Here is a 133,532-nt window from a genome sequence, read left to right on the forward strand (position 1 = left end):
AGCTTTCATCTTCTCATCATCACGAAAAATCATCTGAGGTTACCGGTTTTTTACAATGCCTTTCAATATTTCAAGGTTCTTCTTGGTTTTGTGCCAAGTCTGCTGGCTCAGCAGGTTTTAATCATCCTTTGTCCACCTCTGTAGGCTCAGCTCCATGATAAGAAAAGAAAAAAAAAAATGCAGGGATAGGGTTTTTTTCTTCTTAACCAAGTAGCAGCAGCAGGTGGGGAAAGGCAATATCCCTTCACCAATGCACTGCTCCTCTTCCCTTCTTCACTGGCAGGGCTGAAACACAGGTTGAGGGAGTGTCACTGACAGCTGATGGGTTCACTGAGAAGAGGCATGAGGGCAAGTGACCACCATGCAGCAGCAGAAACCGCAGGGCGTGAGACCATGTTCATCTTCACAGCTGCCTGACATTTTCCTTTGCTGGTAGCAAGGCAGGCAGCAGAGCAGGGGAAAGAGGTTAGAGGAGGTGCAGAAGGAAATCTCTTCGAAGGAAATCTCTTCCCAGTCTCTCTGCTGCAAGTGGCAGTAGTTGGCTGAGGAGCAGGGTGTAGAGCTGGAGCTGGTACTATCAGAGCCCTATCAGGAAAAAGGTGCTGTTTTATTTGCTTGCAGGAGTGATCAAACCATGGGCCAGTCTGTGATTCCTAGTCTCTTAAAATGCTCTGCTAAACTTGAAATACTGGCCTGTACTACTCTAAGGACATGCATCAATACTCAGGAATAGCCAGTGCTACCCTATGGCCGTGACAAGACGTAAAAGCAATTTTATATTTGTATAGTTGGGAGTCTCTGGTATTTGAAATGTTCATTTATATTCTCATACTTGATTGTTATATTTTATATCGTTTATGTTTTAGATCTTCATAATATTCAGCTAAATTATAAAGCAACATCCCTTTGGGACCTGGACTGCTAACCAAGCACCAAGTACCTCCAAAAGTGATCAGGTACACCTGCATGCCATTGACACAACATCCTGTGAAGTCACAACTTGGAAAAGAGGGTTTCTCTGATCTGACAAAAATCCAGTGATACCTACAGGAGAAAAAAAAATGGAGCTTTTTCTGATCAGAAAAGGAAATCAGAATTACCGCTCAGGTCTCAAATGTGAAAGTATCAGTGCAAAGTAAATGCAATGACTCATCAAAGATAGGAAAGCAGCGTAAGCTGAGACACACAAAAGCAAAGAGGACGGAGAGAGCTGGGATTTTTTAGTATTTTAACATCACCTGCTGGAAGTTCCACACTAAAGAATAGTACTGAAGAACATTACCAGATGGGAATTTGGAGGAGGAATGTACACTAATAATTAAGAATGCAAACAAGCCTTTGAAAATAATGAGAATGATTAAATAAAAGCCATTGCTAATGAAATTTTCAAGCTGTAAGCCATTAATATCCTTTTACCAGCTTCAGACAGTATCAAACGAATGTGAATGATAACAAACAGGATTTTCCATTTGCTTTATGATGTATCAAAGCACCTCCAAATGCATGTTTGTTTAATTACTGCACGATTCCTTTACACAGAGAAAATATTAGGGTGACATTGGTATTATCCAATTGTAGGCATTGGAAACTATCTTACAGATACAGAAATGCCCTGTGCAGTCAGATGAGTTCAGCATTCTGCCTCTTATGGCAACACCTACTAAATGTTTCTGCAAAAGGTGCAGAAAAAAGGGTACAATGTGGACTAATTTTCAGTTGTTTCATCTTCCTGTTAAAAGGAAAGCAGAACAAAAACAGTTGGCTAGAAAAAGTAACATTTAACTAGTAAAGACTGGTGTAACCAATACTCTTTCTGGAAATAGGTTATAGAGCACACGAGAAGGAAAAATGGAATTTGAAAGGAAGTGCATGAATCATTACAACCAGGGGGTTAGTGATAACTCATCTGCAGTAGAGCTATTTCATCAACATCCTGAAAATCTGTGGCTAAAATTTTGGTGTCAGACTGACTCTGGGCCATTCAGATGACAAAATATTCCTCCTTCTATCCTATCTTCCCTTTTCTCCTAACAAAGCAAATCCATTTCACCCACTCACATCAGCCACTTCTCTTTACCTCCATGTGACTGATGCTAATGCTCACAGTCTCATAACCTCCTCTGGTGCCACCAGATACTTCCCTTCTTTGCTTTTCTGTCTCTTCTGGAAGCTTCCTGTACCTCTCTTTCTTTCTCCTGTGCCCAGCCTGCCCCGTGTGACCTGCTGTTTGCATTGTGACCAGCTCTTGGTAGCCACAGGCACTCCTGCAGTGCCCCACAGGTTGTCCCAGGGCTGTGGACCTGGCAAGGCCAGTGGTGGAAGTGGCAGTGTGGATTTCTGGGCCCAGCTTGGATTGTGCTGCTGCTGCTGCCTGCTGTCTCATACAGCTTGGTCTTCACAGCTCCGTGCCGACAGCCTTCAATATTCCTCCAGGACCTTCCACCAGCCAGCCATATATGGCTAAATCTGTAGAAACTCAGGACTAAACAGATGTCTTTTTGATAGAGCAAGGAGCCCCAGGCAGATCCCAGGTTACCTGTTGTCTTCCCAGAGGTCTGCCTGCACACAGCTAAATACCCCTGTCCATCTGGCAAGGGCACCCCCCTCAGCAGGGCTCCACGGCAGCTGTGTGCCTCTTGCGAGGGCCCCGGTAGCATCATGGATTTCAGCCTGCAGATTTCTGTTCCAGCAGCAGTGCAAGTGAGGAAGTAACAGCCCGCCAGCTGCTGCCGGTGCAGATCCCCAATTGCTCATAGGCAAGTTCAGACACATTTAAGAAAGCCTGAGATGAACCTTTTCACATGTGCACGCTCTGATGGGCCCAGTTGATGCAAATACCTGTCATCATCAATGTTTTGAGTCATTAATTCATTCCTTCAGTTGGCATCTATCAGGTACAATTAGCTGTCCACACAGACTGGGACAGACATATGACAACACTGTCACATGTAGGCCCTGCCAGGGAGGTGTGGATGCATCCCATCCTTCTTTTAAATGCAACACTGAGCAGTCTCTCCACAAGTCAAACCATGAAGACAAAAAGTTTGCGAGAAATTCTAAATGCAACAAATCTGTTTTCCCCAGACACCCTTAACAAGCAACCCTAAGGACCAACAGTATTTATATGACTATAAAAACATCACATAGGAATAACATCATGTATAGTGACAAGAACCATGAGTGAACTGTAAAACTATGCACAAAGCTGTATCAGGCAACAAGAAAATTGCTTATTTTTAAAAATGGAAAAGGAAAATGGGGCAAAAAATGGTGGTGGTAGAATATTTGAGAATATTCCTCCTCTTACAGTTTTGCTAGGCTTTGCTTCTGGGCTCTCTATTGGTATTGCCATTTCACCTGTGAATTAAGCCAGGTTGTGTAGCAGATCACAAAAAGTCAACTTGAACACAGTTGGAGATGTTAATTTTTCTTGTAAGAAAAGATACTGCTTTTTAGTTTGACCATAATGCTCAGTTGCTGAAGAAAATGAAAATAACTGAGCTGAAAAGAGGAAGAGTGCAAAAGCAAGGCTATACCTCTTTTATCAGCACTGTGCTGTTATCAGATGGCCACATCCACAAAACCCTCACACAGAAAACAGCAGACTATGATTGCAGAATAGTCATTGACTTCAACATCTTCCTACACACTGCAAGATAGAAGCAGCGTGTGATTAATCATCATCACAGAATTACCGAATGGTTTGGGTTGGAAGGGACCTTAAAGATCATCTAGTTCCAATCCCTCTGCCATGGTAGGGGTTGGAACCAACAACAGTCTCAAGAGCTGGGTTCCAAGCAAAGGTTTGGAGAACAAAATGTATGAGTATTGTTCAAAGGAGGGTGGCACGAGCACTGCCATTCTCTCGAGAGGCCCAGCACCCACCCAGCTGATGTTCTTCAGGTTCTTCTAAATGTCTGAAAGTACACAAATCTCGCCAGAGCAGGGCAGTGAAATGCCTGCTTCAGACTTGGGATGTTCCTCAACATGGCTCAAACTATGGGGGTTCTTGCTTCACAAAGAATCAGAGTAAAACTGTCAGCGTGGTTGTTCTCAACTAGCTCAAAGCAGGAGCCTCCATAGGAAATGCCACTTCCCATCTATCCAGATGCTCAGAACGCTTCCCCTCTACCCCACCAGAAAGAGAAGAGGCTGTGTAAGAGGCAGCTCAGTCTCAGGATACAGAGGAGTTAAGGGAAAGAGGGGGAGAAGAAGGTACCCTGGACAGACTTGTGACACAAAGAAGGATTTGGGAGCACTGAAAAGAGAGTGTCTGTCATTTCCTTAAAGTGTTACCTCCCTCCACCAAGGCTGCAGTGGACTGAACAGTATGTGGAGCACGCTTCATGGGCTCTCTGCTTCAGCACAGTACCTCAGTTTGAGTTTAAACACCATTTTACCAAGACCACTGCTCTGTAGCTTTGATAAGAAAAGGCAAATGACAGCCCAGGTGAGCACAAAGGGGACAACTAGGCCAGTTGCTGACCTCCAGTAGTGGGGTATCCACACAAACACACTGACCAACCCAGCACCTGTATTTTGCCTTCTTGTGCATTGCCCCACAATCTACTACTTTTTATACCCGATTTTGATAAACCTTTGCTTTAGCAAAACCTCATCCTACTGATTGGAAGTAGCTCCTGCTTAACAGCCACAAATTTAGCTATATACATTAAAATATCCTTGTACATGAACCACTTTATGAGTCAGAAAGTTAATCTGAGCAGTTACTCATGAATGAGATCACACAACTCTGAGGTCCTGGAAACCATCAGTTTAAACATTCAGAAGAAGACAAGAAAGCACATTTGATATTGGGAAATAACTAGAGAAGAAACAAGAAAAAGGCAGGTTGTGGTACTGTTTAAACCTCTGATTTCCTTCTGCCTTAAATTACATGGGGAGTCCTAGTTTTCTGATCTCAAATAGGATCAGATAGAACCAGCAGAAGTGGAGAAGGATCTCAGAAAGGCAGCAAGGTCATGGAAGCTTCATACACAAAGTAAAAGGGCTTTAAGCAACCTGTTCTACAGGAAAGTATCCCTCCCCATGGTGGGGAACCAGATGATCTTTAAGGTTCCTTCAAACCCATGCCATTCTATGATTCTTCAGCCAATAGAAAAGATCATGGAAAAGGAAATTACAGACATTACTACAAGAGGATGAGCAACACAGATGGCTCATGACTGTTGATTGTGTCCTCCAATAAAAGAATTAGAGGATATTAAAAGAAGCTTGTGGGAACACAGTTCAAAAATATGGATGTGGGATGCAACAGAGAAGGTGCTTTGGCAAAGAGATTCTATTTTTGTACACATTGCCTCTTGTCCTAACTGCTGAGAAGTGCTTGTCTCCCCCTCCTTCACTCCCTTTCTTCAGGTATTTATACACATTGATGAGATTGCCCCTGAGTCTTCTTCAGGATGAACCATCCCAGTTCTCTCTGACATTCCTCATAGGAGATGTTCCGGTCCCTTAATTGTCTTTGTGGACCTGAATTGAACTGAACTCGTTCCAGTTAGAAGATCTATGTCAATTCCTCCATCATCTCCTCCCCAGCAGCTTTCCTACCTGACATTTACATCATGCTTTTCCCACAATGTCCATATTCAAGCACCATCACATCTGTATTCATTGCGAGCTTTGGTTCAGTCTTTTTACCCCCCCAGAGCGCTGTTTGCCACCCTGGGGCTATGCCTGTCCTAGCAAGTACTTCAGCACAGCAGTTCAGGCGGATTTGTAGCTTAATGTTTCACTGAGTTTCATCTCGGCCTAAAACTAGTGCATGGCCAGCAGCATGGAATGAATACCCAACAGCAGTTGCAGCATGTCAGCTAAACTCCTGAGCAAGTCTCTGGCTGTATTCAATCCCAAAAGAATCTATTTTACACCCAGAGGCAGTCCCATGGTGCTAACTAATGAGAGACAGAATGCTATCTATTCAAGATGGGCACTGGTATCTCGTACAACCCTGATTTTGCTGACCTCTATTATTGACTCTGTGTCCTCATAATTTCATCCAACTCACTTGGCAGAATCTTGACTTATCTCCCTGGCACATGTAATGAGTTTGCAATGGCACTGCTCATCTACCTTGTCAGCTAACAACATCATAGTTGATTTTCCTTAGGCAAGATTCCTCCGGCATTACTGCTTCGTGTTGTCCTTCAACTACAGAAACACAAATTCAGGAGAAGTCAAGCTAATAAATCCAGAAAGAAAACATAATTTCTGTTCAATTATATTGTTCTGTATTTTTCCTCCCAAATACTTTTTTGCTTAATAATACACTGGATTTTAGATGCACCAGCCACACTTCCAAAGAAGTTCCCAGCAACCTCTGACACCAAGAATAAGAGCACTGCTTATCACTAGCAGTTGAACCACCACGTTTGAGTTGATAAAATATTGCTGGAAGCAGGCATCTGAACAGGACACAGACATCTCTGTAATGACAAGAAGGTTATTCCTAATACCCCATTTCTTTTCTCTTCTTCTTTCCCTCTGTGTTTCCAATCAAATTGCAAAGCCATTCCTGTAGAGAAAAGGGCTAATCAAAGAAACATGAGGGAAACAGATGTTAATTCCGTAGCAGGCATCTCCCCAGCAGTACATGGAGAGACACTGCCAAGGGAAGTGCTCTGCTTGCCTTCTCAGGGGGATGGCTGGGAGCAGAGAAGTGTGACCCCTCACCCTTCTGCCAGGATAGCAATGCTGGGGCTGGACTGTTTGGCTTGGCAGGACTGATTTTTAGCCAGAACAGCCCAATGGTCTGGCTAACTACCTGCCAGTCCTACTGCTTTCAAGAAAGAGGCAGTAACCAGAGGCAGTAACAGCAGCCTAGTCCAGACACTCACACTAGAACTGGTCCACAGTTCTGGTACAGTTAAAGCCCCTCCTAAAACTATGTATATGTACTTGGGAGTAGTGCACACCGGAGGGAAAAAAAAAAGCATCAATATCACATTTGTATGTCATGTCTGTTGTGGATCTCCATTCATACCTCGCAGTTCAGGGATCTTGCCCTCATCTGTTGATGCTGCTCATTGCTCTGTCACCACAAGCTCACACCTTGGCACGTACCCTGGTTTATCTCCTGGCTATGCTATTTTCTGCCTCTTCCATTCCTGCATAAGGCTCTTACCATTCCTTCTTTCTTTTTTTAATGAATCAATCAGAAACAGCTTTTTTTGCCAGTCTGCAGTTCTCCACAAACCTTTTAAATTCACTCACAGAGAAATAATTCAGGTGCTTCTGTCATATTTAGTGCCAGCCCTCAGTTTTAAAGTCCTAGGATTGTGGAAATTTCTGCTTTTGTTTTTTGCTAAAGGTTGCTTTCTAGATCTCTTGCTTGTAAAGAAACTCCTGACACTGTCACCTGTAAGGAACAGATGGCAATTAATTTATTTTTAAATAATGTAGGCATCGAGCTGTTCTCATGAAACCTACAGCTTCTGAAACAGTGGGAGATAAGAAATGGAATTGGATACTTATTCTTCTTTTCTCAGTCAGTGCTCTTTCCCCCCATGAATTCTGTCCCTTTGTCTTTTCACTCACCCTCTGATGAAATTCTTGCTAACATTCAGTTAATTTTCTTAGCTCTGTCAGCACATTTATATATCTGTATTTTCAATATACTTTTTCAAAAGAATTTTTAAGATCCCATATAGATAGCACATTGGAATGATTCTTTATGCAATTTTAATGCCTTTTTTATTACTTTCAATAGTCCACCAAAGAACGTACAGCCAATATTTAAGTTGACAAAAATGAAATACCGTTTCGAGTCTTCTATGTGGATTTTAGACAGGATATTTTGGTTTTCCTACCATATCCTTTACTCTGACATAATTCCAAAGGCGCTATTTCAAACTTTCCTTTTCACACTGTATCTATAGGTGATTGCATTCTGTCTCCCCAGCATTGTACTGTACTGCCCATGAGAAGTACCCTCTGCTCCCCTTTTTTCTGCTTTGCTTGTTCCTTACCACTTTTAAGACATCATGCACCATTCGCATACCACTTAAAAGTTTTTCAAAATCATAAAAATGACCAGCATTGAAAGAGTTTGTGAGTAGATAACATCAAGCAAGAAAGTCAAGAAAACTCCCAAGATCTCGGAGATCAGCTGGAGCTGGGGTCTGTACTACCATCTTTAGGCTGTACTACCACCCATCGGCCTGAAGTAGAACCAACAAAAGCAGCTGAGTGGACAAAGCCTCTACTCTGCCACTGCAGCACAGCCTGCCACAACTGCTCAGCTCCTACAGGGATGTGAATCCCAGCAGTGGGAAACTCCTCATCCCTGATGGATTTAGCTGCAGTGGCTAGAAAGATACAGACCCCCATTATGGTCCTCTTTGATCACAGCTATATCTGATAGGGATTTTGGCTTTTCAAGGATTTTGTTGGTAGCTGGTCCAAGACTAGATTTCTTTTCTATGAAAGGTGAGGGAGTTTTAAAAAGTAATCACTTAAAAAACATTTTCCTCTTTCTTCTTTTTTTTAAGGGAACATTTTTTACCAATTTCAAATATAAAGTTCTTTTCACAGATGAAGGTACAAGCTATCTTGCTCTTCTTTCTCATTCTGGGAGGTCTGTCACTCAGGATCACTCTTTACAGCTTAAGCTTGCTACTTAACTCTTAGTATTGCACGTAAAACTACTTAACCTTGAAGGTTATTGTCAGCAGAAGCAATGAAATGCCACAGGTTTTGATGTCAGTGTAATCCAGTGCATCTTTAAGTAATTTATTATTTTATTTGGTCAGATAAATCATCAAACCTGTTTCTTTTCATTGCAGTCATCTGCATCCTGTTGTAATTTCTTTGGGCTTTATTGCAGTTGCAGCAGCACTGCTCAAGTGGAACAAAACATGCTGGTCCAAAAAAAAAAAAAATACAAATATCAATCTTTATGTGCCTACTTCAGGCACAGTTTATCTATAACTAAATATCTATATAAGACAGATCATGCTGATTTTTGTCCAGGAGCTAAGAAAAATGTAGACCTCTGACATTCATTCCAACCAGCATATCTTGTGAATAGAGCTTCTCTTACATATTGACATACATTGTACAGCAAACAGGTAATCTTTAGAAAGCTGCAGCATTAGTTTCAATTAGCATTAGGCTAACTAGTTAACACTGGCCTAAAATGTACATAACTATAAGAATATAAAAACTTTTAGCATAACTTTTGCTATGATTGCTTTAAAATGTTTGCCTAATGTCATAGAAGAAAAGTAAGATTTGCATGTAGACTTCTTTATTTATATTAAACATTAGCTCATTTCACGTGCCTGATACCCAACCTTTAGCAGCTCAGCAGAGTAATCACATCTTGCTTTACACCAGCTCTGGATGAAGAGCTCTTCATGCTAAAAACAGGTGACATAGCCCCATCATTACTGGCTTGTATCTTGGAACTCAAGCAAGAGGACAAACATTGTGTAAGGGAAGATGCAAGTACAGCTTTCTGGGTCTGTGAAAAATGATATCGGTGGATTTTGAGATGCAGATTTTATTTACAGCTGGCAAACCTGGTAAATACTGAACATAGCTCATGATGTAGTTATTACTGGGTTTACACTAATGCAAGGTAGTAACAGACAGAATAAAGGAATATTCTGAGTCTTTCTTTACTGAGTGTGAACTCTTGGGATGTTTTTTATGCTATTCCTGCTTCGTGAGACTGACCATGAATAAGGAGACAGCCCAGGTGGTGCAAACTCAACAGCAGAGTGCATTTTGTCATTATTATGAGAATGCCTTAATTTCATAACTGTGAGCTTAATTTCATAACAGATGAACTGTGACCTTGGTATTTTGTACCATGTATTTTTAAAAGCCACAATTTATTTATTGTCTGTATTTTTATAGCATTTCCTTAAAAATTTTTCCATGTATTGTCCATTATTTTCAGTAATAAAAATATTTTGGAGCATTTCCAACATAGAAATATACTAATTATAGGAACTGCCTAATTTTTGTTTGTGGTGTGCCTTGAAGATAGATACAACCCTTTTTTTTGCCATACAACAGTTCAACATAAATGCCACTACAGAATATAGGAAATTTCACTGTTATTAATATGAACAATATTGTGTGAAAAATACTCAGCTGTATAAACTTGCTGAAATCTTCATTCATATTTCAAACATCATCTGTTTAAAAGAAACTGCATTTTGGTTCCACTCAGCAGAGAGCAAAGTTATTTGGGCAGGTGATTCATTTAATTAGAAAGCTGTTCTAAAGATAACTTGTTTTTTTTCATACCAGCGTTAGTACGCTTAGAGTATTTGACTGTAGCCTTATGCTGCTACACTAAGTATGTACTTCTACTAGATCTCACAGAGGAGGGATAGACCTTCAAGCATTATTTATGCATACACTGAAAGGTACTGCACCTTTTAGAAATGTAAGTGTTGCTCCAGAGGAACATCTGAATAATGAATTATTTATGATAGCAAGGAGGATGGGAGGGGAGCCCTTCTTCAAAGTCATGTCTGTTTCTTTCTGCATGTTTACATGTAATTATTTTTCTAGAGTCTTGATGTTAAAATTCAGGTAAGTTTTACATCAGAACTGCTTTTGGACTTCAAAATCTTTGTTCTAATTTTTAAAAAATGTTGCTTCAGATACTGAAGATGTTTAGAACCCAATCCCTGCTGCTCTTTGGAGACAGGATCTATTAATATACAATCTCTGCTCTGCAACTCCATACCTGTTTTGTGCGTGCAACATGAAATCTAGAGAAATATTGCTTCTCTAAAGTATTCCTCCCAGACTCGAATTTTGAGTATTTTTAGTGAGTTACACTGGCAATAGAGCAGCAGTGGTAAAACTTGTTCAGATTAATACAATTTGTGATTAACACCTGCTACGTGGGTCAATACTGTCCAGTGAAATGCAAGACCACAACAGGGGTTAGCCAGCTATTAGTTTATTGATAATATAAATTGCAATCAGCATGGGAAGCCTCAGTACCACAGAGAGTTGTGAAGAAAAAACAGTCTGGTCAGGTACTGGATTGAGGTTCAGTCCAGGGTCATCCCTCCCTCAACTTAGAGACTTGTTCCTTTTGGCAGCAGGTTTTATAGATCTACATATCTCTCTCTATATAAATCTGCTTCATGCCCACCTGGTTACACATCAAACAATACAATCATGCAATAATTAGAAGCTTGGGTCACTGTGAGGATCACCAGTGGGGGGCAGGATGTTTGCTTTATGAACTGGGACTACATCACATGCATTGAGCCATGTCCTTGATTCCTTGATAATCTTCAAAGTCCTTCCAAGTCCTGCAACAAGTACATCCCAATGTGGTGCATTTCTCTGTACAAACTGCGGGGACCAGGCTTAAAACCTTGGAATAGATGATTTTATGCATGGTTTTTCTTTCACCTCAATCAGTACATTACGAAAAAAGACAAAACCCCCTTATCCTTGTGGTATAGCTATTTACACCTGCAGCAGCACAGATATTTACGTGTTAAAAAACTTATATACAATAGTACACTTCCTATTATTTCTGTATTTAAAAAATGTAATGCAAAAATATTCTTAAGTTCCTTCCCCCAAATAATTTGAAAACTTACATGGATGGTGTTTTAGGAAGGCTTTTGAAATAATGTGCACAAAGATTACCTGAAAATTTTTGCCTGAAGGAAGACAATGAGAATCAGAACAGCAATATGCCATCAATAGTGCTGAGAAAATGCAGCTGTTCTGAGGTTGGCATTTCTTTTGTTCACTTGGCTCTCTCTATTCTGGCTGATTCATATCAATCCCAAAGCAAAAATCATCAATAAGGTGCTTCATTAAGACATGGAAAATAGTCTTCAGTCTTGAAGAGGACTGGAGGTTCATAGAGGCTCTGCTGTTGTCGTGAGGAAGACGATTTCTGCAAATTAGATAAGTTTATTTTTCGCCTTTTTCATAAAGCATTTTAAAACAAAGCCTGCAGAGCTAAAATGCAAAACAAGAAAAGTTTTTAAGGCGTATCTCCTTAGCTGAATGAATTCTGAATCATAGCTCAGATGAGTCTGGCATGTTCCTAATGTTATTGAAGAAATGCAGCCTTTGATCTTTGCCATTCCAGCACCTAACCAGGCTCAGTCCTGGAATGTGTATGTATGAGACGCCAGCACTGCAGGAACCAAATTGTACCATCCAGCTGATGGCAGAGTCATTGTAACCTTCATCCTTTCCAAGCCATACACCTTTACCTTCTCTGCTCCAGCCTTTGAATTCTCCTCAGCTGCTTCTTTTGACTCAACTCTAGGCCTGTGTTGTCATTTAGTTACTCACAAAGTCTTCCTATGGAAACACACCTAGCAAATGTTTCTTTCTAGAAGGTTGCTGCTCCTTCTGAGCTTCTTCACTGTTAAAAGTAATCTGGCAGTGGACTGGAAAAGAGCTGTTACACTGTTTTTCAGGAAAGGTGTACATGTTTCTTTTAAATATTAACTGTATGTGGTTTTGCTGTATCAAATGGCTCATTGGAAGAGATGACATCAAGGACCACTAGTGACTACTCTGTCAGCCTTGCTGCATGCAAATAATGCTGCAATGCAACACAGCCCCAGGGTCTGTTTTCAATACATGGCATTAAATAGAGTGCTTGAAATCAAGATTTCATTCATTAAAAATTGTTTTAAACTAATAAAAAGATTTGGATGAACTATTTTGTAGAGCCCTCAGTCTGGAATGAGGAAATTAGTCTTCACCAATAATAAAGTTAAAAGCATACCAAATATCATCAGTACCCTTGGAGTTTAGAATGCTTTTACAGCACCAAAATGAAGATATGAGTAACCATACCTACAAAACAACAAAGTAGAAATTTCCCAATATTCAGTTGAGCTGTATACTTGTACTCCATATGAAATAAGCACACATTCTCCTGCTATATACAAAATTGCTGATATACTAAATTGTCTTTAACTTTACAATAACATTAATTTTTCTAAGTTTGTTTTGCCATTCAAGTTGTGATGAAATTAAAAAATATAAACAAAGGTCTAATCTATGAACAGTGTATATTATCAGTGTTCTCTGTATCACAAGTTTTGCCAAATGTAAAAGCAACCTTCAAAATCAAAGTTGTAATTTTCAAAATAATTTCCTACTCTGTACTATGAGATAACACCCTACAAGCAAGGGAAACTAAGGTTTTCTGCAACTCCTGACACTGATTTAAGAGGTGCTGTATTTGCCTCTGTGCAAGGGGATTATTTCAATCCAGTGAGGAAATTTATAGGCAGGCACAGTACCCACAACTGCCTAAGCACACATTTATGATTAGTTGTTTTTGCAGCTGCTTAACAGACATTTTTACCTTTTGAGAGTCTACATTCTTAGTGATATTAGAAGTCTTATAGTACTGTTCTTTACACTGCCTGGTATTCACAAGGGAAGAACTTTGGGCAAAGTCTGAAAGGGAGATTATAAACACACATCTTGAGAAATAGAAAATACAGCCTCTGTGTACAGAAACATACATTTAAATGAGAAGAGAATGAGGGAACTTGACTAAATTAAAACTAGCAATGAAATGTGAACTACAGCTACAGTGAAAATCATGACATCAGAATAACCTTCTTTTCCAAACCATGTATTTTAGCACGGATGTATTGAGCCAGTTAAATGTCAGGCACGTGGAGAAATCTCTACAGGCATTTTCACTCTGATACACTTGTGTTTACTACTGAAAAGAGGTATTTTACTATGCAGCACCCAGAACCACTGAGGAACAGTAACCTGCCTTTTAGTGAATCAAATAATGCCAGTAAGTTCTGAATGTTACTTTATTGCTATCCATACTCTAAGAAACAACTGGAGATGCCAGGTTCACCTTCCTGACACTTTCAAAGATTTTCTACCTTTTTAATTGTGGAAAAACTGCTTATTTGATTAAGTATTCCCATACAACACTAAAAAAAAGCACTTTCTTAGAACTATCAAACTTTTCAACTGAAGATTATAATTCCATGGTTGATAACTGCTTTTAGCAAAAAAATGGAATACTGTTGAACATTCTTCAAGGCAACTTAAGCAGTTTTTTAGTTTTGTAACTGGCCCATAAAGAGCAGCTTTGTGTTGTTGTTTTAGTTTAGGGTTTTTTTTAAAGAAAAAATGACAGAACCCTAAACTTAAACAGCAAGGAAAATGAAGGAATGAGATGAGAAATTAACTAACTTAAAGACTGCACAGTAAACTGTAGTGAAGAACAGGTTCCTTGAACTGAGCCTTAACAAGACAACACATGTTCTTTTTATATGTATTTTTCTCTACTGCCACACATGCTTGGAATTTGTAGGAACAAAAATACCTCAAAAAACCACAACCTTCTTCCTCTCCCCCTCGATGAAGCTATTTTTTCCAGCTTTCTTACCAGAATACAGAAACCTGAGTTAGTACAGGATGAATATACAAAGATAAAATAATCTGTGAGCTGACAAGACGCAAAAGAGCAAAACTTATAAATGGACTACTGGCAGGTGATGTCAAGAAGCATCAGGTGTTCAGGTGAATTTTTTTTTAACCAGAAGGTTATTTTAAACCCGAGGCATAATGCCAGTTCAGTGTTAGGTAAGGCATCTCTGAAATATACCAAAGAGAGCATTTCAAGTTTTTTGTAAAGACAGAGAAAACTGCATCCTCAGAAAGTTCACCAAGGTGGTAGCATGATTATCAAACAGGCTGGATTGAATATAAATATGACCTTTACTTTAAAAATACTGTGCAGATTAGCTTTCATTTTCTGTTTTGGTAACATTTGTGCAGTGATGTTATCAATGCAGTAGGATTCTTTAGCAGTGTTGTCTGTACAGGCTCTTCCTACTCGTTTTGCATACCAGGAGAGATCAGGGGTGCTTTAGTATAAAGGCTTGTGCATTATGTGCTTGTTTGTGTGCTTCACATTCATTTCTTTGTGTGCTTGGCCTTGTTTTGCAACGTTACACAAATCCTTGTAAGAAATTCTATTTTTAAGTCGGGTTGTTATCTTGTTTTTTTTTAAAGAAGCCTGAGAACTCTGTAAAAATCCTAATAAAGTATATAAAAAAGGTACAGCTACATTCAGATACATGTGTAAAAAACTTACTCTTCTTTTAATCATCTGCTCTAGTAAGCAGAGCAACTAAGCTGGTCACATGGCAGCAAAACTTTACTTACATTAAGGAAGGATGGCATGCTGATTGTGTGCAAGATTTTCCTGAACGTGCTTGGAAAAGCTCCAAGGTCTGTTTCTGCCTTTATGACCCGTTCTTCCAGTCCAGCTACGCTATTCCCAATCATTTTCACAAAAGCCTAGTGGGGAAAAAAACCCCCAAAATAAATACGACATTTTCACTAACAAAATAAAACAGGATTATGTATTGCAAAACAGTGGTGAAAGATCCGTTGCTTAAATGAGGAGTCAAAAGCTTCATGCTCTATTTCCCTTCTGCCTACAAGTCCATTTTAATGCTAGAAATTACTTGAGATACTTAAAAGGCTTAAAACCAGGTTAAATCTAATAAAACAATCTTCCTTTTCCCATTTACCTTTCAAAAAACTAACCTGGATTTTTCAGAATCTTGACTTCTACCTGCCTTTCTACTATCGAAAAACCAAGGGTCTGAATCAAGACTTTGAGGCTTTATTGGGGATCAAGAGACCTCTCATTCTAGTTGATTCTGAAATTTTGAAAGCTAGTGCAAAAAACTCCCTTGCTTCAACCAGTCAATGGACTTTTTTTCTTTTTTAATATGTTAACAAAAGATCTAAAACATGTTTGGGGTTCGCACAGCGCCCAGAAATTCTTAATAAATTTAGTCCTCTTTATTAACCCTGAAGTACAGAACCCAGAGTGGACATGGAGAACACAACTGACCTGAGCTCGCTCCATGTGTGTGCATGCACACACAAATATGCAGACATTGACTCTTCCTCCCGTTTGGAAACAGAATGCATCTAGAAAATATCAAATACATACCTCTAGTTTGTCAATCTTCCTATATATCTGCCTCATTTCTGTAGCTTTTGTGTAAATTTGAGGTATACTTTCATTGACAACTTGAGAGGAATCACTTCGAATCTAAAGACAATTCAAAGAAATGATACATAAGTCAATGAATGAAACAAAACGTGTACTAGATTTTATTCTGGAAGCTAGACCTATGCTCCAATGAACAGACTAAAATTTAGAGTTTAAAAATACCAGACTAAAAGTAGTATAAAAACACTAGATTAAAATCAATACACTACAGCTTTTTTGTATAGTTTCTAAGAAACTTTGAAGAAAATGTATTTTGCAGAGACTAATATTTACCTTCGTAATTATATTAAAAATAGGCTACTACAATCTTTTCTGAACTGAGATTTTCCAAGACATACTAAAGAATTAAATATATTAAACTAAAATTTTCACTTAAGTTTTACTACCTGTACTTTTCCTCAGGTTTGTTAAAAAGTCAGGCCACAAAAATCTTAGTTTACTGATATTAAAAAAACCTCCAGACCTACAATAAAGTTTCCCTTAAGAGTTGTGCAGGAGAACCATATGTGCTATGCTTTAAAAGACAGCCTGTCTACCAGTGTCAGCTTACAGGAACTTTCCATTCAGTTTCCCCATCTAACCCTATGAGAAAAGTGAAAACAAAGCTGCCTCTCGGAAAAGAGGGTCCCCTCCCCTGAAGACAAATCTAGCTTTAGTGGTTTGGCAACTCTGATTAGATACTTTCATTAAAAAAACCCACAAAGGATGTCTTTATGCATTTTAAAGGAGAAGCAGAATATCATACTGCTCTTTTAAACCTCTGTCATTGCGCCATTCAAAATGGGATTCCGTGCATATACATGGACAAGAATACAAATACATAAATATGCAGTTAGGAAAAATTTCTTCACTGAATGGGTTGTCAAGCATGGAAGCAGGCTGCCCAGGGAAGTGGTGGAATCCCCATCCCTGAAGGTATTCAGAAGATGTGGCACTTTGGGACATAGTTTAGGGATGAACATGGTAGTGCTGGGATAATGGTTGGATTTGATGATCTTAGAGGTCTTTTCCAACCTAAGACATTCTATGATTCTATAGCTATATGGACACATTTTGCTCTGATGTGAAAGTTTGGTAGCTTTCATCCATGAGTTACCTAATTACCAAAAATAAGTCATCTAATTATCAAATGTGTTTACATACTGGAATCTGCCTAGACTAAAGGCTTCTTCCTGTCTATGTCTTACTTACAAACACCGATTAAACTGTGTTCTGACTTCGAAAACACAACCACATGCAAGTTATACGTACCATGTCCAGCATTCCCACGAATTCATCCACCCTGGTCAGTAAGTCTTCTAGACTCTTGTCTAAGCTTTCTATCTGCAAAACAGAGGTCACGTGAAGTACTTGAAAACACACGCACACACAAACCCCAGCCAGTCTCACAAACAAGACCACCGAGTATGGACACCGGTCAGACTACAGCCAGCCTCCCAGGAATCCCACGGCTTTTCCCTCTCTCGGCTTCGTTCAGCGCAAGGGACGCGACCCCCGGTACGTCCTGTCCCTGCACAGCGCCAGACCAGGAGCGCCCCAGCTCCAGAGGGCTGCGCTCCCACGACAGCCCTTCCCGGCGCCGGGCCCGCCGCATGGCCCTGTGCCCGGGACCTGTGCCCGGGAGCTGTGCCCGGGAGCCCCCGGAGCGGCCCGGCCCGGCCCCTCGCCCACCTGCTCGCTGAAGAGGCTGCGGTCGGCGAGCAGGTACGCGGAGTAGGCGGCGGCGGTGGCGCTGAGCGACGCCTCCGAGACGTCCTCGTCCTCCGCCTCCCCGAGGCCGGAGGCTCTGCTCTGACTCTGGGACACGTTCCCGCTGTCCGCGCCGGGGCAGGCGTCCGGCAGCTCGGCTCCAGAGGGCTCGCCCGCGCCGAGCGGCCGCCGCCATCCCACCGCCCGCTCCCGCCGGGCCGCACCGCCCCTCACCATGACCGGGCGGGCCGGCGAGCCGCGCTCCCCGGCGGGCGGGGGCCGGATCGGCCCGGCCCCTGCGGCCCGGCCTGGGAGCGGGCGGAGCGCACGCATCGCCGGTCCCCGGGCTTCAGGGAAGCGCTGCCGGCTGGAGGAAGCTCAGGCTCCGCCGCCCCCGCCGCTCGGTGGGACAGGAACGCTGCTCCGTCTGCGGGAGCGTTTGTGGAGCATGTGCCCTCTACCGAGGGCTGGCGTGCCGCTGCTCCCTCAGCCACACACCCTTAAAGCCCCGTTCGGTAATTTAATTCCATAGCCGAACGGGCCCCGGTGTGTGAAACCCGAGCGGCTGAACCGCGTTTCCAGGCAGATTGCTCCGCTTACGGCCTGAGTTGGGAAGGGAGGTCACTGTGAGAGGACACTGTAACACAGCTTCACTTATCGTTATGGGGCACTCAAAACAGAAGCTGGGTTGTGTGTGTGTTTTCCCTAAAACGGCGTTGCACAATATGTTTGCAAGCCTTAAAAGTTATTTCACTAGGTGTTGGATCCAAAGCCAACACATCAACAGTTGGCTGTTCTCAGTTTGTAATTTGTACGTGTGTGTGAAACAACTTACGCTTCCTCCCTGCTGCGATGAACGGGGTGGAAAAGCTTGGACAGAGTGTAGTAGCACGCTTTCTATGGGCACTGACAGCCAGAGGCTCCGGGGAAAGGTGTGCAGTGGCAGGCAGAGGTATGCCCCTGGCTTTTTTCCAAGGAGCCAGAATTACCCCTCAAAGCCCTGAGGTCTGCAGCAGGCCATGCTATGAGGAGGGTAGGAAGATAGTTGGTTCCAGTGGAAATCAGAATAACAGGAGCCTTTAGTAAAAGCAACACTCAGAAAAAACACTATGGAAAGAAACTCGGTATCACTGAGCTTAAAGAAAGTGATCGAAGTCTGTACTGGTACAGAGAAAAGCACGGCAGGAACATGGTTACATAGTTGAAGAGCCACCCAAACCGGATACCTTGTTGTCACAGGAAAGGGAGATACTTCCACAAAAAATGCTTGCAGCACAGGGAAAAAAATATAGAGTAGAAGTAAGACAGTGCACATTTTATTGCAGACAGGTCACATTTTCATCAGTTAACTAAGGTAAAACGAGTAACTTCAGCCAGACAAATCCACTTATTCATAAAAGTAGTCTTATTTAAGGTGTAACAAATTTTTCCTGATAAGATGGTCTGATTGCCTGAAGCATATCCAGCTATTCATTTTTTTTACTGCACCAATAATCAGGTTCTTTTTTAAAAATGAAAACCTTTGGTAAAGTACAAACACAGTTTTAAGACGAACAGGATCAATGTTCTATTCTTACTGTGCTGGGAAAACTAAGTACAGCTCTATAGCTGCTTCGATACCTAGTAAAGTTTTAGTTAGAGTAAGTGAAAGGATTTTAAAATAAACTCTTAAAGCAAATCTAAAAGAAATAAACTAAGTTCAATGTCCCAAAGATATTTAACTATGAGCAGAAGACTGGTTGTTCCACAGGTATTCTAAATTAGCGACAATGAATTAGTCCACACATCCTTTTTCCAGCCATTACAGATTCCAAAACAGAATGCAATTTTTCCAAACCAAGACTCCTGAATTTTCATATTCATAAAATATTTAAGAAATGTCTATTCCACCATATAAAAAAAGCTTTAATGTACTACAAAGTTAAAAACAAAGAGCAAATGACACAAGCTAAAAGTAGAAAAATACATTTTAAAACATTTATATTTTGTTCCTTACACTGATCAAGATATAACAAAATATTTTAGATTAGACCACTTTCATAAAACTCATGGCATTTCCAGAAGCAGACAGGTACTGACTCAACAGTCACTGGTCACTCACTAGCCAGCTGGCCACCCAGCAAAGGTATCTGAGCTTCACAAACATCCAGTATATTTTAACTTTCTAGAAGTCCTGTGTAGAGATTAAGCTTTATTACTAGAGGAGTCCAAAAATAACAGAACCATTCTAAGTTAGGCTTGAGAGTCAGTCAGCACCCCTCCACTCTGCAGGGCAATCTTTTGTCAAGGAAAGAGCTTGTGGATTCAGGGTGCCCCAAAGGTACAGCAAGGACCTGTGTCAGCTCTGAGACTTGCACGCCTAAAAACTCACACGAACCATGATTTTGAAAAAACAGAGATGATGGGGGGAGGGAAAAAAACCACAAACAAAAAAAGGAGGTATTATCTAATAAATATGGTGAGAGAGAACAAGAACGCAGCGCGCTGCCCCCGCCGGCCGGCAGGTGGCGCCCACGGCCCGGCAGCCACGGCCTCGCCCCGCACCGCCCCTCGGGCCGCGGGAAGAACGCGGATTTACATGGATATGGATTTAGGTATCTACAGTTTCCTTTGGAAAATACATCTGCAGCATCTCCCGAACGCTGTAACCACCAGAATAGAAAACGGCTGCTTTCACAGAGCTTGTCTGGATTAGACAACGCTGAGAATACGGTGTAAACAAGTCGGCGGAAGGGCTGTGTGTAACAGCAGAAGACGGGATGGCTATTAAGAAGCACTCTCTCCTTAGCTGGTATTAGAAGAAAACCAGGTTCCACTTCAAATAGACATGTCTGTTACTATTAAAATCTAATTCATATACATGCATGTATAAATACATCTACCCATGCTTTCAACCCCGAGTATGTAACACTGCCATGGGTAGCCTGTAAGACTGCTTAGGTTTACACCAACTAAAACAAACTTCAGGGCTGGGACATAAACCAGGTTTTGCACTCTGGCTTTCTCCTGACAGATTTGGCAGTGCATGACAGTTTTATGCCTAACTCCAGATGCCACGTTTCCTAGAAAGCAACAATTTTCTGCACCCGTGAGGTCTATGAGAATATCAGCTCCGTTTTGTGCACATGTTGCACGAGTCGATTGTCCTAATTGGCACTTAAGACTGTAAGGAGAATTGCAGAAATTGCTACTAAAGTGTAATGACTGTTCCGTCCTCCTCAATACCTCCTCTGGGGATAACCAGACTGTGGCGGGGATCAGTTTTTAAGGAACTGAGTAATTTGTGGATGTTGCCGTTGCTTTCTCGGCCAGAGTTGTTGTTGAGCACCAGGTCCCTTTGAAGTCTGTGGCTAAGGCTGCTGCCATTGATTCGAGAGAGGCTACTGGAAGTAAGGCTGTGCAGTTTAGGAATGTGTTGTGGCTCCAGACCACCCTCAATGACAATGTCAGCCTCTTCATCACTCTCCATTTCATCAGGGTGGAAGTTCTGCAGCACGTGGGATGTAGGCAAGCTATGGTGACTCGCAGTGCTGTCTGTAGACTGGCCAGAGCTACCAGACATCCTGCTGCTCCGAATAATATTGTTCCTCTGGTTTGCTGGCTTGACTGTGATAATGAGATTATGGCTGTTGGCAATCATCATGTCTGTGACTTGGTCAAGAGTCTTTCCTGCTACTTCAATGCCATTAACTTCCAGAACTTCGTCATTCACAGCCAGCAAGCCTGTGCTCTCTGCCAAGCCACCAGGAACCATACGGGAGATGAAGATACCGGGTACTTTCTCCAGTCCATGAGGAGTAACCCTTACACTGGTGCCATCGCGAATGTAAAATCCCAAGGGTTTCTCACACCCGTGTCGGTACAGCCTCACTCTCCTGTGTGTTTCAGGAAGAATGTCCACATCGATTATGGAAGACACTGGTCTAAAATCATGAGGCATGCTAATGTTGATGTGGGGACGCCGGCGGAGGTTGTCATTGCGGAGCGTCACCAGAGCTTTCTTCTTCCTCGACAGCGTATTGGTCCCGAAATTGCTGTAGTCCACTTCATCTGAAAGAGAAAAAGTACTAATGTATCAATCAAACAGAATAATTCAGTCTGCAGGGCATTTTCCTCCTCAAACTGGTTCAGTGAAGGCATATGTAATATGGAAATAATAATATGAAAAAAATAATACTAATATGGGAAAAAATCAAATTAATTATTCAATTTACTCTAATCTTTGTTTCACTTTACGTCCATCAGCACAACACTCAGAATGAATTGATTGTTTACAATGACTCCCCATACTTCTTCCATGTTTTGGAGAACAGAGACCTCTGATTCTTAACTCCTGTTGTCAGCTGTACAGGGCAATAACTTGCCTGATACTGTCTTGGACGCAAGACTGTATTTTCAGGATTGGATTGTAATTTTACACATTCATCTCAAGTGGGCAAGGCGCATATATATACACATTCCTAGCCTAAAAGTCTGAATTGGGGAGTATTTTAATACCCAATACACAGCCTTAACCTTAGGTACAAAACATGAAAGCAAGAGTGCAAGAGAGTAGTTGGATATGTTTTCAGCCTCGGCTTTTCTAGTAAGGGATTTTTGTTAATATGCATCTCTTCATACATCACTCTTCTCTTTGCAATATTTTACTTAATTTCAGCTGAAATTGACAGCAATAAAATGTTCTAAAAGTGCCAGGTAACAAAAGGTACTGCATAAGCAAGCAGCCTGGCAGAAAGAGAAGCAGGGAGAAGAAAACTCCTCTGCTTAGTCTGTATGCTAAGGATCACAGAATGGACATGGATTCACACACACACTCCTGCCTTTGAGAGCAAGATTCACAGGAAAATGCCTTTCTTGGGCCTGCAGCTTAAGGAATTGTTTAAATATTTCAGTCTCTGTAGCAGTGTAAAGTGATCACCTTTAATGCATCCAAGTAAACTAAGTTATTCCACATAAGAAGTTCATGCTGTGCTTTGCATAAAAAATACTTAAGTCATGAAGTTGTTAGTGTACAAATTGCATCACTGCATCTCACAATAAAAATACTATGCGTATTTTAAACGTAAACCATGCACTAGCTGGAAAGTTATTTCACCAGGAGTTTAAGCATAGTAACACTTTTCAGATAAACTAACAGACTTTCAGTTTATTCTCCTGTTGAAGACAAGCAGTAAAATACAAAAGTACAGTTACAGAACTGCCACTAAGAAAACTGCTTCTCTGACAAATCAACCTTTCATAGCAATGTTTGAGAAAGTAAGACCTCTACCTGATGAAGGATGGAGGGGAAAAAAGGCTGTTAGTGAAAAGAAGCTTATAATTGCATTTTTACGTCTTGCAAGGTCTCATTTTCAAGCCCACTTTCTAGATGTATTATTGACAGACTTCAATTAAGGGAAACTAAGTTACACTAATTAAAGGACCCTAAAAAAAATGGGGTAGTAGCAACCTGATCTAAATGAGCCTCCTCGGAGCAGGGTGTTAGATTAGCTGGGATCCAGAGGTGGTCCCTTCCAGCCAAAGTTATACAGTGATCCTACAAAGTCCTTTGGGCTGGAAAAAAATCGTTTGAAGACTTCAGAAAGACTATTTCTGCATTCTCCTATAACTTATTTACACTGGCTATAGTAACCCTGAGGACATCACAAGGCATCTGAAAGGTCATCCTGAGGGAGAAGTTTCTGTGAAATGAAGATATTCCTTGGACAAGTCTGTTGTGTTTAACTTCACATTCACCTCTTCTCTCTTCTCCCAGGATGTTCGGAGCTGTACCAGCTCTGTGTTATTTAGACTGGTGAGGCACAGGATTGGAAGTCCTTAAAATCACCCAAACACAAGAAGCTCCTAACTGGTTTCTGGAAGTGTATTCACACCCAAAACAGTGACTGTGGAAGAAATGGCACCTTCTCAAGTTCTCCTGGTGGACAGTCAGTGCAGTGTCTACTCTTTTGGGTACAGTAGCCAATTACTGCAGCCAAAGCCAGGTATAATTCCTCTTCTTCCATCAACAGGATCACCATCTACATTCAGCTAATTCTGATACTTTCCTTGTAAAGTATGGGTGTACAAGAGATATCTTTCATCACCACAGTCTCCAACACTGTACCCAGCTCACCCCCACAATTCACTGATAAATTTCTGTGACAGTCCTATGAAAACAACTTGGGGCTTCAGATTTAGAATCCAAATTCCTCCTTGCTTGAAATACAGTGCTGTAGAATAGTAGTGCTGTGCTTCAAGGTCCAAGAAAACCTTTAGCACAAATTTTCAGCTTAAGATGCCAATTAAAATTACATGTGAGTTTATGCGTTTAAGACTGTCTCTTGCAGTACTGACAGAAAACCTGAAAACAAAACCTGCATCCCTTAAAGACTCAGAAAATTAGGCAAGTGAGTACAGTTCATTGCACTGTAAAATAAAACACATGCCCCAGTTAGCCATCTATCCCCTGGAAGCACCCAGGTAACTGTTATCTCCCTCTCTCTCTCTATGTTAGTACATTAATACTTATTTACTTTAGGGCAAACTTGCAAAATATTTGCTGACAAAACTGTTTTCTTTCCCTTAATTAGCAACAACCTAGAAGATGCAAGTTTGTGGTGATGAAGTAGCAAATTCACAGTATGATGGCCCTCCTAACACACATAAATCATTTCTGAAGCACGTCCCTTGAGCTGACCCACCAGTAGGACAATGGCACAAAAGAAGCGGTTTTGTTCCTGTGACCTCCTCATCTGTGCTCAGCCCACTAACGAGTCTCCCAGATGATTGCCAGCATTCCTAACCTGTGAACAGCTTCAAAACAACCACCTCCTTTAATAACAAAAAGCCCATCTCACCACAAAAATGCAAACTTTTCCCTCCAAACATGAACCAGGCATGAGCAGGGATTACATTACAAGTAACGCAGGTTACCTTCAGTGTGGGACCACTGACTGTTCTAGGATTTACTATTACAGGGCTGGACCATGTTAAAAAAAAAATGAAGTCCATGCCTTGTTGATGACTGGAGTTTTTGTTTTTAAAACAGTGCCAAGCACTAGTTTCAAACTCTGACTCTAAATGGGATTCTATATGAGGAAGAGGAAATCCTAATTTTAATAGGTAAAAACTGTTAAAAGCTATTACAGGTTGGAGAAATGAGAGCTCATTTGAAGAGCTTTTAAGAAAAAAAAGACTAATTAGCTTTATTTTCTTGAAAAAAATTCAAGTTTGGAATACATGCTCTTTGACAATACAGGGATTATTACATTACTTGAATTCAAGATAACCTGCTCTCCAGTAATTACATTCGCTTGAGACATCACTTTAAAAAAAACCAAACAAACAGACAAAAAAAAAAAACCCAAAAAGCAAACAAACCCCCAAAACACCTAAACAAACCAAAATAAAGCCCCAAAAAATCCTGTAGAACAAAACAGCTACACCCTCAATGTTATTTAGAACCACTAATCTTGCTGAAGGAATAAAGCAAAGTATCTCAGCTGAAGTTTAACATCAGCTGTTGCTGTGGGAGCAGAGTCATCAATCCCTACCACAACGAAAATAAAATTTCCTTCTTCACAAGGGAACTGGGAGAAGTTATCCAACATCATTCACTTTATCAACTACAGGGTGGACACACAATGGTGCACTGCCCCCTTCCACTACTAAACTGCTCAGGTGGCATGTGTCAGACTGAAATGGAAACTCTATCAGTGCATAATTTATGATGACACACTTTTAATGAAGGTCAGCAACTTGTTAGGTTTTGAGTTTCTCACCATATAGGATTTCAAGCAGGAATGTCACTTCAGCTAAAGAAATGGACTGCGCTTGATGCCAGGTCTCAGGCAAGACCAGAATATACCATATGGAACCAGACGGAGCTCATTTTTCATTTGCTGCAATATCAAATTCCCCTTTTGTAGAGCAAAAGGGATCTATAGAACTCTGTATGTATACTAGCATGAGAAGTGTCATCAAATGGCACATCTGAACAATGCTTAAAGCCCTAAATCTTACAGGGTATCATGTTTTCTTACGTCTCAAATGAGGCCAGAGTTAAATGTTGCTTACATACATTGTATTGTGACACAGAGAGAATTAGTCTTTTAGGCCTAGAAAATGTCCATCATTTCTCAGAACAGGCCAGATTATATGGATCATTCTAATCTTCAAGATGCAATGCTTTCAGATAAGATGTACAATGAACTGGATGGATAATCCTGGATAACCACTAAACTTTAAAAGACTTGGACCTGAATTCTACTTGTGCCCATAATTTGCTTCCGACTGAAAATACTCTTCCTGTAAAAAGAGATGAGGAACATAATTTACCAGCTGGAGAACTCCTGAGCATTTAAATTCTCTCTTACTTGAATCTGCAAGCCAAAGCCACACAAAAAATACCTTGAGTTCTTCTGTAGGCACTGAATAGCCCTGTTTCCCCCAAAAGCTTCAGCTTTCAGTACATTTTAAGAAACATTTTCTCTATTAATGAGTTACACAAAATCTGAAGTATTTTGGGTGCATCATTTCTGTTACTATGTGTTTGGTTGGTGGGGTGGTTTTGGGGTTTTTTAATAACATTATCACTACCTACTTACCCCTAAGGACCTTTCTGTTAGAGAAGATACATGCACAGATCTCTTCACGCAGAGAAGGACTCACTTTCTTGACAACGGTGATGGTGGTAGCTAAAAAACGTATCTGTAAAATCTGTAACCTTTGAGGCGCTCTTTTAACAATTCTGTAGTCAGCCTGTGACTTTACAGAACACCTTATATCTTCCTGGTGGGCATCATGAATCCTATCGTTAAGTCACACAAGACATAACAGCAGAGCATATTTAAAGGGCTATTTATAAGGCTAAGAAAACTGCTTAGAGCATTTGGTTGTAGCCAAGAGAGTATTGTATTTCTGTAATTTACATGAAACAAGAAATTATAGACCTTCTGAAAAAACCACCAGGAGCACCACTCCCACTGCTTGGACAGCTGCTTTTCATAGGAACTGCCTGCCAGATAAAATACCAAAGCTTAGCCAGATAAGATTGTATAAACAAGCCAAATTCCACAGAGAAGCAGACTGCCAGGCTCCTATAGGAACAGTTCATTTCAGACTCTACATTTTCAGTGTACATGCACTCATGGCTTATTATTTCCTCTGGGAATTGTGGAACATTAGTTGACAGCTCTGGAAAGTACTTCAAAGACAAAATTACTTCCACTAGGGAGAGCGGCACTTCAGGCAGCTTGGGAAGGAGGCCAATGAGTCATTAATAGTGAAGGGTAACCCCTCCATCCAACAGATCTCTATTACTGAGCATTCAAATTAGCAGCAGTCATAAAGCCATTTCAAGGGAACGTGTCATGTTTAACCCTTCTACCTTTCTGTGTCCCGGCTACAAAACACTGTCCATGTTTGACAGAAATTGCGATCACTTTCTGTTTTCTCAGAAAGATCAACACCAGAAGCATTTGTGAAAGCAATCAGACAGCAAATAAGCTGGCAGTCTCTCATTTATGAAGCTGTAAGGCTGACTGCATGCAAAGGGATTTAAGAGGAAACAGATATGAAATGAACTATGACTTGGGGGGAGGACCAGTGCCAATACTGCTCATCAAGGAGTATTTAATGGCGGGAAAAATAAGGTTATCTGAATGCTAACATTGCATTGTATGTGTTGCAGGAATACTAAAAAAAAAAAAAATCCAGCCACACTGCTGCCAGCAACCTCTGGGTGAACCAACCCAAAAAACCACACTATACGTAAAGTAGTTGTAGCTGCTATTCTGTCAGAAATCAAGTAATGGATCCACACATGCACAGTCCCACACAGAGATACTCATTCCTCTCTCTCTCCTCATAGCACTGTATCAGAAGACTGGACACGATCTATCAACATTTAGAAAACTACCTGAATGTTATAGTTTAACACTCAACAGGACATTAGAAGCACAAACTAGGCCTAGTAAACCGCAGTTTTGCAAAAGGCAACCTTCTTTTTCCATTGATTCAGTCAGGACTAGAGAGATAAATTTGCCTTCCTACTTAGGGAATGTTCATTAGTAGGTTAGGATTAAAATCTAACACAGATGTCTTAACACAAATCTATCTTTACTTCCAAGACGTTTATAAACTTGTAATAGCCTACCTTCTTTCAAGAAGGTAAATGTTATTTTGTTTTTTGGTTTAGCATGTTACAGCAGTCAAAACTAGAATTGCATTAATCTTAGTGTCTTTACAGTGTCAGACATGTATAAAAACATTTTTAAGCTGGTTGCCTTGAGGATGGAGACAATCAATTCCTTGGGACTTTAGTCTGCACTGTTGGTGTGGCCTCCTGCACTTCTCATTGCTTGTCATCAGAGGCCACTGTTCCCTTGCTGAACCTCTTCCTTTCCCAGCAGGAGCCTTTGGTTTTGACTCCCAGACCCGCTCCAATGCAGCAGCACGGCCTGCAAGTCTGCCCCATGAAAGAAGTGACACCTTTGGAAGAGATGGGTGCTACCAAATATAAGTAAGCACCCAGGCATGTACCTCCCAAAGTTATCCTTGCCCTCAGAAATATCAAAACCCAGATCTCCAAACTGTCCCATAAGCCAACTACAGGATTCCAAATTTTACAGTGGAAGTGCAGATAGTGTTTACTAAGATTGTCAGGGTTTTCTTCCTCTAAGTTTCACATGTGACTTCTCTTCCATCATAAAACATGACAGAAACAGCCTTCTCCCCTTATTGCTTTTCACAAACCACATTATGCCGAGATTATGTTATTGCAGCACTAGAAAATTACAGGGTTTGAGCTTTGGCTTCGTTGCTGGGTTTTTTTAAAGTATTAGTTAATCTTTCCCACTTCCTGCAGGAGGTCAGTTGGAAGAATTCATGTTTATGCTGCACTTCTCAGATATCAATCATTATTATGTTCATCCCAGATCACCGGTGCTGTCCTGGAGATTTTGATGGTGAGATGGTTTCCCAGGACAATCAGCACTGAGGACACCCAGCAGCAGTAATGGATCGGTGGCGCATGCAAAGAGCAAAAGCATCACCTGTAAACAGCTCTCCTGCTGGCCTGACAAAAGCCTATCAGCATGTATCCAACAACTCCCAGCAAACATCAGCAACTCTATTCACTCAGCTGATGGTATCAAAAAGGAAGGGCTGTCGATCCTATTCAAAGATGTTTGGGGAAAATAAAAAATTGCCCTCAAAACCACCCTCTCCAACCAATAATTTCATTCAATCTATTCAGCAAGTCAACATTATAAACTTTAAGATGTAAAGTTATTAAAAAGCAACCCTTTAATTATCCTATTTCAACCACTCCGTTTTTGACCTGCAAACACACTCTCCTATTCATTCAGATCAGGCAGTTGAGGGGAGCACCATTTGCTCCCCCAAACAGGCACAAAAGGAATCTGTTTTTCCAACAGAAAATGTGTACGTGTTACACAAAGCAAAACAAGAGATGAAACTGCAATAACTCTTATTGGACAGTGCAGATACAATAAAAATCTTATTAATGACTCAAAATTTTACCAAGAAAATACTGAATGTAACTGTTTCCCAACTGATAGTGGAAAATTGTTACTTCTTGCACAAGTCTAAAGTGTGGAAGGCATGAAATGCTTATGCATTGAGCCAAAGAGCAAATTCAGGAGAATATAATTCTATTTTTCATAGCTGCAATATTTGGAAAACCCACAAGTAATAAAAAAATTTCACCTTAGGATCATATGAATTCAGAATATGAATTTCATACCTCTGACAAGAAACAAAATTTTTGTCTCATACTAGCCTCAGGAGAAGTTTCAAATGAAGCTTGGAAAGGCAGCACAACATTAGGCAGTACAAAATAAAGCTGGTGTATTTGCACAACAAGAGTATTTACACAGCCATAGGTAAAAGGAAATTATTTTTAAGGGCTGCAATACTGAATCTGATCAGAACCATCATCCTATAGATGACAATATTAAAGCACGGCCTTTTCCTCTGTTCAGAGGTAACTCGATCAGCATCAAAGATCATTTCAACAGCCAACAGGGGTGAGCCATGCCAGGAAGGCAGGACCTCTAGAAGCCAGCTAACACAGCTTGTGGTTCACCCGAGGGAACCTGAATCCAGTGTGGTACTTCACACTCCCTTCTGCTACTGTCTGCCACTTACGCTCGCCTTCTCTGCCAGGTGCTCTCCTTCTCTCCAGTCTAGGGTGATCCTCCCTCCACAGCTAGAAGTAAAACTGATAGTGATCAAGAATCTTTTATTACCCCGTGCTCAGGTAACTGCTAATCATGTTTCTGTAGCATGCAAGCAGTTTTTCTTCTTGGAAGGAAAAGATATCCCAGAACTGGCAGCATGTATTCAAAGGTGGCAATAGAGACATTCAGTTGCTGCAAACATTAAATCTGTGAGATACAAGGATACTACTAAAAAAGACTGGTTTCTGTTCTGAAGTAATTCTTTCTCACACATTCTTTTGCTGAGTAACACCTTATTCATCCTAAGCTAGTTCAGACAGGCAGGCTAGGAAGTACCTTTTCACTTATTCTTCTAAATTACCAGTAAAAATAATTTTTTAAAAAATCACTGAACTGTGGAGAAGTTCATATTTAATGAAAATATAAGTCTCAAAGAAATAAATGGCGATCTCTTCCACACTCTTTATCCTGGAGTGTTCTGAAGTTGCTACCAGACCTTCTCAGAGAAAGATGTGCATTTACGCAGTTAAAATTCTTCTGAGGTTGTGTTTCCTCTCTTCAAAAAAAATGGACACAGTAATGTTTTTATAGCTTCACTGTTGTGGTGTGATAATACCACATACATCCTGCAAAGAGGGAGGAGGGAGTAAAAAACATTTGCAGTGCTTCACAAAGCACTTTTCTGGTTCCTGCCTCCAACCCAGAGGATTGTAAATGAAGTCCAGATTCTGCCTCTTATCATGGAATTAAAAAGGCTTCAAAACAAGTGTGGCATAAGAAATTAATTACAACACTTGTCTTTCAAGTCACGACCTCTGGGAGTCTCCCAAACTTTGCTGGCTGGAGTCAGGTTAGTCACAAGATAAACACCGGTCGTGGCCAGCCCTGACAGCTGCACCCTCTCATCAGCCCCACACAGCCGCTGCCCCGGATGCCCCGGGCCCTATGGCGCTGGCAGGCTCCTGCCTCCACCTGTGGCCTCCCGGATGCACCGGGATGCCCTCCTGGCTGGTGGGACTGGGGAGCTGTGGGAATCCCAGACAGCTTATCTCCTGTGTTCTGGTGGGGCAGGAACAGGCGGCACTGCCCCTGCAGAGACACGTTTTCCAGCCCCCTGCTCCCCAGGCTGGAGCAGGCCGGGGCGGGCAGGAGCAAGCCCGCAGGCAGGAGGAGAAGGAGAGGCACCAAGCCGTGGCGCGAGCAGGTCTGAGCCAGTCATCATCCGCAACAAGGAGTCTGGCCAGAGCAACCCTGCGCGTCCCACACAGAGATGATGGCACTGGAAAGGAGCATCAGCAAGTGAAGCAAAATCACGGGCCCCTCAGGTGGTGGGGGATGAGGGAGCAGCAACCTCAAAGTGCTGCTGGTGCAAAGCAGAAAAGTTGCAAACGCCAACGATATAAATACATTTAATGTTCTGTTTTCTAATGCAGAGGAGAAGCAAGGTCAAGAGCCCAGTCCATTACAATTCAAACTGCATCTGTAACATTTCCCCACATTGCAGGCACTCTTCCCCCTTCAGAGGACAAGGCTGCTCACCACACAAATGGAAATCATCTTCCCAGTTATAAACAAAGTAAGAGTCAGGAAGCCCTCTTTCCTGAGGACAGGTTGCAAAGCAGTAAAAGCTGCCTGCAGAGTGCAAAGTCAGAATTTTCCTGGATGATCATGAGGGCAGAAGCAAAGGATACTTCTCTTGAGAGCTCAGCCACCCCTGCAGAGGCCCAGCCCTGTGCCAGGCAGTGCAGAGCTGATCTGCTCTACAGAGAGAGGCTGGGAAGAACTTCCCACTTGGGAAGAAATAAAATGCCAACGCCATCCCCGGTGCACAGCTGCCCCCAGCTGAACACTGCTACTGGTGTACCCAGAGCCCCTACCCACAAGCTAAGGAAGGGATGAAAAAAAGTCAGTCCGAGGAGGACTGCCGCTCTGGGATTTGCCCCGTGCACAGCCTCCCTACAGAGCCAAGGACACACTGGCCATCTCGGTGGAGGGTGAAGCTCCACAATACATCTTGTTTTTTCCTCCAGTACAACAGTAGATATTTAAAGAGTAAAACTTTATCTCACTAAATATCTCAGTGTGATATTTATCATAATCCTTGCGGTCTTCACACTCATACACATATATGGCCCATTACTATGTGGCTCCCATAACCCCTGCTGCAATAGTGCCCCTTACCTGGGCTACAGCAGCACATTACTTCCTTGTTTCCTTTGCTGCCCTAACACCACGAAGCAAGGTTACAGCAATGTCCTCACCTCTCCTCCTCAAAACAGAAATGAAGCCTAACATACAATAACCATGGCTTCCACTGCTTAAAACAAAATCAACTTTTTACTTTTTATGTTAGATTAGCAATAACCTTTCCTGTCCATCATCAGAACGCAAGAGGCCCTTAACTCTCATCCCCAATTCTGTCAGTACAAACTGCATATTTTACTTCGAAGCAGCTTAAAGGATCATGGTGATTCAGGCAGAAGGATCAGCTGTGTAGAGTTACTGGCTAAGTGATTTCCCTAACATTTTTATAATGCTGTATTCCTTTCTCCATCACTGGCTACAGCTCCATACCCAATTATGTACACAAAGTAATTAAAGGCTGCAGTTTGGGCAAGCTTTGCACCTGAGGAGACTCCCCAAGATCTGTGGACACTCACAGCACCTGCATACTTGAGACACTTACCCCACAGATGACCACTATCTGGACTGTGAAGTTTCTCTTTTCATAGAACATTCGGAACTGATCTGCAATACGGAAAAAACAAACAGGGAAAAAATCCCAAATACACCACCTATGTTTACACCACTTAAAACCTGGCTTCCTTCTTCCAACAACTTTTGAGATGCTCCATCATTATGTGAGTGTGGTAAGCTCGTGGCTGGTGCACTTTTTCCTTTTAAAAAGTGCTTCTTCCTATGAGCACATGACACAAACAAGGGAGTGGCAGACAGGAAGTGATTATTCAGAAATTACAGAATTAGATCAGGTTCCACGATATCAGAACAAAACATGACACACGGCAAGTGAAGCTGACATTTACTGGCTCAAAAGTAAGAAAACGTTTTCTTTATTTACTAAATATAGTTCAGGCCTCATGCAAGCATTTTGCCTCCTTAAGGAGCATCAGTGTTGGCAGCTGCAAGCATCGACATGTCTCCCGGGAGCACAAGTTACTCCACGTATTGCACCAGCAAAGTTGTACCAAATACCAAAATACAGACCTACAGCTTCTACCCAAACAAGATTTTTCGAACAGAGGCATAACTCTGCCAGTAGCAGCAGCAAGTGATGGCACGGCTGCTCATGGTTTGACTGGCATGGCTGCTCCAGAGATGCTAAACACAGACACTGCTCAAGTTCAGCCCTCATCTCTGTTGCCAACAATCTCCTGCCACAATGAACGGAGGTTCCCAATGCCACGGGTACACCCAGTATTCCTGCCACTGGGAATTCCCTTAATGATCTCAGTTTTCCTGTTACACAAGAGATAACAACACTGAGTCATCAGCACATTTGCCTATTAATTGTTGGGGGGCAGGGGCAGACATCTACCTGACAGAACATACAGCCTTCACAGCCTCATCCCTGCTGTAAGTGCACAAACTATGTTAGGACTTGAATATTACTGGAGCTGGAAAATTAAGTTGTGGTCAGACTACTGCTGTGCAACTCCTTAGTGTGGAATTGCTCCTCCTTATTTACTACCATTTTAAGTTCCAGAAAAGACACCATAAAGAAAAGCATCCCACACAAGACAGCTAATTACATATAGTCCTTTTCATCTGTGAATCCCGAAGTGCTAAAAATAAAAATTTACTGTTCATGGGAGACTAAGCTCCCATTAAAATGGTTAAACTAAAAACCTGAAGAATACATCAGAGGTTACGCAAAGCCCAGCAGCTTTAAAGGAAAGAGGAGGGATTTGCAGGGTTCAAAGGCAGGAAAGAACAGATGAGGTATGTTAGGACTTATTTTCATTACACTGCATAGTTTGTTTCCAAGAGTGCTTTCAACAGAAGCATCCTCTCAATACAAAAGGCAACTGCTTGTTAAGCTGACAAGCTTCGATACAAGCTGTGTCCCAGCCCAGAGACACTGAACTGCTACCAGTAATCTTGGCTCACCACTTCTTGTGTCTGCTTCTGTGACCTTTCTCCACGTTCAGTCCCTCGGGGGCTCTACTGTGAGCAGCCAGTTCACATCCTCACCTCCCGTACGAAACAAGAATGAATTAAAACCACCTTCTGCTTTCTTTAGACAAAAGCCCAGTCTCCCTTTTCCATGTCTTTCCTCACCTCACTTAAATTGCTAGACAGCATCAGGAATTGGCAAGATCTTGTTATTAAAGATCAGGCAGTATTACTAACTCCATACTAAATTCACACAACAGGAGCCAAATGGTGACCAAGACAAGAATTTTTATTTGATGATGCTTTCCATCTTAAGAAAAACATTCCAAGGACATGAAAAGTGAAGACAAATAGCTATATAAAACAAAAACAACGGCTCAGAGGTTGATGTGATTAAAATGTCTTCTTGAAGATGCTCTTTGGGGGGGATACAAACACTCAGCACAAACTTGTGCTGTATTTTAACATGTCCTCATTAGCATTCTAGCTAATAGAACATCTTATTTACAGTCTACCAGCTTGACAAAGTTTTGCAGCTGCAGTGTAGAGCTCAACATTAAGAGCCAACAACTCAGTCTCAGGTTAAGGAAGTTTTCTTAGTGCTTATATTAAGCATTATGGACACATTTAAAGGTGGCCAAGAACCAAAGTGCAGCATCCTTTTCTTCTACACAAGCAGCAGTGCAGGGCACCTCCTGCAGAAACCAAGAAGATCCCAGAGCTTCCTTCCATGCTGAAGGACAAATAGAGAGCATCAAAAAGACAGGTTAAACAAGTTCCAAAGCTAACAACACCTGTCCATAGCTTAGCAGCTAACACCACATTAATTCAGGGAGCTGCAGTGAGAAAAAAATAAAATAAAACAGAAAAGTAGAATTTTTTTTTTCTGGGCTTCTTTTCCTTACCCAGGCATATTTTTTTTATCTGCTCAGCTCCAGATTTTCCTTCTGCATGGATGCAATTTAACATCCACATCACCACACTAAAACTCTACACAAGACAGCTCATCTTGATGTTGTCTGTATCAGCTCATTTCACACAAGTCAGGCCTTTGACCATGGCAAATCAAATGATATGTTAGTTGAAAGGAATCCACTTGAACTCTTAGTCTCCACTTTTTAATACACAGATACAGTACTGAAAGTTTAAGAAAAAAAAATTGGGAAAAGGAAAAGGGCTGTGGCTATGAATTACTTGCTTGTCTAGGAAAAAAAAAAAATCTGGAAAATCCTGATACTAAGAGTACCTAAAGTATACTGAAAGTGTGGTGAGGCATTCAAGACCAGTTAGGCATCATAGAGATCAAAAAGCCAGTCAATAGAAGAGAGAATCTCATCTGTAACATGTTTTTCCTGGGAAAGCACCACTGCCCTGTTTGGTTTTATGCCTCTCATGTCAGATCAGTCAAAGGCCAATGTAAAGTTAACATGCCAGATTTCACATCATCTGCTCGCCCAAACAGCCGGGAAAATTGTTTTAGCTGAGCTCTGCTCTTTTGCTCGCTTCAGATTGTTGTGTTAATTAAAAAGTCTTGCTCTTGTGTTACACAGCCCACAGGAAGTGAGGAGGAGATTCCTAACTTCATAATCACATTAGCCAATAGCTCCCAGCACTCTCTCCCTGCTGCTCTGCAGAGCACCAGCGCTGTGCTCTCGGGCTGACAGGCTGTGGGAGGATGCTGTGTAGGAGACTCGTCACGTTATGCAGCGTCAGCCCAAGCTCCTTCACAATGGGAGTTTTCTGCCAAAGAGCAACATAAAATCCTCCCTAAAACTACAGGCCCATCAGAGTGAATCTCCCAAACAGAAAACCAGCCTCACAAAAATCTACTCAGTAAGCAAAAGGTAGTTGCTAGGTAGGGAGTTACTGGATATGGATGTGTCCCCTTTGGGCTCATCCCAATGCCTAGCCTAACATGTAAAAAATTATTACTATTATCACCTCCAAGCTTAGACTTTAGAATTTCCACCCTGGAAGCACTACAAGGAGTGAGTCACTCTATATACCTTGGCAGTGACTTGTAGGCCAACAGGGAATATCCAGAAGGAAATAATGTCACCAACTGGTGAGGCAGCACCTATGTTTACCAGCCTACACAAGCTCGTGTCTCAGTACTTTTAGTTAAGTGTGGCCAACAGCAAATCTCCAATTCACAGGTCATAAAACTTTCAGTTCAGAAGTAATTTAAAACTTAATATGCCTCAAAATTAGAGATCTTCAAAAGTTATCCCCACCACTGAAGAAGAATACTAGATATTAGAATTACACCAAGTGCTGAATTCTTTTGAATACCATATTGTCCTTGCCTGATCTCTGCAAGGCCTTTAGCAGAGCAGGAGGTTTGGACACGGGAAATGCAGAAGGCCAGAGTGGCTGCCACCTTGTCCTATCTCTGGGAAGCAGGAGGAAGCCTTCACAAACAGGAGCCAGACATGGTGGCACAGGATACCCACAGGACAGTAACCAGAGCAGCTCAGCACAGCCAGGAACAGGGTGGGGAGCTGTCAACCTGATTGATTTTGACAGCCTGAGGAAGGTTTAGCTTTCAGGAGCTACAGTTGACCATCATCAAGAATTTGCAAGGTGTGACCCAGCTTGTTAGGAAAAAACAAACAAACCAACTCTCCACCCCAACCCATTTGGTACTGGTCAAACTGAGTTTTGAGGGAGATATCAATAAACAAGGCACTGAATAATTAAGAGGACTGCTTATGTGTCAAATGAGATGGTTAATACTGTACAAGGTGGCACCAATTTACTAGCCAAGGCTAAGAATAAACTGAGGAATTAGGGGCTCTCAACACATCAGTTGACTCCATAACCTCTAGCAATTTACACCCGTGCTACCTGATGAGCAGTGCTAAAGGCACTGCACTTAAGGAAGCCTTCTTACTTCATGACAAATACACTCTGCACATGACTTAGCATATTTTGAGCTAAAAGTTTACTTCTAAAAAGGGCTAATGGAGATGCATCGACTGTACCTTTGAAGCAGACAGTGAGGGAACAGCACAGAGCCAAGTTTATAGCATGGTAAAGTTAGGATGAATGTCAGACCAAAGGCTGGCTAGGAAGCTGTGAGAATACCACTAAGCAGCCACTTGAGAGAAAGTGTATTAATGAAGCAAGACCCTTAAGCTGGTTTTTGTCTACTTCTAACAGATCTATTATCCTCAGAGGATTTATTCTTTCCAAAGCACGCCAACTGCCTTCATTACCAGAAATGCTTTATAAAAAGCTGGACACTTGTATGAGCAAGTATCACATGCAACAATTGCATGTTTACAAAATGGTCTGCAAAAAAAAGAGGATGCAAATCCCTTCCACTACATTGATTCAGAAATCAGGAGACATATCTTGTCACCTTTGCCCCACCCTAAGTTTTAAAACTATCTGACAATAGACTACATAAACATCCTTTCAAGCCTTTTTATTTGTGTGTATTATTGCAAGTCTCTAGGATGCTTTCCTTAAGGCCACCAAGTGGAAGAAAGCAACCATGAGTACAAACTCTTCCCTATTCCTCTCTGGAATTTATAGACACCTTAAGAAAGACTTAAAGTAAGGCACAACAGTTTCACCAAGATGCTTAAATCTTGGTTTTGTCTCCTTCACTGTGTATACACTATGCCCTATCAGCTGTCAATGGTTAACAGGCAGAAATGTAGGTGTCATAAGCTTTTAACACTGTAGCCCCAAACCCACAAAATAAAAGCCTTGCAAGAGCCTCATTTTCTTTATTAAAATACTAAGCTTCTGCTGCCCACTTGTGAGGGCACTTCAAACATTCTTATTTACTAAGCCAACAGAAACCGTGTCTTTGCAAACTCAAGGAAGGTAGCCTTACAAGACCCATGTTCATTTCTTCTTATGAGGAAATAGTTTTCTGAAATTCACTTTCAGATTTTCATTTTTTGAGGTTATCAGCACATGGGGCAGCAGCACACTCAAAATGTCCCCAACCGGCATTTGCAGTTATTGCAGGTTGTATTAGTTGCTCATGCAGGTATTAGTGGTCAGCACACACTTATCACCAACCACAATTATTTGCAGACTCTTCAAAAAAAAGCCTGCCTTTCCATAATAGTGTTCTCACTATGCTTGTTTCAAGAAATCACTCATATTACAATGGAGATAAACAGATCTAAGTGACCATCTTGATAAAGCATTTACAATCAGAGTAACTTGTAAAGTTTGAGAACTTGGTTTAGGCAGAATGTTTGCACAGCAAGTTCTCTTTAGATGACTAAGCTGTCACTGAAACTGGCTAAAACTCTGAACCACAGTTCCTCTCACAGGGGGCTTTGCCAGCTCTGCTGCCTACTGCCAGTTTTCATCAGCTCAGCAGCAGCCAACACCACCACCTGACAAAACTGCTTCCAAATTCAACTTCTGTATCAAGCCTTGCAGTCTAGGGGCAAGGTAAGGCAGCCAAGCACGGCTTGATTCAGAACGAGGGAGAAGTTAGTTCTTTTGTTTCTAGTAATTTACACAAGACCAATACTGATAAATTTCTCTCAATTGCTCTAGCAGGGAAAGCCATTTTGAAAAAAAGAAGACAGACTACTGTATCAGACTTCTTTCCTCTTCCAACATTTTTATTTTCCCCCTTCACATGTCTCATGGAGCATGAAAGCTGTCCCTCTGCTGTCTCCCTCTGCCAGCAACACAGCCAAGAGATTCTAGCTCTAAAATTTACAGACCATATTATCACCTGTCAGCATCTCTAAAATAAAAAGATATGCCAGGTCACATCCTTCAAACATTTTTCATCAGAAGTCATGCTGTCAGTGGGGTGCAGAAAGTGGAGGAATTCCTGTTTACCGTTAAGACTTGAAAACTTACTTGGGAAAGGACTTCCAGTTAAAAGCTAATACCTGAAAACCCACACCGATTTGTGTGTCATTAGCATGTTTATCTAGAAGACCAACATGAAGTTTGTGGATGAAGAATCATTGCAGAAGGTGACCAGCAACTAACATGAGAGGAATAGGACATGCAGAAAAACACTGCTCAATGCCTGTTAGGGTAGGAAGTGACACCAGAGGAGAGATGTGGCCCTGTCCTCTCAGAGGACGTCTGTGCAAAAAAGGTGTATGTTGTGTCATGCTATTGCACTCCCAAATGTCACTGTCAGGGCTCAGATGGATTCTGACACTGAGCTGCCAGGCACGCACAGACTTCAGCTTCCAAAAGCTAGGATCTGTAATTTTGTTTTAGCACAGGCTTGACTTTGTGATGTTTTATGTTTTAGATGCTGTATTACTTTTACAGGTCCCTTAAAAGTTAAGCCACAAGCTGTTAGCTGGAGTTGGCTCACTAAAAGGTACCTTAGACTTGAAACTCAAACCTGACCACAAAATGCAGGCAAACAGCCACTAGTTTCCAAGCATGAGAGTCAAATAAAGCTCGGAAAGCTGGGAGTGCCACTGCAAGGGGAACATACCTGCAGCATGCACAGGTGGATGCCACCTGCTCCAGCCAGGGCTGAGCACAGCTCTGTCCTACTCTTACCCAATTAATCACTGCAAAATGGGGAGAGGGGAAGTAGACACACTGTGGGTCTTCTCATGAACACTCCTACCCCAAATAAAAGCCAGATTCCTGCCCAGTGTTAGGAAAGAACACACCTGCTCTGGGCATCACCACATCTCTCCTGAGCAAGGGCAGTGAGGCCCTCAGAACACCAACTGGCTCATTACTGAGCTGTAACACACAGACAGCAGCTCTCGTTTCTGCATATTCACGGATGGCTGATTCGTACCAATAGTGCAGCTCTGCCAAACTCACCCAACAGGTCCAGTCTGAACCTGCCAACGCTGCCAGCTTCCCATGGACATACCTGATCTTTGCTAACTAAACACCACCCTCAGCTCTTTCATCCTGACAAGAGACATGGTTGTCCAGGATGCTCCTGGCTGATAAGCAAACTCCTTTTTGATTACTGCTGATCATACTAACACAGGCAACACTCCAGCAGCTGGCTCCACATAACAGAAAGCTTGAGGAGACAAAAACCCAATCACCACACCAATAAAAAACAGGGCCATTGACAGATGAACCACTTGGAGAAGCAAATAATTTGTCAGCCATTGGCCTGCTTCACTCTGCTCATGCAGCAACTCTGTCTAGTCTCTCCTGACAGACTTTTTTCAGGGCAGGGACTGGATCCACATTTTTGGTACGCTAAGTCTTCAAATTCTAAACAGAATATGGAGAACATTGAAGCTTGTGGAAGAGAAAATGCAAGCAGAGAAAGCACTGGTTTGTAAACAATCCTCAAAATTTTCCTGTAAAAAGAATGCAATGTCTTCCATATATATACATATATATGAAAATTACATTTGTACATACATATGAACAAGCATTTCACAATTTTCAATCACACATTTTCATTTGCTTTGGCCCACTGCTGTCTGGAAGACAGCCACACTGTATTGAACATTCCACAGTTTCCAAGTTTAGACAGAACAGGCCTGAAGACAAACTGGATTCTACCCAAAAAGCAACTTTGCCTCAATTGAACTTTATTGGCAATACTGCTTGTGAAGAGGCAACCTAAGAGAAGGGAAGGCTTATGTCAGTGTTACACTCCAGTCACAGAGAGACTTTCAGTGTGAAAGCTTTTCTCTGTTTACACCATGAAAGGTAAAAAGCAGTATGGAAGACACATTTGAAAGGCAGTAGGAAAGAAGTATTGATACTGTTACGTTCTGAAGAAGGGCTATGAACAGACATGTGAATAAGGAGGCCCACATCCAGCCTGCTGGTAGTTTTGCAGAAAGGACAAATTCAATCCATGAATTCAATTCCAGCATACCTCCACAGTTCAAGGCTATAAGTTTAGGTCTCAGACTAAGAATTTTAAACCCACTGTACTCAAGCTTGGATTTGGGTCGACTTCTTGCCATACTTCCACCTAGCTTTTGTGGCTAATTCAATTGGTCCCTGACTATCTTCTCAGGCTGCCGTAAGCTGTGGCACGGTATGACTGGAGCCTGATCTAAGGATTGCTACAGCAAGCCAAACCCACTATCTTTCTCCCCTTTCCCAGGTCACTGGGTTTTGTGGCCAGGTAAGAGCGTTTCCTCCCTGACAGTCTCCGAGCCATCAGGAGGAAGTCACTGCTAGTTCCTGCAGGTCACCAGCTATGGCTTTTAGTCTCCCTCCATGGGAGACTAGAGGTTTGGAATTCATCAGGTTAATGAAGTAGCAGTAATGCTGCCAGCAGTTTCCCAGACCAGTATTAACAAGATGATTTTTACAGTGACCTTTTCTTGACTGTGGGATATCAAGTGCATTAACTGTTTGTTCTGAGTCCTCCTAGATAAACAATGAGAAGTTTTCAGGCCAAGTCAATTTACCCAGCTCTCTCCTAGAATTTCTACCATAATTTAAAAGTTTTCACTTCATTGTCTTCTTGCTCCCTTCCTAAGAAATTCCCAGGATGACAAAAAAAACCCCATCACATACATTTTCTGGGAGTACCAAATTATTTAATGCAGTTTATGTGCAATTTTGTAGTAGAAAGCTACTAACTTAGGATCAGTAAGCTATATCACACATTGAAAACAATGCTCCTTGGAGGTAAATGTTTCCTATGTTGTCTTAGCTCAAAAGCCTGAGCCCTGCCTGCTCCGAGTTTGATTTGCAGACTTTGCTTTGGAAGGGATACTTTTCAAGTCGAGAGAGGGCTGTTAAATAAAGTGAAATACGCATGATAGCTCTGTATCAGCTATTTCTGGATGCCTTTATAGCAGTAATCAGCAATCTTATGCATGTTATCACCTGACTATACAGACACCACCTCTGAAGCAGCTACTGAGGAAAGCAGGCAGGAAATAAAGTCATGACTTCTGCTTTGGAGATAAGGGAAGCACTTAAAGGACCATTAACAAAAATCACAGTGATAGCAAGCTAGTAACTGGCTGTTCATCTGTCCTGGCTTCAGAATAAATCCTTGAAATTTGTCTACCAGTCCTCGAGCAGCCCCAGGATCAAAAGGACAGGGAAGAACCTCTGCCCTCATCAAGCTCCTTCTGGAACAAAGACACATACGTGCACACATTCGCTGGAGCACAGATGATGATAAGCCCTGCAGAGCACTCCCTGAAGCTAGGCCATGTGGCCAACATCAGAGGGGTGGATAAACTCTGTGTGAATATATCTGCATAGAAAAGGCCTTTAAAGTCAGATTGCTGACTGCAGGATGTGCTGCTCCCACCGTTACCAGCCAACTACTGGCTCCAAAAGAATGACTGCTGTCTGTATGGCTGCTCATTGCCTTGCAGTGCAAAAGAGAAGCTGACCTGTGGATTTATCACTCATGAATGTAACCCCAAGTTGTAATGTAACCCCTAAACACAGGGCTATAACCCAGATTCTGTTCTAAATGTCAGACATCCTCCCAGCCCAAGCTGCAGAGAACTGACAGAAAGTTACTTCAGTATGAGCAGAGGAACCTGGAGAAGGGACAGTGCCACAGCTCATGTTGACAATCTGGTTAAACTCTGAAGGGACGTTGTAGTGGGTTGAACATCTAAAGAAAGGAAAGGGTTGCATCTGATGTTGAGTGAGATCTGGAGTAAGAGCAGATAAAAACCAAGGTTGTTTGTCCTAGGAGGTTCTGACAGGATCTTAAAGCAAAACTTAGGGTCTGGTCAGCATCACTAATGAAGGCCAGCAGAGCTAAGGTGATATGCCAGCAGATGGAAAGCAGTGTTAAGTGCTACTGTGGCGGGAGCAGAAAGCATGTGACCATCTGCTGAGCTCGCTGAAACTGTGGCTACTTAAGTGAAAAAATTAACTTCCAGAAAAACAAAAGCAAGCATAGCTTGTTCTTCAGACAGTCAAGCTTATAGACATCCACTCTAAGAATCTGGATTTTACAGCACAGGCATACAAGGCAGCAACCCAGTGTACACACAGAGAGCCAAAGGCTGTCATGGACACTCAGTTACAGAGATATTTAGAGGAGCACAGTGGAGAAAGAGAAATAATAAAAATGAACAGGAACAGAGGTGAGAGGAAGAAAAGTGGGGTATGAAAGGGGCTAGTGCTGAGCTAATGACTACATTACAAGGAGCACTTACTACAAAAAAGCACTGAGAGCATTTACAAAAGTCAAAGTCTGCATAGTCCTAGAAGGCTGGCCACAGCAAAAGAAGATAAGAAAACTAGAGCATAAGGCATCAGGTCATGAGGTAGAAAGAACACTCTGGCCAGCACTGAGTAATGACGAGACTCAATACTTGGGAGAGGATGGAACTAAAACCAGGGCTAAAGACTGAAAAAACCTCTTTAGGTCTACAATAGATCTACAATAAATCAATAGATCTACACAGATTTCCTCAAACACCTCACTTAAGTCTGAGATATGCTTTTCTTAATACAGATTCCAGGAGGCAGATGAAGAAAAAGTTTACAATTCACCCCACTTAGATACAAAGTGCTAATTTATTTGTATCCTCTTTTCTTTCCACTGAAGACAGTATACAGGCAGAAAACCCTATTCCAAACTCACATCAAAATCATTCATTTTCACCTCTAGAAAAAGACAGCTGTAGCTTTTATTGTCAAAATATACATTAAGAACTCTACTTGGTAAGGCATCCACGTGCTGTGATTAGATTTACTAGGGCTGCATCATCAGCTGTCATGTATCACTATCACTCCACTGAAGTCAGTGGAGCTGCAGCTGGATCTGCTTCATGAACTTCACTGTTCAAGCATCAGCCTGATGTGCTGTCAAGCTGCAGAAAAAAAATATTATCTATCTTTCAGAGATTTATCTATTTTCTACCAAGACAGTGAATCCTGACTTCTGTTTTTGGTCAAGTGTTCAAGGTCTGGGCCTAGTCTTCTGGAGGCCATCAAAGCCAGCGCCTGCCTCAGCCATTCAGAACTTGGCACCAGCATTTGCAACCTAACAGCATTTGGCCTTTTGCAGAAACAAGTGTTGAGGTGTCCTCTGAAGACTTACTCCTGGCAACATGCAGACAGGTGGATTGCATCACCCAAAGTCTGCACAGGTGGTCAATGAACAATACTTTGTAAGCTCTTTAGCCTACAGGGATAGATCTATCACATCATGTCTGGGTGACTTCTCTATGAAGACTAAGCTTAACTTGCAAGTGGGCAGGAGTCACACCATTCCACTTCAGTGCTGCTGAACGACAGGAGCATTGCTTAAAACTAGGAAAAAACATGGCATTTCTAACCCAGCACCACATTATGCAAGATAAATTTTTACCCTACCCTAATGTTATTTCCTGCCTACTTCCCATGCTTCCCCTCTCAGCTGCTGAAGCCATGGACTTGTACAGCTCCACTTCTACAGCAGAGCACAAACACAGAACTAAGGGCAGAGGAGACGGGAGGTTGGGCCAGCTGCTATACTGCACTCAGCAGAGAATTCTTGTTCCCTGAACAAATGAGACCATAGAAAAAAATCTCTAACTCCTGCAACTCTGTTCTCTCAAGTAATGCTAGGTGTTGGGAGGAGGGATAAGGGTGGTAGGAGTGTTGGTAAAAGATGATCTCACACAGCTATCAAGAAAAACAGGAGAGGGAGAGGAAAGAAAGCACACCTGACAGACATGTAAAGAGATGTCTGAACAAGAACAGGGCTAGCCCAAAACCACACCAGTCTCTTGGGAGCTGTGGAAGTAAAAGCAGTTCTGCAACTGAAGGCTTATCAATCACTTGTGTGTGTATGCCCTACTGAACTCCTGAGGAATAAAAGATGGGAATTGAAGGATGACTCTAACAGGCTCTCGAAAGGAAGAGAAGAGCAGACATGGGCAGAGGGCAGAGCATAAGAAGCAGTGCAAACATTATGTGTGGGAAAAGCCAAGACATACAAAATGCCCCTGTGCCGTATGTGCCTAGAACAATTCCTATCTCACCTCCTTTGAATAACCAGTGGCATATTGCTGACCTCCTTCATATTCCCACTTACATCAGATTCTCACAAAACATCATTTCTTTTTCAGGAGTGGTGACTGCTATGCTGCAACCTATGAAACAAACAGCTGCTGAAGGAAGGATGCAGTGAGTTTTCAGTCGACTTACTAGTCATGCAACTCTGCCAAATGAGAATAATTCACAGAGCCATTCTGTGGAATAGGATGATGAGAATTAGATACTGAACTATCACCATTAGTTTACTAAGCATGTTTGTCCACAACTTTAGCAATCCAGAAGAGGTGGTCAACTTTCTTCCTAGTGAAAAAAATAGCAAGCTGGATAACACCAGGTTACAGACTTAATCCCACAAAACATGACACTGCCTTGCGAAAACATATTCCAGCCTAAGCTTGTTCAGGTAATTAAGACAAAAGATCTTCCACCCTGCCTTTGCTATAAGGTATTCCAGTACAGCTGTACCCAGCACTTAGCCTGAAAACATGCCCATTCAAGTTTGGATACTGGATCCAACCCACCTGAAAATTCTTCTGCCTAACTTGAAAAACTGAGCATATACTTCATTAACAGCTGGATGATTGGAGTTAATCAGCCATTTCACTCCTGTCTCACTGTCCCTGTAGCCAAAGGCTGAAAGGATTCACTATGAAAGCCACTCAATTTATAAAGCTTTGTCACATGATAAATATGGTCATGATTTAAGATTATCGCCAAGCCTTTCCTGAGTCAGCACCACCAGACTGACCCATCTCCTGCAGTGAGTGTCTGCACTGTGCAGCCACATTACTCCAGGAGTACACACTCCAACTCATATTTCTGGCAAAATTACTCTGTCCTCAACCAGAGCAGGTTTTAACATGGATTTTAAGTCCAACACAATGCAGTATAGCTGTCAGTATTCAGTGCTGCCAGATCACCAAACTGATTTGATGTTTGTCATAATTCATTCCTGTTTGAATATATAGTTCTCTAACAACACTCCAAAGCAGCACAGCACAAGTCTCTCTCACACAGCTCCTCCTCAGCCCAGAAACAAGAGGCCTAGAAGGGCAGAGTAAGGTATTTGTAAGCTTTCTGGTTTGGAGGAATTGTACAGAGTACGTGTCCAATCCCTCACTACGACACTCAATTTCATAGAGTGGTCTCCTGAAGCCAGTTAAATGCTTTTTTTCCACTTTGTGTCATGGGAAGGCTCTCTGAAATCATGTGCTCCATCGATTAGAGATCATTTGAGCTGCAGCACAGGTATATTTCTATCAGTTCATAAGCATTTATTCTCATGCCAAAACAAGCCTTCAGCTTCTTCACCTCCTTTCCCTTTCCCAGTCTCACCCATCAGTGCTTCATATATTGACATCTGTAGAACTCCTTACACGATTCTCTGGCCAGGAGCAGTCACCTTTGGTTTGGTATAGCCAGGTCTTTGTCATCTCACGAGTTCCCAGCTTCTATCTTTCTAGCTCTGAATGATGAAGGGCAAGGGCCTGGACTGCAAGCAGAAGCATTTCAGAGCTGCTGCTCCATTATTTCACCTATGACGAAGTCAGGAATTTACAAGAACAGAATAGGAACAGGCATGTTAGTTTTGACAAGTTGGAGCTTGAAAATAAGAGCATGAGGGCATGTCAAGTAAAAAAAAATAGCATAATTCTCAGTTTTATGAGAAACTTATTGAGAAAACATTCATGGTTTTTACCTATATTTAAAACTTCACCCTTCACTTTCACCAGAGTTAACAGAAGATAATTAAGTCCTTTGTTTATTGCATTTGTTTATGTTGTTCCTTTTTTTTTTTGGGCAGGAAGGGAGTGTAATCCAGACTTCGGCATCTGTTTCTCTCCCCTTGGCTCCCCTGACATTCCATATCACACTAGACCTGATCATGAAAGACTCCAACAAATTGCTTGAGCATTTTCAAGTATGTCAAATCAGCATTACCACTCCTCACTCAACCTGCCCTCCCACACCCCATGTAAGGCTATTCACTGTATAAGCACCACCTGCCGAAAGAGCAGACATCACACAACTGACATGTTTTCATAAAGTAGTGAGACACCTCCAGCCACCCATTTCCTGCGGATTCCCAGCAAGGACGGTCTGCTGAGACTCTAGGAATGAAAGAAAAAACCAAACAAAAACAAAATAACCAAGTCACAGTTTCACATCAGCAAAATGTAATGCTTCTTCTGCACCAAGTAGTGTGGACAAGACATTTCCTGGTATCTGCCACTCACCTCCTCCAGATTTCAAGAGTTCAAGCCTTTCTAGTCAGCAGAAGCTCCTTCACTTCACGGGAGCAAGGGGATAAGAAGTCAGCTGTGCCATACAGCCATGGTGTTGTGAGACTGCTGTGACAGTCAGCTTGAATCTTGCCAGCACAGACATATTTGTGAAGAAATTAAAGCAGCTTTAGCAACACACTGCACGGCCACCTACGCATCTTGCAAAGTCACAGCTTGGCTCCGTGTGCTGAGGAGACCTATGGAATGCTGGCAAGCAGAACCAGTCGCCAAAACCAGCAAACCAAAGTGGCATCAGCATCGGAGGGAAACCAGTGGTTAACACCTGCTGCTCTAAGTCAGACCTGCAAGCAAGTGAGGTTCCAGAGAACAGTTTTTCAAAGCCATACACTGGGTTTAACCAATCTCTGCAGCAAGGATAGAAAACCATTCATCTGGGATGTTTCAAGCATGAAAACCTGTTCATTTCTTCTCCCCAATAAGACAGCACAGGCACTTTCAGTGAAGCCAGAAATAGGATAAAACCAAAAACTGAATTCTCCCTTCTGCATACATAGCAGGACATGCATTCCTCATTCAGCAGCGGCAGCTGCTGAAGGAAGGCAGAGGGCAGAAGGAGCAGTATTGACAAAATCAGCAAGACAAACATCGGAACAGCTTCAGCATCGCATCCCCTGCCTGCTGGCAAAGCAGATGCCCTTCTGCCAAGGCACAGGGGAAGGTCAGCCATTACAGAAGTAATTCAAACAGAGATGAACACTGGGGATAGATTTCCTAGAAGAGTCTCATTAGCAGACCAACTAGAGCCTGATCTCCTCCCTCTTTACTATAAAAACATCAAAACATATTCTTTATTAAACTCCGCTTGCAAGTGATTTCAGAGAGACTAGGAGAAGGGCACATTTAATAACAAAACATGACTGGAAGGGCTAGACCTGATTTAAAAAGTCAATAAAGCGTGTGTTTTCATTTAAGAAACAAAACTTAACTGTGGTTTTAATAAAAATCCAACCCTTATTTGTTTTGGAGGAGGAGAAGGGAGATCAATGTACTGCTCCTCTTGCCTCCTCAATTTTGAATACATCTCACTGCTCATGGCAACAACAGACAAAATTCAGCTCATCCCTACAAAAGGTTTGCTCCTAAATCAAGTGGGAAACCCAGGCATGTACTGGGTGGATAGAGGAAAACCACTTGGAGATTCTTGCATTGCTTCAAAGATTAATCTAACATTTTAATTTTAGACCACAAGCAGCACAGCAAGATAGGGATTTTGTTTTTAAAGGGCAATTAGAGCCTTCCTCCTCCATTTGTTCTTTCTTTAGAAGAAATATCTCTATTGTCTTGACATTTTGGAAAGGAAAAGCCCCACTGTGATTGTTTCACAGCAGTTATGAAATGCAGCAGCCACACAATATGCAGCCCTAGGTTTGTGGTTTTGGTTCTCATTTAGGTGCCCAGCCAGGGTGGTGCAGGCATGAAATCATTTGCCTGACAGCTCAGCTACTGGTCACTTATCTAAGGAGAAAATCACTGATGACTGCAAACCAAGATAAACACCCCTGATGTGCGCAATGGAAGAACTCTGAAAAACAATATACTCTTTCAAAGAGAGCCCACACATTAATGACCCATTGCTTTTCCACCTCAGCCACTACCTCTACCGTAGTCATATCTTAGTGATCAGCCTATTCAAACTCAGATATAAAAATATTTGGTTTACAGAGCACACACAGACTTAAGAACAAGCTACCCTGGAAGGCACACTGCCAAATTTGTAGTCTAAAAACATCAGGACAAAAAACCATCTACTGAAATGGCATTTGAAGAGCCATCTTAAAAATCTTTTAATCTCTTATCTCCAAAAGACTGGCCAGTACCAAATGAATCGCAGTCATGTTGCCTGCTAGCTAAGGTCAAGAGTTCTGCAACACTGTGCTCTGTGATTTTATCAGGCAGAAGAAACACAGAACTCCTCACATGTGCCAGCAGCCACCTCACAACACTTGCAGTGAGTGAATTTTCTCACTGTAAGCAGTTCCCTGGGGACATCTCAGATTCTTCAAAATCTTGCTGTTTATGAGGTGATTGATTTTCACCCAGCAAGACTGCAACTTTGCTTCAGACTCTGAAGGAGGAAATTTTGGGAAGCTTTAGTCAAGACACAGCAGGACAGAAGCCCACTGCATAAAGGCAGGTCCTTGTTCATGCCATACAGCAGTCATCAAAAACAAAACCAAGAATTCCCAGGATTTTCACCTCAGTTTAGGAGGTGGGGGGAAGTGTTTGGTATTTGATTCCAGATTTCCCAAAGTGATTAACGCATTTTTTTAAAAGTTCCCCAGTAAGATACAAGAGCTATAGTGATCCAGTTGATTTCATGCCATGACACTGGCAGTAAGATACCTTCCTGCCAACAGCTGGCTCTTACTAATCCTCCCATTCAACCTGCTGGAACACGATTTCGCACTCAAGGCCACATCCAAAAGCATATGGCTCAGGAGCAGAAAAAAGATACTGTTAAGCAGGAGGAGTTCTACACCTTTCCTTTTTCTATCCCCATCAATGAACACAAACAATGTTTGATGCCAGATCCCACAGGCCCTGAGATGGAGGCAGCAGCCAGGAAATGCTTCTTTAGAAGTGGGGGCAGAAGCATATGCTATAAATTAGGTACAGCCCAGTGCAGATGGCAGAAGGTTGTAATGTAATGCAAACTTAATTTTAGATTGAATTAATTCTGAGTCCAGAGGTTCACAGTACCTTATTGAAGTCTCTTCTACTTACTAAATAGAAGAGACCACGCAGTCAAGAGTCTGCTGTGAATTCCTCTCATCTTACGATTGCCGATTTACATAGGAAGATCAAGGAGGTGAACAGCAGCTTCCAACATATGTGAATTCCAGCAGAGACTGTTTTAAGAAGTTAACAGAAACAGGGCTGGACAGCAAAAAGCCTAAACCTAAGCAGGTTCAAGGCACTCCAGCCCTTTCCTGCTATAACATGCCATGTTTAAATGGAATCAAGTTTTTATGCCTCGATCCAGGGAGGATTTCCTTTTCTAGGACAGAGTAGCATACCATTTCCTTCCCTCATATAAAAGCAGCAAAACCAGGTATTCTGAACTTAACTTGATCCAGCAATGCTGGCACTGAATCCTGATCAAACAACAAGGGAGAAATTATTTTAAAAAAATTAACATAATAGCTCACTCAGAGACTGCCTTTGCACTAAGACTCAGGAAATGGATGGCAGAAGTTTTATTATAACTAGAGGGGGAACATTTTTCTTTAATAATCTCCACAACTGAAGTTACTCAGGTGTGTCTCCAGCAGACCTAGTCTGAGACACATTGCATAGTCAAAAGATGAAGTCATCGTCAGGGCAAAAACCAGTCTAGCCACCAAAGACAGAGGCTTTTTCTCACAGTCAGCTACTTACAGCAAACATCTGGTGCACCTGAATGGGGCAGAGCACAGCCAACAGTCACAGCAAGCAGCAAGCTCCCCAAGAAGAGGCAAGACACAGAGCACAAGCTACAATTCAGTAATGGAGAGCTCCGTGAAAGACCAAGTTGCTAAGGTGTGGAACTGCTCTCCGTTACTGATGAGGGTCACTACGCTGCGTTACTGATGAGGGTTTAAGAACACTGACATATATCTGCCTTGGAGCTTCAAAACAAGACAACTGGAGAGCCTTTAATGCATTTCTCTCTCCTGTGCCAGGAGCGCATCCCAACCATCCAGTCGCAAGGCAATTAATGGTGGCTAATGGTTAGAACTGCTTCCTGAGCTGGCCAAATTTAAACATACAGCATAATGAGCTTATGCAAGGTGTGTGCCATGTAGGACACAGCATCCTTCATTCAGATTAGGTTTTATTTATTTACTATTTATGTCAGTCAATAACGTTCCCTCCTCTTCCATCTCAGGCAATTTCAAATGTTGTGGGGGAGAAGGAGAGGAGAAGAAGGAAGAGCAAGCAACAGCATAAAATCATAGAATGGCCTGGGTTGGAAGAGACCTTAAAGATCAACCCGTTCCAACCCCCATGCCATGGGCAGGGATGCTTTCCACTACACCAGGCTGCTCAGAGCTCCATCCAACCCGGTCTTAAATATGTCCAGGGATGGGGCATGCCCAGCTTCCCTGGGCAATCTGTTCCAGTGTTTCCCATGAGGAAAGATAGTACTTCACTTCTAGTGGGACCCATCTGTCTTATGCTAGCTACCTTTTGTAACCCTCTTCTGGGGAAAAGTATGGCTTTGCTTCCCCCACTTTATGTTCGATTTTTGTCTTATTCACTCTCCTAACAATTATTTCAATCCAGCCAAAATATGCTAAGACTGCAATGAAATCATACACTTATTGTGAAAGGCACAAAGGCATCTCTAAGTATCTCTACAGGAGCACATGGCAGCCAAGGAAAACTCCTACCACATACCACCTGTCTGATATGCAGGGACTGAGAAAGCTCTTCAAGAGACCATTTAGTTCAGTTCTCTACAACAAGAAAAAAAATCAATTCTTTCTCAAGAAGAGAAAATAGCAAGATGATGAAAAAAGGACTCCTGACAACTTTCAATGACAGCGTGAAAGGCAGCTATAGAAAACAAACAAACAAACAAACAAAAAAACCCCCAAAACAAAGCAATAACAACAACAAAAAACCCCACCCACCCAAAAATCCAAACCCACTGAAAGGCAGCACTAAAGCGTGCCACACATTTCCACTGGAACATGGGAGTCTGCAGCCACGGTGAGTCGACATTCACCATTTCCTGCCTCCCCTCTGGGCAGTCTGTCCTTACCAGCACTCTAGAGATGGCTCTGCAGTTCCAAATAGCTTGGCCCACTTGAAGCAACCTATAGAACAATGATATAGAAGGTCTCAACAGCCAGATTATTAAAGGTCTATGAGGCTTCTATTTCAGACCAGGTCTCCTGCCCCTGATCAAACACCCAGCATATCAGGCAAGTCAGGTGGGCTTTGAGAATGCAGCCTCTGGTTTTTTTAGGTAGAAGGAATCTAGCTTTCATCTCCTGACACTGCTCAGCAATGCCAGCCAGCACACAGGGCAGGAAGTGGGGTAAGTCAAGAAGTTCACTTCAGAAGTGCCTTCCTCATCCAAATGAAAATATAAAAGGCAGGCATACCAAACTTTCCATGCCTTTACCCCACACCAGTATCAGACACTTGTTCTCCCCCCTCAATTCATCTGCTCACTCAGGGAAACGAGAAAGAAAAAAGTTGCCTAAGCCTCTTTGCCTTCTTGCTGCATACTTCTGGGCCCTTAACAGCGAAAAAAGGACACAGCACATTAAATAAAGGCTCCCCCCAATGCCAAATTGCTTCTCAGATGCCAGTGTGTAATTGATGAATGCAATCTTTGCAGCATGTTTTTCGCTCTTGCTCTCTAGTCTGTCATTGACAACGCTGGATGAAACCACTTACTTGAAGAACAGCTTTTACAACTATTTTTGAAGCGCTCCCCCACCACTTGCAGCATTGCTTACAAAATGGCTCAAGGCTGGGAGTGGTGAAGGAGGAAGATGACACCGCACTGACAAGTCCATTGCCTGGGCCAGGCGCTGGGCTGCTGCTGGAGCAGGGAGGGAGCCAGCAGCGGGGAAGAAGCAGCCAGGACAAGGACCCTGGCACAAAGAATCCAGCTGAGAGCACTTACTGGTGGAGTGGGAGGGGTATCAGCAGCCACTCAAGAGCTCCTTGGCTGAGGAACCTCCCCCAGAAAATGGGCATTACCACCAGTTGCACCAGGCTTATGGGCAGTGCTGTGCAGGGCCATGGGCCAAGAAAAGGTTGACACTTTGCTAGGCTGCAGAGTCTGAAAGCACAACTTGGTCCGATATAATAACCTCACTTTTTTTAAAAAGAGACTGTCACTTCTGGGAGACTTTGCAGAGAATGTAAATTACACATAAACACACACATACACACACCCTTACATGCCTTGAAGAGCTTCAAGTAATACTCAAAACAATCCCAAGACTTCCAGTTGCTGTCTCAGCTTAATAGCTTAATACAGGACCATATACTTTTCCCTCTTCCCACATGCACGTCTTCCCCAGGTTTCCAGAGATCCGCCTTTGCCCACATGAAGACAGACAGGGGTTACACTTCTGGCAGCTGGGCGAACAAAGCTGCACAATCCACACAGCAGATCTGCAGCAACTTCTCACAGCACAAAAGAGCACTTGAGATAGAGAAGAGGAAAACACAAGGGGAACAGTGTGCTTTTCTCCAGCTAGGAGAGACCAAGTGGGAGTGTTTTTATTCATTTCAAGGGAAAAACCCAATAAATTCTTATTAGTGTGCATACTATAATTCAAAGTCTTATGAGCTTCTGTGCAACAGCAACCTGAAAAACACTGCCAGGCAAAGAATGGCTGCCTGGCAAAAACCTGAGTATAAGTGGAAAAACTACATCAAGTAAGGTTTCCTCCTTTTCCAAAGGAGTTTTACAACAACACACTGGCATTTCATTTCCTCCCTCCATTGCCGCAGTCACCGATGCTCTCAAGGCCGACAGCGCTTGTCTGCATCGCTCTCCCCAGCTGGTTCAGGAAGCGATGACCAGGGTAACTTGGTGCATGCAAAGGGGGATTCAAATCCAGCTAGGAAACAGTGTGAGTAGCAAAGCCAGACCCCTGTGCTTTCAGGAGAGTTTGACTCTCTGCCCTCAAACAGCAGCCTCCATCAGTCCCACTCCTCACTCAGGCCACCTTTCCTTCTAGTCCCCATTGCTGTGAGTCACCATCAAAGGACTGAGGTTAGCCTCTGGAAACCACCAATTTTCTTCCTTCCTGTAATGTGTGGTGATAGAGACCATACAAACTTTTCAGGAAAATCTGCCCTGAGGGCATGCATTTGATCACTGTCACCCAATGACCCTTTTGGCTGCACAGGTGCTTATTTTAATGCTGGTAAAGAACTGTTCACACCACATACACTACAAAAATTGAGTTGCAGTAGAGAAAATATCTGTTTATAGTATAGTGAATAACTGGTGTGAGCCACACATTGTAAATTCCCCTCCTCCACTTCCTCACCCAGAAAGTGGGCACAGCACAGCAAAAATAAAACAAATATACATAGTTCTGTTAAATTCCCCACAAAGGACCAAGGCCAAAGGCATTACTCTCCCGTCCACAGTGAATGGCTGCTCTCCCAGCCCACTCCGGACACAAGGCACAGGAGTACGAACCTGGCACCACACTAACCCAGCTATGTGGCTTCTGGAGCAAAACCAGTTCATGTTCAGCCAAGAAAGCAGAGCAGCCAAAATGCAGCTGCCTGTACCACTATGCCCTTAGATACTTGCACTGCTTGTGTTTTCAGGGCAATTTTTTTTCCTTGGTAACTATGAAAATTAGACAACTTGCAGAAGTGTCTCAGAAGTTGACCACAGGCTCTAGAATGCAAGAGCTTTGCAAATAAAAACACCCTGCACTGCCAGAGCTAAATAAAGCAGCTGAAGTTTACCTAGCTTAAGAGCATGTTAACTATAACATACTTTCTTGGAAATCACTGTTTCATTCTTTGAAACTATGAGCAACAGTGTGTCTCCCCAGCCTGCACAGAGGATACTACTCGGCTACTTTAATTTTCTACCCTTGAATTTTTCCTTGGAAGTCTCCACCCCCAACACCACATTCCCATCTAGCCGCCCCCAAGCACTTGGACTAAATAAAGCCAAAAAATCAAAGCCACCTGATTATTTATTAAACAAACAGGACACATTTTGTCTTTGGTAGAATGGAGCACTCCTGGTTAGCTGCAGACTTTAAACTTCACTTTGGGGGGGGGGGGGGGGTAGAGGGAAAGGAAGGAAGCAGTGTTTCACTTTAGGAGAGCACACTCAGAACTCGTTATTTGACTTAAAAGCCATCTGCCTACAAAATGAAAACTGTACACACACGTAAGACTTAACAAGCTGTAAACAAGCGTCAATAGCAACAATCATATTTCAGTGATAATTGCCTGCTTAGATCACATTTCTTTAGGATAACCCTCCCCTTCAAATAATTTTCAATTCTCTCAACTCCTGTCAAGCCCATGTCCCACATCTGCCAATTAAAGGAAGAAGCAGAAATTGAAATTAAAGGGGGTGCAGGGAGCAAGCTAGTGTGCTTTGTTTGTGTGCCAAAAACTTTACCAGGATGCAGAGAGGTCCCTGACAAACAGGGGCCAGCAACACATGCAAATGAAAAAAGCCAGTTATGTACATGGAAAGGCATTCCTAATTTTTTCCAGACAAATTCTGAATACTTTGTTTCATGTGAGAAAACAAGCATTTGACTAGAGATCTCCTAATCAGGAAACAGACACATCAGGTATTTCTAGAATGCTAATGAATGTACAGAACAGAGCAGGGATTATCTGCTGCCTGCCTCAGCTGACACTAGGGACTCCCAGTATCTGAACTCCCTCCTGCTTTTATTCAAGCCACATTTTGCAGAAAGATTTTTAGCATGAAAAGAAAAACAATATGTGAAGTCAGTTCCCAAACGGATACAGAGAGCTACATGTGGAGCTACAGGAAGACAGAGCTTAGAAGCCACTTGCATCAGGGATTGTTTTCTTCATCTGGTTAGGGAAAAAAGAGAAAACATATCCAAGACAAGAATGTGCAATAAAATCAGATTAAGGAATGTTAGTCACTCCTGGCTTCCCCTCAAAACAGAAGTCAAAAAGTTTCCTCCATTTATTCACAAGATGTCTAAACAGTGAGTCTTGCTGAAAGAATGGAAAAGAAAAATAAAAACAAAATTAGAAAAGTGAAAGGAAAGAAAAGAAGGTTGCTCTTCTCAACCTACTAATAAGCTCCCTAAGTGTTTTTCCTTCATCCATGTACTAAAAGCCAAAGCAATCCCTGCAGCATCAGCAGGCACTGTGGTCAGTGCTGGGTCCCAGCCAGCCAAGAGTGCAAATACAGTATTAAATGCATTCATACTTTCCCACTGAGACAAAGCCTGAATAGCCTAACAACTGCTCCATCCTCTGTGCTCCCTCTTCCCAGCTAAGCTCCTGATATTGCTCCTAAATACAGATGTCCCTGACTGCTTCCATTTATGTTTACACAAGAAAGAGGACGAGGGTCACAGGGTGGAACAGCTGAGAAGAGCAGGAACATTGCTGCAAACGTGTCCACTCTTCTTCAGATTTGGCTCTGGTACTCAATGGCTTTGCTGTTGCTGTTCAGCATCCATTTACACAAACACCAGTGTGGTTCTTGGAGAAAGGAGGATTGTAATTGAAACCACCAAAAATAACCATTGGCATACAACACTTGTTATTTAGCACAGACCCCCTTCAGCAGTTTTCATGGTCATGATTCAGCAGACACAGTGGCAGCACTCCAAAATAAGGTCTCTTTCTCCTTTTTGTGCAAAAGAACCGGGGAACTGCACAAGCAGCCTAGGAGAGGACCTCATGCCCCAAGCTTAACCAATTTACCACCACACTGCATTCCAGCCACAAGAGAAAACACAGACTAATGCAGTTGCAAGCAGAGAATTGTGCTAAGCCTTCACAAAGCCTTTCCCATGGAGCCCTGCTTCCCCACAAGCAAAGTGGACCTGGGCTATTCCCAGTAGCTGATGAGTCAAATAACTTCATTATGAAACACTTGCTTAAGACCAGAGTTGTTATTTAAGGAGCCAGTATCTCACCTGCCTCTCAAAGATAATGCAGGTACACGAGACAACACACCCACAGCTCCTCTCTTTACCTACAGAAGTGATGCGTTCTGAAGCGGCTTTTGCCTGCTTTAAATGTGTCACGCCAGCACAGGAGTTGTTTACCCAGCTTCTGCTGAGATAATAAAACTGGACATGTAACACCTCCCAGCAGCTGCAGAAGGTAGTCAACATACAAAATAAAAAAACAACTGCTGTTAGGTTTGTCTGGTTGGTTTTTTAAAAAAATAAAAAGCGGGCCTGGCTCAAAAAGTTACAGAATGGATGTATGAAGTGATGTTTTTCTCCAATTTTTGCCACACAAAGAGCACAGGGAGTAACATATGCCCAAGACTTCCTGTAAATGTATTTCAGTACAAAAAAGGTTGTACCACACAGTTTCAAAACAGAAATAAGACTCCCTTCCTCCCTATAAATCGGTACTTAAATTTCAGGCATAAGGTACCATATTTAGCATTTCCAGAGGAATGCACACAGAGATGACCATGAGGAAGATGGCTGTGGTTGTAGATTTCCCTTTAAACCCCATCTTTAGCTTTGAAAACAAACAGACCATGTCTGAAGAGAAGAAGCTCTTTAACAGTGCCCAATTTACATATCTGTTGGGCAAGAGAGTTCCCACAGACATGAGAGTTTTTGTCTTGCATTGGTCACATCAGATCCTCTGAGCTGTCAGACAACCACCTTCATCTATGAGGAGTCAGAATCAATTTGGAGGAACCAAAACCAATTTGGAGGAACAATTCTTCTCCCTGGAGTCTTTATAGGGCTTTAATTGAACCTGGCCCATCATCAGCTTTGAACCTCACCTTCCTCCAAAGTCCTGGGCTGCTGCTTATTCAGATTGTTACTGGTCATTGCCCCCTTGGGAGGGCTGGGAATCAGGGTACAAATAAAGAGCAGCAGAGTGTAGCAGTGGTATCATGCTGGTGTTTGGAGACACAGAGAGAAAATGACAGACAGGAAACAACGTTTTAAAAATTGTGCAACTGTGATTTTGACAGTTTTTTAAATCAAAGTATACACGTGTTCTGAGCAGATTACTCATCATAACAATTTTTAAACTATTAGCTGGCAATTATTTTCTAGCTGATTGGATTCCCAATTGAAAATGCACTAGACAACACACCCAAACTCAGTTTTTTTCCTCATCATTAAAAACAACTAAGTAGCATAGGATCTAAGAGTCTTTAAAACACCTGATGATTGTTGTCCTCAATAAAAGCTTATCAGAGCAGTGCAAAAGCTGTTCACCTAGCTCCTAGTGGGATGATAAAGAGTTAGGTATACAACTTGCACATCACAAGAGGGAAAAAAAAAGCTTACCCACCTCCGGCTGTTGGGAAAGCAGGATTCTGCAAGTTGCAAAAGCTCATCTGATTTATCATGGAAATGATTACATTATTCAGGAGTGGCTGGTGGCAGTGACTGTGCCACCACCCTGGCAGACACACCACCTGTGTGAACTGGCAGCTTAGCAATCATTGGTCTCCCACCCTCTGTTTCCAAAAAGGCACCACTCTGAAGAGTGAAAAGCAAAGCTCCCCACAGAAGCTCTACACTGCAAGCAACTTGGGGGGCTGTGCTTCAGTCACTCTACTCTTCCATGCCTTACAACAGAACTTTATTTTACTGACATTCAAGCTGCCAAAGATTGAGTTGAGATTCAGATAAACACAAGAAGTGTAGACAAATATTACAACCACTCTGTTTCTTCCAAATGCCAATATTCTCAGTGCCATTGACACTGATAAAATGCTTGTACTGTATACTGTACTTTACCATCCAAATTCAGCATCCACCCTCCTTGTGATGTCCTCCCTGGTAGGGTTTCTCCAGAGCCATTCTAGCCAGACTGTGGGATATCAGCTACCTAAGCCTCTCAAATTGCTGTTCAGAACAGCTACTGTTTCTGCACTTGTATTTTCAAGCCAGCTGGTTGAGAATGCTAAGTGTTATAGAGTTAAACTGATTATTTGTTTTTAAATTATTCATGTTTTAACTACATTTAAGGAAAAGTCTTTAGGCAAAAGATCTAGGAAGCAAGGTTTTGCAGATAAAAATCTATGTGAATTTGGAACTGAAGTCTTTCTAAAACCCGTGAGGTTTTGCCCATTTTTTTTCCCTCCAGTTTTCCCACCCCCCTTCTTTCTCATAGATATTTCCTATGCATTCTCTCTTCCCCTGCACTTCCAATTTTACTAAAACTTTGTGTTTGTGGGAGGTAGATTCTGGAGGAAACCTCAGAGATATGAAGATGCAATCTCAGAACCATGAGACCTCCTGCAAGCTGATGAAGCAGCCAAGTGCACAGTCAGAAGTTAGGTGCCATGTGAGCCCGAAGAGGCCCAGACTGCATCTGAACAGGGACAGCACTTTCCCTTTGACCCTGAACTCTGCCCTAGTGCTCTGCACCAAAGTGCACCAACCTCTGGGTCACCTCACAAAGCCCATCCACGTGCACTGTAGCCAAACACCGTGTTCAACAGGACAGGGTTCACTGCATGCAATAACAAGCATTCCTGATTTATTTTAGGCTGCATGAAAGCTAATAACATAAGCAAATCTTATGTTTGCCTTCAAACAGTACAAACACTAAGAGTCAGGGAACAATGTCTCAGCAAGACAGCAGGAATCAAATGTGAGTAATCACAGAAGAGTTTGGGTTGGAAGATAGCTTTAAAGGTCATCTAGTCCAACCCCCCTGCAACAAGCAGGGACGGAGATGCCATTACTGCATGGCACAGAGCTGACACAGCCTTATCATGCAGGAGGGATGCAAAGCCATGCCAGAGCCTTTGTGCACCTTACAGACATGGGACTGTAGCAAGCCACCTTTTCAGACCTTTGGATCTCAGCATAACCCCTGAAATACCTCCAGCAGCATACCCTCCACAGTGATTCCTCCTCAGCAGGGACGCAACCTCTGCTTGTTACTTCCATGTGCAAGCAGCTAGCCAGCAATTTATGCTACTGACACTAATGTGCCTCGTAGGGCCAGGAGGCCTCTAAGGCAGGGAGACCTGATTTGCTGGAATTGCCCAGTTCACACCAGTTGTGAGACCCCACCAAGGAAAGGTACCATTCAGCAAGATGCTGGCAAGGTTACACTAGCAGGTTCCCTCTCACAGCTGCTGCTGATGCACATACATTAAGCATCTTCATCACACTGATCTCTTTCAGCTCTCTTGGGACATCCACATGGAACTGAAGTGGTCTGAAACAGAGGCAATAACATTTCGGCAGACAGATGGAGCTAGTAACTCCGATTTTCCAAGATAAGCACACACCCATAAACCAGATCAACAAGACCCAGGAGCATGCTACCCACACACCATATGACACCCATCACGGTAGAAAGGCACCTGCACCACACTCTGTAGCTCCAGTACTTCCTCATGATGCAATACAGCTCTGGGATCTCAGGATGCAACTGGTAAGAGGAAGGGTGTGGGACATCACCGCCACTTACTAGCTGAACTGGGACCAAATGAGGTACAGTGCCAAAAAAAACCACCAGGGAAATTATTATTCCAGGCATCCAGAGGCAGGACAAGCTAATTGCAGGGATGCTCTCCACATGGTCTGGTGATCAACACTGGTGAAGTCCACTGTAAGACAGGGCTTTATGCACACCTCCAACAACATCCTTCCTCTTGCTCACCATCACTGCGCACTTGCCAGAGTTGATGCAGATGACACGTACCCTTGCTGAGGGGTCATCTGAGCAAAGGAAGACGAGTTTGTTGTGGCAAGCTGTTTCCTGTGATCTGCACCCCATGAGCTGGCTCCTGTGGCCAGCTGCTTCTGGGAATGTTTCAGAGACAGGAGATGGGTTCTGATGTACTGCCAAGCCACTCTGCCCACAGCAGCACGTTAAATCACAACAGATACCCAGTCTGCCGCTTCTCCCAGAGCTCCCCCTCTCCTCTTCTCTCCATCCCTTCTAGATGACATGGCGTGCCTGTGAGATGAGCTTATAAACCTCCCTGCACCCCAGAGTGCCCAGCAGCGCTCTGTACAACAGAGAGCAGTGTACAGCAAAGAACAACCTCTAACACAGACCCTCTATTACACCCACAGGTACCACGCTCCTGCATTACTCAGCATGTCCCCTGCCAGGTGACAGGCAACTGCATGTGGCAGGGGAAGGTGTGCTATGGTATGGTAGCCAAGGAAGGAGAAATTAAATCCCACTTTAAATCCCACTTTAAGCAAAATACAGCACAGGGAACTAGTGTTCTTCTAGGAGGAAGCTGGGACCCTCAGGACAGCCTGCAGACAGCTATTCGATTCCTCTCTTTCAGGGCAAGAAATGTTAACTCTACACATGGGTGACAAAAGCTGCCAGGTAATGCTGTCACATTGCCTTTGAAGTCAGCCAAAAGAACAGAGAAGGGAAAATTCCACAACACTAGCACCTTTGCATCCACAAGCAAAAGGCAAGAGACCTGAACAGAAAACTAAGTTAAATTCAAAAGTTTCCTTTTTTTCCAGACTCACAGCCCATTACAAGCAGAGATACCTCAATGAGGTCAGAAAAGCACCAGCCACACAACTACTGAAATCAACTAAAAAAACCAATCTGATGTGCCTCTGGGCTTGGTCTATTTACACAAGAAGTGTTAGCCAGATCTAGTGAAAATCACGACCAGTATTAGCATTTTCAGTCACCCATGCACATGTTAAGCTCACTAGCAGATCGTTGTCAGCACTGTTTGGCCTCAATTACTGTCTGTCCAGGGCAAACATTTGGGATACTTTTGGGTACAAGCCGATAAATGGAGACATCATGTGGTTACCCCTACAGAAAAGTAACTCCCTCATTAAAGAACCTCATGGATGAAGAAGCAACTTTTGAACCATAGCACTGCATGATCCAAGTTCAGTCTAACACTGGAAACAAGGATCACACGTTCTATAAGCAGTACACATAAATCCTGTACCAGAATTTGATGTATAAAGGCTGACTGCCTATGTCCTATCTTCTCCTCTCTAACATGCAGGGAATTTTAAAATGCAATGAGCACACTGAACCAGTATTCAGTGAGCTTTTAAGTGACTGAAGAATAATGAAGATACAGACACTCTTCCTGCTACTGATATTCTTTGTCGCAGCTAAGAATTGTTTTGAAACAAAATTTTTAACATTTCTTGTTGCATGTTGTACTCCAAATGTGCTATACTTCCCCCCCCCCCAAAGGATAAGGCATGTTGGAGTTATGCTATTTCCAGAAATACGAGCTTAGGAACCTCCCATTCTTAATTTTTATTAGCCACAAAGGCACTACCCTTGGACTTATTTATGGGCTCTGTTATAAAGCATTCATTTATTCACTCAGTGTCAGAAAGAATTTCTCCCAAACTGCAAGAAACTTTATGGTTTTCTGATTAACACAACACATTTTGTTAATGCAACAGGTTTTCCTCCCCTTTACTCATGTCAGCTGCATTTAAAACTACACCTTAGTAAGCACACAAAAGCAAAAATGTAGAGATTACATTATTTTGTAAACAAAATCACTGCATAATACTACTAAAACTACCAAATTGCTTGTCGGAACGAAAACAAAGCCACGATAAACCAGGGTAATAAAGTGAACAAATGGGTTGCCACCAGTGTCCATCCTGAGGTCATAACTAACAGACCTCCTCTTAGGACACCTCCACGGCATCCAGGGATGAGAGAAACAGCTTTAGTCCTTTTCAAATCCTCAGCTGGTAACTCAGCTTTAAAGGAAACAGTTGTGTTCACCTACAGCAGCTGAAGAGGCAGAAAGGCTTGCTCAGAGCTCGCCGCTGCCAGCAGCCAGGCAGCCTTGCAGTGCCCGTGCAGAGATGGAGCTTTTCCCCAACTCCACTGAACCCCAGCTGATTTCCAAAGACACTAAACAGTACGGAATTTCTTATTTACATATCAATTCAAATTAAATAATCATTTTCCTTCAAAACTTTACATTTTTTTTTTAATTCTCAAGTAATGTATTGTTTCTAATGCAAAGGGATAATCAGAGAAGAAAACTAACTGGTCCAAGACTCAAAGAAAAAGGCCAATTCTCCCCATTAAGTGTTAGTTCCATACCTGTTCTGTCACTGCTCTTGGAGTCTTTTTCTAGTGCTGGGAGTAAAACAACACCAGCACTTGTGTGCTTTCACCTAACACACTCTCCTGCCCAGGCAGCAACAGCATTGCAGAGCAATTAAAAAGCTGAGGCAAGGAGTAGAAAGCTGACAGCTGAGAGGAAGAAAAACGAAAGCATGGGAGAAAAAGATGAGAAAAACTGCAAAAAAAATTGGGGGTGGTGGAGGAAATAAGTGGTGCAGAAGTTATTCACATGGAGCTTTTAGAGGTTACTTAATATCAGCATATGGCTGGGGCCTGAAGAGCAAGAACAACAGTGAAGTTTTCTAGGTTAATAGTTTCCTTAATATTCCCACAGGATTCTTTACTACTCTAAACATAGCACAGAGGAAAAAATAAGATCCAAGGAGATCATCATCAGGGGCAGGTTCAAGAAAGGGTTCTTTCAACCTCCTGCAAACTGCTTTCTCTCTTGGAGCTGAAAAATATCCAGAATTCTTATGCAGTATTAATACTGACACATTTAAATTTGAAACATGCAATCCCAACAACACAGGTAGACTGAAGACAAAAGAGAAGGTTTCATTTACTTAAAAAAATAGTTTGAGTGGAGCTGTTTGTTGAACTATAGTTGGAGTTAATTTTTCAATGCCTACTACAAACACCTAGCAGAAATATCCTTCACTACATGCTTGTTTTCAGTGCAAGAGTCTACCAATTAAGTCATCCCAAGACCTTTAATGTACTTAGGAGTTTAGAATACTTCAAAAATTTAGCAGAAAACCTGCTCCTGAAGGCCTGAATCTTGAGTTAATATTTTTATTGTGCCATCTACCTTAATTCACTACAGGAAAGCTACTTCAAACTTGTGAGGTCTTGTCAGGTAAAATCTGGTGTCAAAGAAGGGACTGTCCGTTCTCATTATTATCTGCATATTATACTTGTTTCCATCACTCACAGAAGGGAAATGACAGCTAGGCACAACAGGAAAAAACCTGAGCCATGAGCAGGAAACAGAATCTCTTGTTTTGACTACTAAGGTAAGAAAAGGTAAATAGTGGAAAATTCCCCTCATACAGGGACCATAACAGAGGTGGATCATTTGACAAGTCTTCCTCACCACTGTTTTTATACAGCCAAGCCACCCACCAGAGTAGCTCCACTATCTTAAATAAAGAGCATCAGACCAAGGAAGGAAACAAGAAATAGCATTACTTGAGACTATCTGTGAGTATACATAATTGGGGAGTTCTTGTATTTTGGTTTTTTTTAAGTACCTTCAGAGCAGCAATCCACAACTATAAGACAACAAACAGAAGTTTGGAGGGATGGAAGAGCATTTATTTGCTTGTTCTTATGTGGGTTACAAACTGAAGATAGGCATGGAGTTGAGGAGAGGCTCCTATTAAAGGCTGCACAAGTTCCCACTGTAAACAAGTTTCTTTAGCCTAAATTCAGCACAGTCTGTGGTGCTGGTATGAGCTTGATGCAATTTTTAAGACTGTGAAAGTCTATTTTTATTCTTAATATAGTTGGTTATGTGTGTTTATTATTAAGTTATTAAACCTTGAAACTGAAAACAAATCCCATGTAGCTTTAACATGGAAGTGCAACAAATGTTTGCTGTTTATGCCAGGCTTCTGTTCTGTGCTTACTGTACACTGCAACTGCAAATATTTATGCAGTGCATATTTCTGTGACAGCTCCCACTATCAGCTATCGACCGACCCCACAAAGCCTAGCTGTAGGCTGTGCTACTTCCACCCCTCTTTCACTGAAAATTGTTCCTTAGCAGCTGTTCTGGTTGCAATTAAAAGTAACTGGTGATGAAAATCAAATATCCTCATACTCTAGAAATTGAGTTTTTGAGGAGAAGGGAAGAAGCAGCCCCACAATGTGGGCCAGGTATCACTAACCATGCCAGCAACAAAATCCAAGCCTGTTTTTGTTTATGTCTGACAAGCCAGATTAAAAACTTTATGTTTTTAAAGTTGCTTAATAAACCAGTAGAAACATAATGATTACTCAGTCTCATCATTTGCACATGAAAGGTAGAACAGACAAGTTACAGTAATTTGTTGCCAGACTTCACTGGAACAAACAGCTGCATTTTACTTATCTTCAAATATCAAAGGACTTGAGTGGGACAAAGATTACTTGGCTTGACAAGCTTTCAAAGACCCCTCCAGCTCAAAACCAGAGATGTTTCTGAAGAAAATCATAAAAGGATTTAATATAAGCCTAGCAGCAATTCCTATTATACAAACACAAAATTTACCACCATCGTCTAATCTTGTCAAAGCTAAGACAAGATGCTTTGCCTCCTTTCCAAATCCAGTGGAATTGCACACTTCCAAAGGTTAGAAGCAGGCAAGTTCTTCCTCCCAGGACAGAACTCGCTTCATGGCAGTGTTAAGCTGCTTTAAACCTGCCCATCCCATGCTAGCTCCTCACTCAAGCAACTTGTTTTCTGCTGAAGTGCTGGCTCAGGGAGCTCAGCCACTGGGTCACATTAGTGCCAGGGCAGAGGCCATAGGGTAGCAGCCCTGGGACAGTCTGACCAACAGCAGAGCCACATCCTCCAGTGCACCCATGAGCTACCGAGTGCCAGCAGTTTCTTCTTCACCTTCCCACCCTCCTTATACAGGAGCAGACAAACTGAAGACCTCATCACCATCTCTGCACTTAAAATTTATTTTATTCCCTCAGACTCCTAGCAGACCATTGTGAAAATCAGCTCAGCTCAACCAAAAGGAAGACCAGAAGGAGCTCAGTATTCTCCCTCCATACATGCTGCAACCTGCTTTATTTTTCAGTATATCAAATACCTTTGACAAGAGCAGTAAAATCACATTGTTCTTGTTTGGAAATAAAACATTTTGAGAAAGCAAAGTCAATGCCTGTGCTGCAAAACAAATAGGAGGGTTACTGAAGAACCAAAAAGATGATGTGAAAGAATTGAACTCAAACTTTTGTAACTGTACCCACTCCAGAAGGCTGAGCAGAGAGTTAAAAGTTCTAGGTAGCTGCTGCCTCAAAGCCAGTTTTTGTGTTTAACACATGTGGTTAGACAGCGAACAACCATTCCTGGGGATTATCTGCTCAGAGTACGAAAGACAATAAAACAACCCACCATCAGTTTTTCAGGCAGACCTGGGCATGATTCCCATTAGCACATTTTTACTTTAAAACTGAGTGTGATTGCTCTGATTTTATAATACAAGAAAGCCAAGCACAGATGTTGGTACTTAGAGCTGAACAAAACTTTGCCAGGTAAATAACGAATTGCAGAATTATGAACTGCTTCTGAACATGCACAAATATATTGCATGGCACAGCAGTTCAAATACATCAGTCACTATATGTAGTTGAAGAAAAACAGTATCTTCCAATCTTTACATTAAAACAAGCCAAATCCAAAACCCAACCAGGTAAATGCACATTTTTCCCCTGTTGATTTTGGATCAAGCTTTAAGTGAGAACTGATGGTAGACAGCAGTTCTAACCACTCAAGGAGGAAAGCAATGGCTGGTGTTCAGTACTGGGTTACTGTAACAGTAAGAGACTATTAAAAAACGTAACTACAAAAGAAAATATACCAAATTTCTGAAGATGATACTTGATGGCTTTTTACACACTCAGTTTTCCAGACTGCAGAATGCAAGACAACACAGGTATTAGAAATCACCAGCCTTCTCTAACTTCCATCCACGTCAATTAACAGCTGCAGTTAATTTGTGGTATTTACTAATTTATGATGTAAGGCCCTGCTCCATTTAGCTGTGGAGTGTGGTTTAGGGTTTTGGCTATTAGAATGCTCTTCAGGTTTGTTTGGATTTTTTTTTGCCTTTCATGTTCCTGCAAGAAGTGTAATACTTGACAAAGTTAACCTGACATACAAATTTGTCACCTGATGCTTCAGTGCTTCATCTGTCTCCTACTTGCAGGACACTTCTAATGAAACCATTTAAACCTTTAGAAAGCTTTAAAATTAACTTTACTGCTGGAAGATTGTGAATCTGATCAAGAATTTGCTTTATGATTGACAAAGTGCCCCCCCATTAATTTATTGTTACTTTTATAGAATCAGAACATACCTCCTGCTGTGATGGGGACAAAACAAAAAGGCTTCTCAGGCGAGTTCACTTGACCTCAGTCTGGGATCAAGATGAGACCAGACAGGCTGTGCACCACCTCTCCCACCTCCTTTGCAACTTGAGCTACAGCAGATTTTCTGTTACTGCCCATGCAAACCCTGACGACTGGTAGGAAGTGAAGGTCTGGTCAGAAGCAGCCTGCATTGGTTCTCCCAGAATCAGAATCATTAGCCTGGATTTACAGCGGTGTGCTCAGTTAACCACTCTGTTCATTCTGCTTGCTGTACTTGGTCCTGGACATACCACTTGGAAAAAAAGAAACCTTGGGAAAAAAGCACTGCACAGAGTACAGAGTGATCAGCTTGTTCATTTTGCCACACTTCCTGAGTTTCTGAACTTTCTAGGTTGAACACACCTCAGTAGGTAACCAAAGCAAAAGAGGAGAAATTCTGAAATCTCTTTTACTTGGTAGACCTCCATTTACATCCTTATACCTCCCCTGCAAAGTTCAAGGAGTCGTTTGAGGCAGGTTTACCATGAAGAACTCATTATAATTCTGCTATTTATTCCACTCTATTTAAGATGCTCCAACACAGATCAGCTTGAACACATACTGTGCCTGAGAGGCATTAAAGCAAGATTTGATGATAATTTCATTCCGTTTAATCATACAAGAAATAATGTAATTCATTCACAGTATGTAAACCTAACTCCTTTCAGTTTTTCTGTTTTATATTTCTGCTTGAATTCATAGCTTACACTTAAATATTTTTGCAGTATACAAGAGATTGTCTCAAGTGCTGTAGTTTAGACACAGACCAGTCTTGAAAAACATGATCAGCATCATCAGACAAGTTCTTCCTTGATGCAGTTCTTGGCTAAAATGCAAGAGTTCAGTTATTATGGAGCAAGTCAAACACATCCATAAGAGTTCCTGCATTGTTCTGAGGTACTTGGGACATTCATCCCTTCCACAGCAGCAGACACCTTCCATAGGGAGTTCTGTGTATGTCTGGTAGCAGTTACAGCTGAGTGAACAAATCCTCATGCTCAAAGCATCAATTGATGTAAATCACTACTGTACTAATGAAGCCAAAAGAGCCACATCAGTTTGCAACACAGCACATGACCCACACTTGCAGCCTGGGAGAGCAAGTCAAAGGAAAACTGCTCTTTCTTTTTATAGCCTGGTTCTCTAATCAGGATTTTTGTCTGCACTGTAATTTGGTATTGAAGGAAAAAGAAAAAAAAAAGAGCACCATACACTTTCAGCAGACAAATCACCATGAGCTATAAAAACTTGCTATAGCTGAATTTACTCAAACATAACCTGCAAATGTCCCAGATTCTTCAAGATCCAAAAACTAGGAACAGCAATTGTTGCAAGCACACTGGGAACACCAATTCTAGTCCTCATTAAAATGGCTGGCTCATAAGCACTAACATCCCCTGCATGGGACTACTGTGATCCTGAAAAATCTGGCACTCAGGAGACTTTTGGAAAAAAAAAAAAAGGGAACACAACAACCATCCTACAACCATCCTACACCTGGACACCAACCGGGCATGAAGAGTCCAAGCAACGAGCACAATGTTTGCATCTGGGGACAAGTGAGAGAAAGGCTTTTGAACTGAAAAAGTGCAATACTAAGCTCAGATGAAAAACACCTAGGCAAACAGAAACATCAAACTAGGAAGTTATTGCTCTATTACTGTGCAAAGACTAAGCTACCTATTTTGCCCCTCTGAGAATGTTTTAAGTGTTTTAACATGGTTGTAAAATTAACCTGACAAGAGAAAGGATAACTCAGCTATAAACGGGGAAAACAGACAGGATGACTAATCATGCAGCTGATAAACAGTTTGCTTTGCTAGAAAAAGAGACCTGACCTTCAACTATTCAGTCCTTCTATGCCTGCATACTTCTGCCGTGTTCCCTGAAACCCTCCCTACTCTACAACACTGCGAGAACAACCTCTGGCAGCCAGCTCCCAGGACTACTCCCAGTGCAAAGCAGCGATCCTGTATCTTAGAGAGTCTAGAGAGCCCATGCTCTGCAGTCTCCTTCAAAGTCCCAAGAGACCACTGCTCACATATTTTACTAGCATCCCTGTCACCCTAATTTCCTGCCTCTGAAGTCAGAATTTAGGGTGTGAGCTGAAGCTCTGCAGGCACACCACATTCCCCAGAATGGCACAACAATTTCTTGGTGCTAGTCACCTCGTTCTCTTATACAGGCCTCCAACAGAAGGACTAGCACTGCTCTGTCATCCCAGTCTGAAAACAAAGAGAGCAGCAGAGCAAAGGAAAAAGAGATGAAGATTTCGCTTTCATTCTGGAAGGGAAGAATTTCTAAAGGCTTTGTCTAAGCAAAGGAAATGAGCATGACTGTTAGGGACCATTCACAAGTATGAATCTCAAATGCTAACCTCAGGAGTCCCTTATGAAAGCTAAGCAAAGGGATGGGCCAGAATTTACTGTTCCCTTCAGCTTTACAGAGGGAGAAGGTGTGTTGGGAAAGCTTTCAGGCTTTGCCACACGTGAGGAAGAACAGGTCTTCCTTCACTTGTCAGCATGATCCTTCTCACTGAGCAACAGGTAAAAGAAAAGCTTTTAAAAAAGGAAATAATGCCCTTTTCCATTAAGATTACAAGTTAGAAACCCTCATAACGAGCACACTGATCCTAGAAGAAGAGGGAGAATTTTTTCTATATGTAGACAACAGCTCTCTGATTTGCCTACTTCCGTGATCAGCATTTCAGTGGCAACCCCCTCCCAGCGCAGGGTTAGGAATACTCAGTTTCTGCAGTCTGTCCAAAGCAGAGCAGGGACAACTGTGTTCTGAACAGGACTGATCCAGAGACATGAATAAACTTGAACTGAAGTAGGCATGACAAAGTCACACAAAGGATTTCTCATGACTTGACCCACCATGAACATTCACAAGCCCTAACAGGCACTGCAGGAAGACCTAATTGGATTTGTGATCCACATTTGCACTTTCTGCACAAGAAAGAGGAGCAAGCTTTCTCCCATAGACTTTTCCACTCACCTAATAGACACACCAACTAAACTGCTCTAAATCCTCTTAATTGCCTCCTTGAGCATCTAAAGAGCACATCTAAAAAAAAAATCACATCTAAAAAGTGGCAGACAGTATGCTCTGAACAGACAGGAGCCACACAGCCCTGGATGTATTTGATAACACCAAATCAAACCACACACTACACCAGTTCACACTAATGAGCCGGCTGGAGCCTCCTGCTAAATCCTTATCAGTACACAGCAAGAGTTCAGGCCAAGAAAAGCTACATGACTGCTCTAAGTCTCAAATCAAGTCTTGTTTCTGAATCTGTTGCTGATGAGACTTTAATTCCAAAAGCCCTGTGCTATAAATCACTACATGGCTGGAAAAAAAAAAACCAACAAAACTGGAGGAAGTGAAGTGTTAATACAGTGTTAGCTTCCCCTGGGATTTAAGGAGCTCTGTGAGAAGACACCTTGCTATAAAAGCAAATCCTCTTCTGAAGCAACTGCCAAACATGGTCCTTAGGGAGAACAACACACAGGCCACTTAAACCTGATGTCATCTTGACATTCAGGCAATTCTGCCCAAGGTTTGCTTGATGATTCAAAATGGGAAGAATCAGCACTCCTTAGTGTAAAGACAGAGGGAAAAAAAGTCATCATTTGCCTGTTTGCCAGGTTAACTAAGTCAAACAAGATGTCATTTGTGACAATTTTTTTTTTCCTTTCAGAACTTACACATCTGTTTGCATTCATACACTACCCTGGCATGAATAACTTGGGTATGACACTGACTATCAAGATGGACAGATAAGATTTCTAAATGTGAAGTAGTAGTACCAAGATCCCCTCCCTCCACCAAGTGGAATGGTGCACTTGGCATGCTCAAGTGATGACACAGTACCAGCAGCAGAAGGCACATTACCCTCAGAAAATAAAGGGGCTCATGGTGATTCTCAGCATGGTATCTTTCAAACACCTTACAGGCAGCAACGCAGTCCCTCTACCTGCTATGAAGCCATGACATTCCTGCCAGGTGCAATGAAGTGCCTGTGAGGAAGAGCAAGATGGCTCCTAGAGGCCTCTTACGTAATTTCAGCCTTTAAATGGGTGCCACAAACCCACTCTTCCCCTTGCCATAGCACACTCTGAGGCACTGAAATGAAACTGCATCTTACCTTGTCTTTGGATAAAAACCCTGAGCAGTGGATGAGCACTTGAAACAGCCTTGAAGAAGTTGTCATCATTATTAATAGGGAGAAGGTCTCCATGCACGTCAGCATATCCAATCATCACTTCCAGGTTGGCTATGTGATGAATGTGAAGAATTAGTTTGTAGAAGTCTTCAAACTTTCCTGGCTTGTAGCGATCCAGAGAGAACCTTCTGAACTCTGCCCCAAACTGCAAGAGAAAGCAAACACAGCATCAGCAGATGTGTCACCACAGGCCAATGCTCCAGTTTGGCATTTGAACGTGGTATACATCACCTCTCTTTTCACAGAATTAGAGAGCCACAGAATCAATCAGGTTGGAAAAGACTCCTGAGATCACCGAGTCCAACTTCTACCATTCAAACCTATTCCATGGCGCTTACAAGTCTACTAATGGCCTTTTAGGCCCTCCCATTAGAACATAACCATGGCTACCAAGACACCACAGGTATATTCAAGTGTTCCACCTTAATATTTTTAAAATGTGATTTCTTTTAAGTTTTCATTAAATCCTCTAGAGGTTAACTGAATTTGTAGGATTTAACTTTGAAGGTCCATCATGCATTATCATCATCTCAGGCATCCACAGAGCCATTCTTCTCCACTGTATTCACTCTATTGCTTTCAAAAGAAGTTACTCAGCTATTCAAACAACCTTATAAAAATTCTTTGCACGTTTCCCATCAATACCACTGGGATTCCAACCACAAGACCTTTAAAGAAGCATGGTATGTGAGCGCACAGCTTGTTATTAGAGAATACACTCACTCTACATGACCCCTGAATTTCCTGGCAATCCATGCAGCAGAAGGAAAGTTAGTTTTCATGGCTTTAGTTTTTTTGTCACTCCACTGGTTTTTATTTTTAAAGCTTTATGGACCATTAAGTGGTTGTCAAAAAAAAAAAAAAAAAATGGGAGGAGGAGGGTGCGATTTGGCACAAGAGAATAGAAAATGTTATAAATCCATCCAGCTGTTTTAAGTATGTCAAAGTGATTGGGGAGACAATTTCAAAGGACTGATATTAGAAACAAAATATGCTATTAAGGAGGGAAAAATCTGATCCTCTAGTTCAGGAAATTAAAATAATGAAAACGGGAATCTAGTCAGACTAAGCAGCTTAAACCACCTTTCCGGTACTTTCAATATTTCAGATTGTAGAATATGAGTAAACTACTGTTCATCAACCAAACCTCTAAAACCATCCTAACTCACTCTTGCACACATGGAACCACAGCCACATATCCAAGAACAAGTAAGGCTGTAACTAGGACCTCATGGAAGTTCTTATTTGCAAAGTCAGCCAATACCAGGGCTAGAAACCAAAGACACAAAATTAACAAGCACAAAAAGAAATAAAAAAGGGGAGAATCCTCTCCAGACAAATTCTTCCTCAAAATGGAGAATGACTTGCTTAGAGGTTCTCAGCTGTTAAATCAACCATACATGCAAGCCACTCTTCTGCTGAGACTAACAAAAGTATGAATCATCACCATAATCATCTTCAAGCAAAAAGAAAAAAAGAAGCCAACATAACCCTATTGGCTTTGGGCACAAGCATGTTCTCAAATTACTTCCGCAGTTATGAAAATCCCACTCTTGAGCATCAAAGCCTAGTTGTGATCATCTGAAAGCTTGTTTAGTCAAATTATGCTGCTTGCTTGTAATATTAACTGCTAGTTCCAGTTTGGATTTCAGAGTGCCCATCCAAACGCACAAAAGGCGAACAAACCACAGCTGGTTCCAATGGAGGAAAAAACATTCCTCCTTTGTCCTCCACCCCCTGCTCCTCCCCAGAAAAATCCAACTGGAATCTTACTTCTGTGAACACACTTCAAACCAAGTAAGAAAAAGCTTAAGCCTTTTTATTTAGCAAGTTTTCTTAAAGTTTTCTTTTTCCTAGATTCAAGCTAGAAAAAGGCACCTTCAATTGTCAAGTTTAATATCTATCTACATGATAAACGAAAGGGGCAGGAACAAGGTCTTTGAAGGTTTTGCTTGGAGCTGCATCTACTGCTCTGCACACCTGAACAGGAACCCAGGATTCCTTGGGATTCCTCTAGCCAAAACGCCAGGGCGCTCAGATGCCAATGGCAGTAACCATTTGTTTACTGGACAGCTCGTTTAGGACCATTAGCACGCATGGTACCTTCGAGGAAGCAGCTGCTGTGCAGTCTGACCCCAGGCAGTACAACACCCATCCTACACCGCCCCCTCAGACCCGTGGTCTGCTGGGGGAACCCATCCATCCTGCTCTGCCAAACACACAGCCAAGGCAGGGGTCAGGTCCTGTGCAGGGACATTGCATCCAGCAGGAAAGTGACATGGAAAAGGACAGAGAAAAGAACTAAGGATGGTTACTAGCACTTGGCTGGTATGACCCAAAGCTCAGCTTAAGTTGCCACATGAGAAGACAACTGGCAAAAGGGCCAAGCCTCCCAGCCTAGCCCCTGCAGGCACACTGGAAACTACTGGATCAGTGGAGCCTGACATGTGGGAATGCCATTGCAGGCTTGGGGCACTGAGGTCTGACAGGAATGCTGTACAGTCAAATTGACTTGTTCACATGTTCAGCCTTAGGAAAGCCCAAGAGTCAATTTCATTTGCCTGGGAATAGCACAATGGTAAACAAATGCAAGAGATTTCACTTGTGCTTTCTGCAAGACCCAGCTTTCTGAGGCAAGGGAGCTAGAAGGTGATTCTGTAAGGAGAAGGGAAGAGTCAAGAGATTTAAGCAGATAATGAGAATGACTTTCTTTTTGTTTAAAGGTTAGTATTACTGTAGTAATAGTTTAGCCGATTTATTCACCCTGTGCATATACACAGGCAGCAACCACTGTCAGCAGGTCTTTTCAGAAGAGGGGAAAAAAATGCTTCAGCTCATTCATCATCCCTAATGAGGCTGATAGAGAGTATCACAGTAATAATGGGATTTGCAGTACCACTCAGCTTGGAGACCGGGTGCTCTGCATTGTATTCAGCCAGGATTTCAAGATAACATCCACCATGTATCTTACAGAAACTACACATTCTGGTAGCCAAAACGACTGCCTGCTTCGCTAAGTCACAAAGTTCATCTTATCATATCCCTTCACAGAAAGATACACAAGGACTGGTGTCTGCCAGCAAAGTCTTTGCCAGAACAACACTGTACCACACTGTGTGATAAACTAACAGTTTTAACAAGCAGATTAGTTTTCCATAACGAAGTAAATTACTCAGGCCTATTTCACTTAAAAGAATTTAGTCTGACAGAGCTTATTACGACTGAAAAATCCAACTTAGAAAAAAGTTGTACATTCTGTTTCACAAAAATAACTTCCGTTCCAAGATCCTCAAAGTATCAGCCAACCACTATATTTGTTGTCTGCAGTTTCATGACAAAAAGCACACAACAAAATACATCAGGCAGGAACCCCGAGCAAAAACAGATGCCCAGAAAAGTGTTCTGATAAAAGTTGTGTTAAAGAGGAAGGAAGACACAGCTAGCTGATCAAAACTTACACAGGCTGATCAAGAGCAATCAACTGCTTTCTTTGGCTTTTTTTCTGGCTAAAGGGTACAAGAGGTCAGAGGAGAGGAGAGAGCAGGATTTTGAGGTTTGTTTACTTAGAGAGCTGTTATTTTGTGAAATGAAAGAGTTATTTGCAAGCAAAAGAAAGCAAGTAATTTTTTTTCCTTTAAATTTTAAGTTTCAAGATGTTTACAGGGCCAAAAATGAAGCCCTGTGTTTATGGGGTGCCATCCCTCTAGTTTATTGCTGGCTTTGAAATCAGGCTATTGTAATAAGACGACATCAAAGAACAACATTTAGCAATAAACATGAATTACATTAGCCACCTACTTCTCTTATGGAGTAAAAAACTCAAGAACAGAAAGAAAACTAAACACTTTCATCCTTGCACAGACTGTAATTTCTGCTTGCATGTGAGATTTTCAAAACTGGGAAGGCCTAGTCAGGGATGCATTATCAGTGAGAATGAGCAGAGGGCAAGAAAGAGGAGGAGGGAAGACAGTGTAAATGGTTTTGCACTTGCTGACTTCACCTGGGACTTCAGAGCTCTGCTGTCACATTCATGTCTCTGTTTCTCTGTCCCCTTTTTCTCCTACAGTTACATCTTCCCCAGCTCACACAGAATTCTCTTGCTCTGCTCCCAGGGTCAGAGTGGTTGTCACTAGTGCCAAGATGCCACCAAACAAGCAGATGGTCTCTGCAACAAGTTCTCTCTTCAATGGCTTGCTCCACAGCAGCTCTGCTTCACTAAAATGATCGAGCTGGTGGAATTTCACGTTCTGCTCAGTCCCCTGCTCACATCTCACTATTTCTTTCAACAGAGAGTCACAGGAACAAGACAGCCTATCTTCTATTTGCCCTTCACAGAAATCCCATCAGAGACACAATTTCATTACCTTCTCCCCCAAACATTTTTCCTGATTGACATCATGCCGTACTTCTACCCTTCTCCCTTCTATTCCCTCCTTTTACTCTCCCAGAAAAACACAGCCATGCTTTAGTATCTTAAATGCTTAGAATAGTTTCTCTTACCAGAGAAAACCAGTGGTTCCCCTTCTTGTTCATGCTTCTTTGACACAATGCTTCACATTTCTGCTTTTCGTTGGAAGAACTATCTTCGTAACTCCTTCAACCCTCTCCAGTGGCCTGTCCTTAGAAGAGAAATTCTTCTTTCTCTGTTCCCACCACCCTCAGATCACCTTCTGCTCATGAGATGCACCTCTCATTCAATCTCACATAGATGTCTTCACAGGTGCTCAGCTGTCAGCTCAAGGGCAACTTAAAGCCAAGGTTACCCTTTCCCCTGCCTCAGTTACCTTATTTCACAATTTTTGGGAACTAGACCACTACACTGCCTATTTTGACTCACTGCCACATGGCAGCCTGTGAAAATAAGTTATCCACAAAAACAATTTTATCAGCCTGTTTGTTCGAACCAATCATCCCTTTCTTTGCCACCCTTGCTCCAGTAGTTCCTCTCCTATCAGGTCACCCACACAGCTGTTTTATCCCTGCCATCTCTGCCGGCACTGCCTCCAAGCAGCACATTGCCAGCCTTCCTCACTGCCTCACCTCTTGATATTTAAACCCCCAGTGCCATTCTCCTTCAAGAAACAATCATTCACAGGAAAGCAAAGCCCTTAAAATAAATCTGTGATTTAAGTGCCAAGTCTACCTTTCCAAAAGTAAATCTCTTTCCTTTTTTATTCCAGTCCCCTGCATCTCTGGGAACAAACCAAAGTCTGTCTGCAAATGATAGAGACCAAGGTGGTCCTATACTGTCAAGCAACACACACTATCACACCACAGAGCTTAAGCACAAATACAGCACAGGATGCATACATCCACGGCATGCCACCACCAGCATGAGGGGGAAAAGGAGGATTTGGCACCTTGCCACCCAGAGGGACAAAGGAATCAGGTCTGCTCAACACTGTGATAAGCCCGTGAGCCTAGCTTCCTGCAGAAAGGCAGCCCTGCCCTACTACAGGTCTCTAGCAAGGGCAAACCACTTTCGGAACATTTACTGAGAGCTATCTACATGGATACAGGAAACTTGTAACCAGTAAGGGCTCTGGCTGGTTACAAACTCATTTAAGACTCTTTTAGCTGCCGCCAGAGGTTTCCCCATGAGCTCGGTGCCAGCAACAGCTGCAGAGAAGTAATTTGATGCACATGCACGCACACCCCTGGCCAGACCTGCAGGGGGACTGGGAACAGCTGTGCAGGGCAGAAGCAGGAGGGATGGCACAGGGCTGGGTGGCCCTGGGGCTGGTGCACCACACCCTTCCCCAGACATTTCTGCCTGAATTAACTTCAGACATTTCCAATGGGAACGGGACTACCTCTGTACCGGGAGATCTTGCCTTCACTTAGAGGGAGGCAATGTCTCCCGAGGTACATTTCATCTTTTAACTGCTGGCCTGCCATTGTAAAGATAATTAGGGGCAAGCAGTCAATCCTTGGAAAACCTTTCCTAGTTCCTAAAAGCTCAGATTAAGTGCACACAAAGTCTCTCACAAAGGGAATGATAAGGGACTACAGAGGAAGGCACTATTAATTGCACCTCTGAAGAACTCCTTGGAGGTGGCTTGTCCTGGAGCCTGTTAGACAGAGCCTCCACAGGTATTTTAACCTCACACGGGAGACATTCCTTTCTGACTTGGCTGTAAACAATATTTAATTTTCTGAGGTGCTCTTTAAAGTTGAAAGGTCCATTGTTCCGTGTCCTTTAGGACAGTTTCAGTGTGGCGAGACTAAATTTGAGAAGACTACTCACATAAGACAGACTGGCTGGATGAAGTTTTAAGCAGATCAGAAATTCCCAGGTTACTAGACTAAAAAGTATTACAAACACGAGAGAAGCTGGAGGCAGGATCAAGAATGGGAGAGTATGGGAATACTGGAACACGAGGTAGCAGTCCTTGCCCTTCTGGTCAGTGCCAACCATCCAGTTAGCATAGCTGGCACCCAAGCCCATACCAATATACTTGCTTCAGGAATACTCTTGGAGGAACTACCATCTTTCTGTGACTAGACAGAGACCTGAGACTACACAAAGCCTGAGCACCAGAGCACATCCTCCACTACCCACAGAAATGCTCTGACACACCAGGTAGCTCAAAGCACATGTTCCAGCCTTCCCTGTATCTCCTACAGGCACTACTGCTCCCACAGCGCCAGAGTACGGGTTAGAGAAGAGAGTAACACTGCGCTGGTGCTTATTGCAGCTGACTCCTGAACAGAACTATCACAAGATGACTTGTCTGTGCAACACTTATCAGCTGAAAGGTTTGGCCTCTCATCCGTGAAGGGCAGCAAGCATGCACAGAATGCACTGTTGTGGCTCATCTGAAAGCTGTGGTCACTTTCTCTCATGGCACCTAGTAGACAGACTTAAGGTTACTAGGTATGACCACTTCAGAAAGCTATCCTACCATGAAAAACAAATATTTGTAATGAGAGAGGAACCGGGAGTTTAGTAGGTGCTATTTAGCACATCAGAATAAGCACAATAGCTGCTGTGAGAAGCCCAGCAAAATGGGAGGGAAAGGAACAGAGGCAACCCTTCTTAAGAGATTAATGTTTACAGTCTCTCTCTTGACATGTTTTGCAACAATCCAGACCATCTCAAGTTGCTATTACTGTGGCACACTGTCTTCATTTGAGAGGGGGAAGTACTGCGGTTTTCTGAGTCCGTGCCACATTTGGTTTGCATATAATCGAATATGTTTTCAAGCTCAAAAACAGAAGTTAAATCAGCTGGTTACAGGGCTTTTTACTGCACTTGTTTTGGTTTTACTCCAGGTATGACAAGTATGACCTTAACTTGGAAGAATCTAAAGTACTGCTTAAAGACTTTAAGCAGACTTAAAGTCTGTCTTAACATTCTGTAGCATTTTAAAAGAGTGCTTCTTTTTGATCTATTCTGAAGTCTGCTACACATGGAAAACTTTTCTTGAAACTTCAGAAGGCCTGTACAGCTTCAGGGTTAGAGTGAAATCAAAGTACAAAAGTCTGGAAAACACAATTTGTAGACCTCTCTCAGTTAACACCAGACAGTGCAGAACCAGACCTTTAAAATCTCTTTAGAGGGGCCTATTAAAAGTAAACTTGCTCTACAGCTATTGCTGCAGTTTTAGCACTGCTTGGTGTTACACTTCATACCTTTCAAATACACAGCATGCATACATGCACTGCCACAGCTGAACAGTCATGTGGACAGGCAGTACTGGCAACTTTGGCAGGGGCGAGGGGAAGATGCAAAAGGTTTAAACCAGCGATCTTTATGTAACAGCACAGGCACACTTCTTCTAAGATGGGGAGACAGCACTTGAGCAGGACAAAGCACACACAAGCTGTTTGAATGCTACACCTATCTGGCAGCTGGGCAGGCTTGCTAAAGCACTGACTGCTACACGTGCCTCAGACCAAAACACAGTCTTTCAGCTGCTAGTGACTTTGTAAGAGCAGAGCTGATCCCAGACATGCTTTTTGTCTTTGAACACCGTAACAGTATCACGTCTACCCAGGACACATCAGAAAATTATTGAAAATGTATTAAAAATCCATTTGCAGCACCCATCTAAACACCAACATTTAATGAGAGCTGAAACAGGACAGGAGAAGAGTATGAAAAAATATGGTTATAATTAACTGGTTCTATTTATCTTAATGAGGTTGTTTATAGTAGTAGGATGTTAGTCACATTATTGTTGATTTGTAAATCAGTTTGCAATGCAAGAAAACATGACACTATTAATAAGGCAGAAATGCCACAGTCAGCACGTGAGTCAGGTAGCTGTGCTTTTACACTCCTCAGCCACTATCAAAAATTCCATTGTCCCAGAGGGTTCATCAACAACAAAGGGTTCTTTTGCAAAGGACTTTTATCAGGGAACAATGAGTACATTTAGCCATTTTTGAAATCATGAAAATTAATTCTTACTAGTACATACAGTTTACAAGAATTCATATAGCAGTAACAGAAAAACAGTACTCTGCTGCTTTTCAGCCAGAAACATGGAGCAGTCAGTTTCAAAGGGAAAAAAAACCCCAACACACACTTTCACAAACAATTCAAAGTGCTATCATTTAAAGGCCTGAGGCAATCTTCTACTACTCCAACATATCTAAGAGACTGGAAAAGAAATACATATTTGGGCTGATAGCTACCCTCCTGTTTGAAATGCTGTGTATACAATTCAAGGGAACAAAAAATAAAATCTCTTTTCACTCAGCAAGACGAAAGAAGATTGGCTACATGGAGTTATAATCAAAGAGAAGTTCCACCCCTAATGTAGGAATTCCTATTTTAAAAGCATTTGTTCTTCTGTAGGCTTATACTCACAAGCAAAGAAGCCTGTAACCTCTCTGTAGAGCTAAAGACAGAAAATGAAAAATAGGTTAAGAACTCTGCCTGTGGCCATGAGATCCCAAACAAAACAAACAGAAAAAGCCCCACACATTGCGCTGGAGCTCTTGGTAAAAGGGAAAAAAGGGGACAGAAAGGGTCATCTGGAAACCTTTTTCAGAGATTAGAGGCAGTTTCTTGAGAGGGGACAGATACTTCACTTGTCACCCAACAGAGGAAAGGAGCCAGTGAGTACTAGACACATGAGAATACACAGTTGTTCTAAGCCAGCAAGATAATGTGTTTTCAGATCCTGTCTAAAAGGGCTGAAACATTAATCCTGAGCTACAGAGACAACACCTAGATAAGAACAGAGCTTCTAATTTATTTTGTCGTGAAAGACAGGACAGAAGGGCTAAGGTGTAATCACAATTCACTTAATATTTTCCTATGACATGTGCCAACTTCTAAGCAGGTTTCTCTTTACCCTTCCTCTTTTCTATCTAGCAATAAGCTTTGAAGTGTTTTGATTTTAAGGCCAGCTCTCTGAGGATGAGGCAGAGGAAGCGAGAAAGCAGGGAGCCGGACAGAAGGGGACTTCTTAAAGCAGAAGACTGCAGGAATTTCCACCACTGCCATGTCTGAAAACAGAGGTGTGCACAGATGGCGGAGGGTTTTCCCCTTCAGTATTTCCTGCAGCACAGAGATCCATGAAGCTTTTGCAGCACCTTACAGTCACACAGAGAAAAAGTGACCTGACATACACCAAAAGTACAACACAGTGCCACAAAGCTCACCCTTCTGCAATAACACATAGCCAAAGAACATATCGCTGCCAGTGTCCCCACCATGTAGTCACAGACATTAAAAATCCACGGACACAAGAATCGTGAGCTGAAGCATACTTTGGGCCACGTTCCCAGCAGGGGGGGATGGGTCAAGCTAGGTTCAGCAGAGGTACAGGCTGATTCGGACCCACTGAAATCCGATCATCCACAAACCTCACAGGTCTACTGGACAAGAAAAGAGGAATACCGCCTGCAGTTTTTGGCCGTTTGGCACAAGAAGGATGTTGAAAACTGGAGTGAGTTCAAACACCAAGATGCTCCCTCCTTCTCCTCCCCACCCCCCATCCTGCTTTGTTTTTAACAACCCTCTGGCACACATCAGGAACCTTATAACTTGAGGATACTTGGGGATTTCCAGAAGTGTCTTACCCAGTATGATACTTAGTGCTGACAAACTCTCCCCTTCCAATAATCAAGGCGTAAACTGGCTTTCAAGAACTTTTTTTTGGAGAAAAGGAAAGAAAGTCAGAAAATCCAGGAAAATCAGATTTCACAGGAACTATTTCTGAATTATGACTAATGCAAGATACCAGCTGGATGCCGGTTTATCCTTAAGGAAGGAACCACCTGGTTATCGTAACAGAGGCAGGGATATCAAAACCCCAGCATCTGCAAACTATCTCCCATCCAATTCCCCACAACCATTTTTTCCAGAGCTCCCTCTGATCAAACTCGATCTTCAGAGGAGAAAAGCTATTTCACACCATTGTGTAAAAGCAGCACTCTCTCACACTCAGCTCCTCTGCTAAAAGGGATTCCACCTGCCCACGGACTGCCACTTCCCCAGCCTTTGAAAAGCCACCAAGAATCCCTTGATCCGTGGCCAGCAGCATGCCCCGGCGCAGAGGCTGAGCTGCACCCACCTCCGCTCACCTGGCAGCCTGCGCTTGCAGGCGATAGCTGCAAAATCATGAGTTCTCAGACTCAACTTTCAAGTTCTCAGGCAAGCCCAGACAGGCCTCACACTTACAAAACACAAGCAACTAAGTGTTTAAAAGGTTGACTACGTACGGCTACCAAAAGTAGCATTACTGAATCTTTCTGTTTCCCCAGCTTTAGATAGTCCCCGCAAACAAAAAAACTCAACAATCCCTATTTCTAGATGATCACAGCACAACAGCACAGTGACCCACAGGGAAAGGATGCCAGCATCACAACTGACCCTACAAGACCACCGTGTTTTTTGTAACAGGTATAAGGTCTTTATACAGTACCTCGCCAGGTACCATTGGCCAGAGCTTTGCACTGCACCTCCTTCAGACCATTGAAGAGTAACTCTGTGACAGGGAACCTACGAGCTTTACAGGCAAAATAAAACCATCTTGCAATGTCAGCACCAACAGCCTGCTGCATCAACAGCCTAGCTGTTATTGTGCCCAAGGCATGCTAACAGTAAAACCCACCAGCACCAGGAAATTCAACAGCACAGCTTCCACTGACACAGACTGCAGGTTCACCGATCATCACTGGGTGTAGGCCCTCAAGAGGGTATTTTGAAGTTAGCCTCTATTTGAAGTTTTCTTCCAATGCAGTAGAGTTCTCTATAGTAACTTCTGGGCTATCAGCAGTGACAACCCTGAGCTATAGAAGGCCTTCAAGTAAACCCCTCCCGCCCATACAAGTTTATTTTCCTTCCCTCTAAAAATCCACAATCATTCACAGGCTTACAACCTCCCTATATATCACTCTGTGCCTATAGAACCAGGTAGGATTCACTTACAGAATTCCTGCAGCTGTAAGGGAAGCTATGAGCTCTTTACTATAAGGTTGCTTTCTGTTAATAGAACAAACTCAAGCTATGGCAATATTGAAGTAGAAGAGAGAGGATGAACTTAAAAGTTCTCGTATGTGGTCAAGGCTTTAGTTTAAAGCCAACAGAATGTAAGGGGTATAATTCAGTAGACAGAGACAGGATCTGGAGCTTTTGGGAGCCACAAGGAATGTCGTGGGTGGGTTACATCTTAGAACCAGTACAAGCCGAACCAAAACTTTCCAACTACAGAAGCAAAATGGAACTTTCTAGGCCAGTTGCACCCTTTGAAGCAGCAAGAGAAGGTTAGGAAATAAGGGCCTGAACCCACATTTCAGGTGTCATGTTTAGAAATGATTGGAGGCTCCCTTGCACACAAAGTACTTCTCCTGCTGAAGCCATCTCCGCTCTATGCATTGCTCAAGGCCATTTGATCTGAATGCAAATTTTAACAGCAGCAATGAACAAAAATGAGCAGCACCAAGCACAGAGTCCCAAAGACATCACCCTCAACACCATCTCAGCAGGTGATCAGGGACTCCAGGAAAGGCTAACGTTATCCATACTCTTTTCAACTTATGCACTACCTACACCTTGCCTGTTATAGGTGTATAAAACACGGACTTCCAGGGAGATTTCTCACTTTTGCTTAAGTGCTACTTATTTTTAACCTCAGAGGTGCAGGCAAGATTTTGACGTGCTGGTTCAACCGAGAGCGACCAAAGCTTATAGACGAGAGCTCAGCAAAACCAACGTGAGGCACAGCCACCCGACACCATCCTTCGAGGCGCCCAGCTCCGGCAGCCCTGCCGATCTCGGCTCCTTCCCCAACACCACCGGCGTGCACAAGCTGATGCCGGTGCCGGCATCCCGGCACAGCCGCCGCAGGAGGGGGAAGCTTTCCGCAGGTCTCTCTCTGGCTCGTCCGGCTCGGACCTACAGCGGGACTGGAGGGGGGACCCGGCCCTTCTCCCTCCCGGTCCTCCGCCCCTCTCCTCAGAACGCGTCGGGGCACCCATCCCGCCCACGGGAGCCGGTCGGAGCACCGAGGGGTGAAACGTCCCGGGCTGGGGCGGGAGCGGCACCGCCGCCGCGCCTCCCGCTGCCCCCGGGCCGAGCCCCAGCCCGCCCGCCAGGCGAGGCCAGCGGCGCTTCCCGAGCCGCCCCACGAAGTTACCGCCGGAGTCCCCGCGGCGAAACAAAAGATGGAGCAGGAGCGGCGGGCGCCGCGCCGGGGGAGGGCGGGGAAGGGTCGCGCCACCGCCTCCGGCCGGGCAGGGGCGGCTCGCCGGGAGCTGCGCCCGGAGCGGTGATCCCGCCTCTCCGCCAGCCGCCGCCAGCCCGTCACCGCTCTGCGGGCTGCGCCTGGGACACGGCTCCGGCCGCACCGGGCGGGGAGCGGAGATACGGGGAAAGGAGGGGGGAGGCTCCATTCATTTTCGGGAGCACCACCGGGCAGGGGCGCTCCCGGCCGAGGCCGCGCCGCGGTCTGCTCACCTTACTCTTCACTTCCACCGCGCTGCACTCCAGATACCGCAGAGTCTGAGATTTGTTGAAACTCCGGTTCATCTTCCCGGCCCCGCTGCCTCCCCTTCCCGCGCCGCCGCCGTCTCCCGCCCGCCCGCCGCGGGCCGCGCGCCCCCGGGCCGCCCGCACGCGCCGCCGGCCCCGCTCGCGCCGCGCTCCGCTCCTGCGGCCACTTTGTTCCCGGCGCGCGCGCGCCAACGGCAGCGGCGGCGACCGCAGGATCCGCGCGGGGCTCGCGCTCCGGCTGGGCCGGCGGCGGGCGGGCGCCTTGGGCTGCGGGACACGCCCCGGACACGCCCCCGCGCCGCCCGGACACGCCCCGCGGCGGCCGCGGGGCTCGGGCGCTCCCGGCGGAGCCGCCGCGCTGCGGGAATTGGTGCGGGAATCGGCGTCTCGGGCGGCCGGAGGGTCCCGCTGCCGCAGCCGCGCACGGAGCACAAAGCGCACCGCGGTACCGCCGGACGGCGGCCCCCCGGGTGGCCTCCCGCGCTCGGAGGTGCCCGTTGTGTGCCACAAAGGAGACCCGCACAAACTTTTCCAGACAGCGCTGATTAATCTTTAAAGAGGGTTGAGATCTGAGAAGTGCTGCGAGTCATTAATTTGAGACCACAGATCGCCAGGTTTGGGAGGAGAGTTTCCACCACGCCCTCCTTGAAATAAATCGGTGGACTGCCTCCCTCTGCTAGCAGCTCTTACTAATTAGGTAGGTTATTAATTTGAGAATCTCGAAAGAGCTTAACTTCTTTCCATCTCCTGCCAAGGATATTTTTAATTTTAACAGATCTTTTTCCTTCAGTCAACTTCTTTTAGTCACTGAGAGCCTTTGAAAGTGGTATTTTTTTCCTACACAATCCTGCCCAAAACATCAGTCGTGATGTACAGAAGCTCAGGACACGGCACAGACCTGTGCAACCAGTTTTCTGCTGCTTGACATCTCCTAGGATCGTCTGCCCATCTAAGCAAGGAGCATAAAGTCCTAACAGACATTACAAGCCACCCATCTCTTCTCTAGACTCGCAGGTGTCAATGGCACTGATGGGAATACTCACGAATTTAGGGGCAAAAAACAGGAACCGAGTTGACGTTTCATGTGACTCCAAGTAGGAGGATCAAAGCACATGCCCCAGATACAAACCAGCTTCATCTTATTGGAAAATGAACCTGAAATGAACATTTGCCACATTTTCTGGCTTGCAATGTGTTTGGAAGGCTTGCTGTAAATTAAACTGGAAAAATAAAGTCTAGAGAGTTGAGAAAAGAAATGTTTGTATGAACCTGATCTTTTCCTCTTTTCATCTTAGCATGAGCAATGCAGCAGCTTTGCTTTCCTGCTGTGATAGCCAAGGCCAAGCTGTGGAGATACAGCATCCCTGGGTTGCTCAGAGGCTGAACACCCCTTTTGGGATGTTTCTATGTAAAGATGGATCTTGAAATCCAGCTGGATCTATATGGCTCAGGGGTTCAACATCTGGAGCAACAAGGCCAGCACTGGCATGAAGTGAATCAAGAGCTGAAGGACTGATCTAGTGCTGGTGTTGCTCACATGATCGGGAGCAGCAGAGGGACTTTGGGTGGGATGGTATTCCAGCCTGCCTGTCCTCCAGCTGACCCTTGGAAAGGAACCCTGCTGCTTGCATTACCTCCCCGGTCAGGAAACAGTCCTGGGACTTACACTTTACTCATGTGATGATGTGGCTGAATTTAGAGTCACAAGCACAGAGGAGGAAGAGATGTATTAATTTTTTGTTTCAGTTTCTTTGGGGTTTTTTGGTTGTTGTTTTGGTTTGGGGTTTTTTTGTTGTTGTTTTTTGTTTGGGGTTTTTTTTTGGTGTTTTTTAAGAAACAAAGTTCTCAATAGGCAGAAACCAGCAAGTGATTTTAGTCTTAATTTTAAATTTGGTACTTGTTGTATTTGTGATGCCCATTTGAGAAGTACAGATTAAACTCGCTCGTCTTTTATTTTATGCTTACTTCAGGGAGCGCAAGTGTTTCATTACCATCTCTTTTATATTAATAAAGACTCTTCAAACTAATAATGCCTACCAAGCTGTATGTAACCAGAATGAGAATACAATGAAAATGAATAAAAAATAAATATTTTTGAGTGAGATAAAAGCTGGTAAGCCATACTGAATTCATAAAGAATGAAGATATATGTTTCAAAGCATAAAACAGGGGTTTATTTACCAGCAGAGCTAAAGGGACTTCCACTCTCCCTTCCCCAGCAATTGCAGATCCTGTTCATCTTTCCACTGCCACATGAATAGACAATCCTCTTCTTCTCATCTACCCTGTCTTTGAAGCTAACAGGTATATTGAGGACAAAAATTACTTTATTTGAGGAGTGGAGCTAGTATTTTTTTTTCTATTTCTTCTACAAGAGTTTAGAAATGGTGGATTGCTGCCTCTCCTTTTTTTTTTTCCTTTTTTTAAATTCACCAATAAGAAAAGCTGCTTTTTGGCTGTTCCATTCCTTCCCAATTTTTCAACCTTGCATTAAATAATTATTACAGGAAACAAGGTGAATACACTGATATGAGGAAATACGCTTTTTATACCTCCGAAGAGACTACTGCCAGGAAAGGTTCCTTTCAAATTACGTCAGTAAAATCTGGTTTCTGCTGTTTTTTCCTCAATCTGAGTTAAATATCCATCCTTTTGTAGATCAGTGCAGACATCTTTAACCCACTCTGATCTGAGAAGTGATCCATTTCTGGAGATATTATTATTTAGGCTAAAGTACGGGGTCACAGTATGAAAAACTGGCTGTATTCTTTTGTTAGTAGAAAAACAGAATATTACATAAGTATTTATAAATTATGTATGGTTTATCAATACTATTTAATGACACGTAATAATTTACTAAAAGTGAATGCTTCTCAACAAAGCTTCACTGAAATCCAGTTCAGTCCATTCTTGTAAATTCTCTGCGATACACTTTTCTTTTCCCTATTCCCAAATTAGTTGCAGCTTTAGTCCCTTTCCTCCAGAGCAGAGCTGAGGGACGACTGGGACAGCTTGAGAAAATTCCTCTTTCTCTTGCCTCCCCTTTCCATGCCCGTGCTGCGCTGTAATGAGCAGTGACTTCGGCTCCGAGCACCAGCAGGAGCCAAAGCGCTGGGTGTGCTCCCAGGCCGCCCCAGCCCGGGCTGCACGAGGCTCTGCAGCCCCTGCCAGCTGTTTTCCTCCTCAGACTCGGTCACAAAGATGGTTTTAATTTAACTGCTTTTGCTCAGCCACCTTTCAGGGTTTTTTTTTCTCATCGCTTGCCAAGGGCACAGCATTCCTTTGACAATTTCTATAAATCTTCATCTGTTTTAGTAATCTGTGGTTACTTTACCCCGTTTCTGACCTGCAGAGCTTTTAAATCACCATTTCTTCCCGGGTGCCCGTCTCTCAGGCCTTCCTTGCAGCCTTGTTCCCAGATGCATGTGGAACATGGGGGCACATTTGCTGTCACCCAACCCTTTTCTGCATGCAGCACCTCACCAAATACTCTTCTTTCTTGCCCTAAACTGGACAGGGATGCCACAGCCCAGGGATCCTAACAGGCCATTAAAAAAATACTCAGATTTTCCTGTTTTCACTGTTTTTTATTTATCAGACCGACAAAAAGTGCTGCAACATGTGCCAGACTCACATTCCTGCAACCATGTTTTTCAGCATGCAGGGGGCTTCCCTCTGACTTGCTGCATGCCTCATCAGTATTAACAAGTCATCTACATGCTCTGAGAGGAAAAGATACCCAGACTCACATCCAAGGAGTTATTTTTCTAACTCTACTCCCTGCACTGAATTTGCAAGAGTTACAAAGAGCACATCCTAAGGGCTTGGGGAAACTGCTGCAACGACAGACTGGTTTTGGTTTCTTTAAATGTGAATCAAAATGAAGCATAGCACGAAGAAGGGAAGAGGGGGGATGACAAGTATTGTTTTGCTCATAGTGAGCAATGTTCCTGCCACAGTGAAGATGGTTTCTACTTCATCAAACTCAAACTACAATGCCAGGGAACATCCATTGCCCTAGTGCAGGAGTTACCTAGAGGGGAGTGAGAAGAATAATGCCACCAGCCACAGCAGTAATGGATGCTCCAGGACAAGAGACCGGCTGCTCCAATGGTTTTCCATTGTTCCATCCCTTGTGGTAGTGAAATGTCTTCTTTTTATTTTCTTTTAAGAGCTTTTGCCTTCAGGCCTACGAGAGACGTGTGTGCATTCAAGAGGAGAAAGAGCAGAGAGGGGGGTTGTTCTCAAGGGGTAGGGAACTTGATGCTTCTTTTCTACCAAGGATGATGAGGCATTGAGGAAACATCTTATGTAACTTTACTACAAAACACTTGAAGAGGGGAGACCAGAGCAGTAGTTGAGGGAATGGCACCTGCTGAGCTGCATACAGAGCTCACAAGCAAGCAGGAGGATGAGCATTTGCCATTGCAGCTCCCACTATTTATCCAGAGAGATGTGCTGGGGAGAGTGGATTGAGGTCCCCAAGGTGTCTGCACACCAGTACTCTGGCTTCAGCAGATCAGACCAACATGCTCTTGTGTCAGCTGAAAATTTTCCCATTTGGCTTTACTGGTGAATATTATAAAACCAGTTATGCTTTACTATCAGCGTGAAAATAATTCAGGAACCAAAGCTGCTGGGATACCACAATCCCAGCAGCCAAACTCTGAGCATCACAAGAGAGGGAGTAAGGTGGGTTATGAGATCATTTGTCCTCTTTCCAAATTACACCTCTACTGGGATTAAAAGCAACAGTACTCTACAAGGATGGGAAAGGTGAGTTTCATTGCCAGAGATGAGTTTAGGGTTGGGAGGAAGGAAGAGAGCGGATCATGTTCCTTGTTCTGCATCCAAAGTATGCTTTACCTACATGACTTGCCAGGATTCGACATTTCCCATGAAATACAGAAATATTCAAACTGTGTTTGTTCTGTACATGAGTCTGCTGAATTTAATGATCTTTACCTCCCTTTCAATTGCTTTGGTTCTTGATTTTCTGCTCTTTACCAAGGAGAAAACCAGGAAAAATCAGTAATGTTTCCCAGATGTCATTTATTGCAGCAGAAAAATAGATATCATCCTCTGCCAGTGTCCAGAAGTAGGTTCTTCTACTTCCTGTGGGTTAAAAACATTGTTTACGATGTGCTGCTCTGCAGATAGCAGCTACTCATGATGTTAGAATGATTACTGCAAACACTTATAAAATATAATTGATTTAAAGGCAGTACTGCTGATCACAGGCCTAGGGTGTGCAAGGGTCTGCCTGGTTCTCTTCTGCCTTTGTTGTTGGTCCTACTTCTACAGGAAACCGAAGCATAATTGGGAGTTGGCAAGTGCAGCACACATCTTCTAATTAGTCCAATACTATCAAATAATTTATGCAGATGGCATCATCTTTATCTTCCCAAGCACTTTTTCTGTGTGAAACTATGAATATTGAAACACACTATGACACTGGAGTAATTTTTCTGCAGTAGTTACCAAATTTTCTAATGGAGTTAAGCTGACCAGATCTGGAAAGAAAATTAGTATTGTTAATTTTCAAAGTTAAAGTCTGTAAGAGAAAACTGCTATCATGAAGATATAATCACATCTTCCTTTGAAGTGCTTATCTAACTTGCTCAGTGAACAGAGAATCCTGGCTGTGGAACCTTTCTGCCATTCTTCTCAATCACACACTGCTTTTAATCTCTTTTGGGTAACAATTTAACTTATCTGAATGCTGTCTACCATCTTTGTTTCCTGGCAGCTGAAGTGTAGGGTCTGGTAAGAGAGTATGAATTTTGCCCAGACTGACTCAGTCCCTCACCAAGAGCACAGAGAGATTTTTAGCGTTGCATGGAATGCAATTTACTGCAAGGAGTGACCAGAATCTTCACGAGAATATAATTTATTGAGAACTTCCATTTGGGAAGTGACTGAATGTCACCTTAAATAAGCAACCCCGATATTCCTGAATTGCAGCTTTAGGCAATTTGTAAGGCACTGTGTCCAACTAGAAAGTCAAGCCCTCTCAGAAGTGGTGGTTTGTGGTCTCACCTGCTAATAAAGGAAAATAATAAGAAATTGTCCTAGCCATGTGAGTCATACAACAAACAAAACTTGTCTGTTTGCTTACTGACTTGAATTCCTGAAAAATGTAACATACTGAAGCTGAAAGCTTCTTAGAAAAAAAAAGATAAAGTGTCAGATGACTTTTTAAGTCTGCTCTTTGCAAAATTTCTTTGGCAGATTTGCTGGACCAGTGGCAGTGTTAAGATAAAGATAGATTCAAAGATGTCATTCCTGATTAAAAATAATAATAAAAAAATGTTAGCGGTAAAGGTCACATATTCACATAGCAAACTCCATCTGATGCTTACTGCACATAGCTCTAGCAGGCTGAAATCACCTGATCCTGTCAGAACAACTGAGGCAAACTCCTGTATGGAAGGGCACTGTGAAGCTCTAATTGGCTGGGACTGGACATAATCTCTTTTTCACCTACCTGATTTGCAAAGAGATTTGCCAAGAAGCAGCTTACTCCATTGGAGATGTCCCTCAGCATGCCTTTGTGCCCTGCAAACACTGAAATTTAAGTCATTTGTGCACAATCAATCCTTTCCAGAGCTTTCAGTGAAGGCAAACAGCCTCATGTGAGGCTTGAAGAAGTCCTTCAGAGCAGCTGTTTAGAAATGCATGAAGCATGAGGCACATTATATTCTCTTCCCACAGGCTGAGGGCCAGATGTTCAGTGGGTGTAAAGCAACAGAGCCTCAGCGTGGCTTTTTTTGGGGGCCACGATGATTTATACCAGCCAAGAATCTGGCCCTTTTTGTTTTAGCCAATTGACTTCCCCAACCTCTGCTACTGAAGAGCATGATTTTGTGAGGTGAGAAGGGATGGGAAGTGTTTGGGATTGCTGGCCAAAGGTGCTGAAAAGAGAAATCTCTCAGAAGATTCCTGACACCACTTCTCCAGGCCAGATTGCTGAACTAAGCACAGGTTTTTGGTTGTGATGCATTTACATATTTTCCTTCCCATGCTTCTGCTGCTAGCAATGTATGTGGGTTCTTCATATCTGTTTACTCCCAAAGCAAGTTCACTTTTCCGCCCTCTTAAGATCAGGAAATGAGAATATTTCTAAGTAGAGGTGATGTTCCTGTAGTTTTTTTTCCCTTCATAACTTGCATCTTCCTGAGCATGAATGAGAATTACTCATGGGAGTATGGATTTCATAATCAGACCTTTTGGTCATTTTGACAGTGTCATGGGAGGAAAAACTGTTTCCCAGAACCAAACAATTTTATTGCATTCCAGAATCATGTGCAAAACAGGGATCCCATCTGTTCAACAGCATTCCCACTAAGTACAGTTCTGCCTGTAGCTCACCAGCATAAGCAGCTCAACAAAGGGGCCTCAGTTTTCAATGATAATGTTTTCTTCAAAATACAAGACACCAGTAGAAAGGGCTTCATAATAATTTGCACATTTGCCAAGACGTATTTTCTTAAATACTGTTTTGACTGCTAAGGGCACTGCAGAGTAGTAGAGCACTAGAGCGCTCACTCATAAATCAAGCCTTCTCTGTGATCAGTTTTGCCAATTCTTCCAAATCCACAATAAATGAATAAAAAACCCCGCCAAATCATTAATCTCAGAACTGATGGATTAAAATTGGGTTAAAATAGACTTCTTTATTTTTTCCCTTGACAGCTCGAAGAGTTTTGAATGAAGGGTGCCTGATTGCAGCACTCTAGGTTTAGGCTAGTCTACTAGAGTGACTCTGCAATAAAAAGATTATGAAATAAAAGAAAGAGGATTTAATTTATGAGGTTCCTCTAACTGAGGACTGTTGTCTGGGATTTTTACCATCACCATGAACATCAGCAAGTTTTGCTCAGCAAGTGCAACAAAGAACTTACGGAAACTCCAGGTTAGAGTTTTTTAGTTGCTTGATTCTGCATATCTCCATTTCTAAGTGTCTGCTTCGAGTTACTTTAAAGTCCACTTAACAGTTGCTCCATCTGACTGAAGTTCTCTTGACAGCTCTGCTTGTGTTTTTCCTTAGAGAATCTGATCTGAGAAATAAATGCAATTTCAATGCTTGTCTGTGGAAAGGGATTACTGTTGGTCTGGGGACTCAGCCTTGCTGGTACACATGCTTTGCCTGTGGGCAAAGAGTGATGCCCACCAAGCCCAGTTTGTCCCAGCTTCCCTTGTTTCCAGGCTAGAGGAGCCTGGAAATACTTGTACCCAGCTCATGGAAAGTAGCAAGAGGGCTGAAGGGAGATGTCAATACAGTGGCTGAAGTGTTTTTTCCTTTTCTGTAAAGATTCAGAGGACAGGCAGGATATCTATCAAGCCTTATTCCAACCTTTCCTGCACAAAGTCCACCTGAGCACGTCCAGTGCAGCAGAGCCACCTCTTTCCTGTAGTCCTCCTATACACACAGCTCTGGGATGCATCACCTGAGGGTGCCAGCATCCTGATCTCCCAGGATATTTCCCACAAGACGTAGGTATTACAGCTGTCACCCATGGCACAGATTTTCATGCTGGCTGGGTTTTACCACGATGCAGGCAGCTCAGCGTGAGTGGACTGTAGCATGCAATGGAGATATGTCTGGCTTTCACTCTTTGGATTCATCTGTAGGTGCAGGTGTCATGAGGGCCACATGCTGGGCAGCGGCAGAGAGAAACAACCCATGGAGAATTAAGTCATCCCACACCTGCCTAATGATTCATATGGGTATGAGTGTGAGCTCCCAGGTTTTTGAAAGGCACTTCCAGGGCAATGATGTAGGGAGAATAACAAACATTGAAATTCTTCATGATTTTCATCTTTGTAATAAAACTTTGTTATGATTTTCTAGGGACACTGGACGTAGTCTGTTAATTTTATCAGCAACAGGTCAAAACTTGTTGATGACCTGGCAGGTGGGAGAGGACCTAGTGGCTAAAGTAGAGAGGCCAGCAGAGGGCTTGGGGTTTAGGACTGAGTAGCAGGTATAAGTTGGTCCCTCATCTTCTTCTTTTGTAAATCAGAATGAAGAGAAATAGCTGTAACTCTGCATCACAGGCTTAGCACGAGACTTAATTAACTTGTGTTGATGCCACCCTGCAGGAAAGGTGTTAAGATCATTAGAAACATAACTCTTACATCTGTTCAGGACTACTCCACTGGGGCCACAACCCATGATTAAGATTTCTAGCAGATGTCACAATGCAAATGGCGATGACTTGTAAGTGGGAGCACAGTAACGAGGAGCACGAGCAGCTCTCCTGCCTCTGAGGACAGGTACGCTCACGCCATCGCTGCTGCCCACACATCCTCATGTTGGGTGAGCTCCCTTCAAGGGATCCAGGCCCACACCACGGTGCTGCTCAGCTCTGTGTCCAGGGGGAAAGGGAGACCATGCTGAAAAATGGTGGTTTATGATAATCATGAAGCCTCTGCAAAGCAGATTAGTCTGTTCCGTGCCTTGTACCCTCACTGCAGGCAACTGCAGAGAGAGGCACTTGCTATTGGAAAGCATGCTTTACTGACACTGTTAGGGAGCAGAGTGACATCATTTAAATTTTTTGGAACAATGGCCTTTTTCCCACAACTGCCTTGGCTTTTGTTCCCTTTGCACTGGCGCCGTGCAGCTGGCTGGGATCTGACATTATTCCCCTGAGCGCCAGGAGAAAGCAGTCCCTGGAGAGTGGGTGTTTGGGAGGAGTCAGCAAAATGTTGATGGGCCCCAGTTGATTTTCAGGGGGAAGTGATGATACTTGGTTTTAGCCTGCTCCATGTTTCAAACTTGAAACTTGGTAGAAAAAAAGCCTGTCTGCAGAGCAGGGATCCAGTCTGTTGGTACCTGTGGTGCTTGAGGTAGTGACACATATGGACAGGAGGGAGGTGAAGGTACCTACGCCAGGTAAGGGCTGGAAGCTCGACAGTCTGGATCCAGGCTGGAGGACAGAGATAAAACAGGATCCTGTAAATAACAACTTCCCTCATTACTCTCCTTCCTCTCCAGAGCAAGTCACTCCTTTCCATCAAGGTAAATCTTGGTTCTCCTGCTCTTCCCCTACTGCTTTTTTAAAGTTCCCTGCCTGCTTTTCTTCACTGATCCTCCTCCTTATCTGGGTGCTTGTTTCTTCTGTTGCAGCCTGGAGCTGTTTCCCACCAAGCCTGGGGTCCTTGCTGATCACAGGACTGATGGGGCTTTTACCCCACTAGGATGCCCTGGCCTAGCATGACCTGCAGGATCTGTGAGTGGCTAACCAGGAAAGGTTTTCTGAAAATTTAACCACTCAGATCTCTGAAAGTTGTTCAAACTAGGACTCTTCACGTTTGGGAAAAAATAGGTACATGTCAGTGGCGATGCCATCAATCTCCTACTCAGTGTACTCAGCAAAACGCTGCATAGATGTCATCTGCATGAATACAATCTTTCTCTCAAGTCCTGCTAGTGTTAGTAATTTCCAAATGAAAGATCCCACAATTTGATTCTTTTAAATATGGGTAAGAGGTACCTTCCCTAGCTTCTTCCTTGGCAATGGTGGAGCTGTTTTGCCTGGGAGAAACAATACAAAATAATCCCAAACAACCCCCTCCAAACCACAAAAATCCCAAACTGAAATCAACTCCCAACAAGACTAAACTAGCCTGAGGTAGGCACCCGGGGAAGATTTCAGCTTGCTCACTTTTGGCAGGGCCGTAAGGAAGCAAAGGCAGGATCTCATGCCAGGAAATGCCAGGCAACCTGAACCTGAGGCAGGCTGCTCATCTTGCCCGCTGAGCTGGCCTGGACACTTGGCACCCCACTCCAGGTGCGTTGGCTGTGTGTGGCAGGTAGCCTCTATTATGAGTTCCTGCTGGCAAGCCTGCACCTGAAAAGCAGTACAGCAGCTTTTTTTTTAATGAAAAATAGTTTGAAACATGTGAAGTAGTAAGGACTATGTGAGGCTGTTTGGGTAGTAGCTGCGCAGAGATTTGGTACCTGGTTTCTAAAATCAGCAGTTTCATGGGACATTGATCCAGTATTAGTGGAAAACACAGATTAGGAGGGGAAGGGCAAAGCTTCAGCAATGTCATTATATAAACCCACAGTGAATATCGGTCTGAATTATCTGGGGCCTGGTCCCAGCCCCATCTCTCAAAAGTGGCATAGCAGAATTTGAAAAGTGCATAAAGGGCCAAAAAAGCTGGCCTGAGGTATGATACAGCCTCTCTAATACGGAAGATGAACCTGAAGTTCCACAGTCTGGGAAAAAAGAGGACTGAGAGGAAAAACTGGAGAGGTTATAACATCATTAAGTGAATGAATCACAGAATGCTTTGGGTTGGAAGAGACCTTAAAGATCATCAAATTCCAGCCTCCTGCCATGGGCAGGGACATCCTTCACTAGAACAGGTTGCTCAGAGTGCCATCCAACCTGGTCTTGGAACACTTCCAGGAATGGGACATCCACAGCTTCTCTGGGCAACCTGTTCCAGTGCCTCACCGCCCTCACAGTAAAGAATTTTTTCCTAATATCTAATCTAAACCTACTCTCAGTTTGTGCTGTCACTGCATGCTCTTGTAAATAGTCCCTCTCCATCTTTCTTGTGGGCTCCCTTCAGGTTACTGGAAGGACACAATTAGGTCACCCCTAGGCCTTCTCTTTTCCAGGCTGAACAAAACAAATTCTCTCAGCCTTTCCTCATAGGAGAGGTGCTCTATCTCTCCAGTCATCTTGGTGGCCCTGGACTCACTTCAAGAGGTTGATGTCCTTCCTGTGCTGGGGACAGGAAGGTGAATAAGGAGTAATTATTGGCACTTGCTCATAAGACAAAAATCAGGAAGCTTCAGATGGAAGTTTAAAGCACAGAGAGAAAGTATTTTTCCCCCATGGCACTTCATTAAACAGTGGGATGCTGTAGGATGCTGTGAAGGTTGAAAGATTAAATTAGTTCTAAAGCACTTAGACTTATGGAAGGCATGCTATCAGGGCTAATAAACACAGAGCTGCAGATATGTTCTTTGGCTCTAGAAACCTCTGTCTGCCAGCTGCTAGAAGCCAGAACAACACATCAGGAGGAGCAGTACTGTATGCTGGTCCCAATCCTTCATTTATTTTTTATTTATTTCTTCCTTTTGTATCCAATCCTAACATTTTTCTGAGGCTACAGGCTGAGTGGCATTACACATAAGGTGGTTGTTTTACTTACAGTGCAACAACTGGGGAAATGCACCATCTATCATTTGAGGTAACTGAAAAACATGTCCGAGACACGGTTCTCTGGGCTGGAAGTTCATTAACACCCCATCAGCAGGGCTATGTCAGGCATCAATTTGTACTGTTCATTTGCTACTACAAGCAGCTGCTCGGAGCATTAGTCCCTTCCAGCTAGGTTTGGTGAATTGTGTTTCTTTAGGAAGGTTACAGTCTATACAAAAGCCATAAGCAAGACAAGTACAAAGAGTGCTTGGCTGGCTGCTGGTCTTCTGTCTTCATGAAAAGGATGAGATTGGAATGATGGCAGCATATTTTAAGTTACGTTGTGCAGTTGCCTCAAAACCATTTCCTAGTGGAACAAAAATTCTTGGGAGGAAGGGCCAGCTAAGAATTAATACTGATAAAACCTAAATATTTCTTCCTGGGGATTCTCATGGGAAATGTCTAGGTTTGCTATTTAAAATTATTTTTTGAAAAATGTGCTACCAGTTAGGCGTTCTGGAAATAGACTAAGTAAAGGAATAGGTGACAGACATAAACATAAAAAATTAATGGTGAACCCTGTGTCACTGAGCTTGTCATGTGCAATTTGAGCACTCCTGAGAAGATAAGCAGTACCTTGGAACCTGTGAGTTTTTAACCCAGCCACCAGATTGCAGAAGCAGGTCTCCCAGTTTAAATAATCTTCAAAGTGCATGACTGAAGAGTGATCCGGGGAAAAAGAAAATTTCCAAAGGTATCTTTTCCCTTTAATACACTGCCAAGGGTTTTCTCCACAACAGGAAGAGTTAGTTCATAGGGACAGGGAAGCCAGGATTTGGGCCTCAAACATAGCAGCAAGAAAGTTAAAATGTGAAATTATGCTGCTAATGAGCCTCAGACAGTTGACAAGTCATTATCTCCTGTCAGAGAAGCTGGAAAAGCAGTGTGAGGAAGAAGAGCCTGTGCTGCCTGTAAGACAATTTTGTCTGCTAATGAACCTGTATGAGTGAAAGAACATCAAAAACAGGCCAGGAGTCCTTCTTGTTTGCTTATTTCTTCCTGTAGGAATTTGTCTGAAGCTCCTTAGAACACTGCCTTCTGGATTCAACCAGATCATCCCATCGCTGAATAAGGGACCTCAAACCTGTTGCCAGTGGAATTAGGTGGCTTTAGACAACTTTGCCTTCCAGATATCCCACATTTTGCCTCCTCTACTGTCCAGCATCACTTTGTTGTGAGGTTGCTGATGGCACTGAAGTGACTGCCATGGCTGGGCACAGCCTGACACAGAATGGAGCAGCTCCTTGCTTTTACCTTGGCATTCCCCACCATTGTTCTTCTCCATATGGAAGCCTGGGAAATTTTGATTCACCGCCTGTTTCCCCAGCTGGGGATAACCCACTGGCTTTGTGATACCAGTAAGACTTCCTTCTCCTAGAAAAGAAAGCTGTGGGAAATGTTTTCTTCTGCCTTTTTAGTGTCAGGACATCAGATTGGACTTGTATTTACCTCCTCAGGTTTCAGAATGAGCCTTTGATACCAGACCCCACATCATGATAAGATTTCCCCCCAGCTTTTAAGAACATACTGCCACAAATTTACCATCCCTTCTTCATCTGCATTTATACATCATCTTGTCATTTCCTGATACAGGACTTTGTTTTCTTCAGGCCATAGACCACTTTCTGTCCAAATGCCTTGTGTTCATTTCACCAAACCCTAATAATTTCTGACTATTTTCCCCATTTCCCTGCCTATTTAGGTAATCTGGTATAAACCATTCTCAATTCTCTTTTTAAGAGGAAGGCAAAGCTCTCCTGTGGTTAAAATGTTGACTCATTTTGGCACTTTTATGCTAAGCTACAGTAGGTCCACTGCAGAGTGATTGACTGTCACTCCAGGTTCCTTAACCTTTAGAAGATGACTAGCTTGTATTTCCCAGGGGAGAACAGGAAAGACATTCAGGGCTCCCAGTGAGGATGAGAGAGGTCTTGGTAGACAGTGAAGCCTGACCCAGAATTATTCTGGGTTGTATATATATAACAGGATTCAGATTTTCACTGACCTTTGTCAGAGATGTCACCATTGATATCACCCTTGACAGGACAGAGAAAGCACCATTACAGCCAAGAGACCAAACAATCAATAATCAGTGTGTAGGGGAATAGCAGATTCAGCTTTGCTTCCTGATGGTAACGCTCACATGGAATAGTTGTTTATTTCCAGGGACAAAGAGGGAAGCATTGCTCATTTCTCAGAGCCTATGGAAAAAATGAAGCTGACAAGAAAGGGAAGAAATTACAGAGATGAAATAGTCAGATGAACTTATTTCCCATATACTCAGGCATAGTATATTTTTTTCTTAAAAGAACCCGATATGAAAAATGTTATCATTGTTGGACTAGGGGAAAGGAAACATTTTGCCTTGTCATCTTGGCTTGGTTTCAGGAGATAGAGCTAAAGCTGCCTTGTGCAGCTCACAGAAGATGAATTTATTTTAAAAGTTTTCAGCTGAAGCCCAACCCCTCACCATCTGAAGGCACCGGCGTATCCAGGGGAGCAGAGCATCCACAGAGCTGTGATACTAGCTCTGTACTACTGAAGTCAGTTGAATTTTGGTTCCAGAATTTAGGAAAAAGTTGTATGGATTGCCTGAGAATTACATGAGCTCAGGACATAATAAAAAAGGCTCACATTTTTTAAGGACATCAAATTAGACTCCCAAGTGATGGGCTGATCTTTTGAGAGACACAACAAGGGGGTGAAGTTCAGGCAGTTTGTGGATGGCATCAGGTTTGTGCTGCCTGGCTATGGACATTCAGTTCTGGGATGAAGGAGTACAAGGCTGGAACTTGGGGTGGGACCAAATCAAGCTTTGCTGAGCAGCAAGAAGAGGAGTCACACGCAAACATTAATTTAGTAGTCCAAGCACACAACCACTAACAATGCATGGGACTATTCTCAGGAGGCAGAACTTGCTTGCTCTGTTGTTAAACAATTTTGTTCCAATTGTTGAACAATTGCAAAGTATTGTTAAATTGTTAGCATAGCTCCTGCCAAAGAGCATCTTCCAAAGATCTGCTGACCCAGAAACTGTTCCCAAAAGGCAGCTTGAGTATAGGCACACTTTGGTGGGTAGCAGAGCTTAAACATGTGGTCATGGGGCCCTTGGTGCCAGGGAGTGGAGCAGGGCACAGTGAATTTACTTGTGCGGATACAGCTACAGCTTGTACAGAGAAGGTAACAGCTTGATTTGAGTGCTCCTGAACAACCTATTTGGGAACCAGCAATGATTTTTAAAAGGGTGTTTACCAAGCCAAAACAAAGGCCTGCAACAATGCTCTGGATGATACCAACCTATGAAGGGCTGCAGGCAGTCTTTGCTGCTGCCCTGTCCAAACCTCACAAGAGTAAGAGAGCAGCTATCAGCTGGGGAGCAGCCAGCCATGGAAGCAGTACTCGTTCCATGCCAGGGACTTTGGATACCAAGGTCTGGATTTGTAGAGGAGAAGGGAGTGAAGTCACACATTACAAACACTGTTTTTATTAAAAGGGTTTTTTTCCTATTTAATTTAAACCTCCACACAGACAATCCTTTAGGGTTGTAAACGCTTGCTTTTGGGAGATTAATTTGGTTGTTGTTCTATTTGTCATACTGGTACTCAAGAAACTGAAAGCGGAAACGAGTAGAAAACAGAGGGAAACAGATGAGTTTGTGTTCATCCTCTGAACTAAGTAAATCAAAAGCAAATAAGTAGCAAAGATAATGTAATTGGTGATTATAAGACTACATAGGATCCCTTCAAAACACAGAATGAAACAAGCTACTCTCTTAATCTGCCTGTTGCTTATGCAGTTCTTGTTAAAATGTCGTTGAAATAACAGTGTGCCAAGAAATATAAACTGCAAACACAGCATTTTAATAAGCTCAAAGTGAAATAAAACAAGCCAGAACAGATCTGCTGGCTCTTGTAGTTTTTTGTTTGCAAGATGGGGAGGTTGGAGGTGGGAGGCATGTAGGGAGGGTATTATTCCTTGCACATGTTTGTCTGGTGCTGATTAACAGGGGCGATGTTAAAAACTTTCTATGACATATTACAGGCTATAATCTTTAAATTTAGGGCCCTGTATTGCTCTCAATCTAGTCACAGACTCCCCACTAAGGAGTGTAAAGAGCCCTGAGGAATTTGTGTAATAGGCTTTAATAGCATCTAAGAAACAAAAATCTCCTCCTTAATTTTGCCCAAACCATCTTTTCTCACATTTTGCAGAAGGACCTTGGGTACTAGTGTATTTGTCCTTCATATAATCTGTTGTTCTTAAAGAGCACTCATCTAAAGTGGGCTTAAAATAGATCTAATTAACAGATCTGACCAGCTGCCTAGTCAGATGTAACAGTCACTACAGCATAAAAAGGTTAATCCCAAATGTGAATTAAGACAAGTGATATCCTCTCTCCCCCCGGAATTCTCCATGCACCCGTCATTTTCCCTGTCGCATTCTCCACTGTTTGTTAGTACCTTGGTTTGTTAGTATCATCTCCCAACTCACATTGCTCAGTTTTGCTTCTGCTTTGCACAGCTAAAATCCCTGTGAACTCCTGAGCTGAAGCTTCTGCTTCAAAACCCAAAATACCAAGTCTTTTCCAGTGTGTGTAGACAAATGGCTGTGGCTGGTGGTTCCCCTTTCCGAGCATGACCTCCCTGTGCTGATGCTGTCGGAGGGGCCTGGTGGATGGAAAGAGGATGCTTGTGGATGCTGCCAGAGAGCTTCTGTCTAAGAAAAAGCATAGCCAGACAAGGCATGGGGGGATTCAGGGACCAGAGCTCTGCTCCCTGCATGGCATGGCAGCCCCCAGGACTATGCCACCCCAGCCCCTCGCTCCACCGCTACCTCCCTCCTCCCCTCTGAGCAAGCCCCTGCCTGGTGTTGTAGAAAATTAATGCTAAGTAGAAAATGATGAAAGTGTATTACCTGTAAATTACCTGACTAATCGTAGTCTCTCTCCTGGGACCTATTACGCTTCCAAGCTTGCAACTTAGTCATCCTTGCAGGCAAGCTCTCCTCATTTCCCAGTTTTGTTCATCAGGTTCATCCAGAATATTTGCAAATTTCTTCATTTTCCTCCAAGCTAGCTGTTCAGTCCTGCCAGGTGCTCAGCTCCCTGAGCTCCCCCCAGGAAATTAATTAAGCACATGCTTGACTTTAAGCATGTGAAGCTGATGGCAATTAGGAAAATGGCAGGTTCTACAGCACTGTCTTTTTGCTGGCAATTCCTTAGGTAAGTGGGATGGACCGTGCTCTAGAGACTCTTGCCTCTCTCCATTGACTTATGAGGAAACCCTGACAGCCTGTACACCAGTAAGAGCAGTTTGGGTATACCAGCCAAGACATAGCGTGTGTATCCCTTTAGTAGGGTATTTTGACTCACATGGAAGATAAGTCAAGCACTATTTTTAGCATCCTTTATTGATTCCTGTATAATTTCCTTTGCTCTTCCTGTGGAAGTTCCTTCCTTTCCAGTAACACCAGCATTTGAAGTAGCACATCAATCCCTATTATGTGTCAAACCTGATTTTTTTTCCCAAGCCTCGGCATGATGCGGAAACTCTTAAACACAAAGTCTTCCTGTAATTTAAACACCCAACTGTATGTGTAATTCAAATAAGATGTGGTGAGTACTAATGAAATTACCCCTGGGCTCAGCAGATAGTACAGCTTTCTGGATTATTTGTAAGAAGGTTGATATAGAGCCACAAAAGACTTTATCTTGCCAATGGCTTAATGAAACCTAAACTCTAAATGACTTTGGCTCTGTTAACATCCCTTCCGTGATTCTGATTTATTCTTCCCATCTGAAAATTACAGTAAAAAAGCACAGTTACTCACGATTTCATTATACTTGCTCTCAAGCAAGCTGGCTCCCAAAACCTCTTGGAGGAGTTGCTGCTTTTACAGGACTTTCACCACCAGAAACAATTGATGTTTAATTCAAACCCCCCAAAAATGGAAGCAATCTGGCCACTAGTTCTGAAAGCCAGATTTGGAGGTGAAAGCTAAGCATCCAGTGCTGATACCTACTTGTGTCTTGATAAACAAAAACAGGCTGTGTGAGATAAGGAGTATGCCAGTGTTTTCACCTCAGCAGCAACGTATGCTACATCAGAGCTTTTTAGGTTAAGATCTGTCTATGATTATGTCTGTGACTTACCATAAAGCACAGAGTAAAGCAAATGCAGTTTGCTCATTAACTGTTTTTATCTCGTTCATTTACTATTGGTATGGCAGCCTTTGTCTCAGGATGTATCAAATGCTATTGATTTTGTGCGGGATGACAGCAGACAGAACGGGCCTTGAAAATTTTTGCATCTTTAAGGACAAATTGCTTCCACCAAAGGTCTTAAAACCACATTTTCAAGAAGCATCCAGCTGTGTAAAAATGCCAAGGCATACTCAATGGGACCCCTCAGCTGGTTTCTCTGCTTTTGCTAAGTATAAAATATTTGTCCCTGATCTGTTAGAGCTACACACGAAATTTCCATGGCAGAAACTGCGAGCACAGGCACACAACCACATTGACCACAACTGCATTGAAGCACAGGGACCCACCACCTCCTCAAGGTTCACAGTCTGCCAAGCATGTGTGCACCAGGGGAAGACAGAGAAGTGAAGGAAGATTTAGCTTTTTATGCTACACATGTGTGGCAGGAAAGCCAGCCACAGGGTGTGATGCTCTGAACCCATGGCTCTTCCATACTGGGTGAAATCCTCCCATATGCTGCTGTGTTTGGGAAATGAAGGGGTTAAATCAAAGCAGTGACACTTGTAACCCTGCCATGCTTCCCAACAAATTTTGCTTTTTGATTGCCATCTGGGTAAAGGCATCCCAGGTCTCAGCAAAACAAGGACTTTCTCTTGGCTTCCCGCTGCCCAGGTTTGGGGACACAAGTGTGGAACTGATACATGCCAAAGACAGGGGCCATTTTTCCCTCCTGAGAATACCATGACAGCCAGCAAAGTGTGGGAAAGCTTTTCATTAAAGCTGCTTTCTGTCCAGCTCAGGTGAGCCCTGTGGGGATGTGTAAACACCAAAAGGCTTTGAAGGAGGCTTCGTCAGTGGGGACAAACTGATACATTCAACGTCACAGAAGAGTTTTCTGTCCTTGTACCTAGGTCACTAGTTTGGATTTTGAATGCCAAGACCACATGCCTAACAAACAATTCACAGGCTGCAATATTTTTATCGTTTTCTTCTAAACTCTGAGTAGCTTTAAACGCTTCATGAAACTCAAGTAAAAGCTAGACTCAACAACAGCCAAGCAGCTTGCACAAAAATTCGGCTGTCTACCTTGCTCTGCAGTTCTGAAATGTTTTAGATGGATGTTCTTGTGCAACACTAGCCCCGGCTTCCACGGTGTGCATTAGGACTGTAATAAATAAGTTGTGAGTTACGTGGACCTGACATGGTATTTATGAAAAGATCATATTTACTCCTTTGAAACAGCCACCCTGCAGAAAGTCTGGCGCTTGTACAAAGGCATTTATTCGGTGCATCCCCTTTAAAGGTCAGGAAAGAAAACTGAGAAGATGGGTAATTGCAAAACTGGTTCTGAAAATGTGCTCTTATCTGCTGGGCAAGAGGGGAATGTCAAGAAGGCAGGGAGGTGAGCTAAAGCAGGCTCAGGGAAGATGCAAATTCCAGGACCCTCACGTAGGCAGATGTTACGAAAGGAATTCCTCCTGCTTTTGCCATCTGAAGAGTGCTGTGCTGTCTCCAGCCAGCAGCAGAGGTATCCAAGGGAGAAAAGAGCCATACACTATTTATTCCACCTACCAATTTTTTGCACAAGTGGGAACAGGAAGGAACCAAAATTCTATTTAACAAGCATTTAACATGGCATTTGGACTTCCCTGTTTTGGTATGGACCATCCTTTAAAATCCCAAATCTACCTCCCTATTCAGACATGAATTGTGATCTGGAGATATTTCAGTGGCCAACTGTCCTTCCTGTTGACTCCAGCAGATTTAAATAGATTTTTTGACTAATGCTGCTGTTAATTTCAAATAGACATACATCCTATCTGGTAAATAGCAATTTAAAGAACAACCTAGTGTTATTCTAGTCCCGCTTTCTTAGAACTTGTTCCCTGAGACTGACATTATCCTGTTTTGCCTGCTCCAGTACTTTCTATCCCCATTTTCACTGCTCCCAGGTTATGTCCATGAAACACTTGCTGCACTTTGTTACATGAGAGTGAAGATTGGTGCTTCACTATGCAATGTATGTAATGTATGGAACCACATGCCTTGACTTTGTTTGGACTTTCAGCCTCTCATGAGTAGAGTTATTGCACACCTGGAGCACAAGCCTTAATCCTTTTTTCTTTGGCTTACAGTGGTATGTTGAAGGGCTCAGAGTGGTCCATCCTCCAGCACAGTGCAAGCTTTTAAACCAGGATTTCTGGGGCAACACCAAATCAGGTACTATAATGTAGGAAGGAAGGATGGGCAGGACTGATCACCTTGCATAGTGGAAAGTCCCTTACATGGGAGCAGGAGCTCTCGTTGCAGGCAATGCTTGTTCCCATGAGTAAGCATAAATTACCATTTCTGAGTTTCTGGCACTGGTAAAACTTACTGAGCAGACAGAGAGCCCAGCACAAGGAAGCAGGGAGGCACTGGGTGCACCTGGTTTCACTGAGACTCAAATGGAAGATGTCCAAGGACTCCTGAAGCAGCAAAACCTTCTCCATAAAGACCAGATGAAGATTTCTTTTGAAATCACAACATGTGTAATTTCTCCATATATGTCAGCTGTTTCTTCTGTTTTATTCATCTAGAAATAACAAAAGGAGATGTCAGAGCTTGTCTGGAGTTAAGTGACAAGTACCATGTGATGGAGGTCCACATTTCTTAACTGTAAAATGAGACAGGCAGCATGCCAGTGAGACCACAAAGCAAAGGAAAATAAATAGCCATTTGTGGTAGCAGCCTAAACCCCCCCCAGTTTCATGTCTCCCTTTTATTTACAGTATTGATATGCTGGAACTGCTGCATGAATCTGGGCCAGTCAAAGAAAGCAGAATTAAACCCCAGAGCTCTTGGTTATGAACCAAGGTGGCCGTGTTACACAGAGCATCATGTACCCTGTGCTCTGGCCAGTGGGAGCACTGCTGAGCCAGGGCAGAGGTGACTGAAGCCAAGTCCTGGAAGGGAGAGCCATAGGCTTTGCCACTGGCATTGCCCCGACCCTGCTGTGACCTTGGGAAGCCTCTTTGTCCCCATCACCATTATTTCTTTTATCACCCTCGTGAAGGTGTTAATTGCTTCACCCTTCCAAGGGCTGCTCTTTTAGTAAGCTCTTTTAGTGGCTTCATTCACTCAGCCAGCTGGAAATGCTGGATTTCACTGCTGTTTGTGCCAATGCAGTGGAAGAAGAGAGCCAGCCAACAAATCGAGCACCAAAACCTGCAAGCGCTGGATGGTGTGGGGTGTGCAGCCATCTCCTGCCAAGTGAAGGAAATACTAACATTCTGCTCCCCATCCGAAGCCAGCAAACACTAAGGTAAGAACAAAACATGAATTTAAAGCTTTGCACAACAGCCACCAGGCCATAATGAGATGTATTCTGTGGTTTCTTAGTTATTTTGGACTGTTAGGCCCAGCAGTTCACAGCATGCGGTTTACACATATCAGACTTAGGGCATGTATCTGGAAGAAAGCATTTATAGTGGATAAAGGTGAGCCACTATGTCTCCAAACAGAGCTTCTAGTCTAGTCTAGACTAATCTATTCTTTTGCCTTCCGTGTCCCACCAAAAAGCACACACACATGATCAGATCTCCTTTTTGTCCTTGGAAAAGTTACAGTAGTTACTAAATTACGAACTTCCTCTCCTTTTTCTCTCCTGTTTTTAAACAAACCCACAGGAAAAACAATGGAATTAAGCACAAGGAAAGCTAAATGCTGGGATGGCTACTTCAAAAAAGTTTTGGAAAAATGTTTATTTGTGGATGAAAAGCTAAGTACTCCTACTCATCCCTCTGCACCTGGCATAATAATGTAACCATCACTTTCAGCAAGTGTACGGATTTGAAAAGTGGAACTCCGCAGTGAACTGCCTGTCCCATCTAACAAACTGTGAATAACGAACGGGAAACTGCGGCTGATGTGTCTGGAATCTGTTTTCCCACTTTACTGTGGACTTCTGCATGAGCACATGCTGGTGCTTTACCAGAGCACAAATCTCAAAATGCCATGACACCAGCAGTGACGTGTTTCAAGCCAAATGCACGACTCTCAAGACACAGGTCTGAGACCCACCAACAGAGCACTAGAAACTGCTGTGACAGATCCTCACATCCTCCTGGCACTCACTTTCTTTTATGAGTTACACTCGGAGAAAGACAAGAAGGAGGGAAGACATACAGTTGTGCTCCTCAGAGGAGTCTCCCCCACAGTAATTCCTGGAGCTCCTTGTGGAGCTATGTGATAAGGAAGACTTCTGGCACTCATTTGAGTTCAGCTAGCAACTATCATTTTATTGTTTTAGGTTTTTGACTTGCAAGAAGTGGACACCCACAGTCCTCTCTGGCCATCACTGAAGGTCTTCAAGAGTCCTGTCTATATCCAGAAAGGGAGACCAGATCCTTAATTCACTTATGAAGAGCTTTGAAAATGGATATATTTGATGCTGTCGAGAAGTGGGAGCCGTGGTAGGGATGCAAAGAAGCCTGGAGGAGAGCTTTAGGAGATTAGAGAAAGATGAATATTTAGATATGTGTATGAACTGAGCAAGAAGCTGTGCAGAAAATTGGCATGATTTAGATGCTGTCAGTGTCTGAGGATATGAAGAAGGAGTAGCAGGTCAAAGTAGCAGTTCATGGATAAGCAAGAGATGTATGAGAGGAACCTAATTGCAGTGGTGTCTGCAGCAAGTGAGAGAATCGATATCACACTTTGCTGAAGAACATGTTTACTCAGAAACAATTAAATGAGAGTGCAGAGCAGCTGTCCCTTCTATATTAGCTCACTGTTGATAGAAACCGCTCACACACCCTTAAAACCTTCTGCTTTCAGCCTTGCCATTCTCTTTAATGAGTGTAATTGACTTGGTCACTATTTCTCAAGGCCACTAACCTCAAGATAACATCACTGGGAGGCAAAACCAAGAATCACTTGGAGGCTGGCTGAGGAGAATATCTGGGCTTTGCATCACTTCTACTCTGAGGGAGCATCTAGTGAACCACACCAACACATCAGTGAAAGTCAGCCTTACTCAAGAAGGTGGCAGCAGATTTAATTCAGAGGTTGCTTCTGCCTGTGGCACGAGCAGCTTCAGTGTCTCTGGCCAGAGGCCTCTTTCTTTGCTTGTTCTTAGTGTCCACTGTAAAGTGCCTGCTAGTGGTTGTCTCTTGACTAGGTTGCCTTTTCTACTGTATGCCCTTGTAATATTTTTCAGGAAATAGATTCTGAGCACTATCCCCATGAGAATTTGGGGACTTTTATGTTTGATTTTGCTCTGGGCACAACCTTTCTGGCCATCAATGAACAAGCAGGTTTACACAGGTTTAATGCAGACTCTTAGCACAAAGCAACAGGTTCATTCCAGGAAAGACTTGGCTTGGCATGCAGTTAATAGGCAACCTCTGAGTAACAGCTGTCCTCTGACTTAAATACCTAGAATATTTAAAAACTGAAGTTGCTTTCTTTTGAGAGGTGCTAGACAGACAATGTCCCTTAATTTGTCAAAAGATGCTAAATACAGGTCTCAGGGTCTGCACCAAAGACTCCAAATTTGAAAGTGCTGGCTGATACTGTTGTTGTCTCACTGGGTTAGTTCCTGGTGGCCATGACTTAAACTGGGACATGAACCTCTTTTCACTCATCTCAGTCCCTGATAGGTCTGGTTCTACAGGCACGTGTAACACAGAGCAGAATTTGCACCACTGAGTGGTGAGGGGAAGTTAACCCTGGCCACAGGTTGTGCTTGCTCATGATGAGTGTCCCCGTCCATGCTCTAAGGTCAAGATAAATTTCAGGTGATTTGAGTTGATCAGCTACCTGTCTCTCATTGAGGGGTAATTCAATCAACTTTGGGCTAGAGCATGCACATGAGCAATTACCACAAATTACATGGAGCAATGACTACTTTGAATCCTCTCTCCTCCTCCAGTGGGTCACTGAAGAGCATACCACAGACCAGGGCTGAATCCTGGCCCTACTGACACTTGAGCAGCTCCAGTGTGAAAAGCAGTGAATCCAGTCTTGTGAATAAGAACATTAGTCTATTCCCTTCCTAAGTACCTCTCGCTGCTGCTGCTGAGGTTTGGTTACATGGAGATTTCTCACGATTTGTCATGCTGTGCACTTTCAGGACAAGTTTTCTTTGCTCAGTCAGATCTATCTGAAGTTTTCACCTTGTGGCCTTTTATTGGCTGAAATGATGTTTCACTTACAAAGGTGCTGCCAGCCAAATAAGCCTTATTTATCCCCAAATATGACTTTGATAGGAGTAACAGAAAGTCCAGCTCTAGTCTTAGACAACCTTAGGCCAGCTCAGCAGCTGGGACTTGGGTAGGAGCTGTGTGAAGTAGGACATTAATCCACATAAATAACACACTTATATTTTACTTTAAAAAAACCCAACCAAACACCAAAACAACATCAGGAGAGTTTTGTTCCCTCTGTTTCTCCTTCCTATCACCACTGTAAAGTGCTATTGAATCAGACACAAACAACATTTGCTTCCTAACAGGAAGCACTTGTGTGGCCAGGCAGGTTTATATTTAGAATTGGAGTGGTTTAAGATGAGGGATGGGCGCTGCCTCCAAACATTGCCATTACTTCTTTAATGGAATATACAGCTTGCCTCCCTCTTTAAATAGCAGAACAGGCCTCTGTAACCAATTATTAAAGCTTGCAAGCCTTCCTCAGGCCCATAGATGGCATATTCCAGCTATTTGTGTTCTGTGAAACCAGCAATGGGCTGGAGAGCAGAACAACCTAAAAGGCAAGATTGAAACTGAAATGTTTCTTCACAGTCAAAAGAGAATAGCAGGGTTTTTTCCCCTGGAATTCAAAGGCAGAGAAGTGAGGAGCTCAGACAAGACTCAGTGAATGGTCACAATGGATTCTCACCATTTACCCTTTGTCTAACTATAGACAAGAAATGCAATGTGATGGCACAAATTGTTTCTGTTTTCCTGAAAACAAAAGCGACTGGAAAATGAGGCACTAAATGCAATGCAGATGGGAACTACAAAAAAAAGCACACCAATGAATTTGGGAAGAGCCACAGACTCTCTTCCATGCCTGCTTTATAGTGATCTCAGCACTGCAATGGTCCTCGTCACACTGGTGAAGCTGTTGAAAACTGATCCCTGATCCAATGTTACACCAGTGAGTGGCCTTCCTGGACAAAAAATGCAGCACAAGGGAAAGAAAAAGGACTCAAGTTTGTTCTCTGAGAGAGATATCTGTTAAAAGGCCTGAAGAGGATAAAAGATGTGCAAATGAAGTAGGACCCAGCCGACCCTTCCGGGCCTTTGGTTTTGAGCTTCCTATACCAAAGTCAAATCCAAGAGTTCGAATAAAACTAAAATTGTATCTTCCTCTCCTGTCTCAAATCCATGCAAATTATGCATGCAGATTCTGTATAGAGGGTTAGGTAGCTGGGGACAAATAGTGAAGTAATTTGGGAATTAGTTATGGATGAGTAAGATGATTTGTGTGAAGAGAAGAAAAAGATCTTATTCTCTCAAAGCATTTTACAAGCAGACCTAATTATTAGCCTGCTGTGACCATTAGTGCTGCATTCTGGTACTGAGAGGCTCACATGCAAACATGGGATAAACCAACCCAGCCTTCAGCAGGAGTAGCCTGGGGTAGAAGGGATAGGGAGGATGCCTAAAGCTGTTCTGATTACCCATATGCCCATCATAGAAGCCAAATTCACGTCTAGCTCAGCAAAATTGATGCTCAAAGATATTATGTATTTCACTGTGCAGTAAGAAGGAATAATGCTTCTTGTCATCACTGGTGGAGCAGTTTTCAGTATCTTCAGATGCATCTCTGCAGCCACAACAGAGTCTATGGCAGGACATGAAGCACTTGTGTGGCCAGGCCAAGTGGCACAGAGAAGGTGCTATCCACGCTGCTCATGGTAGCCACCCCCAGGCAGCCCTGCAAGTTACATGGGCTGGTTCTATTATGCCCAATGTGGCACCCTGAAAATACGTTTGATTTCAGTGCATCAGAGTCGGGGTTTTAATAGCAGGAGGCTGAAGTTTGCACATTGCATGCACTAACTTGTGGCACAGGGGCCTGAGAGTACTAAATGTTGTGGTGGTGAGTGGGACTAAAACCTGTGTCGTTCCAATGTTGTTCTTTAGAACATGAATCATTTGGTCCTTTAGAAGATGAGCTCCAGACAATGTCCTACAGGAAATCAGAAAACTTGTTAAAAAGGAAACCCAAGAAGCTCAGTATCCCCTGAGCAGTGCAGATGGTTAAAAGTTGCAGACCAGACAACAAAATTGTCTGGCATTTTAAATTTACTCTGACCATTACTTGTTCATAGGTTAGTCAGGCCAGAGTCAAGTAATCTTCTGGCTCCATCCTTGTGAGGAAAATACTGCAGAGATCTGCCTCTACACTTCTTGGAACATACGAGGAACATATCTGCTAGCAGAGAGGGCAGCAGCATCTCATTTTAGCAAATGTGTGCTTGTGTGCTATGCTGAGGAGTCAACCTTTATTGAGGTTTGTCATACTTTCTTTTTTTAGTGTGTGTTGATTTTGGCACCTCTGCACCATAAATAAAAGAAAAACTCATGTTTTACAGACCAAAGTTTGCTGTTGCAGGGTTAAAGGTACCTTTGCAATCCAAACTGCAGCCCATGTGCAGCAAAGCTCACCAAAACCTAATAAAATAAACAGTGGATGGAAAAAGTTTATATTGGAAATTATATCAATAACAGAATTAGAAAAGCAGGCCACATGCAAGAGTGCTGAGAATTCATCAGAAATGGTTCTGATGATCCTCAAATAACAAAGGCTTATTCTTCTTTGTTTTTGTAACACATGCTATGGTGAATTTTCCAGTGTCCTTGAAGTCTGCCAAGAATGGGGAAAAGCAAAAGAAAATTAAGGAAAGAGAAAAGAGAGGGGAATGTACTGCAAATATGGGATGACAGAGGACAGAAAAATGTGGAATGAACTTTGATGTGGAGCAGATGTACCCCTGCATTCCACAGGCAAAACCGATGCCGAGGTCACTCTGAAGGTAATGAGGAGAGAAACATCTCCTGTCTCTCTTTAGCTTTAACACAGAACTATTTCAGAAATGGGTAACAGAAACATTTCTAATACCCCTCCATTTCTTTCCCCATGGAAGGAAAGGAGCAAAAAGCAGGCAGTAAGAGAATTACACTCTGCAGCAGCGCTTCTCCAAATTATTTCTGAATTCAGACACTTTGCCAAGTGCCCTATGTTACCCTCAATCTGGGGATATTTGCTCTGTCTCCTGGAGATAAAGCTAGAGAAACATATTAAATGTGTTGTATGAAAGTGTTCAACTGACATAATATGCAAATACGAAAATGTATCTTCTTATTTTTTATATTGCAATAGCAGAAAATATGACAAATGCATAAGCAACAGCAAATTACATTATTCAAATATTTCCTCTTTTTCTAATAACATTAGAGATGATCCTTTCAAGCTGTTAACAGCACTCGTGGGGGGGGTTGTGTCACAGATGATTTGATATTCACACTGAATCTAAACCCACGTGAAAAGCTCGTGGTGTTAACATTTCTGTTAATTCGGTCTGGGCAGAGACTGGAGTGCAGTACTGGCCTTACAAGGAATGAATGGCAGAAGCCACACTGACTTCAACAGAACTATTGTTTAACCCTTTGCATTTTTTTTATTAGAAACATCTGACAAAGATGAAGAGCTGTCAAGAAGACAAGAAGATTTTCCTGGCGGTTTTGCTTCTGGAAGTATACTGAAATATATATATATGTGTGTTATAATAGATGGACTTACTGTGTGTGCATGTGTGTACATATACACTTATAGGTAACAATGTGATGCTTTGAGATGCCTTTTCCATGGGTCAGAATGAGCATATTTTAAAACTTTCAAAAATTAGTAGTAAGACGTAAAAAACCCCATTGAATTAGATGATTCGAAGAACTAAGTAAGAATCCCAAACTATGCAGAATCAGTTATTTTTTCAAACAGATGCAGTTTTTTCAGAGAATGAGTTGTGTATCATACATTACTCTTTTTTTGTTATTTATATGGTTGAAAGTTAGAAGTGTTTGCAATCTTGTATACAGAAATATTCTTCCCTTTCTCCAGCTTAGTCTCTTCAATGGGAACAAATGAAATGTTCCAGTAATACAGCAAATTTGTGTATGTTTCTTACAAGATTTAATAATTTCTATTGGATGTGTTAAATAAGAGTCAAAATAAACATCAAAACATAAGAGAACAATAAGAATGAGAATAGTTACTGGAAACACGTACAGGTGTCAAGAATGCTCCCTACATCTGGGGCTCCAGTGCAATGTGCTGTTGCCTTTCTGCGACCTGGTGCACAAGGAGTCACACAGGACCAGAGGTTTTGCAAACAGGGCACTTGGGCCAGGCTGGGCTCACACAAGAGGATGTTTGAAGAGTCAAGCAGCCAAGGATGAAGAGTCCTGTGAAAAGGGCCACAAGCACTCTTGTATTGGCATACAACACAAAGCATGCAGCACCTTTGGAAACTGCCTCTCGTGGGGAGTGGTGGCATGTCCTTCACTTCCATCTGGAACTCCTGATGGTGCCTACAGGCAGGAAAAGAAGTGTGGGACCTTTCACTGGCTACCCTGTGATTGTGCTCAGGAGCCCCAGTCAAAAAGCTCAGAGGTCACAAGTGGCCAGTGGCATTTTTTCCCTTGGCTTTTTTACTAGCACCAGCTCCAGGAGACCAGGAGAGAAGTTATGGGTGAATCTGCACAGATGCAACTGAAAAGATCCCTGCATCAATGGGAGATACTGCGCTGGGACAGTGGGCTGTAATGGGGAAGTTCTCAGAAGACCTGGGGAGGACGTCACCGTGGAAGTCCTTGGAGCCACCTATTTGGAAGGAGGTATTGAGAAAACATGAATTAACACAGTCCTTTTTGGTTCTGGGCACATAGGTCTTGTTGGATGAGTGCACAGACATCCACCAGGCTTTTGCAGCCTGCTCCGGACAATATTCCCTGCACAGGAGCACACAGGGGAAGCAGGATTAGGCCTCAGAACATCAGTTAAGGATTAAGCTGAAACAAAACCTGCCCTGTGGCAGTAAGCAAAGTATGATGTTTTATTTCACACGTGCTGGGGTATGCTCAGAAAAGGGCTTCTTGGAGTCCCCAGTGGCCAAATGAAGTTGATTGAAGTGCAAAAAAAAAGGGTGAGTGTAAAAAAAGCCCTGAAAGCAAAGTAATTGCTTCCAGATGTTTTAAAATTGCCTTCAGAAATGAACAGTCAAATCCTACATGAGCAAGACACAATAACAGAGGCAGGGAGAGGCAGGGATATTTATGAAGAGCACCATAGAGGGCACCTCTCCTTTCAGCAGGGACATAAAAGACTTAGCAGCCAACACCACCCACAAGTCCGTGTTTTGGATGGTGGCCTGCTATGGACTTTCAGACTGGCAGCCAGCTAAGTGGAAGGGATTGACATGCTAATTACAAATGAACACAGCCACAACAAGTGTTGTTGGCCACAAGTTTTTCAGGCCTTAATTAAACGTGATAAGACACACAAAGCCTTGGTTTATCGAACTGTCAGAAGGAGGCCGCTGCCTGTCATTCATCTTTGTGTGTGGTCTTATGACAAGCAGGAAGGTAAACTTAGAAACTATTATTATGAACTGTTAGGTCTCCTCTAACCTTACTTCAAAATAAAGATTTTCTTATGAAGTCCATCCACATATACATTTTTTTAAACTCTAAAACCCCCACATCTGCCTTGTACTTTAAACTCTTACAGGTCAGGGCAAGCCATCTTCCACCTCCTGCCATTTGGAATCAGATCCCAGTCTCAGGTACCAGAGTACTCCGCTGTGCCTTTAGTCACACATTCAGTGTAAAGGACTGAATTGCCCAACAGTATGTATAAAAAAAAGCCCTAGAAGCAGTTCAATTTACTAAAGAGGATTTTTGAGGAAGAGTGCCCCCACTCACATCATACTTGAGCCTGAACTGGATACCGGAGAGTACTGTCTTAATGTCCACTGTCCAAATGCAATTAAACAGAGCTGTTTTTCAAGAAAGCTGCACCCACTACAAATGAACAGTTTAAAACATTAATCCTTATCTGTACCAGCTGGTACCATACTGACTTACATGCAGTATGTAAATGAATGAATGGAGTATTGAAGGAAATCAGAGAAAAGATATGGCTGCGGGAAAAATATAATATATCGATTTTTTTAAATGACATTTACACAATCAGGTTTTTTGTGTTGTGTTTGTTGGGTTTGGTTTGTTTGGGTTTTTTTAATTAAGTGCTGTATCTATGTATTCTTCAGCTTAAAAGACAAGCAGAAAACTGAGGGCAGCACAGGTGAATATGGTTTCTGTACAGGAATCAATGTGATTGGAGCTCAGCTAGCTCTTCCATGCTGAAGTGGGGCTGGAGGGGTAATCTGTCTCCCTCTGGGATAGATGTTTGTAATGAAGACACCATGTTTCATCAGCACGCAGCAAAAAGAAAAGGTGCTTTGTTCTCTGTGGTTCCAACAGGTGGCTGAGGAAAGGATTAAAGGGATTAAACCAAGCTGAACTGCCGGAGGAATTGTCTCTGAGGATGGACCATGCACTTGCCCACCCTGGAGCTCAGCAGCAGGTTCCTCTGCCCAGTGGGGAACTCCCTGAGCACACGTGCAGCAGTGAGGGGAAGAGGAGTGTGGAAGACACACAACATCTCCAAGCTCATGCTCTCCATTTTCTCTGAACTGTTCCCTTTTAGCTCACACCCCGAAGTTGGTGTGAGGATGTTTCCTGGTACTGCACTCACATATTGGCATGGTGCAGCTGAACCTCTGGAAGATGCAGCAGAGGAGATCTGCAGAAAGGAGAACAGAGTGGAGGAGCTGCTCCAAGAACTCCTTCATTGTCCTTGCAGATCCAGGTCTCTGCCATTCTGTCCACTTTAGGGCCATTACTTCTGATACAGGTTATGTACAAGATAGTCTAGGTCTGGTTTTGTAGCATGCTGCCTCTCTTATAACAACATGAATGACTATTCCAAATGATGAAGTTAAAATGTAGAGCCTGGTCGTGCCAGGCAGCTTTTTCCCGAAAGCTCAGAAAATTACTTTTTCCTCCACCTGTCAATTCAGTCTTTGCTCTGAGTGGGGAAATAGGACTTATGTTTAAGTAACTTACATTTTTATGTAATATCTTAAGCAAAATGAATTTTTTCTAAACGTCTTTATGACAAAATTACTACAATTTATTATTAAGACAAGTAAAGATCATGGCCCAGCTTCTCTTTTAATGGCTACAAATTCATTAAGATAATGAATCTAAATTTGTTGACATCATCTGTATCACTTTGTAAAGGATCCTTACATCTGACATGTCAAGGTGCATTCAGGACATGTCCATCACACTAAATTCACAGCTACACTGTTGGTATCTGCCCAGCGCCGAGTATGGTGCTTCCTGACGAGACTGACAGGTGACCAAGTTCGGCAGGAGTTGCCCTCATGCTTGGCTAATGATACTTCTGGTGCTCTACAAAAGCCAAACCCTCCAGGGTAAGAGACTCCTGATTCCTAGAAGGTGGTTTTTCTGCCTGGGAAAAAGTTGTAGCCCGGGACTAGCTTGGTCTGTGGCACTGTGTGCTCATGCTGAGGATAAGATGCCTTGGTTTTGGGCAGCCCTAGCCCAGTCATCACCTAGAGAGCAGCCCAGCCTCTTCTTTCTGGCAGTCTGATGATGCTGGCATTACATCCCCTACTGAGCAAGGGGAGCAATACCAGACATCAGTTTCCACTCCCCATCTTTAAAGTTTCATGTCTTCCTGTCACCAGATTCCTCTCTGTACCTTTCACTGATCAGGAGGACACAGGTTTCAGGCTCACAGCCCACAGGTTGTCTCTGGCTCTCAAGTCCCAGCCCTTTACACCTGGTCCCCATCTCATCACAAGGCACTGAATGTACTTACTTGGCCCTGGGCATTTGTGGTCAGTTGTGGTGGAGAGAAGGGGAGTGACTCAGCCCCTTTGTCTCAGGGAGGAGGACTTCTGCTCCAGGGAGGCTCATGCTGAACAGATAAGTAGAATTTCCAAGTGAGAGAAGCTCCTCGTTGTGTTACCTGATTTAGCAGAGTAGCTGACATCAGACAAAAACAAGAGGACCCCAAAGATTAACAGACACCATCCTCTCTAGTGGAATTGAGGTTGATTCCAGGCTTTTCTGTATACCTTGCCCTCTGGCAGTCTGTCAATACTCCTAAGCACAGCAAATTCAGCTCCATCATGATCTGCTTTCAGACACGCTCAGGGATACCCCAGAGGTTGACAGCCTCTGCATTTCTCTATTTCCCCCCACTTGTATTAACACAGCCTGTGACTGTCATGTGTTTTCCATCTAGGTTTCTGTTATATCAAAAAAAATCATGCCAGAAGCAACCACTTCATTGGCCTTTGCCTCCCTGTTATGCTGCAGGCAAAGTGCCTGGGATCCTTCCCTGTGGAGCCAAAGGCTTTAACCTTCTCCCATCAGCAGCTGGCATTAAAGCCATTGTGTCTCTGCAGCAGTTGTCTAACAGAAAGAAAGCAGGACTGAAAATTCCCTGTAACTGACCTTGCTCCCGCTTCTTTGATGAGTTATTTAATCCTTGTGATACAACTTCTCCCTCTCTCAAAGAAAATGTTGCTGTTTTAAACAGTTCTTGCTACACTGTTAAAAGCAGCATTTGAAAGCAGAGGCCATGGATGCACAGCTGGACTTCCCCTTTAATTGTTCAGAGCTTATTTCATGGGTCATCTATGCTTGGACAGTCTCATGCCTTCACAGGCACTTGGGAGAGGCAGGACTGATAGCAAGAGGAAGGGCAAAACTTAATATTTCTACAAAGCACATAAACACTTCATTTTCCCTGTCTGAACAGCTCTCCTGACGTCAATGGGAATGAAAACTAGAGCACAGTTAAATACAAATCTTGCATGTTTGCAGGATTCAGATCTTAAGCAAGCGATGGCTGCTCCACCTAGAAGGAATTATTTGTGTTAGTCTTTCAGGGAAGGCAGGCAGAATTCAGCAATACCAGATAAAGGTTTTGTGCAGTGAGACACAAGCCATTATCAGCACAGAATTAACTGGGAAAGTGAAAAAGATCACAGTGATTTTTCTAGACTCAGGACTGACCATATTTCTATGAATCCTGCACAACAACTCTTCTGACAGATTAATTAGTGTGAAGATGTCTGCACAAACCATAGAATATTGATAAAACGAAGACATTCCCCATACAAGAAGTGAAACTCACTCTTTCTCTTTAGAATAATTTGTCTCTCAGATGCAGAGCCCCCTGTGCATCAGTCCTGTTAGTCCTTCTGTTGTAATCTAATATCTTTATTGTGCTCTCCAGATTCTTCTCTTCCACTCTCTGCAAGGGGTACAGTGTACAAGAGCAGAAAGAATTCCCACCAACCCCCTGGTTGATCAGAACGCTTTTTCACCATAAACAACATAAAAGAAGGATCACAGGGCAACATACTTTCAAAAGGAAAAATAAAACAAACCCCCAAACCTCACATAGATTCACTTTTCATAGGGGTACTTCCATTGTTTGGAGTTTGAAGATTAGCACACGCTTAGGTGCCACAACCACATGCAAACTGAATTTTTCAAGGAACTTTCCTGTTCTAGAACTGTGCCCTAATGTTTTCATAAAATACCTTATTACACAGTGTGGAGAAAATATAAAAGATGATAGAAGCATACAATATATAACGTAAACCTCCATTCTTTCCAACACCTACTATTTACTCAGGTAGATGGTCCCAATTAGTTATCTGGGAGAGGTGAGCAAGGGAAGAAGGTATATAACCAAGGAAAGGGGAAAGGTCTGCCAGAAAATACTTTTTCTCATCCCTGCAATGAACACACATAACACAAAGAAAATCTCCTAAGGAAAGGAGATTTTTTGACTCCTAAAGACAGTAAAGAGTAACTCTGCAAAAAAACCCAGGGAGACAAACAGCATGACTTCCAGCTGTTCAGTACCTTCACCAATCTTTGAGACAGTGGTAAAGACAGAAAAGCCTTTTCACAAGGCAGCAGAACAAGGTCATTCTGCTTTAACCTAAGAGAATTGCTGATCTCCTGATGACAGTAAATCAAGAGCAGAAAAGAATAATTAGAAGGGTCATTCCTGCAAGCTTTGCTGTTTGCTATCACTGTCCAAATTTGTAATGTGACATAGATGAGGACACCCGATGTCCTCCTGCTGCTTTGAGGTCAACAGCCTTTAATCACCAGCAGCTGCATCTGGACCTGTTCTGATGGTTAATCCCTGAACTCCTTGAGAGGTCCATGTTATCCAGTTAATCTGTTTTGAACTTCATCCCTTGCAGGTGAGTAGAAGCCTTGCTTTTGCAGAAAAAGCTCTTATCTAGAACCATTCTTTCATTTCTTGGATATTTTTCCTGTCCCCCAGGTGCAAAATACCCTGGGCACGGCTCCTGCCAGCCCTTTATTCTACTCCAGGTTTATTCTACTCTCCATATGCTCCTGTGGCACTGCATATTGATCAGCTGTTTCCTGGTAACAACTGTGTTTTCTTATTCACATCAGCTGTGCTTTGCAGTTTGAAATGCCTTGTTTTCAGTGTACAAACATGAGAAACAATAGCACAAATACAATGTTGTCAGCAGTTAGACTGGCATGATTAAAGTATACCCCTAGGCTTGAATATTGGTTGGCAAAGGCTGAGTTTTCAGCCTCAGCCTTAAATACTAAGGAAAACTGCATCATCTGTGTGCCACTGGAAGCCTTATTACACATCTCCTACACATTTGTCACAGCAAGACCCTTATCTCTAGGTTACAGTCAAGAAATAAAATTAAGAGGTTTAGTGACTTCTAGACCAGCAATATTCAGCTGATATTCCCACGTGGCATTTGCAGCCTCACCAAGGGGTTCCTTAGAAAGTGGTGTATTCCAGCCTGCCATCCTTCCCAGGAGTGCCTCGAGACCAGGCTGGCTTTCCCAGCAGCTGTCCTGGCCATGAGTGTGAGCAGTCAGTCAAGCAAGCCTAGATCCCTACTGCTTTTTCTGTTTGTGTCTGGTTTAAAATATTTGTCTTTAAAAGGCATACTGGAAGCTTCTTTACCCAGCTGACACCAGTTACTCACACTTAGGTGAGTTAGTTAAACATTCACATCAGCATTAAGGCAACAACAACATTATAATCTGCTTGTTTATCAGTATGCCTCATTAAAAGTAGGCAAATAATTATTTCCAAGGGTGTATTGCAGTCATTTACATACAAGGTGTGTTAATGCTGCCAGAGAGAGCTTACATGGACCAGGGAAAGGAGCTGTCTGGAAGCCACAGTGAGCCTGAGCAGGGTAACCAGGTTACACAGCAAGCCTACGCTTATCAGCAAGGATGCATTTGCTTCTGCTCAGGTGCCAGGGCAAACAGCCCGGCAAAGGCCTCACAGGCATCTGCCTCACTTGCTTCAGGGAGGTTGCTTGGCTTGCTTGGTGAGTTTTGACATGTGTATGCTGTTCTTGAAGGCTACCTGGCTGAGAGGAACCTAAATAGTACTGAATGCAAATTATCTCCTTTAAATACCATTCTTGTCATCCTTCCTTGAGAGGACTCAGAAACCTGAAGCAGCACACGAAGTCTGTGAAACTGCCCAGAATACTGAAGTTAGGAAAGCAATGCTGGCTTCGTTAGCTTTCTCTGCGGATTCATAGCTAAGCAAATAGCTTAGAACATAGCCCAGGGAATTGGTGCCCTGCCCTACTGAAGCCCATGTACTCTAGGAGTGAAGCTATGGACAAGTATGGAAACCTGTTACAGAGTCTCTTCTTATTGAGATACCAACTTTTTGCTATGAATACCACGTCTACCTCCTCATGGCTGCATGCGATTTTCCCCACCCTGTGGTCAGCCAGATGCTGACAGTACCTACCACAGTCATCATCGGGCTTCAACAAGTGTGGTAGGTCTGGTAGGAAGAGGTTAAGAGAAAAAGTCCTCCCAGCCACACAACTATTTCTGTGCACGCACAGTGCCTGGCACGGCAGCGACCCTGATCTAATTTGGGCTCCCTGTGGCAATACTTTTAAATGTCATTACTCTGAAAATAAGGATGTTGATGTTTAATGAACAAATGATCCCAGGAAAAATAGGATAGTAAATTTTATAAGGTAAGGGAAAGCTTTAAGGGAACAAGCCTGACATGAGTGTTTCTTTAGGGCAGAGGGTACTGGGACCTGCTGGGATCCCGTGTGTCTGGTTTGTTTCTGCTCAGGCAGGTTTTAACAACTGCCCAATAAACACACATCTCAAGAGTATTTGCCTTTTTATGATCTCCACTTGAAATGAAGGACTTAGAGGAGAAAGAGATCCTGATGCCAAAAGGAAAGGGCCACCCACTCTGCAATGGGCCATCGGTACAGTAGGCTGAGTGAGGACCACTCCAGCCTGCAAATGAGCTGCTGTCTATCCCAGTGGTGGCAGGATACATTCTTTGCTTAAAAATTTTAGTGGTGCTTTCTGTGATGAGAAAACATATCTAGACGGAAACAGATTAAAATCCTTTTCTTATGTTGCACTGTACACTGCAATGATTATATGAGGATAACTTTGAATAACTAGTCCCCTGGGACCATGATACTATGTTATCCAAATCCTGTCTTTAATCCAGCCTCCAAATGCACAGAAACAATTCCAGTCAGGCTAAACACAGTGAAAGGATGCTTTTCATCTACATGTCATCACTTAGTCTTGATATATTTTGTAGCTATTTAATGCTTTGCACACTTTCTTTCAAAATGCTGGATGTGCTTATCCCTCTCCAGGCAGCTTTCCAGCCACTCTTTCCCAAGCCTGTAGCATTGCATGGGGTTGTTGTAAGGCAAGTGCAGGACTTGTGTGTGTCTCCGTGGTGTAGACCATTTCTGCTTGGATTGTAGGTGCTTCATGCTGCTCCCCATCTTTGTCTTCCAGCTCAGGGGGCTGTGTACCCCTAGGACAACTGCTCTTACTGTTAAACACTGGGGTAAAGGAGGCATTAAGTACCTCTGGAGTTAAATCCAGTTTGTGGCCAGTCACAAGGGGTGTCCCCAAAGGCTCTGCATTAGGGCCAGTCCTTTATAATATATCTATTGATGACCTGATGAGATCAGGCACATACTCAGTCATTTTGCAGATGACACCAAGTTGGGCAGGAGTGTTGATCTGCTGGAGGGCAGGAAGGCTCAGCAGAGGGATCTGGACAGGCTGGATCAGTGGGCTGAGGCCAACTGTGTGAGGTTCGACAAGGTCAAGTGCTGGGTCCTGTCCTTGGGTCACAACAACCCCAGGCAGCCCTACAGGCTGGGGGCAGAGTGCCTGGAAAGCTGCCAGTGGAAAAGGACCTGGGGATGCTGACTGGCAGTGGCTGAACATGAGCTGGAGAGTGCCCAGGTGGCCAAGGAGGCCAATGGCATCCTGGCCTGTAGCAGGAATAGTGTGGCCAGCAGGACCAGAGGAAGGATAATCCTGCTGTACTCAGTACTGGTGAGGCCTCACCTCAAAGCCTGTGTTCTCTTTTGGGCCCCTAACAAGAAAAAGAACATTGAGGTGCTGGAGTGTGTCCAGAGAAGGGCAACAGGGCTGGTGAAGGATCTGAATCACAAGTCTTATGAGGAACAGCTGAGGGAGCTGGGGGTGTTTATCCTGGAGAAAAAGAGGCTCAGGAGCAGTACTTTTTTGCTTTCTGCAATTACCCAACGGGAGGTTGAAGCAGGTGGGTGTTGGTCTTTTCCCCCAGGTAACAAGTGCCAGGACAAGAGAAAATGCTCTCAGGTTGCATTAGGGGAGGTTTAGACTGGATATTAGGAAAAATTTCTTCACTGGAGGGATGGTCAGCCATTGGAACTGGCTGCCCAGGCAAGTGGTGGAGTCACTATCCCTGGAGGTGTTTAAAAAACATGCAGATGCGGCACTTGAGGATATGGTTTAGTGGTGGATTTGGCAGTGCTGGGTTAATGGTTGGACTCAATGATCATAAAGCTCTTTTCCAACCTAAAAGATTCTATGGCCCTATGTCATAATGTGGAATGCTGTCTCAAAAAATTTTTGCAAGGCTTTTTGCAAACTTCTCCTCTACCAGCTCACCTCTGGGAGTCATGATAACCAGCAGCTGGGGGGCACACAGTATTTGCAAATTCTTAGTACAGAATTTCCCCTGAATTATAAAGCTCAAAACATGCTTTGTGATTTGGTTTTTTCTTCTGGCCACAGCCTGGCAACAGTGACCAAACAAGGCTTTAAGAACTCAGGGCAGGGATGTCTTTCCTCAGGTGTCTTTATTCAGAAGCTGGCACAACAATGTTTTCAGGTGTAATTTAGTAGTTACTTGTTACTAATAATTACCACCTGTGCACTAATCATTATGTAGGATAACTTTAACAGCTGGTTGGTCCAAAGGTGCTGTTAATGCCAGGCACTCTGTTTACTCAGGGACTCTACCTAGCAGCCCTGTGGAGCTCCCAGTCCACGTGGCTGGTGGATGCATGCTGGCTAGTCCTGCAGCTGGGGAGAAGCTATGTCAAAGCCTTCTTTCCCTGCCAACAGCAGAAATTGGCTGCTGGAGCAGGCTGGACCAGACTCAGTGGCAGCCAGCTATTCCCAGCTTTGCAGTGGCTCCACAGTTCCAAACCATCGAAATTAAATGTCAGTCTGACTGAGTTGCTTACACCAGAAATGTTAAATTACAGTGTAAAGCAAACCTCCAGAAGACTTTAATTGCTTAGAGGGTAATTTTACTGTCTCTGGCATCCCACGCATGCTTCCATCATGGTTTTCCTAATAAGACATCCCTGTTGTTTTTTGTTTGATTGAAAGCGTACATGCAACCTCCAAATAAAATAAATATGCACATGCTTGGCTACTATACAGAAATTCTGGCATTTAATCTGTGCATCTATGTTAATATATATGCTTATACATGGCCACTGTGTGTAGCAATGTGTGACTGATACATGTTGCCCCCAGAAATTTGGGATTACCTGATTCTAGTTACAACTGCATTTTGGATTCCTGTCTGTGAAGCACTGTTGCACACCAAAGCTGTTACCAGCACAAATGTCCCCTTGGTGCACAGGGCTTTGAGTCAGAGGCAAGGTGCTCTCAGCCCAAACTGTACCTGCTGGAAAGTGTTCCTGAGCCAGGCAAGGCTGGCAAACCTGCAGGTTGTGGCTCTGTCCTCATACCAATGTGAGCGGAAATATTAATCTGTTTTAGTAAAACAGACTGAATAAGATAGGTAAGAAACCATGAAAAATTCTGGAGCGCATGATTTATTTTGACACCACAGTAGGAGTAAAGCACATCTGGACTTTTCCACATGTGTTCCCAGACTACTGATTAGGAGTTCATCTACAGTGATGCTTAAGGGTCTTCTGTAAAATATTTATTCGGAGTTTGATCAGTTATGAGCGACTGGAAGGTATTAACATGGCATTTGGAGCATTGAGTGAACACTCTAGCCCCAGTCAGAAAAGAGCTTAAGGCTCGTGCCACTGAGCTGTGATCTCTGGCCAACCTGATAAAAGGTTTTTAACTTGTGTTGTGCCCAAGAGTTGCTGAGCAGCCTCGGAGCTGGGGATGCAGCACTAAGGCTGCTGCTGTGCCCCATTGATTCCCCATCACCCACAACCCCTTCGAGTGCCCACGCACCTCCCTTCCCTGTCAGGCAAGTGGTGTTTGGGAGTGCTCTGGGCAAGAGCTTTGAGGGAAGCAGGATAAGCAGGTTAAAACAATAAGCCTTGATAATCCTTCTCAAGCTCTCTATTGGTTTAACACTGGCTCCCAGTGTTCATGCAGGGTGGGACAGGAGCAATGAAAGCCTCCTGATCAAGACCCAATTCTTCTCCTGCTGTAATTACCTGAACAAATCTCCTGGCTTTCACTGCTTCCTTTTCCTTGGTTATGAATAAAACAGATCCTTGTTATGGATGCTAAGCATAACTGCCATAAACACAGTTTTGTTATCCTTCAGCATCATTCACAAATAGGAAACAAAGTGCCTATTCTTACAGGAGAGAAGCACAGAAAAATAAAGGAGGGGGATGAGAAGGGACTCTCTGTGTCCTTGGAAATTAGGCTGAGAATGGAATACAGGGATTCCCTTATTGGTGGGAGACTGGCATGTTAGACTGACATGAAGGAAGAGCCTTACTTGGCAGAGGCTGGGCCCTGTGAGATTCCAGCTTTGTGCTAATTCCGGGTCTGGCTGGGAGATGTTCAGCCAGGTGCCATGGGATGGAGGTACAAATGTCAACTGGCACTGTAGTCAAAATCATACAAGCATCACCCCTGGACAGAAACCTTCCTATGTTCCTATTAGCAAATAAGTGCATGGTGCTGGTGAAATAAAGGTTAGGACAAGCTTAAGCTGATACTTAGAAGATGTTATGGGCCATATCCTCCTTGGAAAGAGCTGCACTCTGCTTTTCTATATTCAAAGAAAAACTCAGAAAAAAAATCCTTGGAAAGTTATGGAAAGCTCTATGAGCCCTACAGGCCAGAAGTCTGAATAAAGTTAAATATACTGCATTTAAGCATAATTGCAGATCATAAAGGGATGCCTGTGCAGCCCACTGCAGATACAGCAACAAAGAGAAAATGTCCCAGAGTCTGTGCACATCAGCCTGGGTGCTGTGGGTATACGTTCTGCAGGTGGCATTTTCAGGCCATCTTCCTCCATGTTGCTCTGTGTGTTCACTTTGGCAAACCCTCGAATTTGTGCATGAAATGGCCATTTCCTTGAATGCCATGAGGCAATTGAATCTAATATTCTAATTTGTAGTTTCAGATGCTTGTTTGCATCAGGAGTCATGTCTGTGGGCAAGGGGGCTCAACCATGCAAGCACAGAGCGCTGCGCATCTGGACTGTGGGATTTGAGAAGCACCAGCAAAACAACAAACCTCATGACAAGGCTTCAGAAAATAGAGTGCCTTTTAAATGGCAATATTAGTAATAGAAAAAATAAAGGGAAGGAAACAGAAGTAATTTAATTCAAGTGGATTTTCAAATATAATGTAGTTAATTTATAGTTAATATCATTTAATGTTAATTTTAATTAGCTCACATCTGTTGCAGATATCCACAGGACTGATTTAACTTGTGAACTGGGGCTGCTTTTCCTTGCAGGTGTTTACATCAATTACAAAATCCTACCACACTATGCTACACACATAGTTGCTTCCTTTGGAAAGGAGCAGGGAGAGGATGAACTATGCACAATGGTCGCAGTGCTGAATGTACAGCAAAAAAGACTTAGAGATTCTGTGCTGACAAGAGAACAGCTCTGACATAAACAAGATAGAGCCTGCCCAGAGCTATAATTTGTCTTAATATTGACCCATGCAAAATTTTCTGTAGAAGTGAAGATGTGAAAATACTCCTGGAAGTTCTGGCTGAAATTTAGAAGACCATTGACAACTGGTCTCTGTTCCTTCATTTCTTGTATGCTTGTGACTGTCTGAAGTCTGCTTTTCACATTGGTTTGTGGTAAGTGAATTTTAAGACTGTGAAATAATCTCCACTGGAAAATTACACTCAAAACTCAAAGAAGAACTCAAAAAAGGGAGACTAAGATGATTTTTTGAAACCAGTTTAGATTTTTCAAAGCTGATGTTCTGCATTGTGATGATTTTATATGGATGTAGTATTGCAATTTACAGGAGTGTTAGAAGAACTGAGATCTGGATGCAGTGAGTACCCTTAATACAACTCTCAAATGGAATGTGCAGCAATTTAAATTAATGAATCACTAATTTCCTGCTCTTTCAAAGAACTCCCTTTACTGCAGTAAGACTCACAGAAACACATGGACACATGCCAGCTTACGTAGTGGTGTGGCCTAAAAGTCTCTAACAGGACTGTAAAACTAAACAAGAACAAATATCTGATTCATTTGTACCAGTGATGGGCTTTGTTATCTCTGCAGCCAAGTGCTGCATTTCATATGCACTCCTATTTCAAAGCAGGGCACCTACGGCAGACTTACATGGCCCTTAGAGGGAAGGCTTTGGCATTTAAGAGATTTCCATTTCTCCCTAGACTGAAATCTATGCCTGACAGACTCATGGGCTAAATTAATTCCTTAAGCCTTTGGCCCAGTGATAAAACTTATCTGAAGCAGAAAATGGAAATGTACAGTGTGCTTTATAGAGCTGATCAAAGATCCCGCAGAAAGTGCTGAAGCAATCAGAAATGAACGATCTGCTCCCATGGATAGGAAAAGTGGATGTTTTAATTGCATCAGTTATTCACCACCAATTATTTGGGAGAAGTCTTTTATGTCTGGGTGGTTGGGGAGCCTATCTATGTGTGTTAAAATCAGCTGAGTTTCCTATTATTTTTCTGTGAGCATCAAGTTAGCTGTGCTGATGGTTCAAATCAGAGATGGAAGAGCCTGCCAAAGTTTGGAGGTGGCAGCTACTGTGTGTCTCCTTCCCTACTGAAACTCCAAAGAAATTACCAGTGTGCTAGAACACTGATCCTTACTGAGGTGGTCTTTAAAAAAAGGAAAAACAGACAATCTCCTGAAGGAGACAATGTGCAGACATGTACTGTATTTTAACATACTAACACATTACTATGCAGCAGAAGATAACACACACAAGCAATTTCTTTTTTTTATTCTTCCACTAAGGTAAGAAACATCTTTGTCACTGACTAATGCATCAGCCTTTTCACATCCATTTCTATCCCTACATGATGTGGTTTTGGGGACCTGTGCTTTTGTTAAACCGTTCATTGCTGCTGAAGAAAAGCAGCGCCCGCCAAGTTAACAGGAAGGGAGCTCATCTCTCCTCAGTGCTTCTCCACCCTGTGGGGATCCCTGTGTAGCTCCTATGCTGCTGCATGGCTTTAAATTGCTCAGGAGGGGAGCTCATAGTCCAGGTTATTGCATTTGTGGCGCCCCTTAAAGACGTGAGGCTGAATTTCTTCTTAGTTAACATTAATGGGCTTGCATGTGTTGACATGAGGACAAGGTTTGACCTGGGAAACATCCAAGTAGCTGTCTGAAAGGGTGAATGTTGGTTGATCAATCAGCCAGCTCGATGGCACCGTTGGCCATCAAGCCAACCTGAGATATTTATGTGACGTCTGGGAACAGCCCCTGCTTGGTGGCTGCTGTCACTGGCAGGGACCGTCTGCACCATTTCATGTGGAGCTGATTCCTAACAGCACATCCTACCTTGTGAAACAGCCTGGACAGACAGACCCGGTATCTCCAGAAAAACCAAGACATCCTTTTCCCAAGCTGTTTCCTGAAATAACCTGTATTTCCTGCAATGCTGCTCTCAGCCTGCTGTGGCTGGCATGAAGAGCTGTTATCATGGTAACCCAGGTCTGAACCCCAAATCCCCCCAAGACACAGTTGCCACGCAGTGATTTAAGACTCCTTAAGCAGAGCAGGAAGAGATCAGAAAAACAAGGAAAGCCTATTTGCAAAGCTCAAGAAAGACATTGTGTAGCTGGGGCAGGAAAAGCAACAGCTGCGCAGCACCCGGAGGCACTGCCAGGCACAGGCACAGGACAAGTAAAGTGATAAAAAGTTCCAAGGGCAGAGGAGCTCTGAACCTCTGCAAAGGCTTTAAGGCTTGTCAGCCCTGCTAGTTCCCCTGACCAAGGGATGCCCTTCCAACACAGTGGGATGATCCAGGGAGAGAGGCTATATATAACAGCTCTGCCTCAGTGCTGCCTATTGTCACTAAAACTTCACCACAAAGTTATGAGACTTTGTCTCAGTTTCTGCTTCCTTTCCAAATTTATCACTTTGGGAGAATTACTGATACTGTCCTGTGCCAAAGTGATACATGTTCCTGTGTGTTTGCTATGGCATTAGAACTGAATTGTAACAATATTTTTTTTATTATTAAAAGCTAGTTGGATTTGATGATCTGAAAGGTCTTTTCCAACCTAAATTATTCTATGATGAAATAGCAAAAATTGGCATCAACAAATACATTTGTTGTGAACGCATTTTTTGCTGCTTTTTTAATGGAAAAAAATGAATTGCAGGGAAAAGCTTGAAGTTCAAGAAAGGATAAATGTCATCCTACTGATGTGAGTTGTCCCTTTCCTTTGAAAGGTTTTGGTGCTGGGCCATCAGTTGTGTAGTGCTGGTGCTCCTCTGTAAGGTACTGGATGTAAGGAAGTGTACTAGGGAAAAGCTGTGTGACAGATGCCAGAGACTTTTGGCTCCTCAGCTACCTGCTCCACAGCATCTTTCCAGGCAGCCCTTGGGGACTCTGTACTTTGGGATGAGGCATTTTGCATCTTCCTTTCCAAACTCCCTCCAGCTGAGAGGCAATGCCTTCCCCACTCTTGGGGCATTTTCCCTGGATTGCTTTGAAATGCCAGAGGTACATGGAATTTCCTCAGCTTGTGTGCTGCAGCTCCTCACACATAGCTTTTGGGGGTCTCATGTGGCCAGGAGCAGCCTCAGCAATGTGGTTCCCTGTGGCTGAGCCCAAGCAATGTCCACTCCTGCTTCCAAATGCCCAGCAGGATCAGGAGGACTCTTAAAAACTAGAAATGTGGCCAACAATATATATATTTAAGGTTGCAAAAGAGGACACTCCCAGCACCAGCAACCTCAAAGGCAGTGGAAAGAAGTTGAGGGGAAAGTCTCAGGCATCCGTCAGGACTGTGCTTGATGCCATCCCTCATGCCCTTCTCTGTGTGGACTGAAAAGCCGTACAGCTCCCTGCTTCATTGAGCTCAAGCTCTGACAGGAGCCTGGTGAGATTTTAACTAACAACCCAGCAGCTCCAAGACATCTCCTCAGTACAGAGGAAGAGCTGCAGTTCTTGACAGAGGTGACTAAAGGTGTGAATTTAGGGACAGGATGAATGTTTGATGACAGCACGGCATATCCCTCTGCCTTAAACTGGCATACTCTCACCTTTCTTTCCTTCTTTCCACCTACCTGACTGGATTTCTCTGTCTCCCAGAGCAGTGAATCAAGGAAGAGCAAAGCTTGTGGATGTGACAGCCAAGGTGATTCAGAAACAGAGGACAGGATAGAAAGAGTCCCACAGGATCCTTTAAAAAGGAAAAGCAAGGCAAAGGTGCAGGGGGGCAATAAGAGAAGGAAAAACTAGACATTTTACAGTTTTAAAGCCAGCTGCTTGATCTGGTGTGGCCTGATTCATAAGCACTGAATGCCAAGTGTTGGCAGCAGCACTTCTGGATTCCATCAGCCAAAGAGTAGAAATGATGGCCAGAGCAAACATATGCTAAATTTCATAGTCATCAAGTCAGAAGGCAGAACATGCATGAAAATTTATTGGAACATAAAAATAACACCTACAACTTTTAGCATCAGGCAATTTCAAGTTCTTTAAAACACATCTTTCTGAATGTTGTTAATGCTAAGCCCATAGAATCTTCCATTGTTTAGATGTGAAAAGAAATCCTTACTGAAAAGACAGAGCTGTATTAGACAGAGATGGTTAAAGAAATTCTAGAATGAGTCTTGTCATCTTGTTATTGTATCAATCATTTAAGGTCTTTGTAATATGCCACCCATATTAGCATTTTATGCCTTATGATAAAGTATAGATAGGAAGTATCTCTTGATTTGTTTAGAACCTCCTGCACAGCCTAAACCCAAGCAGATCACTTTCAGCTTAGTGACCCAGACTCACGTCCATGCTCCTGTGCACATTTACTCATCAGGAAGGTGGAAACAGTTGCCTTTGATGATCTCATTAATTAGGTCTTAGGCAAAAAAATCGAGTTGCTGTGGCACCTTGGCAAGCACCACATATCAGCTGAGCCGTCTGCGTGTATTCTCTCTGTTTGCAGGAAGAACTGAAAGAAGAATGGGTTGGCCTGAATTTCATGTGCATTCGTGGGTTTCCCAATGATCTGCTTAGCATGTCTGAAAAGGCACTGCTCTTGCCCTAATCTGCAGCAACTGGCTGCCCTTGCTCTGTCTCTCAGCTGAATCAGGGCTCATCTGAAAACCAGAGATTCTACGTTCTCTGGGCTCTGCCACCCAGTTGCCACCTGGATCCTCATCTAAAAACATAATTTGTCCAGGCACGTATTCGACCCTAGCACAGTAAACCCCGGCAGTCTCCTGGCTCCTAGGTTTTATATGCAGGAGAAATTAACCCCTTTCCTAAGTATTAACAGTAACAAATAAAAACTATTTGGTCACACCATCAGAGTTAAGAGCCATATTAGCCAAAGTGACAGATGATAGCAATCTATTCAAACAGCCGCCTAAACAAGACTGCTGAGTGCATCTTTATCCTCCTCTCTATGAGGCATTGGGAGTGACATTTTACACGAGACTTGGCAGGGAATCAAAAGCTGAGAACATGTTCTCTGTAGCTCTACCAGCTGCTAGAAGCCCCCTGACACTCTGTAACAGCCCTTTATTTGTGTAAAGCAGACAACAGCCTCCCTCAGAGCAAGAGGTATTTCACTGTGGTGTCAACCTGAGCAAGCCTTCGTGCTGCCACTTCGTAGCACTGACACCATTTAATTTAGAAACCTTCAGCTTTAAAAGCTTTAGAGTATGTCTGGAAACGGAGCCACAGCTGTTTCTCCTGCTGTCCTGAGCTGGTCTTGTTCCGTCAGAGCCAAGGGGGCTCTGCAGGCTGGCAGCAGCTGGGGGAAGAGGACTCAGCCTTCTGTCATTAAAGCCCATCTCCCACCTCACAGAGAAATGCAGGAAGGGTGACTTCTTCACACCACATCAGCAGTGACCCTTTTCTCTCTCTTTGCATTCTAGTGTTGATTACAAAACAGAAGCATGGAAGAGTTGGAGCAAACATTACCGTGCAGGGATGCAGGCTGCAGCTGGATTGAAAATAAATTTAGGTCTTAAATTCCCTGTATTTCCTTTGGAGATCCTTCCCTGGGTTTTGAATCCAGGGTCTGATGCAGACAGACCTCAAAGGGATGACCAGGCTCACAGTAAACAGCAACCTATGCAGTCCTTCACACTGCATGTGGGCACTGGGACCTTCAGCTTTCCTTTAATGGGAACATGATGGCTATTATTGTGAATATATCCCTTGAAAGTACACTTCCAAACCAAAATTGCTCCTTTTAAATACCCGGTTTATTATGTGCTCTCATCATCCACAACAGAAATCTTGCCCTGGTAAGGTTGAAATAATTTCAGATTCACAGCCATGATGCTGGGGAGAGCAGCGACCCCAAACCAGGTCTCTCTGAGCCTGGAGCAGACACCCATTCTCCAGCCATGTTGCCTAATAATATTATCTCTCATGGGCTGTGGTGCCTCCGTAAAATCCACTCAAATTAATTTTTCCCTGAAAGAGCTCATCTAAAGAGATGCCAGATGATGTCAGAGATGCAGCCTGAACATTTGTCCACACTGCGTGTGCCATTGGGCCAAACATTTCTTCTGGGCAGAGACATCCCCTCAGGTTCTGCTATCATCTATGCAAGGTGTCCACCATACCTACAGGGCGGTTTTCTATGGACTAGAGCAACTTTGAAGGAACAAAGTGCCTGAAGCTGGTGTAAAGGCTAAGCATATGGGAGGCAGCAAGCAGGATGCTTTACCATGGAACAAGTTTGTGAAAATCAGTGATTTCCCGCTAAGCAAGAGAGGGTGGGGAAATGGTTTTAACTCTGGGACCCAGCTGGAGCTCCATGTAGATGTCTACTGGCATTAGACAAATGGTTCCCTTATTTTCTCTCATAGTGGTCATAACTGCATTCTTTACTCCCCCTTTTCCCATGTGAAAATGTTACTTAAAATGAGACTCAGTTCTCCATGGAAATACTGAAAATACAGGTGCCAGAAAATGAGAGCTTTTCATTAGCAGTCAGTGTAGCCTTCATACAAAAATGGCTTTCATAGTTACTTTTCCTCATGTAATTACACAGCAAAGCCCTGTTTAACATCTCACTACATAATGGAAACTTTCTATTTCAAATCAGATTAATAGAAAGACTTACCCAGACATTTCAAGAGATAATAGCTGTAATTAAGGTGTTTCTAGTGATGGGTTCCTATTATAAAATGGCAGAAGATTCTCTGATAGTCTTGTTGGCTGCATTAGTCACAATTGTTTTCATTAATATTGACACTATTCTCTCACCAGACAAACAGAAAACGAGATTAATCAAAATACTGTGCTGGTTTCCTGTGCTCTGAACCCCTCTTTTGGACAAAGCAACATTGTGAGAACAAAGAGAAATAAATATTTTTTTGAAAATCTGAAAATAAAGCACTGATGAAATTTAAATGCTACAATTCCTTAAGATCTCATTTGTTACCAGTTTGTGTGTCAGTGATGTGAGATTGCTTGAGTGTGTTCAGACTGGGGAATGAGGTGAGCATGTATATGTGGGTTCATTATCTTGGGGAAAAAATTTCACAGACCAAGGCACAACTGGCACGTGAGCAATTTGGGGTTGTGAGGCTGACTCAGGAAAATGGGGGCCTCCAGGGGCAGGTCCCAATGATGATGGCTTGGGACAAGCAAAGGGTGTGTTGAGTTTCAAAATGGTGGAAGAGAAGATACCTTCATTTCCAGTAGAACCAATGAAGTTAAACAATGGATGAATTTGAGTTTAAAAGCCCTATAAATGTTAATTTTACAAGGGTATCAGATCTGCACAGTCAACTGAAGCTGTCAGAGTCAGCTTCTCCTGAACGAAGGTGTCCTGGCAAGTCATCCAGATAAAAACTATGTCAAGTACCAAA

The 133,532-nt window shown here is 43.1% G+C and overlaps 2 protein-coding genes across 2 annotated transcripts; both read right to left on the bottom strand.

Annotated features, from left to right (window-relative positions):
• Positions 1 to 10,928: 10,928 nt before the first annotated feature.
• Positions 10,929 to 17,974, bottom strand: BLOC1S4 (biogenesis of lysosomal organelles complex 1 subunit 4). The gene is made up of 5 exons (XM_039569543.1): positions 17,720 to 17,974; positions 17,300 to 17,371; positions 15,986 to 16,087; positions 15,184 to 15,318; positions 10,929 to 11,908 (listed from the first exon to the last, which is right to left on the bottom strand). The coding sequence occupies exons 1-5, from the start codon at positions 17,972 to 17,974 to the stop codon at positions 11,810 to 11,812; spliced, it is 663 nt and encodes a 220-aa protein (XP_039425477.1). The 3' UTR covers positions 10,929 to 11,809.
• A 1,052-nt stretch (positions 17,975 to 19,026) lies between these two features.
• Positions 19,027 to 84,436, bottom strand: LOC104685813 (partitioning defective 6 homolog gamma). The gene is made up of 3 exons (XM_039549350.1): positions 84,320 to 84,436; positions 71,326 to 71,548; positions 19,027 to 21,787 (listed from the first exon to the last, which is right to left on the bottom strand). Exons 1-3 carry the CDS (start codon positions 84,389 to 84,391, stop codon positions 20,928 to 20,930), a joined length of 1,155 nt encoding a protein of 384 aa, XP_039405284.1. The 5' UTR covers positions 84,392 to 84,436; the 3' UTR covers positions 19,027 to 20,927.
• Positions 84,437 to 133,532: the final 49,096 nt, after the last annotated feature.

This window comes from Corvus cornix, chromosome 2 (assembly GCF_000738735.6).
Source record: "Corvus cornix cornix isolate S_Up_H32 chromosome 2, ASM73873v5, whole genome shotgun sequence".
NCBI classification, from domain to species: domain Eukaryota; kingdom Metazoa; phylum Chordata; class Aves; order Passeriformes; family Corvidae; genus Corvus; species Corvus cornix.

What these genes read in the sequence shown, in the direction of transcription:
- BLOC1S4 (XM_039569543.1), bottom strand. Translation starts at nt 17,974, where the DNA reads ATGGTGAGGGGCGGTGCGGCCCGGCGGGAGCGGGCGGTGGGATGGCGG. An exon ending in TCGTGGGAATGCTGGACATG is followed by an intron (nt 16,088 to 17,299) that starts GTACGTATAACT and finishes AATTGTCTTTAG; the next exon opens with ATTCGAAGTGATTCCTCTCA. An exon ending in GCATGCCATCCTTCCTTAAT is followed by an intron (nt 11,909 to 15,183) that starts GTAAGTAAAGTT and finishes TCTAATTTGCAG; the next exon opens with AAATCGTCTTCCTCACGACA.
- LOC104685813 (XM_039549350.1), bottom strand. Translation starts at nt 84,391, where the DNA reads ATGAACCGGAGTTTCAACAAATCTCAGACTCTGCGGTATCTGGAGTGC. An exon ending in CGGTGGAAGTGAAGAGTAAG is followed by an intron (nt 71,549 to 84,319) that starts GTGAGCAGACCG and finishes TTTCTCTTGCAG; the next exon opens with TTTGGGGCAGAGTTCAGAAG. An exon ending in GGTTTTTATCCAAAGACAAG is followed by an intron (nt 21,788 to 71,325) that starts GTAAGATGCAGT and finishes TTTCTCTTTCAG; the next exon opens with ATGAAGTGGACTACAGCAAT.